The sequence below is a fragment of the Mesocricetus auratus genome, unplaced genomic scaffold (genome assembly GCF_017639785.1).
Source record: "Mesocricetus auratus isolate SY011 unplaced genomic scaffold, BCM_Maur_2.0 Super-Scaffold_100694, whole genome shotgun sequence".
NCBI lineage: Eukaryota > Metazoa > Chordata > Mammalia > Rodentia > Cricetidae > Mesocricetus > Mesocricetus auratus.
Window position 1 is genome coordinate 5,402,379 of NW_024429268.1, and position 133,661 is coordinate 5,536,039.

Genomic DNA, 133,661 nt, shown 5'->3' on the forward strand with positions numbered 1-133,661 from the left:
AGCAAAACAGGAGTTAGCAATCACTGATCATTAATATCTCTTAATATAAATGCTCCCAATTCACCTATTTAAAAAACACAGGCTAACAGAATGGATACCAAGAAAGAATCCACCCTTTTGTTGCATATAAGAAACACACCTCAACTTCAAAGACAGATGTTACCTCAGAGTAAGGGGTTGGGAGAAGATTTTCCAATGAAATGGACCAAAGAAGCAATCTGGTATAATTATCTTAATATCTAACAAAATAGACTTCAAACTAAAATTAATCAAAAGAGATAGAGAAGGACATTTCATATTTACCACAGGAAAAATTTATCAAGATGAAGTCTCAATTCTGAACATTTATGCTCCAAATACAAGGGCACCCACATCTGTAAAATAAACATCACTAAAGGTTAAATTACAAATCCACACACTAATAGAGGGAGACTTCAACACCCCACTCTCACCAATGGACAGGTTTTCCAGACAGAAACTTAACAGAAATAAAGGAACTAACAGATGTTGTAACTCAAAAGAACTAAATAGACATCTATAGAAAGTATCACAAAACACAGAACATACCTTCTTCTCAGCAGCTCATGGAACCTTCCCTAAAACTGACCACAGACTCAGTCACAAAGAAAATCTCATCAAACACAAAAAGCTGGAATAACCCATTGTATCTTATCAGATCACCATGTATTAAAGATAGAACTCAATGACAACACAAACAACAGAAACCCTACAAGCTCATGGAAACCGAACAACTCTCAGCTGAATTACCACTGGGTCAAAGAAGGAATAAAGAAAGAAATTAAAGACTTCCTAGAATTCAGTGAAGATGAATGCACAACATACCCAAACTTATGGGACACTATGAAAGCAGTGCTAAGAGAGAAGCTGAGCCTTGAAGCAAGGGGAGGATCTCCGTCCTGCCTCAACTTGTTCCATACTGTGATTAAGGCCCTGGGAGGCCTGTCCCTTTCTGAATGGAGATGGAGGGGGAGTAGATGGAGAGGGGGGTAGGTGGGAAGAGGGGGAATGGGAGAAGAGGAGGGAGGGAAGGAAAGGAAACTGCAGTAGGTATGTAAAATAAATGAAAAAAATTATTTGAATTAAAAAAAGCAACTTGGACATTAATACCTGAATTAAGCTTATAAATATTGATAAATGTCTTTGAATGGAGATGGCATTTTTCTAAGTATTACTAATGGAACAAATGATAAAACTATATTGATGATATATTGTAGCTAACCTGGTTTTGCTTTCTAAGTATCTGAATATTTCATAACAAACATGTATATTACATGAATGATATAACAAAAAGAAAGAAAAGAATCACTAGTACATAATGAAATTTCCAAAAATTGCAAAATCTAAGTTACAAAAAGGTATAGGACATTAAGAAAATATCAGCATATCATTGAGAAACAAATTTAGGTGCTAACATCATTAGTTGTTTAATCACAGGCTATAGATATTACTCAGTGGTTAAAACTTTGTTTTATATCTGGAACAAGTAATGTGCTTTATGTACATAATTTCCACCCAATTCTTTTATTCTATCTTTTATTTTTGAGACTATAATTACATAATTCATCCCCCTTACTTCTGAAGCCTTTCACACACACTTGTTCACTGACTTTCAAATTCACTCTTTTATTGATAGTATATGCATATGTTTACACACACACACACTCCTAAAAAGATCCTACTTAGCCTGTATTATGTTCCCTGTATGCATGTTTCAGGAAAGACCATTTTGTATTGGATGTCCAAACGATGTACTCTTCTTGGAGGTGAATATTTCTCCCTCTCTCATCATTCCGTAGTTACCTACATTTCATTGTGTAAGGTTGTGGCCTAATTGACTTTTCCGTGTCTACTTTGACATATGTGCCATTGTCCTTGTCCAGTCAACAGTTAATCAATCAGTCATGTTGGTGAGACTTTATGAGTATAGATTGTGGCCTAAATAAGAGAAACAAGCTCAGTAAAAACCCTGATCCTCTGACTCTTAAAACCTCCCCACTTCCTCTCCCACTGAGACTTAAGTGCAGAAACTGTTTTTGTTGATGTATGTATTGGGACTGAGCTACACAACTCAAAGTTTTATTGGTTATGGTTTTCTTAATATTCCCCATCTATTATAAAGAGAAGTTTCCTGGAGGTGGAATGAAGACTACATATTCCTGTAGACATAAAGACAAATATTTAGAATGTAATTAGGGATTATTCTGATTTAGTAAAATACTGCTTGCAGGGTTTTTTAAGGATCCATGACTTCACCAGCCCTGAGTATTTTGTTGGTTTTCAATACAAGACATACCTTCCCTCTTGATGAGCAGGTTTTTTAGTCCAGTTAGGGAGCTGTTGGTTTCTGCCAGGTCTGGCACTATAGCTATGAAATGTAAGCAACCTGAATGCACTTTAACCAGATGAGTAGTAGATAATGAAAGTGTGGTACATATACACTATGGAATACTATTTAATGAGATAATTAACTTTACAGGTAAAATGAATTCAACACAAGGAAAGATGATATGGTGTGAGGTAACCCAGACTACAAGCGACACATATTCTTTCTCATTGGAGGGTCCTAGCTCCAAATATTGAGATGTGAGTGCATATCCTGGAATAAGATGGAAAAGAAAAAAAACTAGGTAAGTAAAAGGGGGCCATTGCCAGGGTAGGTCATGGGAGAGTATTGGTGAAGGAATGTTAGAGTATAAGAGTTATGATTAGGGAAATGGAAAAAAATAACAGAAGGAGGCAGGAGGGTAAAATAAAAGTGATGGTCCCTGAAAATATGACAATTATAACAAAAAACCTTAAAAACATATAATGCATGTAAGTATATGTGTGTGGGGGATGTACACACACACACACACACACAGAGAGAGAGAGAGAGAGACAGACAGACAGACAGACAGACAGAGTGAGAGAGACAGAGAGAGAAACACACACATAGTTGGACTATTAATACTCCCTCCAGCCAAGACCATTTAACAAAACCCCAATACCCTACATTTGAAAAGCCCTCTTTGGAGTTGTTCACTGGGGTTGTCCAAGAGACTACTGAAATATTACAGGGTACTGCTTATTGCCTATGGTTGCACCTAGAGGTATAAGGTAAGTCACTTCGTTGAAAACACTGTGATTTTAGATACAGGGCTCAGAGGCTTTTGAACTGAACTGGCCTGAGTGCCTTCGGTCTGAGGACTAGCTTTCATGACACCAGAAGCTGCTATGCAAGCCTCCAGCAGACAGAGCAACAGTCCTACCCAGTCATGAAGCCTATGATCATTTCACTTTTATAAGACATTGTCACTTAAAAATCTGACAGCTGGGAACCAGCATAGGATGGAACCAGGCCTCCTGAATGTGGGTGATGGTTAGGAAGCCTGGGAAGTCTATGGGGCCTCTGGTGTTGGAACCAGTATTTATCCCTAGTGAAGGAATGGGTTTTAGGAGGCCATTCCCTCCATAGAGGGTTACTCTCTCTGCCTAGATACAAAGGGGGGAGGGACTAAGCCCTGCCCCAAATGATGTGACAGACTTTGATGATCCCCCATGGAAGGCCTCACTCCTGGGGAGTGGATGAGGGCATGGAATGGGGGGTCTGTGGGGAGTAGGGGAGGATGGGAGGGAGACAGAACTGGTATTGATATGTGGATTGAAATTGTTTCTAATTTAAATAAAAAATCTGTCTACAAACATACATATGCACTCACCCGAAAACATACACACAATGTAATAAATGCAATAAAAAAGAGGCTGTAAGTTTGAGAGTAGAGGACTAGGGGAGAGGCTTGAGGGAGGTTGTCTGGGAGATGCTGGAGGTGGGAAGGGAGAGCAACGTGATGAAAGTCGATTTGAATTAAAGACACTTTTTAAAAATATGCGAATGTGCAAAGGAGGCTGTAGGAGGAAGAAGAGAGAAAGCATCTGTCAGTCACCCACTGAGAGACAACTCGGGGAAGTCAACCCTGCCTCCTTAGTGAGCTCAAATGTTAACACTTTTCTTACTCCTATGAGGAAACAAATTAGTTAACAGAAATCTCTGTTAGGCTCAGATATGGAGGTTCATGTCTCAGCACATGGAAAATTGGGCAGGAGGACCACTCAAGTTCGATGGCAACTTGGGACTCGGAGTAATATGTAGTCAAAGAAGAGAAAAAATTGTATACTCTTACAGGGTGTAATGTAGCATGTAGAGAAATGATCGAGCTTGTTCAAGGCTATGTGTACTGGTAAAGAAACAGAAGCAAGTCTTAACTTTGGGTGTGGTGTCCCTGCGTTGGCTTTTTGCCATGCAGTCCCATGGCATCTACACAGACAATGTGTACAGAGCACACTGTCCTCATGTTTGGCAGTGTTGCAAAGCAGGACAGTGAACACAAAGGAGATGAGGACGCAATCCCCAGACTTATCATCTGCTTGGTGAGGGGTGCTGTAAGTCAATAACATTATATATATATATATATATATATAATTTAAATTTAAATTAGAAACAAGGTTGATTCACATGTCAATTTCAGGTCCCTCTCCATTTCCCTCCCAGCCTCCCGTGCCCTACCCCCAACCCCCCCATTATCCCCTCATTTCCTCAGGGAGGGTGAGGCCGTCCATGGGGGTGTCCATGGTCTGTCATTTCATCCAGGGCAGGGCCTAGACCCTCCCCTGAGAGTCCAGGGTGAGAGTGCATCTCTCATTGTTGGATGGGAGTCCAAAGTCCATTTGTGTACCTGGGAGGAATACTGATCTACTACCCAAGGCTCAATAGATTACCTATGCCTCCTCACTGACACCCACATTCAGGGGGTCTTGATCTGTCCCATGCTGGGTTCTCAGGCATCAGTCTGGGATTCAAGAGCTAACCCTTGTCAGGTCAGCTGTTTCTGGGAGTTAAACCAGTCCAGTCTTAATGCCTTTGGTCATCAGTCCTCCCTCTCTGTCACTGGATTTCTTGAGTTCAGATCAGTGCTTAGCCATGGGAGTCTACCTCTGCTTCCATCAACCACTGAATGAAGGTTCTGTTTCCCAGACTCTCTGGCCATGGGATTGTAGGCTGGGACTCCCCAGATCTATGTCTAAAATCCATATATGAGAGAGTACATGCTATGTTTCTCTTTTTGTGACTGGGTTACATCGCTCAGGATGGTTTCTTCTAGTGCCATCCATTTGCCTGAAATTTTCAGGATTCCATTGTTTTTTTCTGCTGAATAGTATTCCATTGTGTAAATGTACATTATCTCTAACTTTTTTAGACCTGTGTTTTCCACATTTGCCACTCCAGGAATAATCACTCTATAGGGGAGAGCAACCAACATGTGCAGATGTCTATGTAGCTCTCAGACTGGTGAGTACATACTGTCTTATCAAGAAAAAACCGGGAGGAAATGTTATACTCACATAAGGAAGAGACATAAGGGAAGCTGTTCCTGCAGGCACTTGAAACAGCCCTGGATATACTTTCTCTGAGGACAAGTGGTTCCCACAATAGTCAATGTGGGCAAGAGTCTTACCATCCATGATGGTGAATGAATATTCTCATAATTTCAAGATTAATTGCAACAAAATAGAAAAATTCCCATTGAAAGTAAATATTATTTATTCCTTAACCATGAGTGTGTTCATGGTTTATTTAAAAACCACACAGAAATGTAAAAGAAAATTAGAAGGTTTTTTTTAACATCTACTTTCTGATATGCAAGTTTCTAAAGGAAAATAAAACCTGTTTCTTCTACTACTTAACTTTAGTATTTATTTTATTCTTTTCAACTGCTGCTCATCTACTATTTGAGGCAACATGTCTGGAGGTGTAAGATGCTCTCCGTATCTCAAGGATAGAGAAAGATGACCACAAATTGGGGTGTGTTTCTCAGAGACAAGAGGACAAAGAGAACAGACCAAGACACAGAAAGTAAGGAATTCACTTTATTGGCATAGTGATTTCAGAAGGATTAAGGATTTTTGTTGGCAGCAATGGTATTATAAATCCAGTCAACATAGTTGCAGACCCTGGTGTACACACCAGGGCTGTCCTTCAGGGCACAGCCATAACCCCAGGAGACAATGCCCTGGAGCTCTCCATTGCAGACCACAGGGCCACCAGAGTCACCCTGGGATGGAGGAATACAATTTTAAGAAAGGGGCATATAGAAAAACGACTACATTTACACTGCCCTGAAGATGCCAATCTAGCTTCCCTGTGTCTCCACTTACTATCCCATTCTTTATTCTCACTAATGCATTGGAACGACACCCAGAATAGACCTCTTCACATTTCCATGGAACCACTACACAATACATACTGATCCATAAATACACTTGGGCATTCCACTCCCACTCCCAAGGACACAAGGTATTCATATGCAAAAGGAGCTATTTACCTGGCAAGAATCTTTGCCTCCTTCCAGAAAGCCAGCACACACCATGTTATTGGTGATTCTTCCAGCATAGGAGGCTTCACAGTCAGCCTGAGACAGCAGTGGGGCGTCCAGGCACTGGAGCACATCTGGGTGGTTCACTTTGAGGAAAGCAGAAGAAAGAAATGTAATTCAGACAAGACTATGGATCGATGCTACTGTGTAGTCTACTGTGTAACCCCTGAAACTCTCCATTGAAGACTACAGTGCTTCTAGAGTTATCTTGGGATGGGGGAATACTGCGTTTTTCTTCAAGCTATTTGAGATTCAAGATGCAAAGGAAGTGGTCTCCTGTTTCAATGTCTTCAAGGGTATTCACACTATCCCTTCTAAGAGGTTCAGTGTGGCTGGATTTATGTTGAGGTCTTTGATCCATTTGGACTTAAGTTTTGTGCATGGTGATAGACATGGATCTATCTGCTGTCTTCTACATGTCAGCATCCCGTTATTTCAGCACCATTGTTGAAAATGCTTTCTTTTTTTCCATTGTATAATTTTAACTTCTTTGTCAAAAACCATGTGGTCTTAGGTGCATAGATTAGTGTCAGGTCTTTGATTCGATTCAACTGATGCACATGTCTTTTTTTGTGCTAATTCCAAACTGCTGTTTTCATTACTATGCCTATATAGTATAGCTTGAAGTCAGGGATGGTGATGCCTGCAGAAATTCCTTTATTGTACAGGATTGCTTTGGCTATTCTGCTTTTTTTTTTGTTTTTCCATATAAAGTTGAGAATCGTTCTTTTAAGTTTTGTGAAGGATTATGCTGGGATTTTGATGGGGATTGCATTGAATCTGTAGATTGCTTTTGGCAAAAATGCTATGTTTTAACTACATTCATCCTATCTATCCAAGAGCATGGGAGAATTTTCCATTTTCTGATGTCTTTCTTAATTCCTTTCTTTAAAGACCTAAAGTTCTTGTCATAAAGGTCTTTTGCTTATTTGGTTAGCTTTGCCCCAACCTTGTTTGTGGCTATTGTGAACAGTGATGTATCTCTGATTTCTTTCTCAATCCATTTATCATCTATATATAGATATATATTTTTGAGTTAATCTTATATCATACCACTTTGCTGAAGGTGTTTATAGTCTGTAGAAGTTATGTGGTACAATTTTTGGGTCATTTATGTAAACCATCATAGCAATTGCAGATAGTCAAAGTTTGACTTCTTCCTTTCCAATTTGTATCCCCTACATCTCATTTTGGTGTTTTATTGCCCTAGCTAGAACTTCAAGTACAATATTGAAGACATATGGAGAGTGGATATATCTTCAAGACATTTAGATTCCCAAATAGCCATTACTGATGTCCTTCTTGGAAGTAATAATAGCACATTCTGTATTTGTCCTGTTTACATTCTGGCAAACAGATTATTGTATGTACAAACATATCTTGTGCCCACCTTAGAACTCTGTGTGTACAGGGTACTTGCAATGCATTTATAGCCTAAAAGCCAATGGTTTATGTTTAGAGTCTGACTTAGTTATCAAAGCATGTATAGAAAGTAGATGAAATGTCTTACTTACCACCAAAGCTCAGTGTGTTGCCCCAGCCAGAGATGAGGCACTGAGTGCCAGCAGGTGCACAGGAGGTGGGCAGAGATACAGTGGCCACTCTGGCACTGAGGGTCACAGGGGAAGCGAGCTTGACCAGCATGATGTCATTGTCCAGGGTCCAGGAATTAAAGTCAGGGTGCTTGATGATTTTGACAGCATTGATCAACTGCTCATTGCCCTCAAGGACGTTGATGTTATGATCTCCCACTCTCACTTGGATGCGGCTATAGGAAAGAAAAGACACGGCAGAAACTTCCTCTCCATTACCCTAGACATTCCAGGCCTCTTTTTGCTGAATAAGTCTAGAATGTAGAGGAGGCCTGGTTTAACATGACATAAGTGGCAGAGGTGTGGAATTCGAGTACCACTGTGAGATCCAATTCCTTTCTGCTTCAGAGACAGATAATGCAGCAGAAGTGAGGGACTTCAGTTGGAAACTGCTCATCATCAACGTACTGCTCCCCTTTGATGCTCAGCAGCTCTGTGTGTCTTCATCTGGGTCTTATAACATATAAACTACATTAAACCCTCTGCTCCTAAAAGACTATTATTTTGATAGGCCTAATCCTATTTGGAATAAGAATAAATTGGTCTAAAACTGGGCAGTGGCTACACATACATTTAATCCCAACACTCAGGAGGAAGAGGCAAGAAGTTCTCAGAGACAAGGTCAGCCAGGTCTATAGAGTGTGTTCTAGGACAGTCAGGGCTAAATAGAGAAAGCCTATCTCAATGAAAACTAACAAACGAACACAAAAGAATACTTGGTCCGTGTAACTGTGGCACCTCAAAACTTGCTGTGAATTTTGACATTCTGGGTTTCTTTCTGATTTACAATCTGATGATTCAGATGTGCCCTCACATGACACACCCTCTAGTAGAGAAACTGACACTCGGTTTTCTCCATAGAGTGAAATGAATTGAGATAGGAAGCTTTAAAAAGATTACAGATCGTTTACAATCACTGAAATCTCTGCATCTATCTCCTTGCTATAGGACCCAGCAGAACTATTTGTGAAAGTCTCTCTGTGACTTCATTTTGATTCTCTAAATCCTAAAAATCAAGCTTCCTTGCTTTTCTTATCAACATCCCTGATTAACACTGAATGTTTTAGGGGTGTGAAAGGCTTCCTATTATGTATCTTCATTCTCTCCAAACTCATGAAAGAAGTTGCAGTGGCCAATCTCTCTTCTCTGATTCTTCTCATTCACCTGAAAACCTCAGCTGGTGCCTGATCTAATTCCACCCCCTTGGAAACGCCAAGTGTGTGTTCTGCAAAGACAGGGCCCATCACTTACGTCTTGTAGCAGTGAGCTGCAGACACCACCCATTGGCCATTGATGAGGGAGCCTCCACAGAAGTGGTAGCCAGAGCTCAGGGACACCTGGTAGGGGACAGAATTCTCCTGGCAGGTGTATCCTCCAACAATCTTGTCATCATCAAGAGGGAAAGCAACTTGAACAGAGAGAAGCAGAGAGAAGGCGATTCATCACGGTGCTGGAAACTGGAGCCCTCAGTCCTATGTCAAACTTAAGCTATTGTGGAACCCTTATTGAGTAAAATAACTGAAGGCAAGAAGGTTAACAGTAGGCCTGTGGTGGCTTATAGCTGTCCACAATACAGAGCACTGAAGACAATAGATAAACACTCTTTAGGCGGCAGTGTTCTGATGGGGTACAAGGGACAGGGCGAGGGGTACTCTCAGCATGCAGGAACGGGGCACAAGGAGGGTTGTCTGATCCACTGCTGGCTTTGATCTCATGTTAATAATTTATTAACACCCTGTGGCTAACTGAGATTAAGGGGATTAGGGATAGTTGGAACTATCTTAGAAAGTATCCTGGGTATGTAGAACTCAATATACCCACATTATGACATATATGGATATAGATATCTGGATGTCCTTCCTAATACAAAGTGGCTATTCCAGGCACATAAGATCAGAATTTTAATACATTATTCTTCAGTGTAATGAGGTTTTCAACTTTCATATTGGAAGCGTTCATCTGTAAAGATAGTCATGGCTGAGACATCCCAAAACTGTCATGTCCAAACAGGAGGCTTCCTGGTTCATTTCAAGGAACCCTAACACACCTTCCATTTCTAGCCTCTTTGATCCCACAATAAACAACAGTAGAAGGAGTAGGAAAGGTCAAGCTTGCAGAGAAGCCAGAATGCATAGGGACAGAGTTGCTGTGGGCAGATATAGGACATTGGGGTACACATAGAATAAAAAATCAGCTTTGGTGGAAGGGTTCACAGCCTCTAGGAGAAGGAAGAGCGGGACCTGGATTAATGCATGGGTCTCACAACTCTCCCAGGAACAGGAGTGCACTCATGGTGGCAGAAGATAGCAAGCTCTTGGGCAGAGCTTGCATTTATACCGTGCTGGAGGTAGAAGGAGCTACTCAGGGGAGGGCCCCACTGCTCCTACACAAGCACACCTGTGGGTTTCCCTTTCCCAAGTCTTACATCATCTCTGCTCTATTTGTCCACTCTGTGGATGGTTGAGGAACATGTGATAAGGAAAGTTTTCTTCTTGGTGTAGACAAGGAGAGCAGCTGATTCTTGAAAGGAGGCTGGGGTAGAAAACACAATAGAACCATAGACTGTCTATGTAGCTGGGCCTTCCCAGGCTGATATAAGATGTTGGGAATGGTCATTAGCATTAGCCGTACCCAGACTTCATAGAGACTGTCTCATTTACTTTCAGGAAGTCCTAGTATTGGTCATTAGGTGGGTATTCTGGGATCTGCAGCCCCATGAGAGGACAAATTTTGTATCTGGATCTAATATCTGTGAGCTGGTGATTCTTAACTCCAGTATAAACCATCATACAGAAAGGTCGTAGCCAAGAGCTTTGGTATTCAGAATTAAATTGAAGCAACAGGATGAAGGGAGAAATAGACATGCTTCGTACTGTGGGCTTTCATCTGACTCTGCTTTCTAACATGCCTCACATATAGCGAATTATTGAAGTATAAGAGATGAAGTTTGAGTAGGAGCTTCCTCAGTGCGTTCCACAGAGAGACTAATAGCATAGTATGCATCCCTCTCTGTCCTGACCTTTGACTGTCACTGTTCATGCTTTAATGGATAGAGTTTCAGCATCTTCATGGCTATTTTAATGATCTGCAAAGATTAATACTTCCCTATCTTCTAGAAGCAGATGGTTTGATGTAGAAGTCCTATTCCAGATTAGACAATACGAAGTTCTTAAACCATGGTCAGTCTGATTTCTATTCAGAGGAAGCTTCCTGCAGAAAACCCATGAATCTGTTCCAAGAATACCACTAAGTCCCAGCCTTGAAATTTATTGAGCCCTAAGCTGTCCAGGAGGTGTTCAATGTAAAATGTTATGTGAGATTTTATTTAACTTAAAGCATGCAACTTGAGGAGCTCTATTATAGGATCCATTTGCTTACTATTTTGTCTGATGTCAGTGTTGTTGAGGGACAAGAAAGAGCAATTTTTGTGACTAACTTCTCGAAATTGTAAATCAATGTTCAAGAGTTTGTGGTCAGAGTGGCAGTGTATGAGTTCAGGATCTTGTGATGTATTTTGAGAAACCAAACGTGGAGGATGGTGAAAGAAGTGAACACCAGAGTATACTGGGAAAAACCACCTTGTGAGACACGTTAAGTATCTTCTGTGACCATCCCTGGCATGCCTGGATGAGCCTCACAACAGAAGTGGTACTCAGATCCCTTAATTCTCTTGCCTGAATATCAACATATGGCTCACGAGGTCATGCCTATATGGAGTGCAGTTCTACTTTTTAAAATGACTCACAGGTTTCCCAGACATTTCACATAAGAGTAGTGTACCCCATTTCTCATGTATGCAGCCTCTCCTTACTTTTAAAAACTGGTTTACGGTGAAGTATGAAGAAAGGGATTATCTTTAAATAATAAAAAAAGGTATATTGACTCAAATGGATTAATCTTTTTCTAAACAAGCTAAAACTGGCATATGGTCTCAAGGCTCAAAAAATGATATGGAAACTTGTATAATATCAAATTTGTCACAGGTGGCATGTAAAAGGCTATTTCCAAGCTTTCCGGAAGTCCCTAGGAGACAAATTAAACGTCTTGCTCCACCTGCCATTTTTCCCCTTGGCAGAGTGTGAACACCCAATTTATATTTACCTTGCATTGCATCTCAGAGCCTTACTTTACCGAGACCCTCTTATCCACCTGTGCCATGTCTAACATGGACACACATCTGGGTGCTCAGAGCCAGCTGACACAGTGTTATGATATTATGGTTAACTTGGGAAGTAAGAAATTTTTCTATAATGTTTTACTTTCTTGCCTAGCGTATTTATAGGATTACCTGCTTTGGAGGAAAAAGTCAGATATTTGTTCTAGCATTTCTGCATTCCAGTATATACTAGCTAGGTGGCCTGCAAGGGGATTATCCCCAATATGTATGGAAAATCATCTTAGCCAGAGGGATGATAACAGTGACTGTTCTCCCTATGAGTCTGTCTGTAAAGCAATATTGAAGGACATGATATATCAGTGTTCTATATCTAAAGATCGAAGGTTAATAGTTTAATATTTTGTGCTATTCATCACCTGAGATCAATTTTCTCCAAGCTGTCAGGAATCATAGGCTAAGAAGACTACTGTAGATCATGACTACCACCTCATTCTCTAGAACGAGGTGAGTAAGATAGATTTACAAAACCAGCTGTTTATACTCCATATGAAAGTCTATGCTATTCCTGATACCACGCATCCTAATATACACATTCTTTAGTGTCTTTATCTAAAACTTTCTCTTAGTCCTCATTCAATGCTTAGCATGTCAAATAATTGCATTGCAGTCTTGGAAACAGTGGTTGATTTCTCTGTTTTTTCACAATCTAATTTATAGCCTTTTATGAACCTTGTATGTGTTCTACTAGTCTGCATTTCTAGATGATCAAGATGGGCTTTACTGTGTGAATTTAAAGTTTGTACGTTTATGCAACAACTAGTGTAAAATTGAGCATGGCGATCATACTCCAGACTGGCGCACTCTGACAAGAGTTATCTGGTTGCCTTGCCCTTGTGCTAAACTTGCTCCAATTACATTAAGGAAACAGTTGACAGATACTGTTATCTCATTTTCCAGATATGAAGTATCTGCCTCTCTGAAGAGGACTGACTTCTTCACATCTGTTTGAGAAATAAATGTAGAAATGATATCTGAACACTTTACTCTGAAAACTGACTGTATTTTCCATTATGTGGTTCAAGAATGGAGTATTTCTGGTTTCACTGAAGTTGAGTAAACAGCTTAAGAATAAATGTTCTCCATATGCCCAAAGATAAGTACAGTCTTAACTTCTTATCGGGGAAAATTTCCTTAGCAACAGAGAGTAATCACTACAGAAAACCACAATGAATCCAAACGTAGAATTGTGGAGCCCAGTCACAGCGAATATATCTACAATCCTGTACCTAAGGGTCAGGGCACATTGTAGAAGACGGAGAAGAAAGACTATAAGAGCCAGATGATGAGGGAATTTGTTGTGCAAACCTTATTTTTCCTTTAGTAATATCAGTAGCTATGCCCTTAATGTCTCACCAACATGACTGCCCAAATGTGAGCTGAACAAGTACTACACTAGTTGACACGCCAAAGTAGATGGGAAGAAAACCATGATGACTCAAACGTACACAAAGAACTACAAGCACCCAAGGAAAGCTGGAAATGGGAGAGCCGTCTTCCCCAGGAAGGAGCACCCTAATTGTTGTCCAGTGCCAAATGGCAAGTCCTGAAAACATCCATAGAGTAACATTATAAAGACTCATCAGATATATGCAGAAATAGACATGTGTATGCAAATAGCAATATATAACAATAAAAGAAGAGACCATGATTATTAAGGAAAGGAGAGATGTTGTAATTACAATCTCAAAACAATTAAAAGCAAAAAATCTTTTCCTTATTCTTGAGAATTTCATATATTTATTCAATGAAATATGATCACATTTAACCCCATTTCTCCTTTATACCCCTCTATTTCCCACAATCTGTATGGTTCCCAACTTTATGCCTTCATTTTTGATAACTCACTAAGTCCAATGCTGTCCATATAATCAATGGATAGAAATAGCAAAGTAAAGAGTAAAATTATTGTTTTTTTTTTACAGGTGACATTATCCTATCCCTAACAAACACTAAAAGACTGCAGTAGAAATTTCATGGACATGATAAAATACCACCCAATTGCATGATAAGATACCAGTAGCCTTTTCATAGAACAATAATAAACCTAATGAGAGAGAAATCAGGATGTAACCCCTCATATTCAATCACATTGACAAAAACTGGTGACACCTATCCACAAAGGGTAGAAGGCATCCATAATAAAAATGACAGAACATTTAAAACGTAAGTAAGGAAAAATGATAGAACATTAAAGAAAGTAATTAAAGAAAAAGTATATTACCAAAGTTGATTGGCACAGTCAATTTAATTCCACCACAATTCTAATGCTATCCTTCAAAGAACTAGATGAAACAAAACTATAATCTCTACCAACCTGAATGGTCAAAGTAATCCTGAGTAGAAAGGAAAAGGCAGGCAACATTGCAGTACCCATCTAAGTCATGATACACAGTCAGTGTAACAAAAAACACCCTAGTACCAACAAAACCTAGATATATACATTAATTTAATAGACTAGAGGACTTAAAAATAAACCCACATACAGCTTCATCTACTTGATAATTACAAAGGTGCCCAAAACACACTCTTTAGAAAAAATAACTTCCTCCACAAATAGTGCTGGGAAAAGTATACCTAAAAAGAACAGAAAAATCAGAAAATCCCAAAGTTCAGACATCCGCTGCTAGATAGTGTCCTCTAGACATGCCATGGAAAATACACCCCTGCAATGTCAGCCATGTGGTTACCTGAGAAAAATCAGCATTATGACAACATCAGTTGACATTCCAACACAGGTTGGTGAAATTCCATGTGGTCCAATGTCCGGATAAAGAATTACAAGTAGTCAACGCCTATGGAGAAAGGGACACGCAGTTTCCTACGTGGACAAGTTTCTCCCTAATTTTTTTTTAGTTCCAAATGGTCAGCCAAGGACACATATACATATGAATAATGACTTGATAGGTTGCTCATAAATGTTTTTATACATACAAACACACATACACGTACATGTATACTATATGTGTAACAATAGTTTCAAAAGGTCATGAATTTGGAAGTGACAGTGTGGTCATGGTAGGAGTTGGAGGGAGGAAGGATGGAGTGGGAGTGATGTAGAAGGAGTGTTCATGCATGAAGTTCTCAAAAAACGGGAAGAAAAAATACACGAAGAAAAGGATAAATGTAGATCCACATCTTTCACCCTTGACAAAAAAAAAACAAGTCCAAATTTGTTCAAAAACATTAACTTAAGAGTTTGAAACTTCCAGATGAAAACACTGGGAAAGCACTTTGTTTGGTACATAGCCATACACAAGGACTATCTGCAGCATTTTGATATTTTGATTACAGTGATTATCAGATTCAATAATCAAGGAATTAATAGCAAGAACAGCTAAATGGAGCTGCATGAAATTAAATTTCTGCACAACAAAGTAAGTCCTTGAGAGGGGATAGGCTTCTCGATAAGAGAAAAATAAAAACTACATATCTTAGAGAAGATAAACATGTAAAATTGGTTAAATAAATCTAAAAATATTCATTACAACCCAAATCAACAAATTAAGTATGGACACTGAAGAGAATTTCTTAAAAGATGTTACATACAAATGACCAATAAATACATGGACTACTTAAGCATCCTTACCCATAATTAAATGGCAAATAAAAGACTTATTAGAATTCTGTGTTACCTAGGTTAGATGGTATGTCATCAACAAATAAAAAGATTTTCTAATTGCTGTCAAGGATTATAGGGGCTATCATTAAGTATTGGTGCTGAGAAAGTATAAATTAGTATAGACACTATGGGAATAAGTATAGATATTTCTTTAAAAATTAAAAATAGACCTATGATCCTGTGATAGTATTCATAAGTATATGACAGATTAAGGTATAGTCTACCAACAACTGAGGTACTGGAATATCTAGTGCTTACTGTGGTAGCATTCACAATATTCAAGGTTACCATCAATAGATGAATTGTGGGGTGTATACACAAGAAAATGTTATTCATAAAAAAGAAGAAATTAAGTCATTTGCAGGAAAATTAGTCAAACTGGAAATCATCATATTATAAAAATAGGTCAGACTCACAAAAACAAATATTCCAATTTTCTCTCATATGTAGAGTCTAGATATTTATAAAATGACATATAATTACAATAGGTTCTATTCCATGGAAGGGTTAATAACAGAAGTGGGAATGGGGAAACTGGAAGAAGACTCCACAATGTATAAATGAGTGGAAATATCATCATGAAAACCATTATTTGGAACAGCTACTATATGGTAACAAGAAAAAAAGGAAATGCTTATGATAAAATGTCAGATATTGCTATATCAATAAGTTTATATGCTAATTACTAAGAACAATATTTTAAAAATTATTTTATTGTTGTACATGTACGAGTATTTTCCTTGCATGTGTACATGTAGGTCTATGCATGATGTGCTTCCCTGGCTTCATGGGGACCAGAAAAGGGTGCTGGAGGCCCTGGAACTGGTGTTACAGATGGTTTTAAGCTACCGTGTGACTGCTGAAAATGGAATCTGGAAGAACAGTCAGTGCTCCTAACTGGTGAGCTATATCTCTCCAGTCTCCACCTGAAATGATATTATGTACTTTGTATGTATCTCAACTCTACCACATCTAGGTTATACTTGAACATTGAAAATACCTCAGCTGAAAGAACATCACTGATAATGATCATAAAGGAAGCAGCGAAGTAACTCCAGACGTCTACATCCCAAATCAGTACTAGAAGATAAATGAAAAGCATGATTCATCAAAAAAAAAACCTAATCCTACAGTCATGGTACCCAGTAAGTATGAATTAGATGAAATCCCATGCAGAGAACTCGGAAGAATGATTAAAATGATCATAAGTACTTTCAAAGACATCCAAGAAGAAAATAAGCTTCTGAATAAGAACACAAATGGCTGAACAGAGAGACGAAGGGGTGTAAGACAAAAGCAGAACTGAAAAGCGAGATAGAAATATTGAAGAAAGTCCAGCCTGAAATTCTGTAAAGGAAAAAAAAAGCATAATCCAATACAAAGGTCCATGGAAAGTTCATTAGCACAATGGATCAAGGGGAGGACGGAATATCCGGGCTTGAGGACAAAGTAGAGGAATTAAAAAGAAAGATTCAACAAGGACAAATGTAAAAGAAGGAGGAATGTCAATTTTCATAAGATTTTCTATGAAAAGATCAAATGTAGAGGTTATTAAACATAGAAGAAGAATGGTTTCTAAAAACATCGAAAACATTTTCAAAAGATTTAAAATAATATTTCCCAGAGTTAAGCAAATATTACAGATATAGATGGTATTTAGTCCACCGAACAGATAAGATTGGGAAAGAGCCTCTCCTCATCACATAATGAAAATGCTAGATATACAGAAAACATAAAGTATGTTGAGGAAGCAAAACAGAAACACCAAATCACATAGAAATGTGGGACCATTAGACTTATCAACTAAAACTTTCAAAGACAGAAAGGATCTATTTTAAGTCTTGAAAGACAAAATCTGATAACTAAGATAATTTATTCATTATCATTGATCCAGGGAGCTCCTAGTGGTTCTTAACCTTTCTAATGCTGCAACCCTTTAGTACAGTTCATGTTGTGGTGACCCCCAACCAAAAATATTTTTGTTAATATTTCATAACTGCAAATTTTCCTGTTATGAATTGCAATGTAAGTATCTTTGGAGATAGAGATTTGCCAAGGGAGTCTTGACCCACAGGTTGAGCACCACTGCCCTAGAAGATGTAGATGTATAGATATAAGGGATGGAGGTATAGACAGCTCCATAACGTAACCATCAGCAGCTTGAGGAGTTCCTATAACCATTGATAGACCTTGCAGGAATGTAATACACCTAGCCAATTAGAAACAGAGCTGAAGATTTTATTACATATATTTTAATATAGATCTAAGTATAAAGGTTAGGAGAAAGAGAGACACTCAAGGAGAAAATAAGATATACTCAAGTATGGGTATGGACTTCCCAGGATAGAGTGACCTTTACAAATGGAAAATCTTAGTATATCATGAGATTAATTTTTTTCTAGGTTCCAACCTATAATATGCTCTAAGTATCATTTCCTTTCATTCAGAACTTAGATGATCAGAATATTGAGGATAACCAGGTTTGCCAGGATGTATCTTTAGTTATGACATAGAATTTAAATTTTAAATTAATTTTCTATTTTAAAAATCTTTAAACTGGCTATTTCTAGAAATCTTGCTATTTTATAAGTTGCCTATTTATCAGTTATTCTTTAGCTATTATTAGTTTCTAACTGAAGCAAGCTGTTCACATATGATTTTATTTTATTTTATTCTCTTGCCTAGGATGTTCAGTTATGGGTACAAAATAAACAAATTAAAAGGTAATAAATGTCCCACATTGCTGGAGATATGAAGCCAAGTTATCTTTGTCCATATTTTTCAATTAAAAATACTTACAAGTTAAATTATATACTTACCAAAATAAATTATCTGTAGTTCCAAATATCTTTTTTTTCAAATATTTCATCCACCCTCAATTAAACATTGGAGGAGTCTCTAGAGAAAAAAAAGACCAAATACCAGAAAAATCACGAACTGAATGGCTATAAACCAAACTGTTTTCAAAGGAAACAAATAAAATGGACATCTTAAGCCAAATGCTTTGAAAGCAAGTCAAAAATATATCTACCACATAGGACTCCAAAACAAGCTCAGAACGAACAAATGAATCATTGCTAAATCAAGGGAGAGTTAAAAATCCAGAAATAACTTAAAAACACAAGTCAGAGGGAGGTAGCAAGGACAGCTGGACACCAACAGTCTTGCCAGTACCTACCTCTGATTTAAGTAATGCTCCTAGAATGAAGCGATTCATTCTGGGGAGTCCACATTTAGGTTCCATAAATGTTAATGCAACTAACCATAAAACCAAACCAATCAATCAATCATCATCATCAATCAATCAGTTAATCAAATTAACACAGAATGAAAATAAGGACTTTGCATCAAAGGAGCCAAGAGACAGTTTACAGCTTATTCTAGATCGAAGTATTACTGACAATGGTTCATTCAGATTGCAGACTCAGGCAAATTTCATCATCCAACATAGTAACCATTTCTTGAATTATTATTACTTTTTGTAATGACAGTTCTATGAAGGCTGTAAGTCAAGGCACTTTTCAAATATGTTTCTGGAGACATCAGAGTTGTTGGTTATGGTTAACCCTGGAAACCTCAGCAGTAAGACCTAGCTGCTCTAATGATAGCCTTTACTTTGCAGTTGTTGGAAACGAGTAGCTTCACTCATTGTTATAAGGCAGGCAAGGGATGACTATCAAAAGAGAGCCCAAGATTAGCTGTAATTAGGCTTCGAACCTCAGCATCCCAACAATTCCACATGTCTGAATTCTTATTAGTTAGTTGCCTGGCAAAATATTCAGCGTCACATGGGCCTTCTTTCCAGGAAATTTCACTCACAGTTTCAAAGAAGCTTCCGTCAAAATTCCAAACAAAGACCAGAGAGAGGTCTTCAATGTGTACCATTGTCAGAGCCCATGGGTGGGTGGCTTATCAGAAGGCGGTGTGCCATGCTGTAAAGATGAACTGACATAGTCAAGACCTGCCAGCAAGCTGAAGATGATATGAATACAGAATGGCATCCGAGGAAAGCTTGGAGGCGGTGGTCAGAGATGGATCAACAGCGAGGTCACATGGCCTGCATCTAGAAAGAGTGGGCTGTCCAAGTCTTTTTGGAGTTCACAGCTCACTTCATGCTGCTAGAATCCCAAATGCTTGACCTTGGAGCTAGATTTATTCTTTGGTTTTCTAGACCTTGTTCTTGCTTAATCATATTCCTTCCCTATTATCTTCTTATAATGAGAATGTATACAATGAGTTTTCTTTTTTTCTTTTTTCTTTGTTTCTTTCCTTTCTTTTCTTTTTTTTTTTTTTTGGTCTTTCAAGACAGGGTTTCTCTGTCCTGGAACTAGCTCTTGTAGACCAGGCTGGTCCCAAACTCACAGAGATCTGCCTGCCTCTGCCTCCAGAGTGCCGGGATTAAAGGCGTGCGCCACCACTGCCTGGCCTACAATGAGCTTTTATGTGTGTGAAATGCATGATTTTAGCTTTTTGCTCTACTATGCCTTATAGAAGAGGCAGTGTCTCAGAGGAGATACTGGTCTTGGGAGTTTGAAAGATTGTAACAGGGTACTTTGAGATTCACTGAGTCATTGAAGGCCTGGTTAGAACATTGTGGTTTGACACTGAAATATCTCACGTAAGCTCCTTGTGGAAGATGTTGTCTATACCTGGTGACGCTATTTAGGGGTGACCTGGGAAAAGTAGAATGTGGGACCTCTCTGTACGAAATGCTTCATCACTGTCTTGTCCTTACGCCAGTGTCTTGGTCAGGAACTGTCCCTCACTGGGTCTCTGCTTCCTCTTCACAGTGTCATTGTCACAGAAGCAACAGAGCCAAACACTGTGAAATGAAAATTCCGAATCTGTGATCCAAAATAAATAATTCCCCCTTTTAAATAACTCATGCTTTGGTGTCCAGTCTAGTTAGGTGACAAGCGTGACGAATACACACCCTCATGCCACCTCCCCCTGCTTCCTGTTTCTCACTCAAGACCAATAAGAAGCTTGCATATTGACGGGATGCTACTTGCATTTTTTTTCCGCGATTAAGGCAGCATTCATCATAGAGAGGTGAATACGGAGGGTTAACAGTTACAGCTTTCTGGTTGTAAAAGATTGAACATCTGGTATAGTGAAATGGCGCATGTTTATCTTCATATAACATTCACTCCTTCTACTCACTTTCTGGGCTTATTGGAACAGCTTAGATGAATTGCGACGAATGAAGGGTAAGCTGGAAGAATCCAATGCAGGGTCCAGGAGCTGTCCTTGTGTGGACTGTTTATTATAAAAGCGCATGTGGCTTCCATGAAATGCAGAGTTTAATACATTAAGTGTGTGCTTGCATGTGTGTGTGTGTGTGTGTGTGTGTGTGTGTCATATTGGATTCAGATTGTATCACCCAGATAAAATGTGGTGTTAAATTTAGTCAACAGCTCTCTCCACTTGACTTTGTTCATAAGATGTGTAGACTGTGCCACACATTTGGAGGAGAGAGAGCTGGTAAATTTTTCTCTTCTAAATGAACAGGACTAGAAAGGTCCTATCAAGATTTCCAAGCCCCGTAGAAAAACTGTCCTCCTGTCCTGGCACTAGTACAATGCCAGCAAGAAAACCTTGTACATCAAAATCATTGTGCTTGAGCTGGCTCTGGCCTTTCCTGTTCAAACGCATAACATCTGCTCTGTTTCACAATCTTGGGAAAGCCAGCAGAGGGGAAGTGGGTACTACACATTATTAACCTTAATCAAATACATAGCTTCACTCAAATAAATAATCTTTAGAGCTTCCCTTTTAGAACAACTTTACAATTTTTTTCTTTGGAAACAGAATATCTAATGGTCGCTGGTATACTAATATCCACAGTTTTCCTGCCTCAGCTCTTGGGTGCTAAAGCTGGGTTTACAGTTATGTCCCCATGCCTGTTAATCTTTTACTGGCTTAAGTTATCTAACCTCAGATGAATGTGTAAAATTTTTGTGTGTTTTGTGTGTGTGAGGAAACTTACCACTGCTTGATAAATTTTCCTTTTACATAGATGTTATTTACTTAAAAAATATTTACTGAATTCTCGGTGTATTTCTGGACTTCTATGCTTAAAGTGAACAAAAATAAAGGAGTAAAAATAGGGCCTTGTTTTCATTGAACTTATATATGTATATGTGCCTTTAGTAAAAAAAATAAATATGTACAATTAATTCTATTATCTATCTATCTATCTATCTATCTATCTACCTACCTATCTGTACATATTTTGTTTCAAAGATAGTGATTAGGTGGTTAAATCATTTTGAAAAGGGACACCTCAGAATTCTAATAGAAGTGCTGTGAAAAGAAAGACTGTCGATACAGGTGAATCACGAAAGGAAAACACAAACAAGCAATAAGGTCCCAAACATAAGAATGAGGAAAATTTACCTCCAGACAGAAATGAAGGACAAGAAAACATGACCATAAGACTCAGACCTTGGGGCGTGATCAAAAGGTAAAACCCAAGGATTCACGGGGCGTACCTTGGATTTTGAGATACCAACCAAAGAAAAAGATAACATACTTTTCGGAATTATTCTCAAAATTTTCCTAACCTAGAAGCTAAATGGATATTCAACTACAAAAGGCATTAAAAAGGAAATGTTCCAGTACCTTTCAAAACTGATGGAGGCCTATCAAGATTTTCATGTACTCACAAAAGCAAATGTTTTGTTTTCTAAGTGGTTAGACTATCATAAAAAAAACTACCAGGAAAACAGCACGTTTGAGTCAAACATCCACCTAATCTCAGATAAACGCACAAAATACTCTGCACAGTGAGCAAGAGTGTGCTCCTGTGGATGTGAGACCCAACTATGCATCTACAACATGGCCCCTGTACCCATGCTTCAGGGATCATCTCAGAGGTTGAGGAGAGACTGAGTCAGAGGAGCCAGGTGCTTAGGAGCTGGGAGATAGTCCCTTACAGCAAAGCTGCACCCATGAAATCTCAATACGGCTGCCTGAACAAGAACAGCATAATGAAGTCAGGCATGGCGGAGCGCAACTTTAATCCCTACAGCAGGGAGGCAGAGGCAGGCAGATCTGAGTTCAAAGCCAACCTGGTGTACAGAGTAAGTTCCAGAGCATCCAGAGCTACACAGAGAAATTCTGTCTCAAGCAGAAAAAAGAAGAGGAGGAGAAGAAAAGGGAAGAGGAAGGAGGAGGAGGAGGAGGAGGAGGAGGAGGAGAGAAGAAGAAGAAGAAGAAGAAGAAGAAGAAGAAGAAGAAGAAGAAGAAGAAGAAGAAGAAGAAGAAGAAGAAGAAGAAGAACTGTATAATGACACCAGACACCAGTTAACGTGACAGTATGGAAGGTAAAGTTTCACAGGGTCCCATCCTTAGACACAAAGCTAAAAACAAGCAATGGCTACTAAGAGAAGAACCGGGTTTCTATGGAGATGAGCCCCCTGATACATTGTCCGGGTTAATCACTCTCAGCTGGTCAGCCCTAAGCACAGGTACATAAGAACAACACTAAATGGACTTGATTGTGTGTGTGTGTGTGTGTGTGTGTATTCTCTGACAAAGAAGAGGTCACAAATTTAAGAGGATGTAGAAGAACACATGGAAGGAGTTGGAGTCGGGAGAGGGAGTAGGAAATGATGTAAATACATTGTGTATGAAATTATCGAAACAAGTTTTTTTAAAAAAATGAGCTGTGCGGTCAAGTGACTTCGATTTGAATCCCAAATCGCTTACTCTTAAGCTGTGTGCTTTGGACAGGTTTCTAAATCTCTACATGACTCAACTTCCTTGTCTACAAAATGGATGTAATAGTAATATGCAATGTTTAAGCATGGTGCGTGTGTGTGTGTGTGTGTGTGTATGTGTGTGTGTGTGTGTGCACAGGAGTATTATTTGGATATTACCTAACAAAAAATAAGAAGTCTGTTTTCAACCTAATATGAATATGTATATACATGTATACATACGCCTTGAATTTTAATAAATCCAGTCACTTCATACTGAAAAAAAAGGAAATGTTCCATTTCACATTCTAGTTAAAAATGCTATGAATGTAGATAAAAGAAAATTTTACATAGTAATAAGAAATTTGTCAAAATACATAAACATAAAAATTATCTCTGATCTCTCAGCAGAAACCCTAACATCTAAAACAAAGTTAATAGTATTTTTCAAGCCTTTAAGTAAATACCTGTCAACTAATATTAGTATATCCAGCAAAGTTATTCCTTCAGTTTCATGAGGAGACAAAGACTTCGCAGGGTAATCACAGACAAGGTTAGTGATTCAGGATTGCTTCTCTATCATTTCAGAAAATATTTAGGATAATCTTTTTCACAAACGAAGAAATTCACAAACAAAAGATATAAGGAAACATAATGCATAAGGAGGTATAGCTAGCTGAGACATGAACAAACTCAACCCAGTAAACAAAAGGGTAAAGGAACATATGTTACAAGACGGGGATAATCCAGGGAGAAATCCAACAATGCGAGAATCATCAAATACCGCTTAATAATAATTCATAAGGTTAAATGGTCTTAATTATTCTCTTCAAAGTTGTAGGGTGGCAATTTGTATTTGCACGAAAGAAACACACCTAATTTGCAAAGACAAACAGAAACTGGAAGTGAAGCATGGGAAGTGTGTATTCAGGAATGGCCACTGGAAACAAGTAGAAATAAACAGTTAAACACATACCTTTCAAAGTAGATGTCAATGAAAAACATTGTCATAATAGATAAATTACATCACCATGTACTAATTAAACGTAAAATACACACCTAATATAAAACAATTATGGCATAAGAAGAGATGTGTCCCACTAAAATCAGGATCTCCTTCAGCATTGCAGCCTGGCATGGTATTTGTGGGGGTATAAAGCCCGGAGGGGGCTATTTTCTAGGCTCCCCCAGTTTGGTACAAGTGAGGCATGTGCAGGTAAGGTCCCATCCATCCCTGGCATGATGCCTGAGATGTAAATCTCAGTCCTCTGCTGTCCATCACTGCCTATCCATGAACAAAGGACACGGAATATAACCTGTCTGTGCTATCGCTCTATATCAAAAGAGACAAGCAAGTCATAAAACACAGCCCAGGGAACAGACCCGAAGCAATCACCAGAACACAGTGAGTTTTCTTCTCTCTTCCTTTCTATGAAAATATCTGACAGAGGAATCCATACAAGACTCTCTGTTTACTACAGGCCATTTTTATTTGTTTTGTCTTGGTGGCTATTTTTTTTTAGTTTTGATAATGGTTTATGCAGTTCACACTGGACTTGAAGCCCTAATCTTTCCATTCTCAGAGGCTGCAGCCCATGCCACCCCACTTTTTTTTTAAAGATGTGATCTTACAATGTATGCCTGACTGGCCTGGAACTATGTGAAGCAGGCTTATTTCAAGCTCGCAGAGATCAGCCTGTCTCTGGCCATAGACTCTTGAGAAGACCTGGGTCTGGTTGGCGTATGCCCTAGCAGTGGGAACCTTTTTGTGTGTGTCTTTTCTTGAAATGTAAATTAGAAACAGGCTTGTTTTACATGCCAATCCCAGTTCCCTCTCCCTTCCCTCCTCCCCTGCTCCCCATCAACTCCCTATCCCATTCCCTTTCTGCTCCCCAGTAAGGTTGAGGCCTTCCATGGGGGATCTTCAAAGTCTGTCATATCATTTGGCACAGGGCCTAGACCGTCCCCCCATGTGTCTAGGCTGAGAGAGTATCCCTCTATGTGGAGTGGGCTCCCAAAGTCCATTTGTGTACTAGGGATAAATACTGATCCACCAGAGGCCCCATAAATTGCCTAGGCCTTCTAACTGACACCCAGGTTCAGGGGATCTGGAACAGTTCTGTGCTGGTTTCCCAGCTATCCGTCTGGGGTCCATGAGCTCCCCCTTGTTCAGGTCACATGCCTCTGTGGGTTTCTCCAGCGTGGTCTTGACTTCTTTGCTCATCATTCATCTCTCTCTGCAATTGGATTCCAGGAGTTCAGTTCAGTGCTTAGTTGTGGGTGTCTGGCAACAGGAGGTTTTTTCACTACTTAGCATATCAAGCACCATGATAGCTTTCCATGCTAACAAATGGAGACGACTAGTACAGCCTAATGCAGCACATCCCACGGAAGGATTAAGCACAGTGCCTCTTCATTTATGGTGATAATAACGTGTTGCCAGTCATTAAAGGAGACAGTCCAATGTGAATCAGACCTCTTGGAATACTCAAAAGGTCACCAATGGGGTAGGCTCCTGAAATTTTGCAAATTTTACATTGATGTGACATCCATGTGTCACATTGGGTGTTTGGAGGACTTTATAGACTTATTTAACAAGATCAGTCAGCAAGCATTAATATAGTAGACCAGCACTATAGCCAACAACGTGAGATAAAACACAGAAGTTTTCTTTTTTACTTTGCTACTTGCAGACAGATTGCATCTGTGTTAACAGGGTATTTGTAAGCAGGTTTCTGGGTGAAAATTTGCCCCGAGTTTCTCATGAGTTCTCTAGTAAGTACTAGAGATTCTCTCTCTGTCTTCATCATTATTCCCGTCCATGGTGGCCACAGACACATGAACAGCTGTCACTCAGAAGCTGTGGTTTTCATACTGAGTACATTGACGGGGCCCTTAGGCTCATCTGGGGAGAGCTGGGTGGGGAGAGGGGACGGTTCTTGCTGAGATCTCCCATTTGCAACCAGCACTGTGTCTCCAGAACTGCAGAAGTAGAAGCTGCTGTCTTCAGGTCCTGCATTGTTCACTGTCAAAGTTGAGAATGTTAGGTTTGGGCGACTGATGGGAAACTTCTCCTTGGTGAATCCTCTCTCATATGTGGCGTCTGAGCCTTGATTTGCAGCTGCCATGAGCACCAAGCTCTGTCCCTGGAACTGTCTGTACCAGAACATGCCAGCAACTTGAGTGTCAACCACGCACTGGATTTTCAGTGAGGTTCCACTTTGACAGATGTCCCGTTTTGGCTTTTGGTAGAGGAGGACACTGAAGACAGAGCCTGGTTTAACAGAGACAGAGATCCATGAGAGTGAACAAGTTTCGAGTCAGACATGTCTGAAGACAAAGGTTCCTGCTTTACTTACTGTGGCACCACCAGACTTCCCAAATCATGTAGCACGCTCCTCCCTTTTACCAACACTTTCTGACAGAATCCTCTAATCTAAGACGTCTTCTTCATCCTCTGGCTTGTATATTCTGCTTTGGGGGTAGAACGTGTCCCCCATGCCTCAACTCAGCATTAACACTGACCCCAGGTTCTGCTCAGGACAAAACTCCTACCTTGGCCCAGGAGAAGTAGCAGGAGAGTCCACATCCTTAAGCAATATTCTCTTTCCTGAGAAAGGGTACTAAAACATCAAGCTCACACTCATCTTTCCTCTCTACAGTGGAATCGCTTCCTTATTCATTCTGTTAATTTCTTTTGGTAGGAAGTTGGCTTTTTGCTAGACATACAAAAAAAATACATCGCCCCCTAGGGGAACTATGTAGCTGTTCACTTAGGGTGAGTCTTTCATTCTAAAGGCATCCCAGAATACACTTGCCATCTGTACAACATTCATTTATTCATCATTATTGATAGCACATTTGTGCTGCTTCTTGAGTACAGAACACAAACAAGAGGCAACACTGTCCTTAATGAATCAGAGCTATTTCTTTTTATTATGAATTGAACTATTTTTTAAAAATTAGAATTACATATTTTATGTATATGAATGTTCTGGGGCCCTTGAAGTTCAGAAGAAAGCCTCTTAAACTGGAGTTGCAGATAGTTGTGAGCCATAATGCGTGCGGTAGGAGCCAAACCTGGGTGCTCTTCAGAGCAACAAATGCTCTGAAACTCTGAGCCATCTCTGCAGCCCCAGGCTGCATTATTTGGACACAACTGTCTTTGAAGTTTACAAATTGGAAATTTTTATATACAAGACCTAGAGAACTTAACTTACACAAATTTACAGGTTCTAAAAGACATGACAAATTTAGGACTCAAATTCATTTCTTTGTAATCCCAGAACCATGGATTAGCATCAGAGCTACCAAACATTGCCTCACTTTTTTAGTTTATTGTTTTTTTCTAACTGGCAATTGAGAATTGAAAGTCTGAGTTCCTAAAACAAATATAGAATCCAGGAAGATAGTCTTGCAAAACTAACCCATCTTAGTCCTCTGGTTCTAAGATTGTGTTATAAAATTATGCTCTCACTTTCTCTTTTATTCTCTCACCATTTATTTGGGACATTCTCACCATTTATATTCAAGTGTCTGTATATATGCTGTGCATGCCTGTGTGTGTGTATGTGTGTGTGTGTGTGTGTGTACATCAAACATGTGTTCACCTATGTTTAATGGACATATAGCAAATGAATCCAAAGTTTATCTTCACAGAATTTCAAAATTCTGAGAATTAAAAATTCTTAGTATAAGAAAACTTATGAATTAAACTATAAATTAAAAATTAACACTATTGAAAAGGCAACTAACATTAGATTATTTTATTGATGGAAAATGTTAAACATGCATATAATACATTTGGATCGAGTCACTCCCCTCATTCCTGCCTCCACAATTACTCCCATCCTCCCCACGTACCATTTTTACTTCCCAAATTTCATGTGCTCTTCGTTTTGTAATATGCACACCCCTAAAGAAAAGTGACTCTTCCCCCTCCAGCAGTCATAAATTTCTTGATAACAGGAAATTATAAAACAGAAAAGTCTATAAAATTCAGATAGAATGTAATTTTCAACACAGATTTCCCTACTAACCCAAGATATGAAAGATATAAAAAGACATTTTAATTTATGTAAGTACAAAATGTTCACTTTTATTTCATTTCTCTTAGGACATTGCTGGATAATGTTTCCCTAGCAGATGGATACAGTGAACCAAAAGGAAGAGAGATCATGGAATCTGAAAAGTGGAGAATCTAATTCAGACTAACAAATAAAAAATCTCAGGGTGGGAGCCAGGAGTTAGTGGCATGCACCTTTAATCCCAATACACGGGAGGCAGAGGCAGGCTCTGTGAGCTCGAGGCCAGCCTGGTCTACAGAGCTAGTTCCAGGACAGCCTCCAAAACAATACAGAGAAATCCTGTTTCAACCCCCCCCAAAAATCTCAGGGTGACAACTGGACAATAGAACTCATGAGCAATCAGTCCAGATTGGAGCAGAAGTTTCCAGAAACACAAATGTTGCCAAAATACAGGCTGTGTATCCACTAAACGAAACAAAGTTTCATCACCTTGCAAACCCCTAGACTGACAGTGGGAAAGCGATCCTGCTGAAAGAATCTAGACTCTTTAGAAGCACCACGTACAGAAAGGAACCAGAGCAAAAGAGTCTAACAGTTACCGGGCAGGCGTTTAAAAGATTAAGGCTAGTGGGGTGCTGTGCAGTGACTCTTCTAAGAGCCAACAAATCACAAACAGAACTCCAGAAAGGACAGTTTAAAGCGTAGTGACCAGGTTCACAAGCTGTGTGGCCAGGAGCATGTTATTTTAATCCAGGTCCAGTTGTCTTTAATTGTAAGAAAACAGTGTCTATGTGTCAGGGTCATTGTGTTATATTGCCTGGACTATTTATAGAGAAGAAACAACTATGTCCCGCTCCCACTGTCCCTGTTCCCTGCAGTAAAGGCTCTGCCCCACTGTGTTTCAGCAAAGAATGCTTTGGAAGTGTCCATGTTTAGACATCATTTTTTTTCTGTTTCTTTGGAGTCATCTATCCTCTCTGGCTCTTGCAATCTTTCTGCCTCCTCTTTTGTGAAACTCCCTGAGCCCCGAGGGGAGGGGTTTGGTGAAGACATCTCATTTAGCACTGAGAATTGTAAAATCTCTCACTCTCTGCACGCTGACCAGCTGTGGGTCTCTGCGTTAGTCCCATCTACTGCAAGAGGAAGCTTCTTTGATTAAGGCTAAGGGAGACACTGACCTATGGGTATAGCAGAAGTTGGATGGGTGGAGAGGTGAGAGGAATCTGAAAGAAACTGGGGAAGAGGAAAGCATTACCAGAATATTCCGTATGAAATTTTTCTCAATAAAAATAAAATACTTTTTATTAGTTGAGACTATCATGCAAACATATAATGCGTTATTGTCAAATCCACCCCTCCACTTGAAACTTCCATTTGGTTTTGGATAATTCTCTGTTAGGTCGTTCCAATTTTATAATTAAAAACCTGTGTTTTCATGGGCAGATTTAGAGCAGCCTTTTTTTTTTCTAGAAAGTCTTCCATTTCAAAAGGATGTATATATGTTGAAATAATAGACAGTAGTTTCAGAGGATTAGTGAGATTTTACGTGCCTTTAAGAAGCTATATTTCAGCCGGGCATTGGTTGGCGCATTAAACCCAGCACTCAGGTGGATCTCTGTGAGTTTGAAGCCAGCCTGGTTTACAGAGCTGGTTCCAGGACAGACTCCAAAGCTACACAGAGAAACCCTGTCTCGACAAACCAAAGAAGAAGAAGAAAGAAGAGGAGGAGGAGGAAGAGGAAGAAGAAAAAGAAGAAGAAGATGATGATGATGATTATGATGATGATGGTGACGATGATTTTCAATTTATGCACAGATTCAAACCTCCTATTTCAACAATATTTTCGTCCCATGTATGCCGTTTCATCTCTGCATATTTTCATCTCATTCAAGTGCCCTTTCTCTCTGTTTGGGCTGCAATATGTGGGCAAGGAGGAGGAAGCACGTGGCAGTTACCACAGGACACGAGATTCAGGGGGCAAACTGCAAAATAAATAAATGAAATTTAAAATTTCAAGTATGCTGTTTCAGGTTTGTTTTGTCTCAGTGGTTAAAAAAAATCTTGTAATTAGAGACCCAGCTAATATTTTGTGTTTCGTTCTCCCAAAAGAAACACATTATCCAGGGGGTCGCGAGAATGGTGGCAGCCTGACCACCTGCACCAGGGTTGACTCTTGCTTTGATTAGAGACTCTCCAATGAAGCACTACTGGTAAGAGAATCTGAATCAATCAGACTGGTTTGGTTTTTTAAGCGGAATAAGTAAAACTCAAACTTTATAAACCTTTTGATTTAGACAGCCGGTGAAGTCTGTCTCAAGAGCAGGGATGTGTCAGCGCCCTCTGGTGATAAACCACAAAGAACAAAGAAAACCGAAGTCTATGGAAAAGGGGATCAGGGCTTAAAATCGAAGGATGGAATTATTTGAAACGTGAAACAGAGCTTTAGTGTAAGTATGAAAGATGACATCTGATAGGGCGTCAAGTCTCATGCATTTAGCTCAGGGACAGCTCATCCTCCAGGGTGGGCTAAGCTCACATTGTCTTCCGAATTATGAAGGGGTGAGAATATCACCTGCTTTTATTTTATTTTATTGTTTTTTTGCTAAGATAGGAACGGATCGATGTTCCTCTTCAGTGGTCGCCGCTTTCTGACCGGCACTATGTGATGTGAGAGACAGCTTCGGCGACGAGGTAGAAACACCTCCTCCCCACAAAAGAGGCTCTTTTTGTGTGAAGAGGATGCGGCTGTGGAGAGCTGTGGAGAGACTGCTGGCGCAGATGTGCACAGATGTCTGGTTGGTTTTAGCAGACTCCAGGATCAGGGAGAAACGCTCCCGCCTCTTCCGGGAAACCACGTATCCTTTGGGGATGTCTCCTTCACTGTTACTGTCAACATCGTACGATAAGTAAATCAGTCGTAACCCCAGACCCGGGTCTTGTCGGTACCAGTACATCCTTTCATGGCCCACATCCTGCACACATTCCAGCGAAACTTCTTCTCCCATTCTTTTGACCACGTATCTTGGCATCTGGGTTACTTCCATGTCCACAGGGTCTGTTAGTGAAGGAGAAGTGAAAACGAGGCTATCGGTCGGCGCGATACTGGATAAAATTTGGTACGCACAGCCTAGAAGTGACAGCATATGGTTTGCACTCGGTGCCTTGACATACCAGTTTCCAGCACTCACCTGTTCCCAGGAACCATAGCACCACGGCGGAGATGAGTCTGACTCTCATGGCAGTTTCTGAAGAGAGCACGGGCCTTCTTGCCACCCTAGCCTGCCTGCCTGTGATGTCATTGTTCTTGACCACACCCATGAGCTCACCTCCTTCATCTAGCCTTCAACATCTGGAGGTGTCAGAGAGGAAAGAGTGTGCCAACGGAAGTGTACGTGTGTATCTCTCCCTGCGCGGGCACTTCTATGCCTTGTGTATGTCTGAGATTAGCCTAATTTAGTCTGCTGACAGTCTTTGTTTTTAGATACTTCTAACTGTTGCTGTTTTCTATCCATGGGTGGGGGGAACTGTAGTTGATGTTTTCAACAGGCAGTAGACTAGTTCTCCTCATAAAGCATCTGATGGTAATGACAGCAACGGAGTAAATATCATTTAGAAGCTTACCAAAAGGGCTGGTAGGGACCATGGTGCACCAACGGTGAGTTTGTGGGCAAGCAGTATAGCGTGGAAAACATCCTTAAAATTCTTCTGTTTCTGTCACGTGCCAGAAATTCCTAACAATGTCGGTGACGGATGACTCTATGCAACATATGTGCGATTGCGAACAGAGTCTGCAGATGTGCAGAGTGGTATGACACGGTTAAAGTGAGCGGGGTGACACTGACATGTACATGATCTCTGACACACAGTGATAAATGAAAGGAAAGCTTTGGTCAGTCTCGGAGGGCCACTGTGTAGCGTGGAGGCCGTTCCTGGGGGTGGGGGAGGGGAAGCATACTGGATAGAATAAGGCTGGTTGTGTTGCAGGGTCTGGACCGAAGAGTCCCCGTTAAAAAAACAGCAGAGAATTGGAAAGAAAACCCTGACAGTTCCAGTGGTTCTCAATCAACGGACAGCCACCCCCACGGGGGTCACGTATCAGTGATCCTGCGTGCCAGATATTTACATTACAATTCATAACAGTAGCAAAGTTACAGTTATGAAATAGCAACGAGATATTTTTAAGGTTGGGGGTCACCACAGCATGAAGAACTTGCAATAAAGGGGCCGCAGCAGTAGGAAGGCTGAGAAGCACTCAGATTGTAAGTCAGAGTGTTCAGTTGTGACTCCCTCCCACCAGGGCACCTGGGACTTCAGATATGTTCCTCTGTGGGGAGATGAGGAATGCTTCTAAGAACTTCTTTTCTGTGGGAACAGTTTTTTCCCCAAGTAAGGGCGGGACTCAGGAAGTAAGGGTCACCTCTTACCTTTGTGGCAATCATATTTGTGCACGGAGGATTGTGGCTTTCAGCGTTGTGGTCTAACTGATGGAGGAAGGCAGAGGGTATGCATATTTATAGTGTGGGAGAAATACCTTAGTCTTGTTTAAACAAACACCCTGTCTCTTAAAGAGCTGCCTTTACTCAGCACTCCAGGAACCAAGTGAATAGGCGGTCAAATACTGTCCCGTAGCAAGATCTGCACGCAGAGGCCAAGGTACATGTGCTCATTACATCACGAACTTATCTTCTGTCCTGGTGATGATATCTATAGGTGTCCCGGTGAAACGGTGACACATAGATATTATGGGCAAAACGCAGATAATTTAGGGAGGGTAGCAAGATATCTCCATATTAACTAGTAACTGTAGGGTCTGGCATACCAAGTTCAGCACCATACTTATGCCTCTGACTTACCTATTTTAATAAGACAAAGAGCCACACAACAGAGAACCCCATGGTCATGGTGGATAATCTCTGGATGGGGTCGGGGCATTTCTGTTAGCTCTTCTCAGGCTGTAACATGCCGTTGTGAGAGCACTCGACTTACCAGGATGTGAAAAGGGGTCTAATCATTACTTAGAGAGGTGATCTGGTGGAGGGACATCACAGCTGAAGAATGGGTTAGCTGTAGGGAACACTTTGGAAAACTTCTGGATGAGAAGGCGGGGAGTCAGAGTCGCTAAAGGAAAGTAGAAGTCTATAATCAGAAAGGTGGAGCAGTACCTAACTGTACGAAGGTACCGGAGACTTACAAGTACACAAAACAGTGGACACCATGCACTAAATTAAAGAAACTGAATGTTTTTCAGTTCAAGTGAGAACTGCGGGCAGGAACATCTGGGAATCAGGCACTCAGGGTAGCTGGCTGGATGGTGGTAAGAGGAATTCAGGTGAGAGATTATATATTAATGGCAAAGATGGAGAAAATTAGTAAAAAAAATTGCAACAAACTTAATACTTGGATAAGTGCAAAACACGAGTATGCATTTGGTGTAGAAGGACGTGTAGGGGCCGTGAATACTCACTCCTACATTGTGAACCTGCACATCGGTGAGTGACAAAGTTTGATTTGGTAAGCAATGCAGAATATGTCATTCCTGATCACACAAAAACAACTGACAAAAAACAAATAAATAACAAAGCCAGTAATATGAAAAGACTCAAATTGGTTAGGAGTGTTAGCCTTGGGCAGCACCCTGGAGATGTTAAGCTCAGTGTGGAGAAAGGGACTTTGTGATGCCTAGGTACTCAGGACCTAACACAAGGAGCTTGTTCCATCTGAGTTTTGAGGGCTCTGTGGCATAAGAAGTTGAGTACTGGATCGGGGGAGTCACTCACTGAGTGAAGTGCACTGCCGAGAGGTTCTGAGTCTGGGCATCCACGGAGGGCTTCCATGGCTGTTGGCATTGGGAAAAGGTGTTACTTTCTCTTGGTTAGAGTGGGACCTCCTGAGGGAAGAGGCTTCTTGCCCATGTGGCTGTCCTTTTTTTGTGCAGGGAGCAGCTGGCTATGCAGGGCTGTGTTCGCTGCTGGCACAGAGGTACAGGGAGGTCTGGTTGATTCTGGTAGATTCCAGTGTCAGAGGAAAGGCTTTTTTTTCTTTTCGAGATACACTGTACCCATCAGAGACCTCTCCCTTATCAGTAATGTCAATATTAACTGAGTAATAAATAAGCTTTAGGCCCAGACCTAAGTCTTGTCTATACCAGTACATAGAGTCATGATTCATATTCTGAGAGCAAGTAATTATCAATTTCTTCCCAGGCTCTGTGATGATGTGTCTTGGAGTCTGGGTGACTTGGGCCTCCACGGAGCCTATAAATGAAGAACATAGAGGTTGAGACAGCCATCCATCTGGGTGAAAAGATCAAATTCTGTAACCTTCCAGGAAAAGATCTGAGCCCTGGTCTACAAGCTGTAGCTATGGGTCACTCGTGTGTTTCCCAGGACTCACCTGTTCCTAGGAGATAAAAGACCACACAGCTTAGGAGACTGGTGACCATGTCCATATCATAGCAAAACCCTTGCCTCAGCCAGTTTTCTGCTAGCCTTGAGGCTACCATTGATTTCTGCGATGTTTCTCTCACGTTTTCAGTTCATGGGTGCCAAGAACACTTGAGAGAGGAAAACTCCTCCCCCTTTCTGCAGCAGCTTGGTGTGAACACAGACACTAAAGCGGCCTTTGTGGCCCATTTCATTTCTTGGGTTTCTTTGAGCCCATGTGTCTGTATGCATGAGCTGTGTTTTTGTATTAGCACACTCTTGTAAAAATTGTCAAATATTTACGTATTTTAGATCCTCACGATCTGAACTGGAATATCGTGTGACTATCACCTAGAAATGTGAGAACAGAAAGCTTAGACTCTACTATCAAAACTGCGTTTTATTTTTAGAGTCTAAGTCTACTCTGCGGAAAAGACTCCAAGCATCTCCCCATCTTCCTCAGCCTACCCTCTGGCGTGTGTGTGTGTGTGTGTGTGTGTGTGTGTGTGTGTGTGTTTAGACACTGTCTTTTAAAAGATGCAAAGGTGTAAAAAAAAAAACATCAAATCCACACCACAGATTATTTCACCATCGTGCACTCCATTCAAAATCTTAGAACACCTCTCCTTTTTTCTTCAGCAGATGAGGCACGGCAGTTGCTTCCAGAGCCAGCACTTGCTAGCCTGACATGTATTATGTTACGTTTCTCACCTTTCTTATTCTCTTTCCTTCTCTGGAAGAGGCTTGTGAGACGCATAGCACATCGAGAATTCGCTTCTCTCCTTAATCTTTGAGAATTAAAGTATAGGAGCTGGAAAGGCTCTCAGCTGCCGGTCAAGGGCGCGCTTCCAAGAAGACTTGAGTTTGATTCTCAGCACCCGTGTAGTAACTCAGAACTGATGCCCTCCATCGGCGCCAGGAGCAACCGTGTGGTGGACAGACACATACGCACAAGAACACACCAAGTCGCAGCATAGTGATAGTAAATTAAAGTATGTCTAATGGGTAAGGTTACATGTATTTGCAAAAAAGGATGACACGGGAGGCTATCAGCTGTATCTGCTATCTTCTTCCTCCTCCGGGGCACAACTCAAGGCCTCGTCCCTCTTCTGCCTTTCCTGGTAAGAGCGTCTTCACAAAACATGATGCTTGTATCTCATCTTCAGTGGGGAGCCGTCTTTAAACCCTCACGTGAGAACACGTGACTTATGCTTCAGCAGCACAGCCCTGTTTCCTTTTATATGACTTTGAGCCCCGGTGTGGACTAACAGAATTGCCGTTAATTCTCGTCCCGTCCCGTTTCACCTGATGCTCAGGTGGTTTCAGTTCTGGAAAGTGTACTTTGCCTTGTATCACTCTGTTATCTGCTACCAACTCTGGAGAACCCAAATTTTGGGGGGAAAAAAGTGCATGTTTTAAAAATTGTGCATACCGGTTCGACCTTGTCGTGCTTACTCTAACATTGTTATTTGAAACGTGATGTAAATGTTACAGAATATGTTAGTGCCCTCTAGTGGAATATCGGTGAATATCACCTGAACCAAGTTAAAGCTTAAACCGTAGATTACAATCTATGATTATACTTAACTAAATAGGTAAAGGGGACTTTAAAGTTGCCGAAGTCACCGAGGCTGTTGATCAGCAGATCTTGGCATAGGGAGAATATAATTTTCATCCAGGCTGTACAAATATGATCACACCGGTTCTTAAAAATATAAAGCCTCGCTTAGCCATGCTTCACGGGAGCCATAGTTACACAGGAGAGAGTCAGAATGATGGAATGTGGCTGACTTTGAAGAGGACAGAAAGAAAGGAACAACCAGGCAAAGAGATTACCCCCTCAGCCCTTCAGAAAGGAACGCTGTCCTACTACAATTTCAGTCAGGTGGTACTAGGCTGTTTTATTGTTTGGTTGGTTTTTTGAGACAGGGTTTCCCCGTGGCTTTGGAGGCTGTCCTGGACCTCGCTCTGTAGCTGGCCTCAAACTCACAGAGATCCGCCTGCCTCTGCCTCCCGAGTGCTGGGATTAAAGGCGCTCGCCACCAATGCCTGGCTTATGCCCTATCTTAATTTGTATTGTCTCAACAAAAATTGGTACGATCACAAAGGCAAGCAAACTGGAGTAGAACGTGGTTAGGGAGGGGAGAACAAAGGGAAGGATAATAATTAAGAAGAGGGAAGGTCCTTGTACGTGGGTGACTTCTGTGAGTTCAGCGATGGGCATGGTGCTCCTTGGGTGTGTACTTTGTTGACAGAAAGATGTGACTACATTCATGAACCGGCAGAGATATCTAAGCGCCTTAATCTTGGAAGATCAGACAGTCTGGGCAATAATTCTTTTTATTTTTATTTATTTTTTGTTGGGGTCATGGTGATGCTAGAGACTGAACCCAGGGCCTCATGCATGCTAGGTAAGCGCTTTACCACTGCCTTCACTCCAAGACCTCACTGTCTGTGAGTGGCACTATCAACAGGTGTGGCTTTGTTGGAGTAGGTGTGGCCTCACTGGAGGAAACATGTCACTGTAAAAGGGACAAGCTTTGAGGTTTCATATATGCTCAGGCCACGCCCAGTGTCTCAGACCACTTCCTGTGGCCTGTGAGTCAAGACGTGAGAACCCTCAGCTCCTTCTCTAGCACCGTGAATGCCTGCACGCGAATCCTCAGCTCCTTCTCTAGCACGGCATCTGCCTGCATGCTGCCGCCTTGCTTCCTGCCAGGATGACAATGGACTAAACCTCTGAACTGTAAGTGAGCCACAAGAATGAAACGTTTCCCTTTGCGAGATCTGCTGCGGTCCTGGTGTCTCTTCGCAGCAGTAGAAACCCTAACGAAGACAATTTTCATGCAGCGCATCGTTTTCCAAAGATGTTATTGTTAGAGGAACAACGAATAAAGTTTTCTTCTTGTCCTGTATCTATTAGCTGGCCGTCCAGTCTGATTTGATAGTCTGAAAACATCCCAGCAAAGCGTTCTTACTGCTTTCTGAGCTCGGTTCTCCGGGCCGATGCTTTGTTGATGTCTATGAGGCCTGTGTTAGAAAGTGCAGAAACCAAGCCTAGCGCCCACTAGAAAACCCGGGTGAAGGCAGAAATCAAGAGCTGGAGACACTGGTGGCACAGGTGACCACTCCTGGAGGCCCCACAGACCGGTGTCCCCACCGCTTTCCTCACAATGGTTCTCCTAACAGAACTTCAGCAAGGTATGTGCATCTCAGGTCAGTTCAGTTCTGGGAAAAGCACAGCCCTTTCCAATTTTCCTTTTGTCTCTGTGTATCCTTTCTGACACATCCTTGTTTGTCAAGCCGTGCATTCTTTAAGATGACCACGACTCTCACAGATTTTTACATGCTTGAACTTGAACCCCATTCTTCAGGCAATTTACCTACGCAATGTGTGGTCAAGTTCTTTGTAACTGGGTGTTGCCAGTCTGCTAGAACTATCCTGACAAAGTGCTCCAGACTGTGTTAGATGACAGAGATTAATTTTCCCACTGTTCTGGGGGCTGAGATCGAGGTGTGAGCTAAGCCAGTCTCCTTGGAGGCCTCTCTTCTTGGTTTGTGGATGGACATACCCCACCCCGTGCCTTCTCATGGTCTCCCCTCCCTGTATCCGTGTCCAGATCATTTTTCACATAGGCTAGGGTGTCACCTTTATGACTTCACTTTATTGATTACACCTTTGAAGATACTGTCTCCAAGTAGGTAGCATTCTGAATGAAGCATTAGCCTAAGACTTCCCATGTAGATTCGGCAGGAAGGTACGGCTCATCCTGTAGCCGTGTGGATACGGATAATACTGACTCCAGAGGTTTGTTAAGGTGATGACAAAATGATCAAATGAGTTAAAGAGGTTAAGGCTTTGCCAATCATACGGTTTTCAAAGTGGCATCTCACTGCTGTTTCTACGGCAGTGCTTTTGAAGTGTTATTTCAGGGAGGATTCAGCGTTAAATGATTCACATATTGTTTCTTCGAAAGTTCTCCCTAGTTCTGGGATGCATTTGTTAGCGACTTCATTTTACAGATGTGAAACTGGAGCCTCAGAGGAGTGATTGCGTCCCTAAAGCTATGAAGTGGCCAGCTTTACCTTGCTGTGGGTCCGGAATTCGGTCACAGCTTTTGAGTATTTCACTGAGTCTGCTTACACATTTAGGTTGGGTGTACAATAAATCCTCTGATTCGAAAGCAACGTGGTCTTCCTGTTTCTCCCTATAGGAACTGCTCCCACACTGACTCATTTTTCCACACCCAAACCACACCCGATCAACCTCCTCTGACGCCTCGTGCCTTGCCATGTTTCGTTCCCATGTGTCCTATGCTATCTTTGTCTGGTTCCCTTTAAGCCATGGATGAGGTGACTGGGTGTCCCCTGCCAGGTTGGCTCTGCTGACATGTTGCCTGCGATCCCAGTACTCCCGTAAGAAGAAGCTTTGAAACGAGTGCCTGCTGTCTCTCGACACACTAGTCTTCTTCTGTTTTGCTTTTAAAACGGTATTACGGGGGGTTTGTTTGTTTGTTTGTTTTGTTCTGACGACCTAATATATTTTGCATAAGGTTGACGCCCTAAATTGAAGGAAATACCAGTTTTTATCTGCTGAGCCTCCATCCTCATTGTGTACATTTTGTGACTGCTCATCTTCTCCTTTAACCTGTTGTTTTGCTAAATGGTTCCCACAGGAACATCGAGGGGATACTCCTGGTACAATAGCGTGCTGCTTTCGCACACAAGGTGACTTTCCTTTCCGTTTTTGTGAGGGGGGCAGTGGAAGGGAGTGTGTTTTCCTTTGAGACTCACAGTTACCATGGCTAATCACATCCTAATTGCCTGCCACTGGCGGAGTTGCTCCTGCCCTCTGTCACAGCCTTCCTGCCTTGGCAGCAGCTCCGTAGCAAAGGCCAATGCATTCTCTACTGGCTACTGCCAAACAAAATGGAGGGAGGACTTCTTCCTCGGAGAACAGTCTCTCTCTGAGGTGGGGATGGCCAGAAAGATGCTTGGCGGGCCTTCTGGTCATAGCCTGTAACAAGGTGTTTTCAGAAATTAGGCGAAGGCCGAAATAGTGACATTTGCTCTTAGAAGTGGCAGCATCTGCTAGAAACCCCATCTAGCCCCTTTGTCTCTCCTTGGATTACTTCCCACAACACCTTTGCCTTGTTTCGGTTGCATGGAAATGGGGCCCTGAACTGGTTTTCTGTGGATGGTGTCGTCAATTGCTGCAAAATTCATGACCTAAAGCATGAGACCTACCATGTAATACACTACATATTAGAAATTAAGGATAGTCCTCATTGGGCTTATGTCAAGGTGCAGGTTGGATTGTGTTCCTTTTTGAGTCCCCATGGAAGAATCCGTCTCTTCGTTTTTTACAATTCCTAGAGACCACTTTCATTCCTTGGTAGCTCTTATTTATCTTCAAAGGCAGTGACATCACATTGGCAAAACAGGTCTCTTTTAAAGACCTGTGCTAGACCAAGCCTCGCTGTATAATCTGAAACAATCTCCTTGAATAAGGTTAGACCAGTATGTAATTGTACCTACAGACTTCATAGTCTCTTACATATAATGTGTTCATAGTTTTTTGAGTCATTATTATTTTAGGTAACAGAGGGAGGTAGGACTGAGAATTAGTTAAGTTTAAGAAAACATTTTGCAAAGACTTTGTTTGTATGTCTAAAATATGTTATATCTATCTCCACTAAGACTAAGCAAATACATTTCTCGAAAGTCCACATTGATGGGAGAGTCCTGTGTATCTGTCAATAAAGCACTGTTGGCCAATAGGAAAGCAAGATAGGTGAGATTGGGAGTCTACGAGGATTCTGGGAAATGTAGTGAAGAAACTGGTTGCCATGTGACTCCTGGGAGGAACTGACGCAGCAGGAGTGCGTCCTAGCAAAGATAAGTTCTCATGAAATATATATGAGTAATTCTGGATTAATAATCAAGTCAGACCTTTGCTGATAAGAAACCATAGAAAATGGCCAACAGCTTCATAATTAATATAGTGTCTTGTGTTTTATTTGGGGTCTCAGACAGCTCGGCAGGGCCCAGGCAGCTGTCGGGGAAGACAACACGTTACACCATATCTTCAAAGACTTATACATAAAAGTTCACAACTGCACTATTCATAAAAGCTGAAAATCACCAAATGCATGTTTGACAAGTCGGTGGATATGTCCACAGGATGCGACAATTTCCAGCACTTAAGATGTAACAAATTATTAGAATGTTTTAGAGCACAGACAGTTTTCCAATAAGGCCGAGTGATCTTTTATTTTGTTTCCAACCATCCTCTCCACAGCACTAGAGTTGTTAAGCGTGGACAGCCATATCTAACTTAATATAAAGTTCCAGGGATCTGGATTCCATTAACTGCGCTTGAGCAGTGAGAGCTATTGCCACTAAGAAATCCCCCCCCCCCCGAAGCATATCACCTTTGAAAGGATTGGCCAGACAACTATGGCCAAGAGTCACATAAGGAGGGTTCTTCAGTCATACAGGTACCGTGCAAGGACGTCTAGGGAGGACATCAGTTTACGTCTTTCAGTCGTTCAGAGTGCAAAGTCGTAGAAGTAGAAGCCGAAGCTTGGGTGATGGGAATTGGGGTTGGAAAGAGAGAGGGCTGTGGAGTGCTGCGCATGGAGGAATTAGCTTAGCACGAGAAAGGATATATGGACCAGGCTGCACGGAAAATGAATCATGTTTGTCAAATGAGCCAGGGGCCATTCCAAGTCTGCGTCACTAGTCAGGCTGTTCTTGTACCGCACGCATGAGCAGTCTGGGAAGATTTCCAGCAGTTCCGTCCACTTAAGAGGAGGACTCGAAAGGCGTCTGTCCTTTGTGCAGTGTGTGTGGGCTCCTGAGGCGCAGTGTCCTCAAAGCTGGCACACAGGACCTGTGTAAAGTCTGGCAGGCTTCAGCGTGAGGGGAGAGCAAACTTTTTTTTTCTTGTTCTGGTGACAGCACATTCAAAGACAAGCTCTGGTTTCTCTGTGTTATTAATGCCGAATGAGCAATGAGTCAGCTCTAGTTCTATTCCTGGGTCTTCTGATATCAGCAAATGTTGTTACAGTCCATGGCTTCAGAACAGCCCAGAGTAATTTTCTTTCCTAGCCTTAGAAAGCGGTATTTTTGGGGTCTGGGAGATACCAGCACCCAGCAAGCCTACAGGATGAGAGCGTTTGTCAGCAGAGTTCAGGGTGGGATTTAAAGACAAGGTAAGAGTAAACCCTCAGAGAAACGTTTTCCTTCCTGAGTTTAGAATTCTTCATCTTACCTACTCCCAAATGGCTAAAAGCCAGAGAGCTGAAGAACTTTGTAGCCGTGGAGGAGCAGACTGGGAAAAAGCATGAGTTTCCAGCCCCAGGGCCATAGGATGGGCTCTTCTGGAAGGCAGTGTAGCACGGCATAGTGCTCTGGGCTTCACATCAATCCTATTCAACAATTTCATCTGCACTACTTTTCATCTGCATTACAGGAAAGGGATTTTTGCTTGTTTTCCTCACCCAAAATAGGCTCAACCCCCTGTTTATTTCTCCCCAGCCTTTCCTCATCTCAGGAAGCCATCCGTTACAATTGCTTTTACACATTTTGGAGATGGATATTACTGCAGAGCTTTCAAAGACTGCAATAACAGGATTTGACCTAATTTTGAAGGCTGGAAAGGAAGCAATGTAGTGTGAGTTCTGGAGGATAAGCAGGGATGGGCTTTGCAAAGCCAAAAGGGAGGATTATTTAGTAGGAAGACCATCAACCGAGTTGCTGCATCAGACCAATAGCAGAACTGTAAGCAGTAAATCAAGCATCTATCTATATACCACGCAGGAAGGATCCGCAGCAATAATTGACAATCATTGTTTTTTTTTCCTCATGTAACCACTGGTTACATGGTTACCATTCAAATATCTCAGCACCATTTACACTGACTTATTTGGGCTTTATTAACTTAGCCTTCCCCTTTGATGATTTTAGGCTCATCTTTCTCTTAACAGTCGTTTCAAATGCTGAGAGACCTGAACATCCTAATCTGCTCTTCTCCCTGGCACATAATTTGGTAACATTGACTGAAATTAAACCACGATGGATATCTATGCAAATCTATACATATAAACCTTCTCTTGAATAGCTTCTTTTAGCTCCCCATACCATTCTTCCATATTTTCTTCACCCTGGTTCTCAGCTAATCACATGTCACCAGCATATTTTATTTTCCCTCCCTTGGATATATTTTTTTAACCTTTTTTAATTTAAATTAGAAACAAGCTTGCTTCACATGTCAATCCCAGCTCCCTCTCTCTCCCCTCCTTCCTCACTCCCCACCAACCCCTCCACCCAATCCCAACTCCACTCTCCAGGGAGGCTGAGGCCCTTCATGGAGTATCTCCAAAGTCTGTCGTATCGTCCTGAAGAAGGGGCTAGGCCCTCCCCCATGTGTTCAGGCTGAGAGAGCATCCCTTCATGTGGAATGGGCTCTGAAAGTCCATTTGTATGCCAGGGATAAATACTGATCTTGTACCTGAGGCCCCAAAGATTGCCTAGGCCTCCTCACTGACACCCACATTCAGGGAGTCTGGATGAATTCCATGCTGGCCTCTCAGCTATCAGGCTGGGGTCCATGAGCTCCCCCTTGTTCAGGTCAACTGTTTCTGTGGGTTTCACCAGACAGGTCTTGACCCCTGTGCTCATTGCTCCTCCCTCTCTGCAACTGGTTTCCAGGAGTTCAGTTCACTGTTGTGGGTGTCTGCCTCTGCTTCCATCAGTCACTGGATGGAGGCTCTAGGATGACATACAAAGGTAGTCATCAGTCACATTATTGGGGAAGGGCATTTATGGTAGCCTCTCCACTATTGGTTAGATTGCCAGTTGGTGTTATCCTTGTAGATCTCTGGAAATCTCACTAGTGCCAGATCTCTCCACAAACCTATAGTGGCTCCCTCTATTATGACCTCCTGAAACTTAGAAGCTTCTGTAAGGTAAAGGACACAGTCAACAAGATAAAAAGGCAGCCCACAGAATGGGAAAAGATATTCACTAATCCCACATCTGACAGAGGTCTGATCTCCAAAATTTACAAAGAACTCAAGAAGCAAGTCTCCAAAACACCAGAAGATCCAATTAAAAAGTGGGGGTACAGAACTAAATAGAGAATTCTAAGTAGAGGAGGCTAAAATGGCTGAGAGGCACTTGAGAAAATGCTCAGCATCCCTAGCCATCTGGGAAATGCAAATCAAAACAACACTGAGATACCATCTCACTCCTGTCAGAATGGCTAAAATAAAAAAAAAAAACCACCAATGATAGTTTGTGCTGAAGAGGATGTGGAGAGAGGGGAACATTACTCCACTGCTGGAGGGAGTGCAAATTTGTACAGCCACTTTGGAAATCAGTGTGGAGATTCCTCAGAAAAATGGGAATCAGTCTACCACAAGACCCATCAGTTCCACTCTTAGGCATATATCCAAATGAGGCAAATTCATACAATAAGGATGTCTGTTCCATTATGTTCATAGCAGCATTATTTGTAATAGCCAGAACTTGGAAGCAACCTAGATGTCCCTCAGCCGAAGAGTGGATAGAGAAAATGTGGTACATTTACACAATGGAGTACTATTCAGTGGGAAAAAACAATGGAATCCTGAAATTTGCAGGCAAATGGATGACACCAGAAGAAACCATCCTGAGTGAGGTAACCCAGTCACAAAAAGACAAACACGGTATGTTCTCACTCATATATGGATTTTAGACATGAAACAGGGGGAGTGCCAGCCTACAATCCCATGGCCAGTGAGTCTGGGAAACAGGGAGGACCCTAAGAGAGATATGCATGGTACCCCAGAGAAGGGGAATGGGACAGGATCTCCTGAGGGGAATGGGAGCATGGGGGGGGTGAGGTGAGAGGGAGCTGGGAGAAAAAGAGAGGGGTTGAAGAGGAGGGGAGAGGAGGACATGGGGGAGCAGGAAGGTTGAGTCGGGGGAAGAATAGAGGAGAGAGCAGGTTGAGAGACACCATACTAGAGGGAGCCACTGTAGGTTTGAGGAAAGATCTGGAACTGTAGTGAGACTTCCTGAGATCTCCAAGGATAACACATATTTTATTTTTAAACGGACTCAGATGTGAGAGGTGTGGAGAGTTTAAATAGACATCATCCAGAATTCAGAAAATATGTTCTTAGAAGAAAATCTTGAGGATAAAGCTCCTTGAAGAAAGAAAATCTTGAGGATAAAGCTCCTTGAAGATGCGGCGTTCGAGCCCACTTCTATACCTTCCCCACGTCTTCCTTCCTCTCCACACGCAGTCTTCCTGGAATCATGCTCAGCAACAGGGCGTAAAGTTAGCAGGATGTCACTCCTAATCTAAAGAGTCTTGTGAAGAGCCAGGGTGGAGAAAAGAAAAAAAGAAAACAAACAAAACGAAAACAGCCCACATAAAAACGCAGCCACAGTGTTTAGCGATCGTTTTGCAGAAGAGAAGGGCGGGTTATTTTTCTACAAGGGCCTGAAAATCTTTTTGTAGATAGCGCTGCTGTCTAGAGGACGGGAGTGTGTTTAAGAGGCAAGGAAGTACACGCAGGAGAGAGATTCTGCAAAGGTACAGCTGCCCCAGTTCAGCACGATCTATCCGGGGGATTATAAAATGTTTCAGATAAGCCAAAATCCAACAAGCTGGGGCGTGGAATTTGGAACATCTGAACAAATTCTTCATGCCAGGAAATATTTATGGAAGGCTTTTGTGCGCTGCATGAAGGATATTAAACGTGGGCACACTGGTGGCCATATGTACCTTGGCAAATAGATGAGGCGTGAGCCTGCGAGACCTGAAAATGAGAGTTTTCCGGGAAGTGGACCAGAAAGAGAGAAGGAAGAAAGTAATTGAATCTGATGGACACGTTTGCTCTGGGAATCATGACGTCAGCTGTCACCCTGGTGGATTGCCTTAGCTAGAGGCGACTTCATCCCTCCTTGTCAGGTGCAGCAGTGTCTCAGTGTAGCCGTGTTCAGAGACGTGCATAAGAGGAAAGGGGGCATGGATCCTGTGTCCTTCACGCTAAAATCCTTCCAGACACTGCCCAGCTTCAGAGTTCCGTGAGGAGTCAGAAAAGTCCTTTGCAGAAGCACGGCCGGCTTCTTTCCAGTTCAGACATCCATCCTAGTTTCCCGTCTACCAGTGCTGACTGCCAGGGTGTTTCCAGCAGCTATTGACCTTCCCCTGGTAATTTATCTTAGGGCACTGTGGGACAGAGAACTAATAGATTTAGAAACTTAATAGAAAAGGGAAGCCCAGAATCATTGATTCAGTCTTTGACACGGAAATACAGTGTGCCCAGAATGGGGGCCGAGAAGGCAACACACTCAGGAATAAACTTCCCCGAGTTTGACTTGCCTGTGAAGCAGCCAGCATGCATTGTTCACTGTACAGCTGATTTCGTCAATCAGGAGCATAGAAAGAAGATGTGACGAATAAATGGTAAAAAAAAGAAAACAAACAAACAAACAAAAAACTTGAAGGGAACATGCAACAGTCAGAGATAAACGGAATGGTTAGTAGCTTATGAGAGAATTTCAGTTACAAATGAAGCTACTGTTGTATCTCGCCTAGAAAGCAAGAGCGAAGTCCATGAGAAAGTTCTCTTTAAAGAGATCAGTTGAATGGCATAGAGCTCATGGGGGAGACTGGAAAAAGAGAGTGGTGTTTGTTTCAGATGAGAACAGTAGAAAACGCAACCAGTTGGATCCTCCCCTGTCTGAACAGCCACAAAATTCATCTGATTATGTTGCTGGTGTGATTGAGGACTATGGAGAAAGATGACGAAGCCCTTGCTGAAGATTTTAACTTGGTTCTGAGGCACACTACCACTTTGTGCGATGGCAGTCCTTGATCAAATGCGCTTTTTCCTGAACCTCATGGCTTCTAGAAGAGGACCCACTACAAGGGGACCAGTAGTGGATTAGTCACTGGGACTAATCCAGTGACAATGCTGAAAGGGGCATCTCCGTGCTCCTATTGATCCCCATAAAAGGCAGACGGATGATATTTTTAATTCAGCAAATGTAGATAACAAAAAATAAAGATCTACCTTCTCTTATAAACTAAAATTGTTCTTGATGTAGCTCAAAGTGTGGGACTCTAGATGAATAATTTTTTTTTGTAGAGAAAACACTCTAGTATCTAACTTCTAAGCCAAGTGCAATGATAATATAGTATATTTAGAGTTAAGACTTAAAAAAATCAAGATAGTTTGTTCTTAATATACAGACAAGCAGGTATGGGACTAAAGGGTGGGGCCTAACTTAGAGGAAGTGAGATGGAGAAATGGTATTCACAATGTGCATCTGTCAGTCAGAAGACAGCACAGAGGGAGGTACTGAGAAATAGAAACAATCGAGGAATCTATTTTAAAACTACAGTAAGCCGGGCGGTGGTGGTGCACGCCTTTAATGCCAGCACTTGGGAGACAGAGGCAGGCGGATCTCTGTGAGTTCGAGGCCGGGCTGGACCGACAGCCTCCAAAACAATATAGAGAAACCCTGTCTTGTAAAACAAAACAAAGCAAAACAAACAAAAAAAAACTTGAGCTTGTCCTAAAACAAAAGCGAACAAATATAGAGACCCACAGTCAGACATTACACACAATGTGAGAAACCTTGGAATACTAGACCCTAAATGGAATGTCTCCATCCAATCCCTCCCCACAGGTTCAGAGAACTCCATGGAAGAGAATGCAGAGTATAAGAGCTAGAGGGAATATTAGGATACCTAGAAAATAAAGCTGTTTAAATCAACATGATTGATGCAGGCACGAACTCACAGGCATTGAGGCAACGTGCATATGGCTGCATGGTCCTGCACAAAGTTCTGTGTTTATCTGCTATAGCTTCCAGTTTAGAGTTTTCATGGGATTCCCAAGTGGGTCTTTTTCTCTTTGGACTCCTTTACTTCTATTTGCTTTTTTATTTAATTCCAATGTTCTAGCTTTTAAAATATTATCATATTTTATTATTTGAAAAAGTCACTAAGTGTTGTTAAGTATTTGAGTTCATTATTCTGAAAGGCTATTGTTGGACCACCCTGCTTTTTCCTGGAATCTCACTATGGAAGTTACAGCCTGATAGAAAGGAAGCAATGGGGTTTCAGAATCACAGCACTGTCGGCAGACATTGACCTAAGGTCACACTTAATATGTAACTAATTGAATTAAGACTGTTGAACATCCTAGGTATCCCATATATTACATTAAGGAAAGCTTCTGTGTAGGGAGCAGGTGGCCCAAAATCACTGTGTGAATAACTGCAGGCACCAATGTAAAGGGAAGTTTGATTACGAGTGGCATCATTTAAGGACAGAAACCATTTATCTTGCTCCTTCTGAGAGACACTGTATTCATCAGGGACATCTCTTTTGTTGATGCCAATAGTACAAAGGGACTAGTAAATCAGCCATAGCCCTTGTCCTGAGTCTTGTTGATACCAATACACTTAGTCATAGTTCTTAATATGAGAACGTTCCAGAATAGGGCTCTTCCCTGTCTTTGTGATCTTGTTCTGTGGGATCTGAGTAATATCAGAATTCATAGACCATTTTTGAGAAACAAGAGAGAAATGCAGACAGAGATGAAGAAAGCCTGTTTTCTGTGATTTCTAGGGAGAAGCTTAATCCCAGTCTGAAAATTCAAAGATTTCTCCATTTATTTTCCAAATTTATCTGCTTCCAGGAAACAAAATCCCACCCAACAGAGTAGTGTGAATCCTATGACAAGATGAGGCAGGATGAAGATTTTCCCAGCTGTAAATATTTGGGGAGTTAGGACATGGAAACAGGAAAGAAAAAATATTCACACTCAGGGTAGATCCCACTCCTCTTCACTGGAGCTGATACAACCCTATACCAGAAAACTTCTGTACCTCTGCATGACTCAGGAAGAGGACGACACTTTGGCTTGTACATTACAAATGTTCTTGGTGGTTCCAGGTAATATCCTGATTCGCAGAGACCTTGGATAATGACCAACTCAAGAAAACTACCAGATCCACCACCCTAAACTTTATCATTTGCTAATGGTGAGTATGTTCAAACTTTTTATTTTGACTACAGCTATCTTTCTATGCCATAACACACAAGAACATACTTTTCCTGTCTAGTTTTAACAATGTGCATGTTAGCCAATGCCTTCTCATCACCTTGTTCTCTTAAAATATTTTTGTTGTCTGGCAGCTATGACATTTGTGTGATGAGTTGTAGTTGTTTTCACCCTTCCTTCCCCTCCCTTCTTTCATTGAAACCCTCCTTTCCACCAAGTTCTGCTCCTACTTTCGTGACTTCTTTGCGTGTGTAAACCACTGGCTTTAATTAGGGTTTCTTGCCTGAACACATGAGAGCTTATTTTCTAGAAAAATGACAGTTTGTCAGTAACTACACTACTAAAATAATGACACCCCTATCTCTAACAACTAACAGTTGTCAATAGTCCCCCAGGGAGGACTACTGCTTCATGAGCCCCTACCCCATCTATGATGAAAGGTTGAAGGCCCCTTCGCATACAGATCTTGTAAAGATGAGTACAACTCAAGTGAGTTGTGAGTGCAAGGCTGATGATATGTTTTTGCTACATATCTTCCCACCCTGTGGCTCTTACATTCTTCCTGCTTCCTCTTCCACAATGCTCCACTAAGCCTTGGGGTAATACAACTCTCCCTTCTAGGGTCAAGCATTCCATTGTCGTTTATTGTCGGTACTTTGTGGCAAACTATGGATTTGCGCATTAACCATAGTGAAGTAAGAAGCTCTTCTGATGAAGGTTCGACATAGCTATGGCAATACAGGATTATGGATATAAACTATGAGTATAAACATGAGTACCTAGAAGACAGCTTAAGAGCATGACCATCAGCAACGCAGTATCAGTAAGTTCTCCATAGAGCCAATGACACCCAGAACCACATGCTTTTCATGAAATTTACAGGACCAAAAGTGTGAGCTCTTTTCTGTGTGGATCAGGTTTCAAATCCAGTCAAAGCAACTGGCTAGCCCAATAGCAACCAAGTCATAATTGCACTAGAGGACACATACTGCCTATCTAGTCATTACGAGAGTTCACAGGGCACAGAGCTGGATAAGAAACTTTATGACTTCCCTCCCCAGAACCCTTCACAGAAACCTTTGGAATAAGAAAAGATAGTCTGGAAGAAGGTTACAGATTAGTTTTAGCTTTTATTACCTACATCTTATTACCACTGTGAATGGTATCTTCAGCAATACAGTCCTACCTAGTTCTGGTAGGAAACCAAGAGTAATTACAATAGCCTCTTTTTAAAATTTTTTTGAAGGGGAGTCTATTGACCACCAGCTGGCCACTATTCCACACCTGGGAAGAACATTATTAATCCATAGAGGCCACATCTGGTATTTTGTTTTTAGATTATGTTTTCAATAAACTTACAAACTAGTAGATTTCCATATGGCTTTTTAACATATCTTTAGTTTGCATTACATCTCTCTCCTCTCCCCTCCTCTTTCCTACCCTCCTACTCCCTTCCTATTTAAACCATTCCACTCACAGTGTCCCCACATCTTCATTTTAATACTTTAAAAATAATTTGAAAATTTCAAATGTTTTCAAAGTGAACATGATAAAAATAGTTAGCCAACATATCTCCAAGTCACTCAACTTTTGTAATTACCAACTTCTGAACTCTTTGCTTTATCTATCACCTATGCAATCGTATTTCTTGTGTACTACTTTGACTGGTTTCTTCTTTATTCAAGAGCACATTTTACTGCATATTAGTTATTTAAGTACTCCCTTCTTCTCAATTGCATTAAAATACTCCATTTATAGTACAAGGAGAAATATAGATTATTTCAGTAAATGGCTTGTCTGCATGTTTGATTAATTAAGGCTATTATTTGGGGTTTGTCCTTAGTATCAGTAAAAATAGCATTTCTCTGATGTGAAATTTTGCAGTCGGTTTGTTGTTCTGCTGCCTCTTTTGTAGAGTCAGCTGAATATAATTGGAATTGGGAAGAATATAGACTACAGAGAACACAGGACTCTGGTCCCATGATTATGAGGCCACTGCTCAGCCGTGCTTGGCAGAAATTTTTAGATGTGTAGTGAGGAGAAACGAAGCATAAATCACCTCAGGAGAAAAATCTACAGCTAAAGATTGGTGAGATAATGTTATCAGAGAAATAAATGGAAAAAACACAAAAAAAGGCAACCCAATTTCTGGATATTCAATAGTGTTCTTCATGGTGGTCCTATATTTTTCCTACTCCTGAATAGCACACCCACCCTGTAATTCATATTTATGAACCACTCTCCATCTGCATTGGGCTCTACAGTAGACATAGTGCATAAAATTCAGGCTTACTCACATACTACACTCCTGCTTGCAGCTCCATGGCTTCTGAAGAACTGCTGAACATTCTTTCCCGGTTGGGCGTTATTTATCTGTAAACCACAACCACTAGCACATGGCATGCTAAAGAAGAAAATTGTGTCTTCTCTTCACTTGCAGAAGTTTTCTTTCTTTTCTGTGCTTTCTCCTAGAACTTTGAGTTGCGACTTTTATAATTAGGTCTGTGTTCCATCTCACTTATTTTCATTATGGTGTCAGTGACAGAGCAGGTTCAATTTTTGTGTCTGGTTGTTCAAACTGTAACTTTGAATCCGTAAGCATGATATAGGTTTCTTTTCTTGATGTTTTCCTTAATTTTCCCTATATGTAATATACATAACATTGTATTGTATTGTATTGTAGATTCATATTATAGTATTGCAGATTTTATACTGTACATTACAGATTTTATCCAATGTATGTTCTGAATTTATTCATAAGATATTTGCCATTGATATTATTCAAAATGCTGCTATTTTCTGAAGTCCATTTCCACACCTTCGAATATAGTAAATTCAACATTTGATTTTTTAAATATAGATCTGATACTCTGTAAACTTACTAAATTTAATCATTGTTTCTACTTGTTTAATGATTCCTTGGGACTTTTCAAGTTAAAGAACTTTGAAATCTGCAAAATGTTTATTTCTAATCTCATTTTTTGCCTTGTCATTTTGATAACATTTGATTAATGGTTAGCAAGAAAATATGATGCTTTGTTCCCTATTATATAAAGGAAGTTTTAAGTAACTACTAAATACGTTTTGTCAATAACATCCATCAGATTCAGAAAGTTTGTATTTGTGACTGATTTTCGTAGAGCGTTTTTCTTGAATAAATACCTCCCCTTCCCCCAGATCCTCTCTCCTCTCTTTTATCTTCATACTGCATTGTGTCCAATTAGTGCTTCCAATGTGTGTGTGTGTGTGTATGTGTGTGTGTGTGTGTGTGTGTGTGTGTGTGTGAGAGAGAGAGAGAGAGAGAGAGAGAGAGAGAGAGAGAGAGAGAGAGAGAGAGAGAGAGAATCCACTGGCTCATAAGAAACCCACTATTGACTAACCCCCCAAAGAAAAATTGTTTTCTGTTCTCCAGCCACCATTGACTGACATTAGCTCCTCAGCTAAAGGTCTCACAGGCCCTTGCCAATCCATGCTGGAATTACAGCTTGTTCAGTTTTACTTGGTCTTGTGCAAATACCCACAGCTGTTGTGACAGGCTTCATCAAGAAAGGAAACTGGGCTTGTTGTTTTCTTCTAAAAAGGTTCTCTTGATACGTAGTTCTTTACAGATCTCAACACGAATCTATTTTTAAGTTCTGTTTCTCTCACGATGATTCATCTACATCCTTGTCTGTGACTCTCTGTAATCATTTCAATGTCTGTTTCATGATGCGGATGATTTACCACACACAGGTGTGGTATTTTATTAGGGAGAAATTACTTAGGTGAGAAGCTGAGGACTGAGGTCAGCGCTCTGCTGGTCTCCGACCTTGACCAGAACCCCGAGAGAGAGAGAGTGACCCCTCCTTCCTTGACCTTTATCTCTGCCTTCCCCCACGTAGCTGTGACCACACCCATTTGCTGCAGGTATGTGAAATCTCTATCTACAATTTCCCTTTTTTTGTAAAGAAGAGATTTAGACTGAAAACAAACTAAACTGTCTCAAACATATATAAAACGTATATACATAGAAGGTGATAAATCAGCCAGGCGGTGGTGGCACACGCCTTTAATCCCAGCACTCAGGAGGCAGAGGCAGGCGGATCTCTGTGAGTTCGAGGCTAGGCTGGACTGACAGCCTCCAAAATAATGCAGAGAAACCCTGTCTCGTAAAAAAAAAAGGTGATAAATTATAATCTACCTATATCCTCTCCAAAGCATATCTATCATCTAAACCCTAAACTTATCCGAAAGAGATGCCCAAGTCTGAACTCCTCCTTCCAATCCCAACCCTAAATAATTGAAAACTTACCCTAACAGGTGCAAATTATCCTGTAATATCAACAGCAGGGAAAGGGGGCATAGTATTCTCAAAATTACTTCCTGCTGAAATGGGATGATGATAACCTTATGGGATCCCGTAGAAAGAAAATGTTAGTGTAGTGAAAGTCTCAAGTGGACTAGCTACAACATCTGTACCCAGTCTCTGTTTGACGGGAGATGCTTGATGGAAGGTCTTGACTGAAGTTCTAATGTTGATTGATGCTCTTCTCTGAGGCTCTGGCCAGATTGTAGAAGGTGGACCATATCAGTTAATTAGTCTGGAGTTGTATAGAGCAATGCAGTCCCAAATGGGTTTCAGAGTGATATTTGTCATCTCAGATGCATCAAGTCGGATCAGGTGGAGCTGGCTGTTAAAATACCGTAGCAAACGGCAAACAGTTTCATAGTTAATATAGTGTCTCGTGTGTTATTTTGGAGCAGAGACAGAAACGGGACTCAGGCAGCTGGCAGGACAGGCTTGTGCCACCACACCCAGCCACAATCCTGCTTCTTTTTCTCTTCTGAGCCTACATATATATATATATATATATATATATATATATATATATATATATATATATATATATGTATATATATAACATACCTTAAACCTTCTAGAGGTTTTACTTTATCTGAATCTGACTTTACTGTAAATCTTTATGTTTTTTTTCTGGTCGCCTGTCTGTTATCTGCTAAACAACTTTGCTAAAATCTAAGCTGAGGCTGCTTTAACTTTTGTCTTTCCAAGATGGCGGGCATAAGTTTACCGTTAGCACTGGCTGCACAAGTCTCTGCTTGTCTCTAGCAAAACAGAGCCCACCCGAGAAAATACTGCTACCAAGAAGCCGTGATTCTCTCTTCTGTTTCTGTTTCTAAAATCCTTTTTAAGCTTTTGTCATTCTATGTGGAAATTCATGCCACACTTGTAACGTGCATTCTTCCCACCAGCCTGCTCCCAGAGCCACATCAGCCCCAAATGAGCACACAGGGCACTATAGTAATTATACATCTATCGGCCATTTGCTATGACTGCTTAATGGCTAGCTCTGACTTAATTATTAATACATAATTACTAATATATATTTTTATAAGGTCTTATCTTACTGAGAACTCCAGACTTGTGCCCTCTTCTCCCAGGATCACATGGAGACTCTCTACTCTTGACTACATTTCCCAGATCCTCCTGGACTCCTAGTCCCATCTACGTTGCTTCCCTATTGGCCAACAGTGCTTCATTTATCAACCAATAAGACAACAGATACACAGAAGTGATGGGAGATGTCATTCCGAAATCTGTCTCTTATTGGTTGTTGAATAAAGCACTGTTGGCCAATAGGGAAGTAAGATAGGTGGGACTAGGAGTTGAGAGGATCCTGGGAAAGAGAAACACAGGGAACCATGATGCAGCCGCCATAGGGGTAAGAAGTCCGGACCCTTTCTCGGGTAAGAGAAATACTTAGATTAAAAATAATGGAATAAATAATTAAGTCAGAGATAGCCAGTAAGAAACCAAACAAACTGCCAACAGCTTCATAAGTAATATAGCCTCCTGTGTGTTTATTTGGGACTGATGTGGCTCTGGAACCAGGCTAGCAGGAAGGCTTCACCCTACACAGAAGGTCTTCCCCCATCAGTTGCAGCTATAGAGAAATTCCATCTTGCCTCACTGCTGTGGTAGCTTTCAGCTTTGTTCCTATGTCTTGAGTTCTAGAGCCAACAAATATTATCAGTTGATCAGATTATGAGAATACTATCCTCTAACTCCTGTGGACAACAGTTTATTGACTGAAATTTCCAACTTCTGTGTTATTTCATGGTGCCTTTCTATTGATTGTTTTTGGTTCCTATATATGCTTGCACTTTCCTGTTTCTTATCATATCTAATACTTTTCTTGGAGTCAAAATTATTCAAGTTTAGAACTAGACATATTCTCTTGAAATATGGAAGCAGATATGTGATAGACCGCAATGGCTATTTTTGCCTGACTGCCTTGGATTCTGTACAGCATGATCTCAGCATGTCTTGCTGATGGGTCTCTTCACCAGTGGCATCTTGAAAAGTATGAAGGAGTTTATATATCTCAGCCAGACTGTATCATGTACTCAGTGAGGGATTAATCTAAAAAAAAGTATCTTTTTTTTGTCTTTCTGTCTCATCTTTATCAAGACCTTCAAAGGAATTTAGGTACTGGCTTTCATTTCTGTATCCATGTTTTCTCCCTTAAGTTTCTTCAGGTTTCAGAGTCTGTGAAAGTACAATTTGATATAGTCAGTTATAATTGGGCAACTCAGACCTCCGCAGTATGTTTCCAGGATCTCAAAGATTGCTTCAAATGAATGAACAAAAAATACTGTTTATTTCTGTTGTTTTCAGATGTGTTCTACATCCACACTTCACCAAGGGCAGGTGTTTTGATATTTTCCCTATATCTTTACAGCATTTTAGATCTCAGACTATGCTAATATCCACAGCAATAGCATACTCTAGCTGCTTGGAGTGACAAACTTAGAAAGCACAACCCTAGCAACTTGCATCAACGTCTGAAGTATGTGAGGTGTTTGAATTCATGTGGTAGATACCTAGGTTACTCAAACATACACAGTACCCAGGCCTTGGGCCAGTTTTAAACACTCACAGAACATCCTACTATTTTGGAACAGAGAGTTGGGAGAGGGAGGGAGGGAGGGAGGGGGAGAGAGATATAGATAGATAGATATAGATAGAGAGAGAGAGAGAGAGAGAGAGAGAGAGAGAGAGAGAGAGAGAGAGATTATTTTACCTGACTTGTATGTAGTACGCCTTTCAAGAACTGGAACTCCCACTCTGGGCCAGCCGATCTCATAATCTTTGAGAATGAATAATGTAATTACCCAATTTGCCATGAACTCTTGCGAAAGAAACCACCATCCATCAGCAACTTAAGAACAGAAATTTGGTGTTCTCCCTTAGAACATGCCTTTGTCTAAAGAAAGCCTGCGTCTACAAGCCGTATGCACGCTGTGCACATATGTAAGCCTGTGGCTGTGGATCCTGCCACAAACCCATCCCCATGAATACCTTAACCATCTGATCTGGTGAAGACAGCAAGAGGGATGGAAAGGCAGGGAATGCTTTTATTCATTTGAGAGTCAAAGATGTGGATGCCACATTGTCAACTATCCTTATTCCCTTCCCCAAGAATTTTGGCCTCAGGACACTGTTTTATTTCAACTAGTGATACATCTCTAACAGAGAATGTGACAGGTTTTCATTTAAACTTTGTACTTTTGTCATTGTTATATATTTGAAGCACATTTTTCATGGTTCCTCTCGTTTGACGTTTTGATATCCCGTGCCTTTTCTATTGCAGTGAGAGGTACTCTGTAAGGATCCGTGTAACCACAATGGAGCTTCCACTCAAGAAATTAACGAGACTGGCGATGTCAGAGGATAGGATTGGATTATGGAAGGAACAATGTGCGGACAAAAGCTGAATCTTTGAGAAAAAAATATGTGTGAGGCATTGTTGCTCCCTTGCTATGGGACAGAGGGACAGAATTAGGGGGAAAAGACTAGGAAGATAATTTCAATGAACTTTACCCAAAAAAAAGCACAGTTTAGTTTCATCCTTTTGCCTTCACATTTCCTGGTGTCCTTGTTTTCAATGGCTGAGCAACTGTGCAAATGTACCACATATTCTTTAGCCATTCCTCAGTTTGGGGGCATCTAAGTTGTTTCCAGGTTCGGGCTATTACAAATAAAAGCCTCTATGAACATAGTTGAGCAACTGACCTTGGGGTGTGATTAAGCATCCTTTGGGTATATGCCTAAGAACAGCATAGCTGGATCTTGTAGTACGTTGATTGCCAGTTTCCTGAGAAAGAGCCACACTGACTTCCAAAGTGGCTGTACAAGTTTGCACTCCCACCAGCAATGGAGGGGTGTTCCCCTGCTCTACATCCCCCCAGCTGTTGCTTGTGGTTTTTTTTTTTTGTCTTTGCCATTCTGACTGGTGTAAGATGGAATCCATAAAAAAAATCATCCCGAGTGAGGTAACCCAGACTTAGAAAGACAAACACGGTGTGTACTCCCTTACAAGTAGATATTAGCTGTAAAATAAAGGACAGCCATGTTACAATCCACAGACCCAGAGAAGCTAGGTAACAAGGAGGGTTCATGGGGAGACGCCCAGATCTCCCTGGAAAGGGGAGACAGAAGAGATGTCCTGGGTGGACTGAGGGCACGTCTGGATGGGAACATGAGTGATGAGGTTCAGGGCTGGGGGGGAGGTAGAAGGAGAGAGTACTGAAAGAAAGTACTTGAAAGAGGGGCATTTTGGGGTCAGGTGAAAGGGGGGCATTTTGGTGTCAGGTAAAAACCCAGCACAAGGGAGTCTCCTGGAAATTCATAAGGAAGACCCCTGCTTAGACTTCCAGCAACAGCAGATACATAGCCTGATCTGGCCAGTCATCAGAAAGACTTCATTCAGCAACTAATGGAAGCAGATGCCAAGTCTCAGCCACACATGGGACTGACCTAGGTACTTTGCACGCATGTTGCATACGTACAGCTTGGCCTTCTTGTGTGACTCCTAACAGTGGCAACAGGGGCTGTCTCCAACTATTTTGCAGGTCTTTGGGATTCTCCTCCTCATGCCGGGTCACCTTGCCAAGCCTTAGTACATGCGAAGGTGCAACTTGATACATGCAGCTTGATATGCCATGTTTTGTTGTTACTGATGAGAGACCAGCCCTTTCCTTAACAGAAAGGGAGAAGGAGTGGATTGGAGGTGGGGAGAGACGGGATATAGGGGAGGGACTGTGAAGAGAGGAGGGGGTAGCTATAGTAGAGATGTAAAATAAGTGAATTACTTACCTTTAAAATACACAGTTTAGTGAATTTAAAAAAATGATTTTGGAGTGAAAGGCAGTTGTTTATGGATTGGGGATATTTTGGGGGTAAAGTAATGCATAGAACTTTTCTATGCTCCTCAAATATGTGAGTAGTGTGGCTATTCAGGGACATAGGAGAGACTAGTCCCATACAGATAGTGGAGACATGCACTCATGGAGGAAACCTATCTCCTCCACACCTATTGGTTCCTAGATATCTTGGACTTGTCTTATATTGGAAGGTAGTATCTTGACATTACATTACAATTAGATTTTGCAGGTCCATAAAGTGACTATATTGCATTAGTACCTTCAAAGCTGGCAAGAAATTTGATTTAAAAAACGAGTGTCTTTTCTGGAAGGTAAAGGTATGGAGTACTGTGAAGCATTTAGGAGTGAACTGAAAGAACACGGAGATAAGTGTAATGTTTCATTTTCTTTGAGCTCAGAAGGATTGATCTATGAAGCAGTATTATTTCTGTAATAGAGTCGTTAGCATGAGTTTTCTGGCCCAACTGGGTCCCACCACCCTTGAAAGGCCCCAAATAAACACATAGACACTATAATTATGAAACTGTTGTCCGATAGCTTGGGCTTCTTATTGGCTAGCTCTGTCTTAATTATTAACCCATAACTAGTAATCTATGTATTTCTACATGGTCTTTCCTTACCAGAGAATGCCTGACTTGTGTCCTTTCTTCCTGGGCTCACATGACAACTCCTTTCTGCCTACACTTCCCAGAATTATCTTCTTCTGGTAGCCCTGCCTATCCTTCCTGCCCGGCCTCTAGCCAAACAGTGCTTTATTCATTAACCAATGAGATAGACATATGTACGGAAGACATCCCCATCATAGAGTGCCATTGTGAGACTAGATATATAATGACTAGATCTGGTGTCCCCCAAAGTCATGGCTGGATCATCACTACTCCATTCTTTGTTTTGAGCAGTTCACATAGGGTCAAAAAGGGCCAAGCAGGCATTTTTCCCTCTATCCTTTAAAATTAGAATACAAAGTGGTGGGTTTTCACTATGACACTCTCATTTTAGGGTATTTTAGATAGAGAAGGAAAGGGAGGGAGAAAGAGAGAGGGAGGAACAGGAAGAGAGAATTAAGAACAACTGTGGGAGTCTAGGAGTAACAGGAATTGGCTCTCTTCTTCCACTCTGTGGATCCTGGGGATCAAACTTATATTGTTACCCACTGAGCCCTCCCATAGACAGATTATATGTTGTATTTTGCTCATATATGCCTTCCTCCCTGGCTGTGCTCAATTCCTCCACTCTAGAAAGTCTCTCTGCTTTTGTGCCATGTAAATCTATTACCTCTTCTTATTTTCTTTCTCCCCTTCATAAATACCTTTACAGTTCCAAGCACTAATATGTATGTGTTCATGTATGTATAAGTTTAAGTCTAGATTCTGCATATGAAGGAAGATAGAATATTTCGCTCAATATAATGGTCTCTATATTTAGTCCATTTTCTTTAAATGTCATAATTCCATTCTTCTCTGAAGATGAATAAATTTCATTGTGTGTGTGTGTGTGTGTGTGTGTGTGTGTGTGTGTATGCCACACATTTTTATTATCTATTCAGCTATAGATAGATATCTACACTGATTTGATATCTTGGTTATTAGGAATAGTGAAGCAATAAGCATCAGTATGCAAGTAAGTCTATGAAATAGTAACTTAAAATATAACACCAAGAATGGGTACGGGTAGTTGTGTGATATGGTATTTTGAACTTCTATATTGATTTTTACCAGTGGCTGCCTAAGTTTGCATTCCCATCAACCCTGGGTGATGCTTCCTCTTTTTCTACATCCTCACCAGTATTTGTAGTTTCTTCTCATTTTTCTTCTTGATAACAGTCACTTTGATAACTATGAGATAGAATTTCAATTTAGTTCTAATTTGCATTTCTTTGAAGTTTATGGATGTTTAATACTTTTTCAAATATTTGTTAGCTATCCTAGCTTATTCTTTTGATAACTGTTTATTCAATTAATTCTTTATTTATTATGTGGATGATCTTGAAGTATTGCCTATATTTCCCACTAGAACTTCCAGATGCCAGGCCTTATATTAAAGTCTTTGATCCTTTAAAAACTCAGTTTGGAGCAGAGTGAGAGGTGTGGATATTGTTTTGTTCTGTGTGTGGATACCCAGGATTTCTGACATGCACACATACACACAATGTCGTTGGATTCTAACCCACCTCCTCATCACTCCTCCAGTTCCCCTCCACGCCACTCTACCAGCTTCATGCCCGACTGTTTTTTTTAAAGCTCTTTCCTTTATTGTTGTTCCCTATTGAGTCTAATGAGTGCTGCTCATATACTCATGGATGTGGAACCACCCATAGGGGCACGTGTAGCATGAAAATTAAAGACCCAGAGACAGATACTGGGGTTCAAGCTTCAAACTGACGATCAGAGAAGCAAAGCAGCCAAGCCAGTGGATCTTACCTCTACCTAGCTGAAACGGCAATCCTGTCTCCATGGATCCTCTCAGTTCCTGTCTCCTCCTCCTTTTATTCCTTTCTCTGCCCAGCCATATCCTTGTGTTTCCACCTCTCTAATGCTGGGATTAAAGGCTTACGATCTCTAGGTGCTCAGATCACCTTTATGTAAGCTGGTTTTGTTTGTTTGTTTGTTTTAGGAGTGGATCAACTTCGAGTTGCCAGAGTGGCCTTGAACTAACAGAGATCCATCAACCTATTAATCCTGAGTCCTGGGACTACAGGTGTGTGCCACAACTGCCTGTGTGCCACAACTGCCTAGTACTAGGACTGCTGGGATTAAACATGTGTATCACCACTGCCTGATCTCTATAGCTTGTGGCTGACTTTGCTTCCTAAACCCTCGTCAAGCTTTGATAAATCATTAATAGTATATCACCACAAGCATGGTCATTCAACCAGGTTCCACACCCCTAAAGAAAACCATCTTTCCTACCCAGCCCTGGCCCAGAAGTCATCAACTAAAAGCAGCTATTCAGGAGAGAGTGGGGACTCATAAGCCCCTCCTTTATCTGTACTGAAATGCTGACTGGCTTGATCTTGTACAGGTCTTCTTGCAGGTAAACACAGTTGTCATGAGTTCATGAGCAGAAGGAACCAGTCATGTCGAGAAGGCACTATTTTGCCCCCAGTCATTTCCAAACTCTTCTTACAGTCCTCCTGCCCACATCTGCAGCATTCCTGAGTCTTGGCTATAAAGAGATGTGACATAGATGCCCTATTTATGAATGAGCACTACATAGAAACTTGTTCTCTCCACATTGACCAGTTGTGAATTTCTGTATTAACCGTGTCCATTACACAAAGACACCTCTCTTATGAGGCCTGTGAGTTGCACTAATCTATGTTTGTAGAAACCATTCTTTAGAAGGCAGTTTGATACTATACCCATTAAACAAAATAAAACTAGCTTTCACTCAGAGCCTAACCATGATTCTCAGCCAGATTCAAAGTAGCAAACATGAATTTTCTTCTGTGGAGCAGCCTTTGAGTCTGATCAGAGAGCAGTCGGTTGCTTCTCCCAATATCATTTCTTCTTCAAAAGTCTATTTTTGAAACCTTTAAAAGATATTAGGCGGCTATAGCTGTGTGGTTTCATTTCTGAGTCCTGTATTCTATTACACGAGACTAATCTGTTTTCGCTAGCATACTTCTCATTATCAACATGGTGGAATAGTGCCAACTAGAAGTGTGATATTTGGTGACAATATTATTCTTGCCGTGAATATTGAATGAAAGGAGAAGGACTGTGCAGGATGAGAAAAGCACAAAGCAGACAAAAGAGAAGAAAAATGAGAGCTGGCAAGGCTGTCATCCTGACCTGACCCAAAGGGAGGTACTTCAGAATTGTCAGCCTATCACTTCTAGACTGTGAAATGCCCACTTAATACGAAATCTGCTGTGACTGGCATTAGTTCCAGTGGATTTCTGTTACTTCCCTTCAACCGAGAGCATCCCCTGCTTCCTGAGACAGGCCCACGGTGGGTTTGTGCAATGAGGAGAATGTACATTTCAGTGCTGTGTGCTGACTGCTGGCACAGAGTTACAAGTGCTGAGTCTCCTGTCTCAGAGGACTGGATGTCCACACTGCAGGGTGAGTTTGAAGGACACTCGGTTGAGCATCATTTTTTTTGATCATGTCTATTTGTTGAAGAACTTCTTGACTCTGTCCCACACCTCTAATCAGATAGATGAATACCCCAACTATCATCATAGAGCCCTCATCCAGTAATTGGTGGAACCAGATGCAGAGGTTCACAACCAAGTACCAGGTTGATCCTGAAAGTTAACCAAATAGGTAAATTCATTGTTCTTGTTCTGCTGATACCAGAAAACAACACGCCCCTTTTCAGGGCTACAGTTCATCTTTGCTTTCAGTCCTTTCCCTTTGACCAGATATCTAGGAGTCTGGATGACTTTGGCATTAACAGAGCCTAGAAGAGAGGGAAACAAAAGACATGAACACAGCCCACAAAGGGACTTGACAATGAAAAATATATGGATATGGGTTGACAATCTCAGGACAAGGGTTGTCTGTGCTCAGAACTCACCTGCTCCCAGGAGACAACGGGCTTTGTAGCAGAGGAGCCTTGAAGCCACGGTGGCTTAGAGGCAGGAAACAGATGAGGTGTTCTCATTCTTCAGCAGCAACCTTCCTGTGTCATGACCCCTGAAGACTCATAGTTGTCATGTTCCTAATTCATGTTACTTCCCAGCGTCATTCATGGTACATTAGGAAATCTTTTACCCTAAGACTGTAAACAGACTGGGTGAAATTTTTAATGTTTAAATTTATTTTACAGGGCTAAGACTGTATGTACTTCATTATGGGGGAAGGGCATTTAAGGTAGCCTCTCCACTATTGCTTATATTCTTAGTTGGGATCATCCTTGTGGATTTTTGGACATTTCCCTAGTGCCAGATTTCTCTTTAAACCTATAATGGCTCCCTCTATTATGGTATCTCTTTTCTTGTTCTCCCCTATTCTTCCCCTGACTCAATCTTCCTGCTCCCTCATGTCCTCCTCTCCCTCCTCTTCTCCCCTTCTCTATCTCCTAACTTCCTCTCCACTCCCCACCTCCCTACCTCATTCCCTCAATTTGTTCAGGAGATCTTGTCCCTTTCCCCTTCTTCAGGGAACAATGTATATCTTTCTTAGGGTCCTCCTTGAGAATGATGACTAACTTAAATGCCATCCTAGAGTCTTCATCCAGTAGCTGATGGAAGTAGAAGCAGACACCCATAGCTAAGCACTGAGCCGAACTTCTGGAATCCAGTTGTAGAAAGGGAAGAGGGATAAGCAAAGTGGTCAAGAAACACACAGAAACAGCTGACCTGACCAACTGAGAGCACACGGACCCCAGCCATAAATAAAGATAGAGAACTAGCATGGGACCAAATCCAGCCCTCTAAATGTGGGTGCCAGTTAGGAGGCCTGGGTAGTCTATAGAATCTCTGACAGTGAAATCAGTATTTATCCCTAGTGCACAAATGGATTTTGGGAGTCTATTCCCCATCAAGAGATACTCTCCCAGCCCAGATACATGGAGAAGGGCCTAGACCCTGCCCCAAATGACGTAACAGACTTTGATGATTCCCCTTGGAAGAGCTCACCCTCCCTGGGGAATGGATGGGGGATTGGATGGGGGTGTTGGTGGGAGGCATGGGAGGAAGAGGGAACTGTGATTGATGTGTAAAATAATATTGTTTCTAAATTAAGTAACTAAAATTTCAAGAATACTGTATGTGCTTCAGTGATAAAGTACTTGCTTTGAATGTATGAAGCCCTGGGTTCAATGCCCAGTATATCTGAAAATGTTTTGTATTTCCAATAACATAAACAACATCCCTAAATGTTTCTTATAAATATAACACTATATATGTATATATATATATATATATATATATATATATATATATATACCCAATAAAATCAAAATACAAACCAAAACTCATTGTTCTGCTCCTCAGTCTTTGACACCCTAGTTGTTAGTATTGTAGGAATGTATGATGATATCCAAGTTCTTCTCTTTCCTCTCAGTATCTATCCTTCCAAATATCCTTTTCTACTATAAATTTTATCATATTTTTTATTTCTTAAGTTATCATCTATAAACCAATCATGCCTTTGGAGAAAGCAAAAATTGATATCTCAATGTAGATTGCAAGTCAAGAGAAGTTATAAAGATAATGGGGAAAGCCTGATATGCCCAGTAGCTTTATATACATATATATATATATATATATATATATATATATGTATCTAAGTGTTCATGTGTACATATGCATGTAATTATACTTGCATATGCAGGGCAGAGTGCAATATCACACATGTGTCTTCCTCAATCCTGTACTTGTTTTGTATTGGAGTTGGGGGCATGTATGTTTGTGCCATGGCTTGTGTGAGAAAGTCAGAGGACAACTTTCAAGAGTCAGTTTTCTCCTTCTGCAATGTAAGTTCTAGTAATGGAACTTAGATCTCTAGCCTTGGTAGAAAGGAACATATTTATATACCAAACTATAACACCTGTCTATAGGCAGTAGTTTCTGTCCCACCCTGTCCTGTAGCCATTCTGTTCTAAATAAACACACAGAGGCTATATTAATTATAAACTGTTTGGCCAATGGCTCAGGATTCTTGATGGCTAACTCTCCCATAATTATTATCCCAGTTATATTAAACTATTTATTGTCACGAGGCTGTGAATTACTGGTAGTGCTCTGATATGTTACTCCTTTGGTGGCTACATGGCATCTCCTCGTGATCCCCTCTCTGCCTTCTTAGAATTCTCCTAGTCTGGTAGCCCTGCATATATTTCCTACCTGGTTACTGGCCAATCAGCATTTATTCATCAACCAATAAGAGAAAAATATATTTTGCAGCATACAGAAAAACCTGTCCTGAACATTTTATTTTTGAGGGAAGGGGGTGGAGTGAGAGAGTCTCTTGCTTTTATCAGGAGTTCACTGATTCTTCAGAGAGCTGGCTACCATGCACTTGGGATGCATCTGTTCTCAACTCATCAGCATTGTGACTATAAGTATATAACTCTGTGTCTAGTTTTTTTTTTCAATGTGGGTTCTGGATTCAGGTCCTTCTTATAATGTGATAAGCATTTTAGCAACTCAACATTTCCAGTAGCCTACACAGTAATTTTGAGTAGTCACCTAGTGATACATGGGCAAATACATAAAGACATAATAAATAATTAAGAAATATGTAAGACATGGTAGCACACCATGTCTCAGTAGCCAAAATTCTGGGAATATCATAATATAGAGTGATTATAAAGGTACATGGTGAAGTGTATGAAATTTTTGTTACAGATATTTTTACTGTTGGCAGAAGACTGATAGAAAATTGGTTTCATTTCTGGAACAAGTGGATATGGAAAACCAGGCATCGGGTCAGGGTTTCATGCATAGACACATGGAATACTGTCACTCACCTTGAATCTAAGGGTAGAATCCAACTAGAGGAGTTGCATCCACAATAAAATAACTTCTATGTGGCTTTAAAAACATACAAATGTGACCAGAGCTGGGTATTCCCTAAGAAGTCTACAGTGGGAACATCACAAATAGATTCTGCCTTTATGCATTTAAAATCCAAACTGAGAAAGACTCAGGCTGACCTTTATCGGGTGGGGAAATGATACCAATAGAATCTGAAATCATTAGCCACCATCTTATCCCTGCTGTGAGCATTATGGGAAAGTAGAAGATGCTGAGCCCGGGGTGAAGAACACATTGCAGACAAAGGAAGAAAAGATATTGTCGTGTGGAAAGCAGTCTTCCCTCTCCAGACTCGGGGTTTTGTGTGTGTGTGTGTTTCTCTTAGCCTGTGACTTACGACAATACAATTCACAAATGCTAGCGGCGCACAGCCTGAGCTGGTACGGGGGAAGCTCCATCCTCCCTCCCATAGTTTGGTCCAGTCCCGTCTTGGAAAGAAGGTGCCGACTTCAGGATGTTTTAAAGCTATCGGGTGGTTAGCTTTTGGCTCCTGAACACACTCTGGCATTCTGTGAAGCAGGCTGTAGCACACAGAACTACTTCGGTTAATTTTTGTTATTTATTTCCAATTCGCAACATCATCTGCCTCCTGGGTTGGGTCTGTGACTTGTTTGTGAACTAAGGAAAATGCACATTTTAGTGCTGTGGACAGACTGTTGGCTCAGGTACAGGGCCAAGTCTCCTGCTTCTGAAGGCTGGATTTGTAGTCTGCAGAGTGAGTTGGAGGGACACTCTGGAGACTCACTCCTTGGCCAAGTCTGTTTGTTCCAAAACGTGTTGACTCTGAAAACGGATCAAAAGTTTTAGCTCTTTGTTTCTTTCTGTTATTACCAACAAACAAAATTGTGTCCCTTTTCAGAATTACAGCTTATCTTTCTTTCTGTCTTATCCCTTTGTCTTGGAGTCTGAGTAATGTCAACGTCAAATGAACAAGAAGAGGAAATAGAAGTGGTGAACACAGGAGGGATCCTGACTAAGAAGGGGTTGGTTCTATGATTGGCAGTCTCAAGACAAGGGTTGTCCTTTTGTGTTCAGGACCTAGCCGCTTTCAGGAGACAAATTGCTACACAGTAGAGGAGTCTGAAACCCATGGTGACTTACAGTTAGGAAACTGGTGAAGAGTTTTAACTCCTCGTCAGCAGCCTTCCTACAACATGATCCCTTTGCAGACTCATAATCGACTAATTATTTGCTGAACTACTTCGTGCTGTCAGTAGGATAGATTTTACATGAAGTAATCAAATAGACTGGGTGATAGCTTATATATTTAAACTTATTTCATACTGACATCATAAAAATCCAGACTGTAAAAAGTTATAAAGAAAATAACAAAATAAAAACTTCGTAATATTACTTAACAGTGTAATGATCAGTCATTTGGTCATATTTTCCCCCAGCCCCGTGTGTGTGTGTGTGTGTGGGTGTGTGTGTGTGTGTTTCCATTTAGCCCAGATTGAACTCAAATTTCTCATATCCCGTCCTTAGCGTTCTAGCACTTGCCAGTTATTTTTACAACGGCATATCTGACTTTATTTACCCCACATCTACATTTTATAATCAAATGACGTCTTCAGAGAAAATGAGCATCTGGAATACATGGTGTACTGACACTGCTAGACTGTCCCAGTCTGGACCACAGGATGATTTCATGAGTCAGGAAGGAAAATGAGAAAGCCTAACACAACATAAAGTGGAATTTTAGAATTTTAGAAGAGTCCTCTAGGGATTAGGTCAATATCTCCATCTCTTAGAAATCATGGTGCTGAGTTGATATATATAGTACTACAGATGGTTTACAAGACTGAAGTTGTTACATGAGAAGTTTGAGTACAATGATGTGAACTATTTAGGAGGAACAGACTAGACGATCACACACAAAAAACGCAGAGTTCCACTTACTTTGAGTCCGGGGGTGAATGAAATGGAGGCAGCAGACTGAAATCATTAATAAGAGTAATAATCGCACAACTTTAGAATATATTGGCATGCAGCCAAAAACGGGTGTCCCTTGACAAAGACGTCGCTGAGTTGGTGCGTGTTATTTTTCTTCTTGAGATGTTTGGGCTCTGGCTCAGATAGATCCATACCGACACTTATTAGCCTGGTAGAATGACACCATGGAAATGCATGGTGTTTGATGACCATCTAGCTCTTACCACAAAAATGGAATACAAAAGAAAGATAGTTGGGAGGGGGACAAGTGACATCCATGGGATTACTTGCTATGTTGTTAGAATTCTCCTTCAGAAAGGCCTTTCCTGAATCTGTATCTTGAAGAATTTTACTTCTCTTTTCCTCTAGTAGTTTAAGTATTCCAGACATTACATTGAGGTCTTTGATTGATTTTGAATTGATTTTCGGCAGAAAGAGAGAGATAGGTACCTTGTTTCATTCTTTTACATGTGGTATTCAGTTTTCTGAGCACCATTTATTAAAAGGGCTATCACTTTTTTGTTCATAATTGTCATGTCTTTTTCAAAGGTTAGGAGGTTATAAATGGGTAGGTTTATTTCTGGATGCTCTGTTCTATTCATTGGTCTCCATGTCTCTTTTTGTGGACAGTCTGATATTTATCAGCACGGTAGAGTAATATGTGGTTTATTTGTGATCTTGATGATGATTTTATCATTGCCGTCAGTACTGGATTAAAGGAAAATTTATACAGGTAGAATGATAAAATAATAAGGGACAAAAAGGAGGAGAAATTTGTGAAATGAAAAAAATTTTAGAATTCTCAGCCTATCAGTCCTTGCTGTCTAAGACTTGAGAGAAGCAAAGCTCTCAGCCACTGGCGTCAACTCCAGGTAGTTTCTTTTATCCCCTTCAAGAGCATCCCATGCTTCCTGAGTTGGCTCCACCTAGGCTTTGTACACAAAGGGGATTGCACATTTCATCTCTTTGAACTGAATGCCGGCACAGAAAACTGCACAGAATCTCTTCTAAGGTTTGGCAGGGACATTCAGTTGACAATCCCTCACTGACCATATCTATTTGTTGAAGAACTTCTTAATTTCTGTAAGTACACAATAAACTGGAATTCTTTGTTCTGGTCCTGCTGATACCAGAAAGCAGTAATGTGACCCTTTTTTTCCCCAGGACTACAGCTCATCTTTTCTGTCTGTCCTTTCCTCTTGACCAGATGGCTGGAATCTGTATAACTTTGGCATCAAGACAACCTGGAAGAGAAGCAAACAGAAGACTGAGTGTGAACCAAAAAGGGCACAGGCAAAGAAAGTCATGACTGTGTAGGTAGCAATCTCAGGACAAGGACTGCCCTTGTCTCCTGATGACTCACCTGCCCCCAGGAGACCGGGGACTGTGCAGCAGAGGACCCTTGCAGCTGGGATGCCTTAGAGCTGAGAAAAGGATGAGGGTCTCATACTGCATTAGCAGCTTTCCTGTGGCGTGCTCCACACAGACTCACAATTGTCATGTACCTGATCATTGGCACAAAGTTAGCAAATACAGCTGCATATCACATACTTTGCAAAACATTTTTTTTTTGGTTTTTCGAGACAGGGTTTCACTGTGGCTTTGGAGGCTGTCCTGGAACTCGCTCTGTAGACCAGGCTGGCCTCGAACAAAACATTTTATGCTGACTTCTAAAATGTACAATGGTGTATATTTTAAGTTATACAACAAATATGTAAATACAACAGTATACTGCTAACAATGTCATCATTGGTGACACTCTTTGCTCTCTCTCTCTCTCTCTCTCTCTCTCTCTCTCTCTCTCTCTCTCTCTCTCTCTAGGCCATGCTAGACTTTAAATTGTGATTTATCTGTCCTCCATAAGCCCATTGCATGCCAGTTGCAGGGGTTACAGGCATTGGATATCACGCATCATGGTATTTCTTTTATTTGTGCAGTTTTTCTATTAAAAACTTGCTTTATTGCTTCTTAAGTTCTCATCTATATTTTATGATAAAACCAATGATGTCTTGGGAAAGGGCACTGTAAAGCTGCCTTAATCTAGATAACTAGATAATTTCATGGGGAGATACGAGGCTAAAAGGGAACCCTGATGTATTTTAAAATGAGATTTCAGATTATACAGTAATTTTCAAGCACTCTCTAGTGACATGTCAATAAATAAAACAAAATAATATAAAGTATCCCTCTGAGTATCAATAATCATGACTCTGGGAATATAATGCAATAACGTGATTATAAAGGCACATGACAACGACATGAAATTCTCCATATGCGTGTCTTCAATATGGGCAGAAGACCGGGAGAAATGTGTTTTCTTTTCCAGAAGAAAAGGACGCTGAGTGCTTTTGGGTCACTGGAAGAGGAAGACTGCACAACCTGTAGAGCAGGGCTTTGCTCACTTTATGCTTTGAAGAGGAATGGAGTGCCAGAACTTCATCAGTAATAAACTACCAACTGAATGACTTCCAGTACACACAGATGTGCCAGAGCAGGGTTCTCCTCGAGAAGATGATGGCTGCGCCATCAAAACGAGTTTCTTTCTCTTGAGCTTTAAACTCAAGCTCAGGAGGCTAGAGAGACAGACGATCAGCAGCTAAGGGCTCATGGCTCCAGGAGAGGACACAAATTCATAGCCCAGTAATCACATCAGTGGCTCATAACTGTAACTCAGGCTCTAGGAGATTCGATCCCCTCTTCTGAACTCCATGGGCGTCTGCACTCAAATGTACACACACACACACACACACACACACACACACACACACACACACGCACACACTTACTTTTTAAAAACTAAACCTCAAGTACAAATTTAAAAAAAAATGATATTAAGCATCAATGGGATAGAGAGATGCCAAAGGAAGTTGACCTGTTGACCTTCTTCTTCTTCTTCTTCTTCTTCTTCTTCTTCTTCTTCTTCTTCTTCTTCTTCTTCTTCTTCTTCTTCTTCTTCTTCTTCTTCTTCTTCTTCTCCTCCTCCTCCTCATCCTCTTCCTCCCCCTCCCCCTCTTCCTCTTCCTCCTCCTCTTCCTCTTCTTCTCCTCCTCCTCTTCCTCCTCCTCCTTTTCTTCTTCTTCTTTGGTTCTTTGGTTTTTCGAGACAGGGTTTCTCTGTGGGTTTGGAGGCTGTCCTGGAACTAGTTCTTTTAGACCAGGCTGGTCTCGAACTCACAGAGACCTGCCTGCCTCTGCCTCCTGAGTTTAAAGGCATGCGCCACCAGCTATAGTGGCCCTCTTATTCCAGCCAAGAGCATTATGTGAGAGGAGAGTGACGGCAGGCAGGCCAAGACAAGCATGAGGGGGTGGAGGAGCAATGTGGATTGAAGAACAGCTATCTCAAACTCGACCTACAGGTCCGTTGCAGAGATGTCAGCCTGTTGCCCGATTGCCTCTAAACATCCTCCAGCCTGGTGTGAAATCTGCTGCGGTTGATGCCAGCTCTGGTTAATTTCTGTTTCTTTCTTCCAGAGTCTGACATCACCTGCTTCCTGAGATCTGCCCGCAGTGGGGTTTGTGCAATGAGGAGAACACACAATTCAGCGCTGTGTCCTGACTGCTGGCACAGAGGTACAGAGCTGAGTCTCCTGCTTCAGAGGACTGGATGTCCAGCCTGCACGGTGAATTTGAGGGACACTCAGCTGAGAATCGCTTCTTGACCACGTCTGTTTGTTCAATAATGTCTGCGTTCCGAAAGTTAATCAAAAGTTTAAGCTCTCCGTTTTGGTTCTGTTGATACCAGTAGTAGGCAGTGTGACCCTTTTCAGGGTTGCAGCTCATATTTGCTCTCTGTCCTTTCTCTTTGACCAGATATCTTGGATTCTGGGTTACTTTGGCATCAAAGGAGCCTAGAAGAAGAGAAGACAGAAAATGAGAACATCCCAGGGGAGACTCTGACAAGGTAAAAAAATCAGATAAGTAGTGTGGAGCGTGAAGGCAAAGCCTTTCTTACTCATTACTCACCTGTCCCTAGGAGACAGAGTGCTACCCAGCAGAGCAGCCTTGCACCCATGACCACACTAGGGCAGGCGGAGTATGCACTGTTCTCATGTTCCGTTTGCAACCTTCCTGTGACGTGATGATCCTCTGCAGACTCAACTATGCTACTTCTCTGTGCTACCCCTGGTGAAGTGCCTAGTATCAGAAGAAAAGCTTTTCCTCACCTTCATAAATATAACTCATTGGCTAATCATGGAAAAACAGTGTATGTGTATTTTACTAACACAAACAATGCATTCTCAGTCAGTGAAGTCGCAAAGTTATAGGAATATCAGAATTAAAATATACTACCACTAGATGGTGTTTATGCTGGCTTTCATAATCTCGTTACATATAAAGTCATTATATGTATATATGTATGTACGTATGTATGTATGGATATATGTATGGGTGTATTACTTTGATCACATTATTACCATTGTCTCTACTTGCTTTCCCTTCCCCTTTTGCCTCCCAAGTCTCCCTTCTGCTTTCTTAGTACATTAGTGATGCTCTCTCTCAGCCACCCCATTATTGTGATTACAGGCTCAAAACAGCACAGCAGCTTTCCCTTGTCCTCATCTCTACATACATCAATGCATTTAAATCTCCTCCATCATTGTTTCCTATTAAATTATTGACATTACTTATCTATTCTTAAGTGCCCATCTGCATCTTTACCATAAAACTGATGATGTCTTGGGATAGAACAAGAGTGATTATGGACCATAATGAAACTCTTGTCAGTGGCTTAATCTGGTCACTGGATAATGCCAGAGGAGGAGGTGAAGATATAAGAGGAAGGTTTGTGTGCTTCACTATGGGACTAGACCATCCATCAGCTGTGAATATTCTTGAGGTTCCAACACTTACGTGCCAGGACATGTGATACTATGAAGTTATTGTAATAGTCTATGATGTGTTATACACAAGGGTTTCGATGCTGGAGGTGAAGCTTTGGGTGGTTTATTTCCTTTCTGGAAAAAGTAGATTTTTGAATATTTTCTTTCCTTTAGAAGGGAGTAGACTAAATAAGCACACAGAAACATGAAGTGTTTCATCCATGTTGAACTCAGGGGAAATACAATCAGCAACACTGTATTATGTGATCTTAAGATACTACATATGTGAGCAGAGTTAAATGTTCACCAAAAAAAAAAACTATGACTAGATCATTACCAACTCCCTTTTTCTTAGTGTTTTTAATATGGGCTCAGACATAAGTAGACTTTTCAGAGTGGCAAAACGATGCCAGCCAGCTTTGCGATCTTGGTGATCACCCAGTTCTCACCATGAAGACCACACGAAAGAACTGTGCAGGGCCAGAAAGACAAAGCAGAGAGAGAAATACAACGTGAGGAGCAGCCGTTCCTGACTTGGTGTGAACGTGCTGTTTCTGAAGCGCCTCTTCTGAACTCTCTCTACCCTGTGTGAAGTCTGCTGCGGTCGACGCTGCCTCCAGACAGTTTCTCTCGCTTCTTTCCAACCCAGAGCATCACCTGCATCTTAAAGCGGGCTCCGTGGTGGGTTTGTGAACTGAGGGAAGCTGACGTTTCAGCGCTGTGGACTGACTGCTGGCGCAAAAGAACAGGGAAGAGTCTCCAGCTTCAGACGTTGTGATTTCCAGGCTGCACGGTGAGTCTGAGGGACACTCAGCTGAGAATCGCTTCCTGACCATGTCTGTTTGATCAACGGGACTCTCTCCCTGAAAGTAAATCAGGAAGTTTAACTCTTTGTTCTGCCTCTGTTGGTACCAGAAAACAGCAGTGTGCCCCTTTTCAGGGTTACACTTCATCGTTGCTTTTGCTCCTTCCATTTTGATCAGGTGGCTTGGCGTCTGAGTGACCGCAGCATCAAAAATGCCTAGAAGAAAATAAAACAGAAAGCGTGAACACCGGCCAGGAGCAACTCTGACAAGGAAGGCTATTCGGGTCTGTTGCTGGTGAACTGTAAACTAGAGTTTATCTTATGAGCTTAGCTCTCACCTGCCCGAAGGAGGCAAAGTGATACACAGCAGATAAACCAGGCACACATGGCCACAACGGAGCAGCAAAGGATGTGGGGTTTTCAAGCTTCATCACTAGACTCCCTGTGACGTCATCTTTGGCAGCCTCAGTTCTTACATCACCACTGAAGCCGTTCATGACCTCTGAAGAGCTTTTCAGTAAACAGGAGATACAATTATTTTTTTAACATTTCACTCATTTAAAAGAATTTTGCATTGATATTGCTGCTATAACACTAAGTCTGTATTTTAAGAAGCTGTACAATAACGTATCAAATTGAAAATATCATGTCACTGTTAGGTAATGCTTAAAACACTTAACCCATTAATAATATTCTTTATAATATAGTGGTATTTTAGTGTTCTCTATCTCTCTCAGTCTCTCTTCTTTCTCTGTCAAAATCAGCTGCGTAGACCATCAATTATCAGCCAGAGCCACCAATTCCATCTCTCCCCTTCTACCTTTCTGTTGAATTATTGATTTTATTTATTCTTAAATCACCACCTGCATCTTTATCATAAAACCAATCTGATAAAGTCAAAGATTGTGGAATCTGCTGAACCTCCTGCCATGACTGACTGGCTCTGTCTAGTCACTGGGTTGTGTTAGGAGCAGACATGAGGACATGGGAGAAATGCTGTGCTCTGCTAGGTGGGTGAAGAGAGAGGAACCTTCGAGATATATAAAGTGAGCCACACGCGTCCATGACTCAAACCTCATGTTTCTGACCATACAGTTCTCCTGGTACATTGTAACATTTTGTAGCATGTTTAGTGCCAGGGTTTCAATACTGTCAGTGACATGGAGGAAAGTTTATTTATTTCTTGGAATACATGGATATGGAGGGAGCATTGTGCACCTTTGAGAAGAAACAGGTTGGATATCTGCATAGAAATATGGGGTATCTCCTTCATTTTCTTGACTGGTCATCCTAGGCCAGTGGGAAACATTATAGGGAGGTATGAGGTTTGGGAGAAAGGCTTCGAACTTCTACATTAAGAATGTAGTGAGTTTCAAAATTCCTCTCATATTCTGTGGATACAATATATACTTCATTTCCCAATAATCACATTACTGGATATATATTCTTTAGAGATCTTTAACCCAGGCTCTGGAAGAGCCTGGTTGATCTTTGTCTGCATGGTAGAACGTTGAAAGTCAATTTGAGATCTCTGGCGACCATCTAATTTTCACCATGAGTATGACATGAAAAGAGACAGGGAGTAAGTATAAGCAGAAATTGACGAAGTCAAGAAAAGAGGAGAATGCCGTGTGAAGACCATTCACCCCGGTTCTGACCCATTGCCTTTCAGGACTGTGAAGCCGTCCTTCCTCTGCTAGACACTGTCTAGCCTCCTGTGGTTGACACTGGCTCTAGTTCCTTTGTTACTTCCTTCCAACCCAGACCAGCACCTGCTTCCTGAGTTGCCTCCATGGAGGGTTTGTGCAATGAGGAGAATGCACAATTCAGGGCTGTGGTCAGACTGCTGGCACAGAGGTACAGAGCTGAGTCTCCTGCTTCAGAGGACTGGATTTCTAGGCTGCAGGGTGAGTTTAAGGGACAATCAGCTAAGAATCGCTCCTTGACCAAGTCTGTATTTTCACGAACTTCTTGGCGTTGGAAAGAAATCAAAAACTGTAACTCTTTGCTCTGCTTCTGTTGGTACCAGTAGACAAAAGTATGTCCATTTTCAGGTGTACAGTTCATCTTTGCTTTCTGTCCTTTCCCTTTGAACAGATGTTGCGGAGTCTGGATAACTTGTCCATCCGAAGAGCCTGTAAGAAAAAAAAAAACAGGAAGTATGAAAAAGTCCAAGTGACCCAGGAGGAATCTTGACAATGAACAAGGATTGGAGCTTTTGTCAGGAATCCCAAAACCAGGAGTCACCTGCTCCCAGGAGACAAAGGGCTACACAGCAGAGAAGCCTCGTGTTCATGGTTTCATTGACTAGCAGAAGAAGGCTCTAGACCTTGTCAGCAACCTTCCTGTGACATCATTGCTTTTCAGATTCATAGCTGTCATTTACAGACACATTGCTGACACATTTCATAGTACAGAAGGAAAATTTTGACACAGTGAATAAATTTATGTTTTTACTAGCATGAACAACTCATATATATTTTAGACAACTAAAAATAAAATAAGCCGCCTCCTTGGGGGCATGGGGAAGGTATGGGAGGGAGAACTGTGGCTAGAATATAAAATGAAATTTAAAAAAATATACCAGACACAGTGATTTAAAAGTACATAAAAGTAAAAATAAAATAAAATAAAAGTTACAGCACAAAACATCCTAAGACTACTAGACCATGACAAGACTGTTCACTAGTGACAATCTCTGATGTTCTCTGTCTCAGTGCCCCTTTTCATAAACATATATACATCTCTACAAGCATGCTTATCTTCATATGTACATATATGTACAGAGACACAGTACATTTTACTAAATGGTCTTTAATTGCTAATTGCTACGTTATAGCCCCCTTTTAGCTAATTATTATCCTTCCCTATCAATGTACATTTATTTTATGTGTCATTTAATTTATGTTTAGCGTTTCTCAATTGGCTCATAAGTATCCTTTCTCATTAATGTGTACATTGGTTTCTGTCTCACAGATGGACAATGTTTCTGGCTACTTATCATGTAGTTAACTGTGTGTAATTGATCCCTATTGTCACTGCTGTTTTATAATTTTGTTACTGACCACTACTTTGAAAATACTTATTCCTGCTGTTATTTTCTTTTGTCTTTTAACTCGTTCATTTCCTAGGGTTTGATTTAGCTAACCTCAACTTTTCTTGCCTGAGTTTGTATTCACTGTTTAGTTTAAGGTGTACACTACGTGATTTTTTTTGTCTTTATTTTCTCCTTCCTTCCATCTTCGTTCTAGGAGAATGGGTTCATAGCCTGATGTATGTATTTCCATGAATCTTTCCTTACTGATTCAATTGAAGGTCCCTCCACCTTCTAAACTGATACTGAATATATTGATCAAAGTTTGATAACACACTAACAGTGTAAACACTCAAGTAGTTAATCTGGGTTTGGAAACAGTCACCTAGATTTCTAAAAGCTCTTGTTTCTTTTCCTGCATCTGTTTTCAGGATACCTGTTCTCTGTTTTCAAATACCATTGAAGTTTATGCTGAGAACTGCCCTTTGTCAGTTTTGGTTTTGTGAGATAGTGTCCATAAGCTCAGACTGTCCTCAAGATCAAACTCAATATGGAGCTGAGGATGACCTTGGTTCTCTTGACTCTTGACTCCATCTTCCAAGTACTGGGACAGCAGGCATGCATAACTATGCCTGGCTGTGTGCAACACTTTTCATTATATCTCCTCTATATTTTACTGCATGATAGCAGGCTAATGCTTGGTTTTTATACAACATTAGACTTTTTGAACAGGAAAGTGTTATTCACATCCTGCAATGTAGTTTTCATTATAATTTGTAAAATGTTATCATACTCATGTGCCAAGTCTTAGTTAATTTTCGCTTTCATTTCATGTCTCTATGCAAATTGCCATTATATATTTTCCCATTTTATAGTAAATGTACACTTAGGGTGTACATTGACTATAAAATGGGGTTTCCATAATGCTTTGTTATTATAAGCAATGTTAACTGAGTATTCTTGTGTTATTCTCACAAGAAAGGAAATAATTTATCAGAAGTAGGATCAACAGATGGTGCGTGTTCACATCTGTGACTTTACGAGAAAATGTCAAATTGGTTTACAAAATGGATAGCTGATCAACCCACATCCGATCCAATGATTCAAGATAGCATCCCAATGAAGTCGGGCCTCGAATGTATTTTGTATATCTTTCTTCTTCTTAGCCATTCTTGTTTGTGTATAGCTTATTAGATTCCTGGTTTGTATTTCTTCTGTATACCTACAAAATCTAATGGTGTTCCCACATTTGTTCAAGTTCTCTTGTGAGATACTCACTTCTGCATTTTGCGAATTTTTCAAATGTGTCGTATTCTTTATTACTTTTCTGCTTCTTCAAAACTTGTATTCTTCTCTCATACAAATCTCCCAAGTGCAGTCTCCCCTCCCTCCTCCTAACCTCCACATTTCCTTTCTCCCCAAGATCTACTTCTCCTCTGTTTCCCTTCAGAAAAGAGCAGAAAAGGGCATGTACCCTCATATCAAGACCGGAGGAGGCAACCAAATAGGAGGAAATGGGTCCAAAAAGCAGGCAACAGAGAGTCAGAGACAGCCCCTGCTTTCAATCTGGTACTTTTTGATCAATTTTTGTAAATTTTTAATCTGCTTTTATTTGATTTTCTAAATATACTACTGATTTAAGCACACCCGAGTCCCATGAAGCAATGTTTAGGAAAGGTGTCATGTGTCTAATCACTTCCTCTTCAATGGCCTCTCAGCATGTCCTATGCCCTCATGCTCTATGTCAGATCAGACTATGGAAACGGATTCATTTTCATCCATTGAGCTTTACAGTGTGTGAACGTGTGTGTGTGTGTGTGTGTGTGTGTGGGCACACACACATGAGCGTGCATATGCGTGTGTGACCTATAGCTCATGTCTTTCTGAACACAGCCTAAAGAAACTATTAAAAGGTCCTACTCACCAGTGTAAACTAACATACAACATGTTATTACAGTTCCATCTGCTCCCAAGACAAACCTTTGATGAATTCTGGGACCATTCTGTTTTTCCTCACTTTCTTAGGAATATCAAACATTGGTTCCTCTTCCTTTATTCTTGTATTTTCCAGCTCTCGGATTACTTTAATTTTCCTAAGTTACCATAAAAGTATAGTTTGTTTTTCCAAGGACTTTTTTCTCTGTTGTCTATATTTATATTTTTGGTGAAATTTCTGTACACATAGTCTGATCCTTTATACACTGACTTCTGTAGAATCTAGTTATATTTCATTCGCATTGGGATGATGAACAGCCTACTAATGTTTTCACCCAGTGTCCCATAAACTGTCAAGAACCTTTTATCCCTAATGAGAATTGCTAGTGTTGACAAGATCCTGTTTCATTTTAAACTTTTGTCTTTGCACAGAACCAAAGCACAGAGAAAAAAGTCCAAAGTGATTGTGTTGATAGCCTGTCTCTTTTGAGGAAAACCTCCAGGGAAATCAACTCATATGCACAGAATCAGAAACTCAAATTTACAAAAAAATACCCATATTTAGTTTACTTTCTTAAACTTATCCTATTGGATATAACATGTCATCTTCCACCTTGATAATTCCACCTCAAGTGTTGCTTTCTTTAGTAGGCTTTTGTGGAAGTTGTTCCTCTTGTCCATCATATTCTGCTCAAGACCAGGATAAACTTGAAAAGTTCAAATATGGTCTACTTTTAGCTTTTTCTTATCTAACTGGAGAAAAACCAAGGGCATGTGCCCTGACCTCCCAAGCAAGTCCAATTAGAATCCTATTTTACTACTGCTTTATACTCAATCTTGTTAAATTCCGTTATAATTATGTACTCACTGGATTATTAACTCTGTAAAGAAATCTGTTTACTAGTCTGTTAACCTTCAGTGTTTGGAAAAGTAGCACAACAGAGTAAAAATCTCAAGAACAAAAATGGATCTTGTGTAACTGTTCTCAAGAGTGTTAAATGAGAATTAATCAGAGAGAGTAAGGAATAATAGCTAGTAGGAAAATAAAATAAATGAGCATATGTTAGCAGAGAGGACTGCAGAATTTGGTGCATGAAGGGGATTGTCCTGTGCCACTGCGGAGTACTAGCAGAACAGAGATACACAGCTATTTTGTTGGTTTGGGTCAATGTCATGATAGAGGAAAGAGCTCTTTCTCTTTTAGGGAAATACTGTAGCCTTCCTTTATATCTCCTCTCTGGGCATCTTTTTCAACTATTGAGCAAAACCCAATTTCAGTCCTTTCTCTGGGTCCTGCTGGTACATGGCACTGTATACCGGTTCTGTTGGTGCTCCAGAGTCAATCCTGTCAAGTTCCACTAGATAGTAATGGTTTCTGAAAGACTGTAGCATCTAAGGATCCGGCTGGCAAGAGACAAGGACTGAGAACTGCAGAAGGAAGCCTGGAGCTATTGAGAGAAGATGTGAGGCAGAGACCCTGCAAACCCAAGAAAGGACTTTACTGTGTGTTCAATGCAGACCCACCTACAACCAAGAGTCAAAAGATCACAAGGCAAATGCTACAATTTCCACTTTCAATGACAAAAATAAAATCTCTCTGAAGCTCCAATCATATAGGCTCTCAGACATGAAAAGGCAAGTGTCCCCATAGGATGAAGCCGTTTCCTTGCCAGCTGCTTTGGTTTTTCCCCACCAGTTGCCTGGGCTCTGCCGCGTTGTAGTCCCCAAATAACACACAAGACACTGTATTAATTATGAAGCTGTTGGCAGTTTGCTTGGTTTCTTACTGGCTATCTGTGACTTAAGTATTTACTCCATAATTTTTATTCTAAGTATTTCTCTTACTGGAGAAAGGGTCCGGGCCTTTTACTCCTCTGGAGGCTACACTGTGACTCCCTGTGTTTCTCCTTCCCAGAGTCCTCCTCGGCTCCTAGTCCCACCTATCTTGCTTCCCTATTGGCCAACAGTGCTTTATTGACACATACACAGGACTTCCCCATCAGTCCCCCACAGCAGTGCATAGAAGTCATCATCGATACGTAACAACTGTCACAACTATTCTTTCTGATTGCGAGACAAAGATCAAGGAAGGTCCAGTCTCATGCACTTTTTCTTCTGGAAGCTGTTCATATTCCTTCTAAATAGCAAAATGGGACAAACTGGTACACTGCATTTCCTGTCCAAAGTCACATCCAGAACGTCATGCGTGGTGGCTGTGGTTACAGCTGGGAAGGTAAACACCTGCCCCTCTCAGGCCTGACCCCTCTCATTCCCACTGTGGAGATGAAGAAACCCACACACAAGGAGTAGTTCAGATGTCCTCATTTTTCTTTGCAAAGGCTGTTTTATCCATACATTACCATAATATGGTAAATGTAGTGGGACCGCTTCTGGAAGCTTAGCAACTGCAGAAGGCCCTTAGCTCCCCTCACTAGATTAAAGCTGAGCATTGGGAGGTAGGGGAGGCCCAAATCCCACCTATGCCATTTATCAGCCAAGCATCCTTTGTAACATTATTTGACCTCACTCCGATTTAATGTTCTCTTCTCTAATAAGCAATAATGAGTATCTATCTCAAAATAACATAGAGAATTTGGAGTAGTCCTTAGTCCAAAAGAAACACCATATTTATGTTTGTTATTGTTAATTTTAGGATCTGGTATTCTAATCAAAAAAGCGTTAAGAATTTAATGCCATGTCAAGAGGAATCAGACACTTATCGACATGGGGTTTTACCTGCCAATTAAAATATTTCCCAGCGCTGAATCTGAATTAGAATTCATACAAGTGTAAATCTGTTGTATAAAATAGGTTCTTCCCAAGAGTCTGAGGTAAGCGAAAGAATGCTAATAACTGCTTAACAAATGAAGTTAATCTGCTAATAAATGTTCATTTGTATTTCGTTCAAGGTCACCTGTCATGCAAGGTATAATGCTTTCAGAAAAATCTGCTCGGAACACAATGGTCTTGTAGTTGTTGGTGACACCTGCTGGCCAAGAGGGGAAGTTAATTACAAGGAAAAGGACAGGGGTAGGAAGTGGGGGTGGGGAGGAAGGAGGGAAGGAATGGGAATGCTAACACTCAGTGAAGAACAGCTGCATCCCTCACAGTGTCTAAGTCTTAGCTTTAGCCTTCCAATCACAGCGCGGTGGTGGGGGCCTCATCCCTTAGAAGGGCCTCTTCATTATTTTTTGTCAGTCTGGCAAGCCCCAAGGACCCCATTTGAGAGTAGTTAAAGGTGTAAAGTGAAATTCATAATATTACCAATGAAACCAACTCTTTTCAAATGCAGATATCAAAACATCACTTAAAACTGTATGATGTATTAATGTGTAGGCACCTTCAAATCAAATGAATAAAACATACGCTGATTAATCTGAAAACTGCCGTGATTTCAAAACAATGATGAAGGCAAATGATGTTTATCCTGTGTAATGCAATGTAAGAAAAAATTTGACTTTCAAATCCCTGTAATGTGTGCAATATATATTCAAATAAAAATGAGTGTGATTTACATTATAGTTTGCCAGAGATATAACCAAAACCATTATTACTTTATTGTGGAGGGAAATGATGTGTTTTGGTTAAGGCATCAGTGAAAATAAAGATGTATTTTTCTATTCAGAGATCCTTACATTCTCTAACTTTTATCTGTGTAGCTCTTAGAGGCCCTGTGGTCAAGGGATAAACATTTCTCCCTTAGGAAAGATTATGATTCACACTTGAAGTCATGCACAGGAAATATTAGGATGCTTGTATATCTTCCAAAATGTATTGTACAGATGTCTAATACCCAGCATTGTCCAAGGGTAGCAGTAACCATTCCTTCTTACTGACTTGTAGACTTCAGATATAATAAGCATTTACCAAAATTGTACGCTGGTGTTGGGAACTTAAGAAAATTTCCACAATCAGTCCTTCTGCATGGTATATTTGCTATCAGACACACTTCTCTTCACCCGTACCATCATCATCGCCATGTCTCTGTATGTGATTCTGAGGAGCATCAGTGCACTGCAATATGATAGCACATAATCTCAAGGATCAAAAACTGAAATGGTGCATTAAGAAATCCTCTAATCAGCAAGAATATTCCTAATCAGAACCACTGAAATATATATGTATATATATTTACTATATTAATATATATGTCTTTAGTATATTCCCTTGCAGTCCCAGCATCAGGAGACAGAGGCAGGAGTGTCCCTATGAGTTTAAGGACAGACGGTCTTGTCTACTAGAGAGTTCTAGAACAGCCAAGATTACACAATGAGACACTTTCTTTAAAAACTTATTTGAAGCTGGGCGGTGGTGGCACATGCTTTAATCCCAGCACTCGGGAGGCAGAGGCAGACAGATCTCTGTGAGTTCGAGACCAGCCTGGTCTACAAGAGCTAGTTCCAGGACAGTCAACAAAGCCACAGAGAAACCCTGTCTCAAAACACCAAAAAAAGAAATTTGAGTTTGGCAGTGGTGACATATACCTTTAATCCCAGCACTCTGGAGGCGAGGCAGGCAGACCTCTGTGAGTTCAAGGCCAGCCTGGTCTACAGAGCGAGGTCCAGGACAGCCTCCAAAACAACACAGAGAAACTCTGTTTTGAAAAACCAAATAGGTAAGTAAGTAAATGGATTAATAAATACATAATTAAATATCAGTAGTAGTATGTGCTACTGATTTCAAGTTTGACTTAGAACTCAGTGATATGGTATGGCAATTCACACATTAGTATTTTTGAGAGAAGTGTGGACAGTTCTACTGGATTATAAGCCTTTGCTGTATTCATTATAAACAATGTCATACTTCAAAAGAGTAAATCATGAAGAATGCTGCAGTATTGAATTCTTCGTCCCATATGCTATCAGACTATGTACCATAAGACATCTATTTAGCATATTATTTCTACAAAGACTTGATATCAGGTTTATTATTATTATTACTGCTGCTGCTACTATAGTCTTTATACTGCTCAGCTGATACCTCTACCTCATCTTTCCTTTGTGATAATTGTCCATCTGAATGCTTGCATATTATTGAACTAATGAACTAATTTTAGAGCATGCTAAGTCCACAGTGAAACTGTGGGAGAGTGGGAATTAGCCCTTCTGGAACCCAGGTCCCAGCATCTTATCTGTGACAGAGGATTGCAGGCACCATGAATGTTGCCCCCAGTAATGCACAGACTGGACTAATCAAGATGAAACATCCTCATTCTTCACGCTGCGTCACATGCCTCCCCAGATGGGCTCCTTTTATTCCTAACTTGGAAGTTTGTTTTCATGAGCAAAATACACTTCTTGGTGAGCACCTTGCGTAAGTTTTACAAGCTTTCCGACAGGTTAGAAAACACTGCCTGTCTTAAAGCAGAATAGCAAATCGTTGATTCATGTGAAAGACAGCTGATATCATGAGCTCACACGGGTTTGCTTGAAGCCGCAGATGTTGTAGAAGGCACTTGCTTTATGAACACACCCATTGTGAAATTGTGGGCTTTATTTTGATAGTTTTATACATGGATTAAACATATTTTGATCATATTCACAACTCTGTAATTTGGAAGGTTTTTAACGTAATATGCTGAAGGGGAGGTATCAACTGAAAAGTATAAAAACTATGCTGAACTAACCTCATGTCAATTCCTTGCAGAAATGATTTACTAAATATGTTTCTGTTGGATATTATAAAATAAAATAATTTATTAAATTAAGCTTAACTTAGTTTAAAAATAAGTTTAGAGTCTAGGTGTGATAATTTATGTTTGTGATCATAGAATTCGGGAACTGAGGCAGGAGGATTGAGAATTCAAGCCAGAATAAACTAAATAATGAGATTCTGTATCAATAAAATAAAAATGCATTCAGAAAATTTTAACAAAAGATGCAGAATATCTACATAATAAAAATGGCAATTCAATACTGAGGGTTTATTGTTAATATCAAAGACTTCAACAAAGAAATGCTGGGGAAAGTTTATACAAACTGAAAATATTCTTTATCTCAATGTGATGTGGTTACTTGTATGTAAAAAAAAATCAAAATTTGTAGAAATACATACTCCAAAGGGGATGTTTTAGGGTATATGTTTGTTGATAGTGTTGCTTTTTAAAACTATGTGGTTTAGAATTACAGAGGACAGGAGCTGATGCAATTCTTAGACAGGTTTCTGTGGCAAGGGAGCAGCTTTGAGAAGCGAGTCTGGCCCAAATCATGGGGTTCCATGTAAAAGCCGTGCCGACGTGTTTGTCTCTTATTCCGCAGCATGCAGCCTCACCAGACGAAAGAACAAAGGTATAATCACGTTTGATGGAGATTCATCAATCAGAGGCAGGGAGAGGAAATAAAATCAATGAACCAGGTTAATCTTGCCTGACATTCAACACATTCTAGAAGGTAGGTCCCTTTACACTCTCCTTGCCCTCCCCTGAACTTCTGTCTCCATCAAACTTTCTGTTGTTTGTTTGTTCAGCTCACCTAGATCCATCACTTACAGATTTTCCTTCCGGCTCGTACCCCTTCACACCGTGTTTCTGCTAGGTCTCAACAAGCTCATGTAGCCCTGGTTTCCTGAGCAGGGTCCTAACGTGAGTTTGCGTTTCTAAGAAAAGCCAGTAGTCAGCACTGTGGATTGACTGCTCGCGCAGAAGTACACAGCCGAATCTGCGAGCTCGCTGGACTGGATCTCTAGGGTACACGGCAAGCCTCGGGGGCATTTGGCTGAAATGTTTTTACCGATCTTATCTGTCTTATCTATGATGTCTGCGTTCTGAAAGTAAACCAAAAACCTGAGTTCTTCGCCCAGCTTCTTGTGGTACCAATAAATATAACTGTGTCCTTTTATGCCGGTGCAGTCCATTTTGGCTTTCTGTTCTTTCCCTTTGACCAGGTATCTAGGATTCTGGATGACCTCAGTATCCATGGAGCCTGTGGAGGAAGGAGACAGGAACTGAAGATAAGTCCAGAAGGAAGTCTACTGTTGCAGATGGAAGAGAACCTGCTGAAGCTGGTATACAACCTGCGTCAAAACAGGAGCTTACCTGTGGTCCAGAAGAAAAGGGCCAGCACGCAGTAGAGAGAGTCAAAGTGCATGTTTGGCTGTAGAGACTTGTTGGTCTATCTTCTCTGAAGGCTTCCTCATTACCTTGAGCAATCTTCTCATGATGTAATCACCTCCAGTGGACTACACCGTTGTGAGACACATGTGGCAGAAACCTTGTACAGGATGTGGGAGGGGAGGGATACTGAAACTGTCTTAGATGATGTGAGATTCAGCCTGCTTTTATTTTCTTCTCCTGTGCCTTACTGTCTTGCTTGTTTTCAGTGAAGTCGTTCATATGTTATTCATTTACGTGATTTTTTTTAACTTAATGACCTTTCTCCATTTCACTGTGGGAAATGAACCTGGATGTTTCCTGGGTAAGGATTATAGTAGCTCTTGCCACACTCAAAACCCCATGTGGTAGCTCCTTTAGAGATATAAATATTGAAACTCACAAAACTATTTAGACAAATATGCAATGTAGTTAGAGCACTAATAAAACAATGCCGTGGCTTAACCAGTGAGCTGAAGAGAAGAATTATGACTGAGAAGTTTTGATCTGTACTGTTCTTAGATTTCACCACACTCCATTAGTGTCCAGAAGGCTGAACCACTGAAGCTTACACTTGTCATTTGCTTTCTTTATTGTGTTTAATATATATACATAGCCGGGCGGTGGTGGCGCACGCCTTTAATCCCAGCACTCGGGAGGCAGAGGCAGGCGGATCTCTGTGAGTTCGAGGCCAGGCTGGACCGATAGCCTCCAAAACAATACAGAGAAACCCTGTCTCGTAAAAACCAATATATATATATATATATATATATATATACATATGTATGTATATATATATATATGAATATTGAATTATGTCATGCACTCATGTATGTAATTTAGATGTATCTAAGAGGAGTTATCCTGTTTGTATTTTCTAGGATGTTATTTTCCATTCAGATTCATTTTGATATGTACAACTGGAGATAATTCATTCCCCTTCATACTTAGCATTCCACTGTACTCATGTGGTGTACTTCTCTCTTACAGCAGGTTTTGTGCTGCTACAAACAATATTCTACGTGTCTTGTACACATGTCCGGATTTCTACATATGGCAAGATTTTTCTCTGACCTTGGGCACATACAAACAGCCACATCAGTTTTACATAATATGGCAAAATCCTTTCTGAAATGATTAAACCAAACAATTCTGCCAACAGTTTATTGGTGTTTTTAATGAGCCACACTCAGGGCTATAACTGATGCTCAGTAGTTTTCTAATTTTGTCTATTAAGCTAAAATTGTGCCTCATGGTAAAAAGTAATTTTAATGTATATTCATACCTGAGATTGGGTATCTTTTAGATTCACAGACTATCTGTATGTCCTAGAAATGGTCCTATGCCCACATTCGTTTTTTGACTGATTAGCTCTTATTTACCCAGGAGTTGACTGGATCTCCTGGCTACTAATCATTTCTTGGATGTCTGTCTTGCTTATCTTCCCATTTATGATTTGTATTTATACTCTCTTTGCAATGAATTTTGTTACATTTCTTAATGTAGTAGAATTACTAATCTTTGGGGGTACACACATGCTTGTACTATTTATAAGAAATTCTCCAAAATCAACGTTGTGAATATCTACTAGATTACCTACCAAGACACTTGACACTTTGAGTTTTACATTTAAGCACTTAATCAATTTGTGATTTATTTTGTTTTATGCCCATGAAGAAAGGTTTAAATTCATCATTCATTGTAGGGGCAAACCACTTACTCTAGAATAATTCTTTGGATGTTACACTACTCCCTCCTAGAGCTGCAGTGACATTTCTTTCGTATATTAAATTCATCTATAAATGCCTATTTTGCTATTTTAGTTATTTGCATTCATCATCTATGTTTCTTTCACTGTCATTGTTGCAAAAATAACTTGACAACCATAGGGCAAACTACTTTGCTTATAGTTCTCCATTATTACCTTCCCTATACATACTCTTCCCCTTTCCAATTAAATTTTAGACTTTTCCAAATTTTACAGAAATTTCCCCTAATTTTGCAATTAGTGTTGTTCTGAATATTTAAATGATATTGCTAAGACTGCGTATTCTCCCTACTGGGCTCATTTATTTGTGACCATAGTGTAGATTTTCACTTATTTTGGTGCTTTCTCTGTCTCTCTAAACTTCATCTTTCAGCAGTTACTTTTCTTTCCCCCGCTTCTTGTGGCCACCTTTCTTGTGGTGATATTTTGTTTGTGTTGTAACAAATAAAGCTTGCCTGAAGATCAGAGTACAGAGCTACCCACACTGGTTAGCCATAGAGACCGGACAGTGGGGGCACCATACCTTTAATCCCAGCACTCAGGAAACAGAGGCAGACAGATCTCTGTGAATACAAGGCCATCCTGGGATACATGAAATCAATTCAGTCTAAAAGAGAAACAGAGCCAGATGGTGGTGGCTCACACCTTTAATCCCAGTGCTAAGGAGACAGAAACAGGAGTGGTACAGCTGGATAGAGACAGGAATTATAGAGGGGGGAGACAGGAGCTCATGGCATTCAGTCTGAGAATTCATAGGGACGGGATCGCCCTTTGGCCTGAGGATTCAGTAGGGGTAAGAGGCCTCTCTTGTGACTGCTGCTTTACTTCTCTGACCTTCAGCATTTACCCTGATAGCTGACTCTGGGTTTTTATTAGGAAGACCTATTACAATTTGTGCTACACTCTCTTCTTGTTCCATTAACTGCAAAATCAGTACAATGTTTAGTCAAAGAGATGGATAGTGTTGATCACTTCCTTATCGGTCATGAGTGACTAGAACAATTGATTTTGGGTTCCACATCTATGGAAGATGCTTTGTGGTTGGCAAAATCGAAAATCACCTCCCAATAACTTTTATTTAACTAGCTCTTCAGATATCTTGACTCAATCTTTTAATTTCTCTCACGAGGAGCATCCTCAAATCTGATGAATCTTTCCAAATGTGGATTTGTGCCTGCTCTTTAAGCTGCACAGGTATTTTACAGAAAATCCCACATCGCCCCCTCGTGTTCAAGAGGGCAAATTCTTCTGTAGCTGTTCATTTCACAACTGAGAAATTACAAGAGGCAGTACTTGGTGTGGTGATCGTCACACAGTCCAGGGAACTGTTATTAGTAGTCAGTTACACTACCACACATTGATGAGTGTCTTATTAGTCGTTTGCTTTCTCAACCTTTGTCTGGCCAGAGTGTGTGTGCTGAAAATATTTCCCCTGAGTTCTCTGCTGCCGTCGGTCTATACACTGTCTAGAGAGGTCTCACCCACCCTCATTTTTCCAACTATGCTAAATGTCCCAAATAGTTTCCCTTTATACTAACCACCTTCTTGTCATTGGTGGCTACACTGGGGTGACGTCAGCATGTTCCCAGAATCAGAGCTCCCTGAATCTCACACGTATCCAGATGGTCATCTCATGTCCCCACTAAAGTAGCTGGCTGCAATAATCGTTACCAAACCTGTGTATTGCTACCCGCGCCTAAACAACTGCCAAGTTTTTAAGATCCATTTCTTAAACATCTTCTTAAGAATCCCCCATTTTCTCATATTTTCATCAACGCTACCACCATCCAAGTTAGCTTCTTTGCTAGCCTCTTTCTATCCATTAATTATGACTTTTTTCCTGAAAATAAAAAAAAAACATTTTCAATGACTCTTCCATCTTTCTTAAGCGTTCTTTTAAGTTTCAGTAATCCCACTTCCGCTCACTATTTTTGGCTCATCTTATTGTAAAACATTCAATAACAATGTTTACAATTTTTCTCATAATTTTTCTTTAAAGGGAAATAAGACATACATGTATAATGTCAGGTACTTTAGATTTTCCAAGGGGGCTGGGTCAAAGGTTACCTGTAGTAAATTGATCATATCAATTTCTGTTTTAAAAAACTTAATTTAAATAGAAACAGAGGGTATATCACTTATAAAAGAGATTAAATATTCATGGATATTTGGAATGGATAGTAGTTAATCAAAATAGAATTCTTTCCATATTCCATTAGGGGATGGCATCTATGGTGAGAAATTGTGAAGTCACTGATCAAATGATAACTCTCAGTCACCTAAGTTATGTATAATAGCACTTGGGTGAAGGCCCCATAAGCCAGTACCAGAGAATATTTATTTCTCTGTGGCATTGAATTTCAATGCCACTTAACCTCCTATGCATCAGCTAGGTATTGTATAAGAAATCAGAATAAGGGTATGTTCTTCATGTCCAAGGGGAATTGCTCTGGTTAGTTTTAATGAACTCGACACAAATTAAAGTTGCCTGAGAAGAAGAAAACTCACTTGAGGAGTTACCTTCATCAGACTGGCCAGTGGACGTGACATTTATGTAAGACATTTCAAAACTGCTTTTGGAGGGTGGCACTATTCATGAGCAGGTGGTCTTGGATTTTTTTTAAAAAACCAACTGAGCACACTAGGAAACAGCATTCCTCCACGGTCTCTGCTTAAGTTTCTGCTTTCAGGTTCCTGCATAAGTACCTGCCCTGACTTCCTTCGAAGTTGGACTCTGTGTTAGCCAAATAAACCCTCTCCCACCCCAGGCTGGTTTTGGTCAGTGTTTTACCATAGCAACAGAAAACAAAGGGGGACAGAAACGAATGTCTTAAAGGACATAGCATCTCTTAAAATCCCCCTATGGCATTTTTATTACAGCACAGTCCAGTGTTCCAGCGAGTGTGTGTGTGCGTGCGTGCGTGCATGCGTGTGTGTGTGTGTGTGTGTGTTTACACTGTGTATATGTGTGTGATTTCTAGAGGGTAGCTGAGAGTATATCCCAAAGATGAACTTTGTTTTAAACACAACATAATCCAGAACATGGATTAAAAGAATGGGAAGTACTGCATTTAAAAAACGAGTTGCTTGTTTATGTCAACATGTTTAGGGAACATGTTGTAAAGATTTTATTGCCATGACCCTCCTTTAGGAAAGAAGAGAACACACATTTGAACTGTGTTGTGTTCAATGCTATTGTCACACATGCTCCAAAAGCAACACATGTGAGCAGCAGACTGAGCGTCGGAGCCAGCTGGTGTCAGGGTCTGGACACAGCAGCTATCCGTGAAGACGGACTTGGATATCCTTCAGCTCATTATGTGGAGGGGGAATACATGATTCCGGGAAGTAGCCACGTTACCAGGTTCTCACATATATCAGACTTAGGTTTTCTTACCATCCATGTCATTGGCTATGTTTGTGTTAGAGTACTAAGGAGTACTTCGCCAGGTCTCTTCTCTAGCCTGAAGCAACTGATAGATTGGAAGGCTGCAACTCTGAGTTCTTCATTCCAGAACTAACAAGTGCAACCTGAAATGGCTGCATCCTGGTGGGTTATCTGAGCAGCAGCAGCAGAAGCTACAAAACAGTTAGCCTGCAAGTATAATTGGCTTCATAATCATTGCAGAATTGGCCTATCCACAGCGATGACTTGAGAACACATTAGACATTAGTGGCTTGAACACTTTGAGTTCCTAGGGAAATGAATCCAAACTCAAATCAGAGTGAATGGTTACAGACCAAACAGTAATAAATAATAATAATAATAATAATAATAATAATAATAATAATAACCTACAGGTCAGCAGGAGTTTAACGAGCCACATACTAGCTAACATGCTCTAAATAATCAGTATTTTCATCTTGGTGGGAGAATGCCTTATAAATGTTTTCCCACAGCATACTTCACACAGTCCATGATACACCCTGGCAGCACCCAAACCATGTGTGGTTTGACTTTACCTTATTTGTGGATTGCCTGTTCCAATAAAGTATTTTTAAATGTGGTACATGCAAATGTATTTTTTTGGCAGTTCTCATCTGTGTTAATCACTTTTCTCTGATTGCTGTGACAAAACCCATGACAAAAGCAACTTCAGGCAAGAAAGGTTTGTTTTGACTCACAGCTAGAGAGTCTGTAAAGAGATGGTGAGCTTTTGGCTTTTGGTCAGGGAGCTCTTGAGGATGGACTGAGTCCATTTGGCACTGTGTTATGAGAATGACCCTGTGGCTCGAGGGTGGGATACTATGGTTTAAAGAGATGTGTTTTGGTATCAAGGGGAGAAGGAGTGGAGTGGAATGGTTAACTTCTGTTGCTGCTGGATTTAGAGTTACCATGGCTGCAATACCCCTGGGAGTGTCTACGAGGCAGTCTCCAGAAATGTATGGTTGAGGAGAGATGACTCTGCCTGAATGTGGATGGAGCCACGGCATGGGCTGGGGATCTTCAACTGAATAAAAAAAAAACGGGAAATTCGTGGGGGCATCAGCACTTACCACCCCTCACGCTTAAATTCCTGACTCCGTTTCATGTCACCCAGGATGGACCATGTTCCGCAACCATGAGCGAAAATAAGACTTTGTTCCTTAAGTTGCTTTTGTCTTAAGGACATTTGGCCACAGCAATGACAAAAGTAACTAACAATTCTATTTTGTGAAGCCCCACTTTGGTCAAGGTCGAAGAACATGTGATGGTTATTTCATCGGCAACTGCTGTGTAAAAGCTTCCTCTGAAATTAAAAAATTCTGTTCTGCAGAAAGCCCCTTAATCAAGAAGGCTAAGGACTCAAAACTGCTTCAGAAAGTTCCAGAAACTGGCCAGATTCAATAGGACCCTCCCTTCGAGGGTAGGCAATAAAATCTAAGAGCCCCCTCAGAAGGAAGAAAGCTGAGCTGCAAAGAAGGCTCTGAGAGCAGAGGATCCGCTTGGAAGAAGCAGAAACCGGCAGAGCCGCCTGGGAGAGGGTTAGACCAGAGTCACTTGGAAAGAATGCTCTCCAACCTGCTGAGCTGCCTCCAGGCTGTACAATGTGCTCAGGGTTTCCCAGCCTTGTGAGCTATCCCCCATGCTGCCCCCAGTGCTGGGGTGGGCTTTGGTGATTCAGTTGTCTCCGAATCATTTCTGCTCCTGTAAGTAACCTCTCTTCTATATTCCAGTAGGTAACCCCAATAAAACTCATGCTCCACCAAGTTGGACTCTGGGGATATCCATATTTTTGGTGTGTTGTGAGATCCCTGTCTGGGGTCAGTAGACATGTGTATTGTATTTCCCCCAGGAAGTTGTCACACAACATAAATTTACCACAATCTGGAATCACTTGGAAAAAGTGCCTCTAGATCAGCTACTCTCAGACTGTGGGTCATAACCTATTGGGGAGGGGGGTCAAATGACCCCTACACAGGGGTCACCTAAGACCATCAGAAATATCAGATACTTACATTACAATTCATAACAGTAGCAAAATTACAGTAATGAAGTAGGAATGAAATAATGTCATGGTTGGGAGTCACCACATCATGAAGAACTGTGTTAGAGGGTTGCAGTATTGGCAAGGCTGAGAACCGCTCTTGAGGGCTGCCCAGATCAGGTTGGCTTGCTGACACACCTGTGAGTGATATTTTTTTTAACTGAAGTAAGAATCCACACCCTGATTATGGAGGGCATCCTTCAAAAGGCTCTCCCTCCTCTGCCCTTGCCTTCCCATTTCTAGACACACACACACACACACACACACACACGCCCCCAGATGTCTCGTTCAGACAAACTGTGGTTTTTACTCTCTAACACCTCCTACAGTTTCTGTGTGCTGGGAAGAAAGGCTGTTGCAAAGGTTCTTGCTGAGGTGTCCTGTTCCTGCCCAGCACTGTGTCCCTAGCGCCACAGAGGTAGAAGCCCCTGTCTTGGGGACGGGCATTTAAAACAGTCAGAGATGAAAAGGTTAAGTTTGGATGGCTGATGGGAAACTTGTCCTCAGTGAAATTTTGTTCGTAACTGACTGCGGAGCTCACGGTAGAAATTGCCATCAGTTCAAGGGTCCTTTGAGGGGACTGACGATACCAAGTCACCGAGGTTGCCTGGACACCCACAGAGTGACATTCGATCTTCGTGGAGGCTCCAGTCTTACAGATGCTCCTTCTGGGATTTTGATAGACGAGAGCACCAAGCCCACTGCCTGCCAAAACAGAGGTCAGGGTGATGAAAAACTCCTGAAGCCCCAGAGTCAGATAGAGCCTGAGTCAGATATAACCCAGAAAACTCTGGCTCTTTCCATCATTGTTGTTTAAGCTCCTGGAAAATCGCCCTTTGTACTTACACAAGCATCCTTTGAGACACCTGAGACACAATCCCCCACTTTCCTTGGATGGTGACTCATATATTACACCTTGGACACCCCAGATGTGTTCCCTTATTTGACCAGTACAAACAATTCATAAAAACTTTTCATTAGTTCACGCATGTTAATACACACACACACACACACACACACACACACACACACAAGCTGTAAGGTCTAACAAGGTTCATACCAGGCAACAGAAGCAACAGAAGCAGCAACATCATCACTGTTAGCCTCACTCCACCTTCTCTGAAGAGAGGATTGGCCATGCTCTAGGGGGATGAATGCTCGATCACTTAATCCTGGGAACATTAGAGTCTGCCCCCTGGTGGTAGTCCTTGCTAGTGATGCAGACCACATCAATCTACCTGATGATCAAAGAAGAAACGTATCGGTCTCAAGAAGCTTCAGAAACATCCTGATTTACTCCTAAACACAGAAAACACACTGGTGTCTATTGCACTAAATGATTAAGTGGATTTCTTAAATGGAAATGGTTGTGTATTTGGATGGGATACATAACATTACAATTCATCCTTTGCTTCCGTGATATGTCCCCAAGACTTTTGGATCATTGCTAACCATTAGAACTGCAGGTTGGAACCGTCTTGCGTGCCCACAATGCTCAGGCCCGGGCCTGGGCTGCAAGTTCTGTGTTTCTTCACAATGTTGCCAAAGATTGCCTATCTTCTAACTACAACATCATGATTACATGGCATGGCAATATAGCATAAGGTTCTCTTAATATCTATGGACTTAATTGTAACAACACTATAATCTGTGTTTTTACACAAACACAATATTGGTAATAAGCATTTAGAGTAATTTAATCGTAGTGGAGGTCATACTAGTTACTGGACATTCACCAGTTTATGATGACTAGGAGATTTTGTTTTGCGCGTGATGGGTTAACCTGTTAATGGATAAGTAATGAAAATGCACAGAAATTGCTCTGAGCTGGATGGTTTTCTGCTTTGCTGCTTTCCCTAAAGCACTCTGCTTTCACTTACTTAACACCCTTCTCTCTATGCTTTCGTTCAGTGTGTACATTTGTGTTTCTGGGGCTGAGTTGCTAGGAAGGTGACGTTAAAAACCGACTCTTCAGAGTTTTCTTTTTTCATGTACTGGAATAGCTCCTATTACTATTAATATAATTAGCACCACATTTACGTTTATGCTGCTGTCGGGAGGAGGTTGCCCGATGCTGCACGTCTCTGTTCCTGATTTGGGTCTCATTAGTGTGGGGCTGGCTACCTCACGGAAATTGTTCTTTTTCCGCAACAAACAAGGACGTCTTGTTGCAGATACCTTCTATGAAGAAATGGCTTAGAAGCCTCCAGAACCTGAAGAAACCCTTCCTCATTCTCCGGAATGACACTTGCCATCAAGTGTGTCCCTGCCATGCTTTATTACGGTCAGTTTAGCTAAGCAGGAATTATCATTCTGGGAAGTTCTGTCCTGATAGAACTCTGGTTGGAGTCCTTCACAGGGGGGAAACTGCAAGGGGAAAATGACTGTCGTCACTTTACTGAATGTCACTAGAGGGTCTGAAGCTGTGGTTGCAGCTCGGTTGTAGGACATTGGGTCAAGTTCACTCTCCAGCACTGAAGGAGAGAAATTTTCACCTGTTTGATAGCCCATTATCCATATCAACCGCCTTGCACGCTAATCCATAGGAATCTGCAGCCCACCTGGATGACACTAAGGGACCTGAAGCCCACCTCCAGATGCATTCCTGAGAATTTATGGGGTAGCGGGAACTCAGAGCCAGCAACCTTTCCTATCCCTCCACTTCCCCAGAGCTAGATAGAAAAAATTTCAACTCTATCTTTTTAAAAATAATCTAATTGCTTCTCCACTTGTATGAGGCCTGATTTCAGTATTAAATCATTTTGTTCCTGAATACTGGCAGTGTTTCCTCTGGTTGTATGCTAGTTAAGACTAACATAACATCTGTGTCATCATTGATGCTGCCACACAATTATGGATTAACCGTGGCCCAGCCGTGTGTTTTGTTAGCACATGCCGTAGTCCCTTATGTCTTCTAGAATATCTCAATGTCATTTTCTTATCTGTTAGTATCTTAATATCTGTGAAACCACTGATAAAGAAGTCATGGCCAAAGTCCAGGGGTCACTGGGTTGTAGAACAAAAAACAAAAAACCATGGGTATTGGGATCTGAGAGTCCTGAATGGAGCTCTACATCAGCAAGTATGCTATCAATAATTAAATCAAGCAATAAAACACTATGTATAAAGGGGTAGTGGCAGAGCATGGTAGACTTTCTGTTCTGAATTAATTTATGCAGAAATCCTATAAAATGAAAATACTGACTACAGTGTATTTACTCAGGAAAGTGACTCTAGATACTAGCACAGAGACAATACTTCTAGTCATCAAAGTCAGGCAGATCTACATTTCTGACTATCCAGAATATTAGGAAACAAGGAGGGAATAAAAGTGCTATTCTGGAATCAAGGAGGGTATAAAAGTGCTATTCTAAAGTTCATATATGCTCCAGGAGAAGCATAAAGATAAGATTAATTTCAGACTTTGTTACTGTGATAAAAATTTTATGGCTAGCTATCATAAAATAAAAATAGAGTATGTATTTTTAGAAAGGATCAATGGACTGAGATAATTTTAATCAAAAGCATTAAGAAAAATCAGGGGGAAAAGAGAATGTGAGAAAATAAACGTGTAAAACAAATGAAAATAAATCCAAATAGATTATCCATTATGTATTACAGAATGCTAATACATTACAAAAATGGGGTGAATGTTCTAGCTGCATAAAATATGAGTCTAAAAAGGCATTATATAATGCTTATGAAATATTCTCCTAAAGAATAAGAACACACTAATCAAGGAAACACAAATGAAAACACAGCAGGATGCTACCTTATTCATGATCATGATGATGCTACCTCATACTCATGATCAAAAATGAGCATGAGGGGTTGGAGAGATAGTTTCAGGGTTGTGAGCTCTGGCTGCTCTTCCAAAGGACCCTGGTTTGATCCCAACACCTATACGGAACCTTGCCCTCTCTTTACCTCCAGACCCAGGAGACTCAACACATTTTGATTTCACAGACACTGCAAATGCATGGTGCACAGACATAACATGCAGGCAAAACACCCATACATGTAAAATAATTTTTAAAGTGCACATTCTGATAGATACATGGAGAAAAACAAACTTTGACTCACTTTAGGGGGGAGTGGGAGCTGGGAAGAAGGGAGGGGGTGAAGAGAAAGAGAGTTGGTCATGGGGGGAACAGGAAGTTGAGTGGGTGGGGGTAGAATAGGGGGAAGAGGGAATCATAGGATAGAAGACAGATCAGGCACCAGAGTGACCTCGAGTGATCTAAAGGGATAACACCAATTGGCAATCTAAGCAATAGTGGAGAGACCACCTCGAATGCCCATTCCTGATAATGAACTTGATGTCTATAACCATCCGGGAGCCTTCATCCTGTGACTGATGGAAGCAGAGGCAAACACACAATCACTGAGCTGAACCCAAGGAACCCAGTGACAGAGAGAGAGGAGTGATTTGCAAATTGGCAAAGAATGGGCTGGCAAAACCAGCAGAGACAGCTGATCTGAACAGGGGAGAGCTCTTGGACGCCAGACCGACAGTGGGGAGGCCAGCATGGGACTGATCTGGACCCCCCAAATGTGAATGTCAGTGAGAAGGCCTGGGCAACCTATGGGGCCCTGAGCTGTGGATCAGTGTCTATTCCTGGAATACAAATAGTCATCGTGTGCCTATAGCACAAAGAGGGATGCTCTCCCAGCCTGGACTCTTAGGGGGAGTGCCTGGACCCTACCCAGAGTGAAATGACAGATTCTAGATATCCCCTATGTGGAAGGATTTGGCAATAGGGTGGGAGGGTGGGGGGAAGGGGAGTGCGGGAGGAGGGGAGGGAGAGGGAACTGGGATTGACATGTAAAACAAGTTATGTAAAATTAAAATAAAAAATGATAATAAAAGAAACTGAAAAAAAAATCAATAGAGCCATTACAGAAGAGTATGGAATTTCCTCAAAAAACTTAAAAAACAGAACTGTATATGACCCAGCAATCTGACTACTCAATATGTATCCAATGGAAATGAAACACATATGTCAGAGACATTCTTACTCACACACATTTACTGTGGTGTTGTTCACAACAGCCTCCAAAGGGAAGCAGTCTAAAATTATATAGTAATAAATATTCATATAGCATATTATTCATTAACAAGATGAAAGTCTGTAACTGCAACTGCATAGAGGGAACCAAATACACAAAATATAAGTACATCATGATCTCACCCATATGCAGAATTAAATGTTCACCACATAGAACCTTAGTATTGGGTACTATAAGACAGGCTTTTAGTTAGACAGCAACGAGATGCTCTGGTGTCCTACTGTCCAGTATGATGGCTATTTTAAAAAGCTTCAAGAGGCTTTGAATGTTTTCACAATAAGCAATGATAAATGTTTGAGAGGCTAGGTCTGTTCAATCTGACTAAAACATCACAAGATATATGCATGTGTTGAAACACCACATAGAATTCCATTAAGATGTGTACTTTACATTTTTATGTGTATTAGGATACATTTCATTTAAGATTGTAAAAGCAACAAAGCTAAATATAGCAAATATATAGTAAATGAACACTGTATTTAAAGAATGAAAGCATTAATAGAAGCTCACAAGGCAATGACAAAAGGTTTAGAAACTGCGACATCTAGTCTTTAAGGGTGCCACCTCACCAAAGTTGCCTTCCAGCACCCACATTCATGTCAAGGGCTCTCCCTTTTTTAAGTCGCAGTTTTATTAATTCTTTGAAAATGAGCATTTCGCGCACTCCTAATGTATATTTTGATCATAGCCACACTTTACTGTTTCCCGTAACTCTTTCGGGTCCACCTCAGATCTACCTTCTACTCCTCAGCATTTCCACTTTTGTCTCATCCTTCATTTCTTTTTTAATAACCCACTGAGTCTAATTTGCACTGACCAAATACATGTGGCATGGGGTCATTAGCTGGAGCATGGTCAAGCCACAAGAGGCCAAACTAAAGTTAGGAAGCTCTTGAGTTCCTCCCTACTTGAACTGGGATGTGGACTTGTTTGATCTTGTACAACTCTAGCATAGGCAGCCAGGGCTGTTGTGAGTTCATGCATGCAGCTGTTCTGTCATGTACAGAAGACAACGTGTCTCTTTGGTCCTCCATAACCTCTGCTCTTACAATCTTTTCTGCCCCATTTTCCAAAATAACTCCCTGAGCCTTGGGATCATCTAAGCTTTCTATGTGAGGCATAGAATAGATATTATTGACCGTACAGCTCTAAAATGATAAGCCAGACTCATCCAAATCAACATATCCATGTAGCCATGCCTATATCAAGGTATGACGCATTTCCCTTATCCCCCTCTGAGACAAATAAATGCTTTTGCCAAAGGAAAGCATGGTTCTGACCTCTACAGAACACATTTATCTGTCTGTATACTTTCCATCTTCATTCAAGCCATGTCTGATCTTCTTAAAAAGTGAATTTCATCCATTCACCAAGTGTAGCTCAATCTGCTTATTAATTCTATTGTTAATGGCTACTGGAATATTCTCCAAATTTGAGGCCATAGTGAAGAAAAGGTTTATCAGGTTAAACTACCAAACCCCATTGTAGCTCAAGTTACTGCTCCTGTCTGGCCTCCACTTGCTTTTCCCCCGTTACTTCTGAAGTTGTACCTAATGGACTTTACATTATAAGGAAAGCACCTGAATGAAGCCAAGAGTGGTATTTTATGGTTTAAATATGAAATGGGTCCTACAGCAGGCTCACGTATTTGAACACTTGGTTGCCTGGTGCTAGTTCTGTTTGGGGAGGTTGTGGGACCTTTGGGAGTGTGACATAGCTAGTAGAAGCTAAGTTTCTGGGGGAAAGCATGGAGGTTTCTCATTCTATCCTCAGATCTCTGCTTGCTATGCTATTGGAAAAGCTGATGCTACAATCCCCATGGCTATAGACCAGCATTCTCCATCTGTCAGGTCTTCTCCATCTTAACAGAATGGTACCGCCTGAAACTCTAAGCTGCAATCAACCCCTCTTCCTTCAGGTGCTTCTGACTGGCATGCTGTTAGAGCAACAAGAAAGGCAACACACCAGATCTTTGGGATTTTGGTCTTTGTGTGACTGCCTGAGTTAAACTTCCATAGTATAGTTGTGAGGAAAACCCAGAGCTAAACCCAGTACTGAGGGAGGAATTCAAAGACAGTGCAGAGTCAAGACTGTGTACTCTACAAAGCTACTCCAAGAACCCGGGATTAATTCGGTTAGTCAATATATTAAAAAAACACGTTGGAAAAACTAGAGTTCTTTGACATTTCTACTGAGTATTTTAAAAGTCCATTTAAATAAGTGATCCCAGTTGTGTGCTGTGGATAGCAGGGCCTTACATATTTCGAGGAAGAGGGCTATGTGGTCGTATAAATATTTATAAATGAACATAGTCCTAAGAATTAACATTAGGTTTCTCATCCAGTGGGAAGATGGTAGCATATATAGGAAAAACACTTACAGAACGTCAAGGCCATTTGCATAGTTTTATCTACCACCTGTCTACTCAGCAGTGACTCAGAATTCCTCTCCAGTCCCAGTGTCTTTTATAAGCCCCAGACACAGATTTACATACGCCTCCTCCACAGAAACTCAATGAAGGCCACTTGTATTTTTCAATAGCTTTATTGTTCTGGATTCCCCCTTTCTTAACTGCATCTAGAGTAGTATGGACCTGCCAGTCTTCTTCCCCAGAATTCTCATCACGCTTCTTTCATAGATTCTTATGCCTGTTTCACTCTTGCCCTAAGGTTTGTTCCTAAGGTGTGTGTGTGTGTGTGTGTGTGTGTGTGTGTGTGTGTGTGTGTGTGTGTTCTTTTCACCACAGAAGCTAGTCCTCCTGAAGCGCTTCTTGCTGTTACCAGGCCAAACCGGCTGTAGCAGTCCCTTCACTCCAACACCTTTGACTGAAGCAGGTACGAAGTATGACTGCAGTGTTTATTTTCACGTTTTTCTCTCTTTCTATCTTCTGCTGGATTTTTTAATGTTTTTTGAGGGAAGGAACAGTTTTCTCTTTCTAATGTCCAGTAGAATTTTTTATCTTAAATCTTTATGCGATAAAAATAAGCCTCTCTGAAAATGTCATAACGAAATCATTACATATGCTAATAAAATGCCTTTATATATAAAAAAATCATCCTCTCTCTCTTCCCCTTTCTCCAAGTCCTTCTGACTCTTCTCAAGTGTAGGAAGTAGATGCATATTTATGTATTGTGAATGTGTGTGCAATTTTAGAAGCCAGTTTAATGAATGGGTTGAGTTTCGCACCAACCTACAAGCAGTACAGAAGGCAGTAAGTAACCACTTTGTTCCAAATGCCTAGCTGAAGTTAAAGCACAGAGATTGGGGGGAAGGACCCAAGAGCCACCTGGTAGGGGGAGCAGAACCGGTGCACATTCATGCATAGAGAGGAGGGGACTGTGCTCCACTGTGCTATGCTGCTGGCACAGAGATAGACAGCCATGTGGTTCTTCTGAGCAGATGTCAAAGTGAGAGGAAAAAATAGCTTCTTCTCTCGAGAGACTTCATAGCCTTCAGATAGGTCCCCTTTCTGGATATCTTTTTCAGTTATTGAATAGTAGATCAATGACAATCCTTTGCCTGGATCCTGCCGGTACCAGTACATGGTATCATGATTAAAGTCCTGTTTGCATTCGAAGGTCAGTCTCTGCCCTTGCCGTCCGATCAGGAACTTGGGTGTCTGAGTAACGCCACCACGTGTGGTTTCTATGGAAGGAAAAAATATAAGTGAGTATGGAAGTAGGCAGAGAGGGTCCTGATGCTGCTGTCCAGAGAAGGGGGTTTAAGATGTGCACCTGGGGACAGGAAATTGCCCCAGAGCCCAGAACTCACCTGCTGCAAGAAGGCAGAGGGCTACCCAGCAGAGTGCCTGCTTGCCCATAGTGGGGAAGGAGTTTCCCTTGACTCTGAGCATCAGTTGAAAGAGAAACAAGGAAAGCAGCTTGGCTAGGGGCTCCACCTGGCTAATTATGGGGACTCGAGAGGAAGGAAGACTCTTAAGATGTTCAAAATGGGCTTCCTAGTGTGGCAGAAGGGGAGTGAGACCAGAGAGCTAGGCACTGGTTCCATGCGTCTGAACCAATTCTGGGAGGAGGGACTGTTCTAGCTCAGACCAGCCCTTTGGGTGTCGTCTTTGGGGTTATGTTGTTTTGACTACCTCGGGAGGATTATAGACCCTTGCTTATACGTGGTTGTAGTGTTTGTCTTCAGTACCTTCAGTTCTTCCAGGGTCTATGCAGTATCTGTGGTGGAATTGTGCGACAGTGTGGTGCAGAGGCCAGCCGCATCTAACACCTGCGAAGCTCTGGACCCATCTCATCTCTATGCTCACTTTGGTCCCTTCTCACTCTCTTTCCTCTTATTGTTTCTACCTCTTTAAGCCCTTTTCATCCCCACATGTGTTTTGATGCCATTCTTAAAGGCTCCTTCCGAAATTTTTATTTGCAACAGTTCTTTCTTCCAAATGTTTTTTTATTCATTTTGATGGTTTTTCTTTCACGCCTTTCTTGAGTTCTGTCAATTTCTTTGGTTTCTTTTGGTTTTGCTGCTTTTCTTTTTACCTTTATCGATAGGGCTCTCTCTCCCGCCTACTCATGCTGTTGGGAGACTCTTTAAAAGTATTCTTTGCTATCATCCTTCTAAATCTCCCTACGTCTTGTGTATGGAATCATTTGTTGCTTGTTATGAGTCCTCTTTATTTGTGTTTCTCTTTGAATTTTATATAAATAGCATTTAAAAGAATACAAATTCTTTCAGTGACCTTTGTTCCCTGAATCTATGCACCTACCTTAGATTATTCTCTGTACTCGTGGATACATGCCTAAGTTTGAAAGATCTTCCTTTTTTATGTTTTTTGTCTCCTTCTTTAATAAAAAGTATGTCAATATTTATTTTCTTTTCCAGGTACTATAAAAAGATGACTTAAAAAGCAAGTCAGTGTCACACCCAGCTGGAATTGCTAGGCTTTGGAGGCACTGGAATGATGGACATAATCATCTTTGTTCTTGGAGTTTGCCTGGTCCAGCCTTCAAACTCATATCCTCCAGCTCTGATGGAAAGCACAGTCCCTCTCTCTACCCCAATACTCCAAAGGAATGAGACTTTTTTCTTCTGGTGGCAAAATTCTCAATGTGTACAGCCCTTGCCAACAGGTATTTGAGGTGCTTCTCATGACTCACCACCAGAGGAAAGTAAGTCAAACCTGTTGTGAGATATTGCTTCATACCCATTAGGAAAACTATCATCAAAAGAGAAGACATGACAAGTGTCTGCTGAAGTGTGAGCAAGGAGAGCCTCCTCTTCTGTCTGTGAAAAGTAGATTGGTGTAGCCACAACCAAAAGCATTATGGATGTGCTCAAAGAAATTAAAAATATTGCTACCAAAAGACTGGACAGACACTCACCTGGACATGTGTATGGAAAAAATAAGCTGAGTATCTCTTTAAAAAAATTCTGAGCTCTCCTGCTCACCAGGGCACTAATCATAATAAACAGGATAGTAAATAATTAAGTGTTCATGGTTGTACAAATAGACTAGGAACTGTAGAAATGTGGTAAATATATGCAACATGGAGTTATTTGACCTTAAAAAAGACATCCTGAAAATTTCCACAAAATTATTTAATATGGAAGACAGTATACCAAGGGAGACTAATCAGACACATGAAAAATGTAGTGCATACTCTGACTTATATTTAGAAAGATAATGTCAATACAAAAATCAATGTTGCTGACAATAGGAAAATGTACTTCAAAGCATTCAATGTACAGGTCTCTACGATGTATGAGCCAAGAGTCCTTAGTACTGTAGTCAATATCACATCTTGTTTAAGATTCTTATTCAATAAAATTTAACTGCCACTGTCACAAAAATAAAGTAGCTCTGTGAGATGGTGGGTGAGTGTTTGTGACCCTGTCAACCATGTCACTCTCTAAATGTGTCCTATTATTAATCATAAACAATGAAATCTATTTAAATAATGTTAACATGAAAATGTAACGAAAGAAATAGCCTGCTTTGTGAGTCTAACACTGCCATCTGCAGGAGGAGGAGGGAGTGTAGAAAGAAGGCCAATGTGAAGCTTTGTGTGTTTACGCTGAGGTGTGTGTGTGTACCCACATGCCCTTGGGTGTGGTGCAGTAATCAGTGATGAGCCCAGCCATAAAAGGAGGAAACTGGATTTCCTTTGATCTTTCATATAGATGAACCATAAATGCAGCTGAGTTTGAATACATATCTCTCATTTCTGAAATATCCTTGTTTGCAGACCAAAGTCTGTTGGATGTACTTTTCTTCTTGTAATCTTTGGACCTTTTCAGCCTTTCTAACCTTTTGCCACCTCTAACATTAAATAAGTATTTAAAGTCTGTCAGTTGTTTACATATAAGAACCAAACCAAAACAAAAAAATTCCCTCTTTCAAATTCTCTTCAGTAACCCTTTAAGAGAGATCTCCCTGAATTAAGTTGAATTTATCAGATGAGACCAGGTGTGTTCAGGGTGGATGTGACAGTTATGTAGCTTGAATTCTTATAGGACTCCTAACAGTGGAAGCAGGGCTTGTCTCTGAGTCCTTTACGGGCTTTTGGGACCCTATTCCTCATACCAGATTGCATTGCTCAGCCTTAACACTAAGGAAGGTGCTTAGCATGCTATGTTTTGTCAATGTACATTGGAGGACTGCCATTTTGTGGATAGAAACAGAGAAGGAGTGGATGGGTCAGGAGGCAGTGAGAGGCAGGAGGAGGGACTGAGAGAATAAGAGTGAGAGGAAATTACAGTCAGGGGGTAAAATAAATAAGTAAATAAATACATAAACTACAGTCAATTCAAGGAACAATGCAAGTGAATAATGCTAATGTTCAATTAAATGAAATGGAAAGATAATAAACCAGTTCATTATAAAAAATAAGATGAATTCATCTTTGATGAGAAATCTGAATAACTTATACTAAGTAAGTATAAATCATTAATTTCCTTTTTTGCCTTGTCATTCTCCATCACTGAGAATCACTGGATTGCTTATAATTTCATGAGTTACTGAGTTTTGTGAGGTCTGGGGCCACTGATCTTCTCTAGGATGCAAGAGACCAACATCTACCCATTTTCCTGCGTAAGATGATGTCAAGACCGTCTTCACTGCAATGGGCATTTATCTGCCTCTGCTTCCTGATGGTGGATGCAGTGTGAACAGATGTTTCAATCTCCTGCTGCAGGAAAACAATGCCGGGCATAAGAGCTCACATCTGTATCTCTGCAGCTCCCCTGCTCAAACTCCAAAGGAATTTGTTATTGCAGCTCTTCAATAAATAGGCTTTTCCCCTTTTACAGAAATTGAGGCAGGGGTAGAGCAGCCCCTGCACTCAAGCTCTAGCCCACCTCATATCCTCCATGGACTTTAGCATTGGAATTTGTTGTTATCACCATTTATTAAAAGAAAAAAACATTTGGTGATTTCATTTATATCAAAATATCAATTATCTATATCTATCTATCTATATCTATATCTATATATGTGTGTATATATATATATATATATTTCCATATGACACCTCAAATAGCCCTTAGGTTTTAGCTGTCCCTCTTCCATCCCAGTCCACGTTTGGTCCTCCAATTCCAGCGAGCTCACCCCCATTCATCTGTAAGTATCTATTCTATTTCTCCTTCCTAGAGAGACCCAGTCCCACCCTGATCCCTTGCTCTCTACCTAACCTCTGTGATTCTTTTGGATAGCTTGCTTATCAATGACTTACCAGCCAACAAACACATATAAACTAACACATACCACGCTTATCTTTCAAAAGAGGGAACAAATAGGGACCCACAGCCAGAAAATATTCAGAGTGTAAGAGACCTTGGAACACCCAGCCTTAAAGGGGATATCTCCATTCAATGCCTCCTCCCGGGACTCAGGGAACTCTGAAAAAGAGGAGGTTGAAAGAGTTTAAGAGCCTGAGAGGATGAAGAACACAAAGGAAAGATCTAACAGGACTTGACTGGACCGTACCAGACGGGGTCCCAGAGCTGAAAGGGGAAGTGGATACTCACCCCCCCTCCTTAACACAGAAGCTATCTCCAGTTGATAGAGACTTGCAGAATGAAAATTCATTTTCTCTAAGGGAGCCTTACTGGGGAAGCAAACCACGCTTTAGGTCAGGCCCCATACACAGCAATTGATGACCAATACAAAACTGACTCAACAGCATCTTGGGAAGGTTGGGGTCAAATAATGTTAAGCCAGGCTTTGTTGCTGGTGGTGGGATCTTAGGGTTTTGTTTTTCTGCCTTGCAGCTTCATTGTATATATATATATATATATATATATTATGTCTCCTAGTTTGGGGTTTTTATGGTATTCTTGTATGTGCAAATATTTGTGCCTGTGCATTTATAGGTATTATAATATTGCTTGTGCTTTTTCTTTGGCTTTTTAAATTTTGGTTAGTTGTTTTGTCATATTTTGATTTGCATGCTTTTTTATCTTTTATTTTTTATTTTTTATTTTTTTTTCATTTTTTATTTTAATTTTAAATAGCTTGTTTTACATGTCAATCCCAGTTCCCTCTCCCTCCCCTCTTCCCGCACTCCCCTTCCCCCCTCCCTCCCACCCTATTGCCAAATCCTTCCACATAGGGGTTATCTAGAGTCTGTCATTTTACTCTTGGTAGGGTCAAGGCACTCCCCTAAGAGTCCAGGCTGAGAGAGCATCTCTCTTTGTGCTATAGGCACATGAAGACAGTTTGTATACCAGGGATAGACACTGATCCACAGCTCAGGGCCCCATAGGTTGCCCAGGCCTTCTCGCTGACACTCACATTTGGGGGGTCCAGATCAGTCCCATGCTGGCCTCCCCACTGTCGGTCTGGGGTCCAAGAGCACTCCCCTGTTCAGATCAGCTGTCTCTGCTGGTTTTGCCAGCCCATTCTTTGCCAATTTGCTCATCACTCCTCTCTGTCACTGGGTTCCTTGGGTTCAGTTCAGTGATTAGTTGTGTGTTTGCCTCTGCTTCCATCAGTCACAGGCAGAAAGAGATAGTTCCAGATGTGAGGAGAAGTAGGGAAAAACTGGGAGGCATACAGAGAGGGGAAGCTGTGCTCAGAATACATTGTATGAGGAAAAAAACATTTTCTATAAAAGATTTTTAAAAGCTCAATCAACTAAAAAGACAAAAATATAGCCAAAATATTACATTGACAGCCACTCAATGCCACGCCAGTCTTCTCAGCAGTTAAAATTTCTACTTTCTTCAAGCAATGTGCATTAGTTACTTCCGCACAACTGTGACCAAGTTATCTGTTGTAAACAGCTTAAGGGAGGAATGATTTATTTAGCTCACAATTACAAAAGACCCAGTCCAGGACAAATGAACCTTACATATCAACATGGAGGAAGTAGACAGAGGGGGGATATTTTACGTCCTGGTGAACATAAATCAGAAGGGAGTCATATGAGAGGGGCCACAATTGGAAACAACCCCCAAGGACACGCCTCCTTTAACCTAGTTCCCCCCACCAGACCGGTCTCTCACAGCACAGCCCACCACTCTGCACACTCTATTCTACATTAAACTCCATCCTTGGCTTAACCCAGTCACTGACTGAGTCAGAGCCCTTACAGCCAAATCATCTATGGAAACACCACAGTCACACCCAGATATTTCATAATCACCCAGATATTTCTTATTCACCTAGATATTTCCTAATCCATTCCAGGTGACATTGAAGACAATGATACCAGAGTTTTCCAAAACTGTTCACAAGTTCTGCAGTCACAGAACAGGAAGGAGGATCAGAGCTCGGACCTGTGCCCGACGCTGGGAAATGCACTCAGCCTTATCTTTCTCCAGATAGCTTGCTGCTTTTTATTTTCCTGGTATCATCTATGTTATCGGGCTTCCTATTTTTCTGCCTCTAATAACTAACTCTTAGCTATCTGTACACTGGAGTTTTCTCTATCTGCTTGTTCTAACTCCTTTGTCACCTTTAATTAAACATGATGATAACGGTGAATTAAATTCAATGAAAACATTACTTCAAATATCAGACAAGCAATCAGCTTACTGTACATCTTACTGACTCTCCTTGAACAACTTCAATTAGTAAAATGGGGAAACGTTCCGGGTTTGCTTGCTTGCCTGCTTGTTTTCCTTTCTTTCTTTCTTTCTTTCTTTCTTTCTTTCTTTCTTTCTTTCTTTCTTTCTTTCTTTCTTCCTTCCTTCCTTCCTTCCTTTCTTTCTTTCTTTCTTCCTTTCTTTCTTTCTTTCTTTCTTTCTTTCTTTCTTTCCTTCTTTCCTTCTTTCTTTCTTTCCCTCTCCCTCCCTCCCTCTCTCTTTCTCTCTTGGGTGAGGGAGAAAACTAAGGAGAATACCGTGTGCATGAAGCATATAGCATTAGTATTTCCTATAATATGGTGCCATGCCTAATTAACCCTTCTTACACCGAATCCTTGACTCTTATCAAGTGTTCCTCTCAGACACAACTTCTTCAGCTGTGAGTTGCAAGCCCACATGATATAACAGAATGTGAGAAATCATACCAAAAAATAGTAACAGTAAAACATTTCTGATTGTTCAATGAACAAAAGAAGAATTTAAATCAAACACAGAGGTGACAAGGGAGGGAGTGTTTTATGATTACCGTATCGCTTTATAATGTCTGTTTTTCTTCAGAACACCATTATCACCAGGGATGTTAATTATAAGAATATATGTGTATATGTATATGTATATGTATATATGGAGATATTCTCATGCGACTGTTTATAAGGTTATGATGTTTACTGTTCAGATCTTGTTTAGCTTGGACAAAGGATCTAGGATCTGTCATCCGCAGTTATCCTTACTTTCACGTTTTCCTTGGGAGTATTCTCCTGAGATGTATCTACCTCGATGGCATGCTCATCTACTTAGTTTTTGTTACATTTTTATAATTTACTTATTTTTTTAGTTTCATTTTACATTCCAACTACAGTTCTCCCTCCTCTCACCCATCTTCCTGCCCCCTCCCTTTATTCTCCTAGCCCAGCCCCTGTCCACTCCTCCCCATGAGTAAGGGCTCACATAAAGTCTGGCACATCAAGTTTGGGGTGGGGTCAAGCCTCTCTCCCATGTATTAAAGCTGAATATGGCATCCCATCATAGAGAATGGGCTCTAACAAGCTAGCTCAGGGTTACATCCTGGTCCTACTGCCAGGGACCCTCAGATAGTCCAAGCTTCACAACTGTCTCTCAGATATGGAGGGCCTAGTTAAGTCCCACGGAGTCTCCAGCTGTCGGGCTAGAGTTCATGGGTTAAGTGAGCTTGGTTCAGCTGCATGTGTTGATTTCTCCATCACGATCTTGACCTCCCTTGCTCATGGATTCCCTCCTCCCTCTCTTCCACTAGATTCCCAGAGCTCGGCCTGGTGCTTGGCTGTGGGTCTCTGCATCTGATTCTGATGATTACTGGATAAAGGCTCTATGATAATAGTATTCACCAGTCTGATTACAGGGGTATGCCAGTTTGGGCATCCTTTCCACTATGGCTAGGAGTCTTATCTGGGGTCGTCTTGTGGATTCTTGGGAGTTACCCTGGCACCAGGTTTCTCCCTAACCCCATAGTGGCTCTCTCTGTTAAGTTATCTCTTTCATTGTCCTTTTACTTCTTCCCTCCCCACTTCAACCATCCTGTTCCCTCATGGTCTCACTCACTTCCCCTTTGCCACCCTCCTTACCCCGTTTGCCCTGGAGATCTCATCTAATTTCCCTTCCCAGGGTGACGGCCATCTACTTGTAGACAGATGCCTGTAAGAGATGTATCCACAGACACTTTCTTCTCTCAGCATAATTTTTGTAATCTACTAATGGTTTCCATTTAGTCCTGTCAACAGCACCTCATACCCAAGTATGAGCATCAGCAGTGTATGGGTTTTTTCCTCCGAGATGACTTTCTTCTAAAAGACTTTCATCTTGAGGAATTGGCAATTTCTCTTTCACATTAGGCAAGTAGCTCTTTGGTGACTGGGCTGAATATATATGGATTGTTTTAAAATACAAAATACGTCAAAAGTTCGCCAAACACCAGAGATTTGCCTGTTTATAACATTAGGTCTTTATTGTCCTTAATATAACAGGCCTGTGCTTGTAAGAATCCAACTTAGTTTAAAAATATTGGGTGAGTTATTTTCTATTTTTCCACTGAAGATGAAAGAATTGATCACAGGAAAATATCACAAACTGAATGTTGGGCACGTGTGACCACAATCCCACTCTTGACATAACTGCCAATGGTTTTGTTGGTTTATGGTCAACTTCAGTCTGTGGATGAGGAATGACAGCCATAAACCCACTTCCTACTGTTGCAGGAAGGGAGGGGTGGTTTCTAGACTTGGGTCTGAGAAAGAAAAAATGTTTGTGAATGGAGGGTAGGTGACGTTGTAGCACTGTGTCTCTGCTGCTAGCACAGAGGTACATGGCAGAATCCCCTAGGCCTGCAGAACGGATGTCAAGAGAGCAGAAGGAATTGTTGGGCCTGCTGGATTGGAAGTTATCAGAAGTGTCTGTCTCCCTGTTCAATGTTGTATCATAGTAGTAGAGCAGAAACTTGAGTCCTTGGCTTGGCTTCTGATGGTACCAGTACATGGCATTGTGATTCAGATTCTGAGAACAGCTCAAATTCACTGGTTTTCCAACCCTGGCAACCTTGAATCTTGGGTTCTGTATGACCATTCCATCCACACAAGCTGCAGAGAGAGAGAGAAAAAAAGAAGAGCCTGAATGACTTAAGGTGGACACCAATTTGACATCATGCAACGCAGGCCCATGACCGCCCAAATCAGTGATTTACTTCCTGCTCGGGACTCACCTGCTCCAAGAAGACAGAAGATCACATGAGGAAGAAATATAGGGCCCCTGGAAGGGCTGGAACAGGAGGGAGACATTTGTCTGTTTAAAGCTTTAAGCTGACCTCTGATCCTTGGAGAGGTGCAAGTTCTGAGAGTCCCTGGTCCCTTACAGGAAGACCTGCCTGTGACTTCACTAGGGTGGGACCATTGCTCATTGCAATCATGTGCTCAGCTTACTGCTGGTAGGGAAGTCTAGCTGGGCCACACCAGGTGTGGAGCAGAAACTCACCCTCAGTGTCATTTACTGCTTCTCTGGAATGATTTCAGGGTTTGTTGCTTCTGCATCTCTCTCATGTTCGTCTGGGACTTTTCCATCTTGCGTCCAGTTTTTTCAAGCAGTGGCTTAGAGTCCATCCAGTCACATGTCCTGTCTTCCTGACCATAGACACCTGCAGCCGTATATGAATAAGCTTTCTCGGGACTGTGTTAGATATAGGTGAATTGTTCTTAAATTTGTTCTAGATAATGTCAGTGAGTGGTGTGAATAGCTGACACTATTAAAAATATGTTTCACATCATAAACTTATTTTTGAGGAGGAAAATGTATTGACTAAAAGCAATATATAAAGTCCAATAGCAGTATGAGAAAACAAGGCCCTGGTCCCTCATCCTCTTTGTGTCATAGAGAAGAACCCTGTGCTCTGCTCTTAGTTCTTCTGGTCTCCAGTACCCAGCTGCCTTCCAGAGCCATATTCTCTCCAGACAGAGGTAGAATTTCCTCTACCAGGTTAACCATAGAAATCCTAGACATCCTGGCTCAGGGAACGCCAGCTGTTTAAAGAAGTTGCCACCGCTGACTTATTCAAATTTAATTCACTTGTGGCTTTTATATATTATGGAGAATGAAAAGACCCGAAAGCTCTCATTTCCTCTTACTCCAAAAAGCTGCCTTTTGTCATAGCCCTCTCTGTCATTTAACTGTCTAATAATACCTATTGTTTGTAACACTGAGACATACTTTAGGCTTAATTAAAATAGAAACTAGTGATTAGAGTGTGCTTGAAAGTTCTGGAAAACCGTTGTACAACATAGTGACTGTGATGAATCATACTGTATTGCATGCTTGAAAATTGGTAGGAACGCAAGTCTTAACTGTTTTCACACAAAGAAAAATGAAAGGAAGAGAACGGAATCTATGATGAGTATGTTATTTAGCTTTAAGTAGTAACCATGCCATAAATATACATACATCAAGGTGTTCTCTGAAAATTTTAACGTGTATCATTTTTATCTGTCAGTCATACCTCAAAAATGCTTAGACAATTGAATAAATGAAATAAGAAAAATAAGATGCTTAAGGTAACGGAAATACAAAGGGAACAGTGCCCTATGATAGGAGGTAATATCAAGTGGTCATATTCTCAGATGTCGAATAACTTAATTAAACTCTCACTGACCGTGCTTTGGAGTCAAACAGTTCACCCACCAAGAGCCTGGGTTTCTTGGTAGCTGCCATTTTCCATTATAATTGTGAGATTAAAAAGTGGAAGAATAAATGGGAAGCTTGCTATACATTATGGTCACAAATTACATAGTATAACAAAAGAAAGAGTACTCTGCATGTATCCTCTACCTGTAATTTTAAGTAAAAATGTATGCCTAAAATATTTTGTGCTTATAATTCTAAAGAAGGTAATGGGCAAGTTACAGGTAGGGAATGTATTCATGGTATTGTGAAAAATTTGAATATCCCCACTTATACATAGAAAAAATATCGTGCAGATGGACTAAAATGTCAAACATTCACAATTAGAATAGGAAAATGGGATTTGAATAGTTTGGGAAAATTGAAATTTGAGGCCACTGTCTATTATCCATTTTATTTAAAGCAGTAGTAAATCAATTGGATGATAATTTGAGGTACTAAATCTGATCAGGCTAGGGAAAATAAAAATTTATTTATTGCAGGGCAGGGTGATTTACAAAACATGGACAACAGAAGGGAGGGATATCTAAATCTAAACATTTAAAAAGAACTATTGGATCAAGGTTAATGTATCCTTACTTACACACAAATAATTTCATAGCAGAATTTCTACAGCTGAGATTGCTCTACAAATGCTCTGGACTGGCTGACACACACCTGGAGATACTGTTAGCTATGTTCCCAATTTTAAACTTCAGATCTGATCTAGGTAAAAAGGTTATCTTTAACCTCTGAGAAAGGATGTGGTTAATCCACTCAACCATGGGAATTTATAAGGCATTTGGAAATTTACACAAGCTATAAAAATGTAACCTGGTGTGCCTTGATCACCCCATTTCTATCCTCGCCACCGAGAACCCTACAAACCATCAGTGAATACGTTATGATGCACTGTTCTTATCACCATAACGGAGTGTTTCCAATATGGTTATGAGAAGGTATTTGAAGGTGTAGGCTGACAGTCAACAGTCACAAACCTTCCAGTCCAGCACGTGAGCTAGAATCTTGCTGTTACCCCAGGGTAGCATATACTTGAAAGCAAAATAAAATACCAGAAATGAAAATTTTGACCCTGGCATTAGGAAACTCTGGCATTTGGAATCTCTCAAAACCAAAATATCATCATCCACGTTTTCTTGTGTACTTATGTATTCCAAGGATGAAGTCAAGTGGTTTCCCCTTCCTAGTGAAGGCAGCATGGAGACAGGGTGCTGTGAGTGCTTCCGGATTTGAGAGGGTGGGGTGATGCTGCCTGCATTTGAAGATCTTGGATGGACACAGTGCCTTGGCATCTAGCAAAGAAGCAAGTACCAGTGTCCTCTAGGTCCTCCAGGCCTTCAAGCATACTGTTTACTTCATTCATTCATCCCAGCTGTTTGCTTTTGTATTTCCCAGCTAACACAATATTCACATCAAGAAGACATGAGAACTTGCCTCCATTTTCGCATTATTGATACTCACCATTGCAGGATATTTGATCCACACTGTGAACCCCAAGATTGTGTTATTTTTGTAGTGTGGCCCAGTTCTGGCACACACCTTTAATCCAAGAGCTCTCTGCTTGAATGTTGTGAACAGGATTAAATCAAGTCAACCATAGGTCAGGAGGCAGAGCAAGCAGGTAGTTCACACACACACACACACACACACACACACACACACACACAGTGTATGACGGTGTCAGGAGGACAGAAAGATAAACAGGAAGTGGATGGGAAGGACATTCAGTTTCAGGAGTTGGGTTTGAGACAGCATAGGGGAAAAGCTTTTTTTCTGGTACATCAGTGGAGGAGAAAGGTCAGCTAGGTGCTTTCTCTGCTACTCTGAGCTAGCAGGTTTTCACCCCAGCATTTGACTCCCAAGTCTTTATTGATAAAATGGAATGATTGAGATTTTTGTTAAAAACAATAGTGCACAATGACTAGAAATTTTTGGAGGGGAAGTGATACTGCAGTTGAATCTTAAGAGAGGATCTGAGATTTGCTGGGGGACATGTAAAGGCATGTATGAGATGGGACCTAAGAATCTCACACTCATTTAAGATTGCTGCTGTTTGAGAAGGGTATTAGATTTAAAAAAAAACGAAGACTAGATTTGCAAGCAACAATACTAGGACTTAAGTTTGGTCTAATATTATTTGGTAGAACATGCCGATGTACATCAGATTTCCTCTGACTGCTTATAGCAGATCTCCTTGTATTTCTAGCTCTGAACCCAAGGAGATCACCCAGTTCAGTCCCAGGTCCCACACAGCCCACAGCCTTAGACGTATCCAGGCAGTAGGGTAGAGTATAGGGTGGCCATAATGCTTCCCACATTGGAGGCATAAAATGTGAGGATGGAAATAAATACCTGAGATTATCTGAAAGACATAAGTGAACAGGTGAGGACACGATGCCAAGTGAAAGTGTCATCACTCAGCACTGGAAGCCCTTAAGGAAGCTGGGTGTTTTAAGGAGAGGAGATAAAATCAGGTGGGGAAGCCATAAGGCAAAGCAGCAAGGGATGATCCTTCTTCCTGTACTCAGTCTTCCGCTCAAAAAACATACAAACAGCTCACCGAATGACACATACACTTAATCTTAGACTCATTCACCCTTGTGAAAAACATGTGAGGAACCCCATGAACCAACTGCTCACCCACTGCCCCCACCACCACCACATACCTTTCTCCACACACACACCACACACACACACACACACACACACACACACACTTTCCTACAAGATGTGTTTTTTTTAAATGTGATGCTCATTAGCATAAGTTCTTGTCTTCTCTAGGAACACAGAAGACATTAAGCCCACATCCTTCCTGTTCTGAGAACTCCCCAGGAACACCTCTGAGAACTGTTTCTGGGAGATGGACAGGGAAGGGAAAGCATATAGGGTTTCTGCCCCAGTTGGATGTGATTCTGTAGCTCTGTGACTAAGCTGCTGGCACAGAGATACACAGCTGAGTCCTGGGGCTGTGCTGCCTGGATCATCAGAGTGGAGAGCTTCGAATTGGGCATCTGAGCTGAGAATCGTTCCTTGGGCATCCCTTTGTCATCTATAGGAGCCTGGTTGCGAAAGAAAATCAGGAATTCCATTCCCTGCATAGTGGTCTGCTTGTACCAGAAAACACTATCGTGTCCTGAAATTGGTTCACATCTCAGAGTTGCTTCTTGTCCTTTCTCTGTCACTTTGGACCTGGGTGTTTGGGTAACGCCAGCAACTGTTGGTTCTGAAAAGAAACAGAAAGTAGAGAATAAAAAAAAATGTAATTGCAACCATAACAAGCAGTGTCCAAAACTGCAGATTCTTTTATTTCCAGAAACTCACCTGCTCTCAAGAAACAAAGGACCATGCTGAAAAGGAGCCTGGTGATCATAGCAAGATGAGGCAGTGGCTTTACTCCAGAAACCCCACGTAAGTCTGAGAATGCAGACTGAAGTCCCTAGGACCTCTGTCTGCCCAAGGTGGAGCATGGCCTGCTGGTAACATCAGAGGACCTCATTTCAAAAGTGAGCACCGATCCTCTACGGAAGAAAAACTGAAATAAACAATTGCTGCACTACACGAGTGGGTGGTACATCCAAAGACTCAAAGCACCCCTGCAGATAGTTATTTCCTGAAGCCTTTGGGAGTCTGTGACTGTCCTATCCCCCACTCTCCACATCACGTATCACATTACCTACTGACCTACTGGACTCTTCTTCCTTTACTAGTAATGCTTAATTACTCGTTGAAAATTTTATATATGTTTTCCATGGATTTGGGTCCTATGCACACTCCTGATTAACGTCAACCTTCCCCAAGTTCCACCTGCTCCTCTTCCTCCAACGTCATGCACGACTACTATTGTTGTTGTTGGCTTTACCCTACTGAGTTAAATGAGTGCTGTGGAGAGCATAGGAGAATAATGTGATTTCTGTTATGTCAAGAGACGGCATCAGAGAGAAACAGATGACAGTCAGGCTTAGAAGTTAGGTACAGAAATATCCTTAATGGTGGAAGGTCAGCTACGTCACTCTTCTCTCTCCAGCATTAGTGCTGGCACGCACCTACGTGTATGGAAGCATGGGTATCTTTGTGTATGCATGTGTCTCTCTGTATGTATGCGTGTCTCTGTATGCGTGTGTGTGATTGTGTGTGGATGTGTACAAGCATGCATGCATGTGTGCACGCTCACGTCCTTTTTTGTACCACCTTTCCAACGACGGATCTTGATGTACCCACATCCTGGCACCCACACACGAAGACGGCAGACGCTGGATACAGGAATTAGGAGGGAAGGATAAGTGCAAATACATAGGGAACATTCAGAACCGGGCCACAGCATCATAAGCTGTGCCTACGACCTACCAAAGCATATAAAGAAGTTATAAAATAAACTATGAACAAAAAGAAAAGGGAGAGAGAAGGATAAATAACACCGAGGATGTTTGAAGAGCTGAAGGGAATCATACTATTTTATATTTACTTAAAATGTCCTCTGTGTGTGTGTCCTTGAAATGAATTTATGTAATTTGGGATAATTTTGCTCCCCCAACAGTCACAAATCATCTAATAAAAACTCCAGTACCAGGCATGAGAAATTTCCTTTCAAGTTATTGGTCAGGGAAGTCTAAGACACTCCCAAAACAATATAGGCTATTGTCGTTCCCCTTTGTTTCCCCCCAGAAGTGGGAAGCAAATGCTCATGGCTGAATAAATCACACACTTTGGACACAGGACACAACAGAATCTAGCTAGATCTGGCCTAAAGGCTTCCTCTCTAAGGACCAACTTTTACAGTTCCAGAAAGTTCACTGGAAGCTGCCAAGTGAGGAAAGCAAATAATAATAATATTGCTACCTGATGGTAAAACCTAAAAACCACAACAATAACCAACACGGCGGGGCCAGACAACTTGTGGAGCAGTGCCTGAGGAGGGGAGTGAGGATGAAAAAAGCAAGAGACAAATGACAGAAGATAGAATCAGGAGACCTCTCAGTGAATACTGTAGCGGCCCCACATTTATTTCTCATAGCCCTTTTATACCCAGGGAAATGTTTTTCTGTAACCTAGTCCAGTGTTTGTCCACATCTGTGAAAAACATTTCCCAATAGCTGTTCTGATCTTCCTGCAATGATTCCTTTACTTTTTGTTTGTTTGTTTTCTTTCATCAGAGCACAAAGCTGTCCAATAAACTCAGAGACAGAGGCTTAGAAGCGCTGTGTAGGGCAGAGGCAAGAGGCCTGCTAAGTGCCTGCCTCATTTTTTCTGTGCTTAAAACTTGTCCCCTGATCAGCACTGACTTACTGAATATTTTCTTTTAGGTTTGGGGGTTGCTTTTTATTGTTGTTTTCTTGTTTGTTTCATCAAGGACAGGTTCCCTTGTTAAACTGTGTATCTGAAGATCATATAGCTTAAATATTTTCCTTGATCTCCCCAGGAATCTCTTTCAAAACTCCCCATGTTGTGATTTTTCAGAGCTATTACTTGACAGACTTTTGGAGCCCGTCTTCTCCTTGGGAGCCATTCCAGCTTACTTCCAAGAACCTGAATTCGCCCTCTAATGGGATTTTATGGTTATCTTATTGGCCTGTCTGACTTAGTCAAACCTAAAATATACCTCTCTCTTATCTCCCCAGAAAGACAAGAAAGTTAAGTCTTTTCCCTTTCCCCTTTTAGAATCCATTCAGACTCTCCTTTCTTCCATATGATGGCATGTGTTTTCTAAGATGCTGCTTTTCCTCACAGAAAAATCATTTTCCACAAGAATAACAATTTGTAGATGATTTTTTAAATTTTAATTTCTTAATGTGAATTTGTTTATCCTTAATTTATTAGTTACAACGCTGAGAAAACTTTCTGTTTCCTACTTCTCAAGGTGGAGAATTGACTCAGTATTTCCAGCACATTCTTCAAGATGTAATCAGAGCCTATGGCATCTCTCAATTGTAAGCATCCTTTTTTTGTTTCCTTGATGGTAAGGAGGAAACAAAATTCAAAATGCAATGTAATCTCATCTATTTTCTCAGGAAATTTGAATTCCCTTTGGCATAGTGCATCAGCCACAGGTGTTCCTATAATCATCCTTTAAGCTCTTGCCATAATTGTGTTGATTGATTTTGGATTTTCTTGTATACATAGTCTAATTTCCCTTGCCTTGAGAGTCCTGTTAGGCACATTTTCTCCATAAGAAAGAGCCTGACCAATTGTGCTGACTATCACAGATTCTAAATTATTCCTGTCTGGAAGCTCACTGTTATGAATAGTTTATCTCCTTGACTTTGTAGAGACTTCTAGAAATAAAAATTCTCCTGTGATAATCCACCTGATGAGCCCATTTCGATGAGCAATTTTTCACTGTCTGAAAGACTGAATATCAGCTAGGACTTTAGTTTTCTTAATCTCTTACCATTGAACAGAGAATTTGTAATCATCCATCATTCGAGAAAATATTCAGACAACAGCAGGGGGCATTGGATAATTCTGTATGTGGTAGAGAACCCAAAAGCCTGCAGTGCCAACATGAAAAATTTATATTCCTCATTTGAAATAAACAAGTAGAGATGTTAATAGAGCTATTACTAATCTCAAGTGTTTTATCATGACATAGAGTAACCCAGTGCAAAGATAAATAGGATATGTCCATCCTATAGCTGAAGTAATTGGATTTTAAAGACATACTTTAGATGTGTGTGTGTGTGTGTGTGTGTTTGCATGCATGCACACGCATTCACAAGTACCAAGTGTGTTCAAGTTTCTGTGGAGGCCACACGTAGGCATCAAATTCCCAAGAGCTTGAGTTGCAGGAAGTTATGAGGGTCCTTACACTTGGTAGGGTACTAGGAACTGAGGTTTTCTTGAAGAGCAGCAAGTTATCTTAAGTGGTGAGACATTTCTCCAGCCTCCATGTTACACTTTTTAGAAGAAACTTCATTATTGGATTTGCATTTATATGCATAAAAACAACAATGGCTGGAGAATTACCTTACATAAATGCTTATGATCACTCTTGAGTCACCCAAAGACAGCAAGGATGTCTCCTAAAGTGTCATACCCAGCAAAGTAATTCTGTGAGACCAGCAGAGCTCTCCTCAAAATCCACTGCTTTAGAGCAAAACCCATGTGTTTACACTCTTAAATCTATGGGTTAGAGGGACACTTTTGTCACTCTTGACTCAGTATTTTTAATGCTAATTATTTTATCAAAGGGATGATTTCTAAACACGTTATACTGAAGCTTTTGTCTTGATGTTCTTAGCAGGGTCTTTCAAAGAACAAAGATTTTTCTTTTTAGTGAAGAAATGCTGTCTTGGATGATTCTAAATGGTGATCATTGTGCATTTAAATAGCACAAGAGAGATGAATGAAGATTGAGGTCCCAGATTACCATACTTTAACCAGTGAAAATGGTCTTGACCTACCTCCATGCTCTTCCTTCAGCAAATGAGCTTTGTTATACCCTACTGTGACAAAAAAAATGAGTAAGTATCATTGTTTCCTGCTTCAGTAAGCGTTAAAGAGAAATTAGCGAGCTGGAAAGCGTGGAAATTGTGGTGGAATCTGCAAAAGCGGATCCATAGAGAAATGTTAAATTTTGTAGGAATGTTTTGCGAAGAGATTGTGTACATCTGACTACTTAACCATATGAAGCATCAGCTGCCTCCTCAGTGGGGCTGTCATTCTCTTCTCACTAGACAACCCCTGAATATAAACAGTTGGGAAGTGTGTCTCCAGATCATTGTGTCACACTGTAGGATACTGAAGCTTTTTGAAGTACTCACAAAGGCAAAGTCGTATGGAGTGTTTCTGGGAGACCAAAAAGAAGTCAGGGCATCTGCACACGATTTTACTGAAAACACTGGTGTGTCGTTGAGTAGAAGAGCTATAGGAATGTCAAGTGTGTCGTGTACTACTGAACAGCAGCTCTGAACAATGTTCCCTGGTATTTTCTGTTCAAACAGACCGAGTTACTCAAAATACACTCATTTCTAACCTTCATTAATGTTAGGATTTGTGGAGAAAATATCAGACAAATTCCCTCCTCTCTGGATGCTTAAGGTTGAAAGAGAAAAGTGCTCATCTGTTCAACATGCACACGATATAATCATGAAACCAATTTTGACAACATATGGAGGAAAGCAAAATCCTCCAGAGTAATAAGGCCAAGGAAAGGAGAAATAAAACAATATGTAAATTTTCCATGTGACGATGACACCAAGGTGAGTCCAGTGCAGAACTAAATCAGAAGAGATATCCTGTGTGCAAATGAGCTGAGCTTATACTAGGAGAGGGAAATAATCTGAGAAAAAAAAACAAGAAGGAGCCAGGATAAGCTGCATATAAAGATGCAAAGTACATTTTTTGATTAACATAAAAGCATCTTCCTGTTATTCTGTATTATTTTGAACTCTAAAGTCAGTACTTAGGTGACACAATTAGCTCAAGGAGAGATGGAATTTGACTATAAGGCAGAAATTGGGCCAACGTAATTCCCTTGGAGACTCAAACGTTTATCTTGATGAGCACATGGCACAATTGTCTCACTGGTGTGAATCAAGATAGTAGAAGTTCAATAAACATATAGACCTAAGTGATAAGGGGAAGGGGTCATGAAGGAGAAGTCAAACAAGACAGGAAAGACTCAGATGGCTTTGGGATGTTCCCATATCAGAACTGACCAGGACAGGAAGTACATCCTCATAAGCATTCTGAGACTGCAAGAGACTGCCATTAGTACCAGACTTTTCATGTATGTACGATAAGAAGAAAATGATATGGAAATACTTAGGTGAATTTAGCATTAAAATACTGTCTCTGTGGACCCTAAGAGAGACACACTGTCCCCTGGAGAAGGGGAAAGGGAGAAGATCTCCTGGGCAAATTGGGAGCATGGGGTGTGGGGGAGTAGGGAGAGGGGAGGGAGTTAGGAGATAGAGAATGGGAGAAGACGAGGGGGGGAGGACGACATGAGGGAGCAGGAAGGTTGAGTCAGGGGAAGAATAGAGGAGAGCAAGGAAAGAGATACCATAATAGAGGGAGCCATTATAGGTTTAAAGAGAAATCTGTCACTAGGGAAACGTCCAGAGATATACAACTAACAATCTAAGGAATAGTGGAGAGGCTACCTTAAATGTCCTTCCCTGATAATGAGAATGATGACTACCTTTTATGTCATCCTAGAGCCTTCATCCAGGAGCTGATGAGAGCAGAAGCAGAGACCCACAACTAAGCACTGAGTTGAACTCCTGTGTAAATAGATTCTACCTGCCAGACTTGTCCCAGAGCCGCATCAGTCCCAAATGAATATGCAGGATGCCGTATTAATTATGAAGCTGGTGGCCGTTTGCTATGGTTTCTTACTGGCTAGCTCTGACTCAATTACTAACCCACAATTACTAATATATATTTTTATAAGGTCTTACCTTACCAAGGACACACCCTCATGGGTCCTCTCCTCCCAAGATCACACGGTGACTCTCTACTCTTGACTACATTTCCCAGAATCCTCCTCAACTCCTAGTCCTACCTATCTTCCTTCTTATTGGCCAACAGTGCTTTATTTATCAACAAATCAGACAAACATATACACAGAAGGAATTCCCCCATCACTCCTAGAATCCAGTTGTAGAGAGAGAGGAGTGATGAGCAAAGTAGTCAAGACTAGGCTGGGGAAACCCACAGAAACAGCTGACCTGAACAAGGAGGAGCTCATAGACCCCAGACTGATAGCTGGAAAACTGTCATAAGACCAAATCAGGTCCCCTGAATGTAGGTGTTGGTTAAGAGACCTGAGCAGTCTATGGGGCCTCTGCTAGTGGAACAGCATTCATCCCTAGCATACGAATGGACATTGGGAGCCCATTTCCCATAGAGGGATACTTTCTCAGTCTAGACACACAAGGGGAGATTAGATGGGGGTTCTTTGGGGTGCATGGGAGGGAGAAGGAACTGGGATTGATATGTAAAATAAGACTGTTTCTAATTTAAATAAAAATACTGAATCTGCAAAAAGAGTGAAAAGAGAATGAACAAGCAGAAAATTCACAGGACATCGCCCTTACCAGGATAACCGAATTCAGATGGATGTGAGAAGCATAGAATCTACAACACATAGATGCTTATGTTTACATGACAAGTGAGCTTCAGCCCACAAGTAATGTGAGGAATCCCTGAACCACCTTCAAGACAGTTTACTACACAACCTCTGCTTTGTTGATTTCCTATCTTTGCAATGCCCCAATCCCTTTTTTATGTGAAGGAACACAGAAAACTTCACTCAGAACAGGTAGGGGCTGGAGTGAGCCAGGCACACAAGGGTTTCTGCACTGGCAGAGCATCCTTGTGTCTCTCTGTGGCTAGCTGCTGGATCATAGATACACAACTGAATTCTTAGGGCTGTATCTTCAGAGTGGAGACAGATGAATCTCACATCTCAGCTATGAATCGATCCTTTCATGTCTTGTCATCCTCCATAAGAGACTTGGTGAGAAAGTAACCCAGCAACTCTAGCCCCTGTATCTTGGTCTGTCTGTACCAGAAAAGGTCATCGCAGCCTGTGAAGTGTCTCACACCTCAGAGTTACTGTTTGTCTGTTCTCTGCCACCTCATGTCTGGGTGACTGGGTGACTCCAGCATCTGTGTGACCTATATTTAAAAAGACAAAGTGGAAGAGAGAATAAGAAAACTCTGGGAGTCCTGAATAAAGAAAGCCAGTGTGATGATATTAAGTACCCCCAGGACTGCTGGTCTTAAAAAATGTATTAATGTGGGTGTCAGTGATGAGGCCTAGGCAATCTGTGGGACCTTGGGTAATAGATCATCAGTATTTGTCCCTGGCATACAAATGGACTTTGGGTGTCCATCCCATAATGAGGGATGCTCTCTCAACCTAGACTCTTGGGGGGAGGGCCGAGGCCCTGCCCTGAATGAAATGACAGACTCTGGAGATCCCCCATGGAGGGCCTCACCCTCCCTGGGGAATGGAGTGGGGATTTTTTGGGGGGACTGGTGGCAGGGGAGGGGAGGAAGAGGGAGCTGGGGTGAAGCTAGCTTGTTTCTAATTTAAATAAAAAAAGCATTAATAAAATAACCCCTAATGACATTTTGCTGTACTCATAGATCAGTGCCTTATTCAGTCATCGTCAGGGAAACAGAGGCCCACAGCCAGATATTATTCAGAGAAACAGACCTTGGAACTCACAGCTGTAAATGGGATGTCCCCATCAAATCACCGCCTAGAAGTCAGGGAACCCCACAGAAGATGAAGCAGAAAGAGTGTAAGAGTCAGAAGAAATAGAGGACATCAGAAGAGTAGGGCCCTCTGAGCCAACTAAGCAAGGCACATATGAGCACACAGAGATTAAAACAGAAATCACAAAGCCTATTTAGGTCCATACCAGACCCTCTGTGCATATATAATTCAGCTTTCAGATTAGTATTATTAATGGACTGCTGAGTTCGCAAACAAATGGGTCTCTGATTCTTGTGCCTTCTCTTGGCAGCCCTTTTCCTTCTGTTGGGTCGCCTTGACCAGCCTCGATGTGATGGCCATTAATCTAGCTTACTATATGTTATTTTGCCATGTTTGGTTGTTAATCTGGTTTTCTAAAGAGAGACAGAGAGGTAATGGATCTGGAAGGGAGGGAAGGTGTTGAACTGAGAGGAGTAAAGGGAGAGGAAGCTGTAATCGGGAATAGTGTATGAGAAAAGCATCTGCTTTTTCTAAAAAAGGGGGAAGTGGTTAAAAACAAAAAGTAAATATCTGAGTTCAGTTCTTAGAAACTACATTTTAAAAGCTTGCCATGATGTTGTGAGCTTGTCACCCCATGCTGGAGAGATAGGACAAGCAGACCAATAGGGCTCAATGATTGGCCAGCATAGACTGATTAGAAAGCTCCAGGCCATCGAGAGACCCTTCCACAAAAACAAACAAGCAAAAACAAAACCGAAAGCCAAAAAAACCCAGGGTGGATGGCATCTAACTATATTTTCTTAACCCCAACACAGATTCTAAGTGACAGTGAAGTTATACTGCATTCTAGTGGTCAATGAACAACACAAATCGTAGGGGAGCTGTGACTTCTTTCATTTAGTATAAGGGGTGTGAGATTTTACAATGTATTAGTGTCAGAGAATAAATAACTATTGACCATTGTTAGTATTACTTTGTCTAATTTTTAAATTCTGACAAAGACACAATAGATGGCCATCATCTACCACGCTGCTGGATCCTGTGGTCAAATAGATGAAATTATCTGAAGTGAATGAAAATGAGCAGAAGTTGTGAACTACATTTAGATTTTGTGAGGACAGAAGAAGTGCCAGGGGGGTCTGGGTCTGAGAGTGCAGGTGCGTGGGAAGGGTCCCCAGCGTGCTACCTTCCAAGCACTCCTGACAGTTCAGATTGACTTCTCTTGCTATCTCAGAGAGTCAGGAAGAAGTTAGACAGAGAGAAACAGACATAAAGAAGGCATGCTGTAGGATTACATGGGGGCCCTGGGTTTTAGAAGTTCATTTGAGAGGTATTTTAACATGCCAAGGTACTGTTTTAGTAGACAAAGGTACACAGATGAAATGTGTTCAACAGAATCTGAACTATGTGAATCAAACCTGCCAGAGTTTGGGGTTGTGTCAGTGGCATTAGAAAGTTCCAGCACTCTACTGTGGACACTCCCATGGAGGGCCTCACCCTCCCTGGGGAAATGAGGGGACATTGGGGGGGTTGGAGGGAGGGCACGGGAGGAGGAGAGGGAAACAGACAGGGACCTGGAACTGACTTGTGAAGCAACCTTGTTTCTAATCTGAATTTAAACTTAAAAGTAAATTTAAAAAAAGAAAGTTCTAGCACTCTGTGGAAAGTAGTACTTGGTCTGAGTGGAGATTTAGGTTGGGCAGGGAGTTGGATGTCTATAACCCCAGAGCTTGGGAAGTAAGGGCTGCAGGACCAGAAATTCATGGAAATTCAATTGTATCCTTTAAAAATTCTGGAACCCCTGTTAGAATATCCATTTTGTGTATTTCTATGAAACTAAAACATTGCTGAAAATTGCACACACCTGCACAATTATCAACAGTGTAATTATTATTAGCATATTTCCTATTTCCACACAAGCAACAGTAGAAAGAAGCCCTCCAAACAAACAAACAAACACACAGCGGCAGGGAACTTGTTCCATGGAAAGTTCTAGTATAAAGGAATAGAAGAAGTATGATATAATGATGTCACCAAGGGTAGCATTTCTAATCCTTCAGATGCTCCCGCTCCGGAGGGAAGGCCTGTTGTCTGTCACCCACAGATAACTTCCACCTGCATTACTGTTTCAGAAGGATTTCCTGGCTGCGGACTTTACAGGGCAGGTGTCTCCAGATTGGGAGGACTTAGTCTATGAAAAGTCGCTTTCAGTTTGGGGCTCTTGAATTGTTACTAAGATGTACTTCAAGCCCCTGGGATGGTATTTCCAAACACTTGGTGTCATTGTGTTTCAGGAAAGGATGTACGACCTCTGGTTACATGCTGGCTAGCCTATGGCGAAAGACCCGCTGGGTCTATGAAGTACATGGAGTAAGCAGTGGTCTCCGCTGAAAGCTGGCTTTGAAGAAAGCTTTGTGCGCAGCGGGGAGGTGTCTCCGCACTGGTGTGGTTTAAGCTGCTGGCACAGAGATACGTGGCTGAGTCGCTCTGCTCTGCAGACTGGATCTTCAGAGTGGAGTTGACTCCTCTAGTCCTTGCTGCAGAAAAACGATCCTTGGGCAACTTCGAATCATCCATAACAGCCTCATTCTGAAAGTAAACTAAAAGCTGGGGACCTTGGTCTCTGAGCTGCTGATACCAGTAAAGGGTAGCATGTCCAGAAACAGGGTCACACCAAAAGGAAACTTCTTGCCTTTCTTGTATGATGGCATGTCTGGGAGACTGAGTGACTCCCACCTCAGACAGTACTGTTGGAAAAGAAGACGGTGTTTCAAACTGGAAACAATTAGAATAGTCCTCAGAGAAATGCAAAGTGGAGGTATTGCTTTTCCAAAGAACTCACCGGACCCCAGGAGACAGAGCACTGCCCAGCTGAGGAGCCTGATGCCCATGGCTGGGTCAGGGTAGAAGACGGCTCACCACAACATCAAGGCCCTGCATTACTTGTTACCATGTGACAGTTCCCACAATGATGCTACTGTCCCTAAGAATCATGGTCTTGAAGCGGTGGCTGTGGACTTAAGTGGTTAGCGTACACACAGCGGCATGTAAGGTCCTCTCAGGCAGCTCTGGGTCTTCAGTGGATGTAGTCTTTTTCACTATCTGGAGACCCTTCTTCTAAAGTCCGGTTGATGTTTCTACTTGAATATCACCACAAAGGCAGCTCAAAGGCAGCATTAGTGGCTGGCGACCTCTTTGTCCTTTTGTTATTGACTTTCACTTTGGGCATGTCTCTTTCATCAGGCTCTAGCACAGTGACAGTCCAGGCTCCACATTAAACTAGCTGATATTCCCAGGAGGGGTAAGGGGATGCCCTCAGCACAGGCAGGTTTTCTTTTGCCTGAGGTTCCAGCTTATCCCTCGCTCTTACTAGCCTTCACCATGCTTTACATACCAAGGCCTTCACTGTCACACAGCCTGCACGTCTAGAATACCAATGAATAAATGCTGGAATCGACATCTTCTCTAAAAAAATGATAGAGACCTTCCTTGACCGAGAAATCATCACTCTGGCTATTACAGTAATAAGTGTGAATTTAAACGGCATCCTAAGGGTTTACGAACCTTCAAAAACAGGACACCAGATACAATTTACAAACAAACTCCGCCATTTAGCATCTGCTCCTATTCCCTAACAACACTGGGTACAAAGGTACACGTTTCTAATTGCCTGAGTGGGGCGCTGGGATGGGTGAGGGAGCTGAGACCCTCTGGGAGTTGGCATGAGGGACGAGGCAAAGACGTGTGCTCAGAGACGTAGAATGGTATAGCTCTGGGGTCAAAGGGCAGCTGGCAAGTCTCCCAGATTTAGGAAACACAGGCCTGCATCACCTGAGATGTGAAATTAATTAACGGAACAGCTGGCTTTATTCACTTGGTCTCCATCAACAGCGTAGAAAAGCTATGTCATGAGGTCAGCTTGATCTGCGTCAGCTAATAACTCGGTGAGGCAAGGTCTCCTCATATCAAGGGAATGGTGTGTGTTTCATTCTCAAACCAGCGTGTTAGGTGACAGCAGCATGAAAGGATGGTTGAGACTGTTCTCCTCAGACAACATTAGAGGCTGTGCTGCTCTGTCAATGTTAGAGACCGTGGGCCTCAGTCAATGTTAGAGACTGTGTTCTTCAGTGTTAGAAACTGTACTCCTGAGACAATATAAGAAACCGTGCTCCTCAGTCAATGTTAGAGACTGTGGGCCTCAGACAATGTTAGGGACTGTGGGCCTCAGTCAGGATTAGAGAATGTGGGCCTCAGACAATACTAGAGACTGTGGGCCTCAGTCAATGTTAGAGTCTGTTCTCCTCAGCCAATGGTAGAGACTATGCTGCTCAGTCAATATTAGAGACTGTGGGCCTCAGACAATGTTAGAGACTGTGGGCCTCAGACAATGTTAGAGACTGTGTTCTTCAGTGTTAGAAACTGTACTCCTGAGACAATATAAGAAACTGTGCTCCTCAGTCAATGTTAGAGACTGGGCTCCTCAGACAATGCTAGAGACTGTGAGCCTCAGACAATATTAGAGGCTGTTCTCCTCAGCTAATGTTAGAGACTGTGGAACTCAGTCAATGTTAGAGACTATGGGCCTCAGACAATGTTAGAAACTGTTCTCCTCAGCCAATGTTAGAGACTGTGGGCCTCAGACAATGTTAGAGACTGTGTTCTTCAGTGTTAGGAACCGTGCTTCCCCAGACAATACAAGAAACTGTGCTCCTCATGTTAGAGACTTGCTACTCAGCCAGTGTTAGAGACTGTGGGCCTCAGTCAGGGTTAGAGACCATTCCTCAAGCAGTATGTGAAGTGTCAGAAATTGAAGCATTCAAGAAGAAGGATGAAAATTCCAGTGTATTTCATGATATCCCTCTACTTCCCAAGTAAGGCAGTCAAAGAAATAGACTACAGATTTCGTGTTAGGCTAAAAGTAGGAATACCTGGGATTCTAAGAAAACCAATTCATATTAAGAATGCTTACAGTATTATTGCCCATAGTTTCAAACAAGTCCATCTAGAAATGTCTAGGAATAGTTGCTTTTTATCCTTCTGGCATACATACATTCTATGCCACTCTATATATTGGCCAGTGGGGATAAATAAAGGGTGAAGGTGCACAGTTAACAGTACTCTGATGTATTCCTGAGTATTCCGTGTCCTTGTAGATGGGTCTCCAAGGGTTCAGCCTAACTTGTGGTCTAGCATCCATGTACTAGACAGGATGAAATATTCTCCACCTAAAGATTTTGCTACAGCTCTATCTTTCCTCTGAGTAGCATCTACCTATGTCCGTGGAAGAAGAAAAAAACCACTGTGTAGTACTTTATGTATTACTGACTATTCATGGCATCTCCAAACTACTAGATATTGGAACTTAAGTCACATTCCACACCCATGTTCACTGGCAGATCGTGTGGGTCTTCATCAATTCCAGTGCCATTTGATGGCTGCAGAATCAGTAGGCAGAGATTTCCTTTCCATGGATCAAGGACAGTGGTATCGAGGACTTTTGTTCTTCATTCACTGAAGTCAGAGCTAGGCTGGGAGAAGTCACCTACTGGGCCTGCCTCTACTGCTCATTTTGTCAGGCTGCAATTTGGGAATAGCATCACACTACTGCTGCTCACACTTAATCAGCTTCTCAAAGTTAGAGTTTATAGTTAAGTTAGATGGAGATGTAGAATTAACATCTATCTCTAGACTGGTACAGCTCCAAGAGGCCAAAGACTGGCTCGTCAAAGTTCATCATAAACAATAAAATGAGTTTTGTGAAATTCTATAGAGAGCAGTAAGTTTATGCTGATGGTTGCATCTTTAATATCTTTGTTAATCTGAGAATTTCTTATGCGAGTATTCTATTTCACACCTACATCATTTCCTCACCTCTCTAGACCCTCTCAACTCCCAGTTTTTCATCTAAATCCCTCTTGAATTCATGATATCTTTATAATTATTGTAGTTACATATTTACATAATTCTTCTTCTGCTATTACATCTTATACACACACACACACACACACACACAAACTACAGGCTTCTGAGAGAAGTATGAATCCCTTGATAGGTTATCCAACCCCAAGTAATCAGTCCTAAACACACACACACACACACACACACGCACACGCACACGCACACACAGGACAGCTGCCTGCTTTTAAGTTACCAGCTCTCTCCCCACCAAGCTGTTGTTTTACATAGCTCTAAGTATAAAACAGAATTACAGCAAACCTGGACTTAGAGCACTACCTAGTGTTAAATCAGCACAGTGATGGTAGACTTTGAGATGAATATAGCACCAGGCTCTGGGAAAGTCAGGCATGCATGTGCATACTGTCCCTTCCTGTAAGACAATATGGGCTCAGCCAAAACAATGGAATGATTTTTGTCTAAAGTCTGCAGGATTGTATTTTTACTTATACTTCATCATAGTAAAACTGTTAAAAATCTAAGGGCTGCAATAGTCTCTAAAGCACATCTGACAATAAAAGGCATTCCCCCATAGAAAACATACAAATACGCCATGAGCAAACACATGACTGATGCTTGATCTCATTGGCCCTCAAGATGCTCAAAGCTGCACAGAGCAGTACTACTACACACACAGTCACAACAGCAGCAGTAATGGATCAAGTGTAAACACTGGCAAGGCTGTGAAGAAATGGGAACCCTCACACATCGATTGGTATTAGGTATGTAAACTGGTATGGCTGCCTTATCAAAAGTTTGACGGCTGCTGAAAATACCAAAGAGAATTACTGCATGACTCTGCAGTTTCATGTGCAGATTTATTCTCCAAAAAATCTGAAGACTAGGAAGCAAGCAGGTAATTTGAAGTTCAGTGTCAACTGAGTATTATTACTGATAATTGAGAGATGGAAGCCCCTTAAAAATCCACAAACTGATGGATAGGTAGAAAAACGTACAATTAAAAAACAATGGAGCATTAAAATAAGTTCTAGTGCACATTACAAATGTAACAAATATTATGTGAAATAAAAGAAAATGAATGCAAAGAGAAAAAATATAGTTCTAAACATACACTTCCTAATACAGACAAAATCTTGGATTTGAGGGGAGAACAGCTACCGCTTAATGGGTTATGGATGAAAACATTTTCAGGAAACTCATACAGATTATTGTTCTACAATATAGTGAATATGTGTAAAATAACAAAGTTACAGATATGAAAACAGTGATGGAGTGTAGAAAATGGCAGATAACTATGTTACTTTGGTTTCTGCTTCTTCTGAACTTGGTAAGCCAGTGAAGGAAAAACAAGCCTTTCTCTCAGCTTCTCCTGGTAGACAAAGCACAGATTCTCCAAAGGAAGCATGTGAGCCTCTCCCTGGGAGTCCATCCAACCAGGGAGGATTAAGTTATCACAGGAGACACTGGAGGCCCACCCCATGCCAAGACAGATTTCACAGAGTCTACCATCCATTTTCCTATGCACGTGTTCAGATTTACTCTTCCCAAACTTGTGTTCATTACCTTACACCTCAGTCTATGCAGAAGGAATAGAAGTTTCTAGATACAACTATGTGTTTAGGTATTCTTTTTTTTCATTTGATGTCCCAGGCATGCAATTAGCTGCCACAGCTTTTTTTTTGCTTGTTAACTTGTGAACTTATTTCATAGACTCATATGAGACAGGAAATATATTCTCATGCACAAGCATCAAAGTGAAATTGTGTGTGTGTGTGTGTATACACATGCTCAGAATGGAAGAACTGAAGACTGTGAGGAGTAGGCTGATGTCTGAAGCCTGATTACTACCTAAGGACCATGGTGGTATCCAGGCCAGAACTTCTACCAAGGGCCATGTCTGGGTCCATGGCCCTCTAGCAGCCAAGGTCTGAGTTGACATCTGTGTCTTCTATTGCAACCAACAGCTATATAGTTGTCCAGGACTGGATCAGCCATTGGTACCATGTTGGTGCCCAAGGGCCATGCTGCATCCCTGGGGCCATACAGATCTAAGTGACACATACTGTTGTCTGTAACTATGGTGATGTCCAGACCAAGGATGCAGCTGAGGGCTGTGTCTGGTTCCATAGCCCTACTGCATCCAAGGTCTGTGATGATGTTCAGTAGCTCTTGTTGCCATGAGGGCCACACTGCACTGTTTCTGGGGCCATGCAGATCTGGAGTACACCACCACCTGGGAGTACATACCCAGACTGCTGGTGAGCACCATGTCTGGGTCCATGGCCCTACTGATAGCTGGGTCTGTGTTGATATCCAAGGTTCCTGTTGGCATCAATGGCAATGTGGATACCCGAGATCTGGGGCCATGTTAGTGTCCAGGGGCTGGCTCCAAACTGAGTGGCCTGCGCTGCCATCTGGGACAATGGTGACATCCAGACCCAGCAGCATGGGAAGGACTATGTCTGGTTCCATGGTCCCACCACAGCCAGAGTTTGTGTTGAAGTCTGAGACTGGTGTTGCCACCAAAGGTAACACAGAGGCCCAAGGTGTGGGCTGCAATCAATGACTTTCTTGGTGCCTGGGGCTGAGATGCTACCAGTGTCCATCCTGATCTGAGTGACTTATGTTTCCACCTGGAGCCATGATATCGTCTGAGCCCGGGGAGCTGCTGCTGAAGGCCAAGGTTTTTTCTCTTGATTTATTTTGTGTTTTTGTTGCTTTTCTTTTTGTTTTTCTTGTTATTGTTTTGTTGTTGTTGTTGTTGTTTGACTTGGTTTATTTTAGTTTTCTTTTGGGAGTTGCTGCAGAGATAAGGAGAGAATATGGAGGGACTGGGAGGTATGCAGATTTAGGGCACATGATGTGAAATTCCCAAAGTGTTCAGAGGAAGAGCTTTGACAATGACTACTACTGCATGAAGGCTTTGATTTCACCAATGGCTAATCCATAGAAAGGGCGTTGAATCATGGAGACATGACCAGTTGGATGATGCAGAAGATCTCATCTCTGTCTCTGTCTCTGCCTCAGTCTCTGTCTCTTTCTCTATCTCCCTCCTGCTCCCTTCTCCCTCTCACCTTCCTTCTTCTCCTCTCTGCTCCTCTCCTTCCCTCATCTTTCCTCTTCCTTCTTGGCCGTCATTAGAAAGACAGCGATGTTCTGTCATAGTCTTCCTGCCTGTTCTTCTGCCACACCACAGGTCCGCAAACCCACAGGCCCAATTAATCATAGACCTAAACCTTGGAAACACTAAGGTTAAATACATCTTCTTCCTTTGCTTTCTCAGACCTGTCCTTGTGTCAGAAATGTGACCATGACAAAGATCTCCAAACTCAACGATGCCTCAGTTTTAGTGCCCATTCTGTAAAATGCAGTGTGGTATGAGCAGCTTCCTGCAGCTGTCTACCCAATTGTCATGTGACAAGGGGAGTCAATGCAATATGGAATATAATGTGTTTATTTACGTACAAGCTCAGAGGACTCACCCCTCTGAGTCATGCACTGAGCCAAGTTACTAGCACATTGTGACAAGGGAGTATTATGTTTATATTTCAAAACTCATCAAGAGCAATAAGTCTTAAAATCTGGCAGCGCAATTCCTGCAGGTTTTTTTTCTTCTGGAAACAAAAGACTTCAGAGAGAGGGGAGTTAGTCTTCCCTAGGATAAGACCCACACATGACCATTGAATGGGGACTTTTGGGGTACCAGCCTCTCAAATTCCTTCAGGGTCCAGCTAAAGCAAGCAAAGGAAATGTCTAAGAGTAAAAGACACGAATCAACTCACAGGACTTAACTTTAACATGCCACTTCATTGTTCTGCTTTTTTCTTCTGCCTCCATTCTAATTCTTCCATCCAAACCGTGTAAATTCTTAGTTCTAATGCTCTATCTCAATTCCACTTCCAATTCTCTGTTACATTCTTTTTCTTTTCCCTCTTCTTCATTTTCCCATTTCTGCTAATTTCTAACAGTTTCTCCTCCAGCTTCTGCCTTGGCTTCTGCTCTTTGTTCTACACAGCTTACAGAGTCCCACAAAATTCTTCTGAACATCACATGCCATTTCTTAAGTAAATGATAAGAAGCAGAGTCATTCCAATGACTCACAGGGCAGCAAATCCAGATAGTAAAAAAAAGAGCACTTTCTTTCACTACTTAGCTCCCTAACGAGTGGGCTGCAAACTGTAGCTATAAAAGGAGAAGTATTTTTTGTTATTTTTAGAGGTAGCCTAAAATAACTATACTAGTAAGAGAATAAAGGAAATTGTGTGATATATCCTATACTTTTGAGTGTACAAAACATCTTAAACATTTTGTGATTCAGAGTTATAAAGACCAGGCTTTCTAGGGCTAGAGACTTATCTGTCTACAAATGTTCCTCGGAAAGAATGTAGCAGCATGAGCTGCAGGGCTAAGGGACAGAGGAGCCCATAAAGCACTCACCAAGGCACAGTGACATTAAAAGCATTTAAATCTTAAGATATATTTTCCTGGCCAGCATGTAACTCTACCATAAAGAGAGAAGCTTGTAACTCTTTTAGAGGCGATGAAGTTAGTTTTTATTTTGTAGCTAACCCTGGCCAGTCAGGAAATCCTATCCAGTGGTGTCTGACCAAAGGCATAAAACTGACGTTAGAAATCCATGCAAAGAGTCAACTGTTG

The 133,661-nt window shown here is 41.2% G+C and overlaps 1 protein-coding gene, 1 long non-coding RNA gene and 11 gene segments (V, D, J or C); 1 reads left to right on the forward strand and 12 right to left on the reverse strand.

The window, feature by feature from the left end:
* Positions 1–5,911: 5,911 nt before the first annotated feature.
* LOC101835623 (anionic trypsin-2-like) lies at positions 5,912–14,865 on the reverse strand. Its single transcript, XM_021234702.2, has 5 exons — positions 14,775–14,865; positions 9,275–9,431; positions 7,946–8,199; positions 6,381–6,517; positions 5,912–6,110 (listed from the first exon to the last, which is right to left on the reverse strand). Exons 1-5 carry the CDS (start codon positions 14,815–14,817, stop codon positions 5,952–5,954), a joined length of 750 nt encoding a protein of 249 aa, XP_021090361.2. The 5' UTR covers positions 14,818–14,865; the 3' UTR covers positions 5,912–5,951.
* An 11,506-nt stretch (positions 14,866–26,371) lies between these two features.
* LOC110343390 lies at positions 26,372–27,191 on the reverse strand. The segment is given in 2 exon segments: positions 26,372–26,796; positions 27,078–27,191. Coding segments are annotated over 2 exon segments (459 nt in total).
* Positions 27,192–31,127: 3,936 nt separating this feature from the next.
* On the reverse strand, positions 31,128–31,867 carry LOC110343380. The segment is given in 2 exon segments: positions 31,128–31,604; positions 31,738–31,867. Coding segments are annotated over 2 exon segments (597 nt in total).
* A 2,561-nt stretch (positions 31,868–34,428) lies between these two features.
* Positions 34,429–35,074, reverse strand: LOC121137774. The segment is given in 2 exon segments: positions 34,429–34,803; positions 34,943–35,074. Coding segments are annotated over 2 exon segments (417 nt in total).
* A 2,308-nt stretch (positions 35,075–37,382) lies between these two features.
* On the forward strand, positions 37,383–57,038 carry LOC110343386. 3 transcript variants are annotated; one of them, XR_005875072.1, is made up of 3 exons: positions 37,383–38,172; positions 48,938–49,026; positions 49,668–51,810. It is a non-coding gene; the product is annotated as an uncharacterized LOC110343386 (long non-coding RNA). The 3 variants fall into 3 exon arrangements; XR_005875071.1 differs by having other exon boundaries at positions 37,384–38,172; positions 51,365–51,810; XR_002385653.2 differs by lacking the exon at positions 49,668–51,810 and adding an exon at positions 56,699–57,038 and having other exon boundaries at positions 37,387–38,172.
* An 11,820-nt stretch (positions 57,039–68,858) lies between these two features.
* Positions 68,859–71,800, reverse strand: LOC110343383. The segment is given in 4 exon segments: positions 68,859–68,936; positions 69,056–69,116; positions 71,176–71,539; positions 71,655–71,800. Coding segments are annotated over 4 exon segments (552 nt in total).
* A 952-nt stretch (positions 71,801–72,752) lies between these two features.
* On the reverse strand, positions 72,753–73,760 carry LOC110343382. The segment is given in 2 exon segments: positions 72,753–73,532; positions 73,655–73,760. Coding segments are annotated over 2 exon segments (417 nt in total).
* Positions 73,761–75,023: 1,263 nt separating this feature from the next.
* Positions 75,024–75,639, reverse strand: LOC121137747. The segment is given in 2 exon segments: positions 75,024–75,451; positions 75,564–75,639. Coding segments are annotated over 2 exon segments (477 nt in total).
* An 8,554-nt stretch (positions 75,640–84,193) lies between these two features.
* Positions 84,194–85,551, reverse strand: LOC101842286. The segment is given in 2 exon segments: positions 84,194–85,205; positions 85,319–85,551. Coding segments are annotated over 2 exon segments (378 nt in total).
* Positions 85,552–100,925: 15,374 nt separating this feature from the next.
* Positions 100,926–101,780, reverse strand: LOC121137748. The segment is given in 2 exon segments: positions 100,926–101,323; positions 101,450–101,780. Coding segments are annotated over 2 exon segments (480 nt in total).
* A 7,991-nt stretch (positions 101,781–109,771) lies between these two features.
* On the reverse strand, positions 109,772–110,653 carry LOC110343378. The segment is given in 2 exon segments: positions 109,772–110,334; positions 110,457–110,653. Coding segments are annotated over 2 exon segments (639 nt in total).
* A 4,039-nt stretch (positions 110,654–114,692) lies between these two features.
* LOC121137770 lies at positions 114,693–115,459 on the reverse strand. The segment is given in 2 exon segments: positions 114,693–115,145; positions 115,244–115,459. Coding segments are annotated over 2 exon segments (477 nt in total).
* A 9,961-nt stretch (positions 115,460–125,420) lies between these two features.
* On the reverse strand, positions 125,421–126,040 carry LOC110343391. The segment is given in 2 exon segments: positions 125,421–125,836; positions 125,932–126,040. Coding segments are annotated over 2 exon segments (465 nt in total).
* Positions 126,041–133,661: the final 7,621 nt, after the last annotated feature.

Excerpts from the sequence above, each read along its gene's own strand:
- LOC101835623 (XM_021234702.2), bottom strand. The coding sequence starts at position 14,817 with ATGTCTGAACTTTGGGATTTTCTGATTTTTCTGTTCTTTTTAG. Across the intron at positions 9,432-14,774 it reads GATTTTTCTGTTCTTTTTAG|TTGCTTTCCCTCTTGATGAT; the intron begins GTATACTTTTCC and ends TCTCTGTTCAAG. Across the intron at positions 8,200-9,274 it reads GCAGCTCACTGCTACAAGAC|CCGCATCCAAGTGAGAGTGG; the intron begins GTAAGTGATGGG and ends TCTTTCCTATAG.